This window comes from Anomalospiza imberbis, chromosome 1, assembly GCF_031753505.1.
Source record: "Anomalospiza imberbis isolate Cuckoo-Finch-1a 21T00152 chromosome 1, ASM3175350v1, whole genome shotgun sequence".
Lineage (NCBI taxonomy): Eukaryota > Metazoa > Chordata > Aves > Passeriformes > Viduidae > Anomalospiza > Anomalospiza imberbis.
In genome coordinates, this window is record NC_089681.1 from 118,650,991 (window position 1) to 118,792,704 (window position 141,714).

At 43.6% G+C, this 141,714-nt stretch overlaps 8 protein-coding genes and 4 long non-coding RNA genes across 19 annotated transcripts in view; 9 read left to right on the top strand and 3 right to left on the bottom strand.

Annotated features, from left to right (window-relative positions):
• The first annotated feature begins 3,411 nt into the window (after positions 1–3,411).
• Positions 3,412–6,801, top strand: HOXA7 (homeobox A7). The gene is made up of 2 exons (XM_068208375.1): positions 3,412–3,941; positions 4,994–6,801. Exons 1-2 carry the CDS (start codon positions 3,566–3,568, stop codon positions 5,275–5,277), a joined length of 660 nt encoding a protein of 219 aa, XP_068064476.1. The 5' UTR covers positions 3,412–3,565; the 3' UTR covers positions 5,278–6,801.
• LOC137484520 (uncharacterized) lies at positions 5,992–24,470 on the bottom strand. Its single transcript, XR_011004909.1, has 2 exons — positions 24,000–24,470; positions 5,992–8,070 (listed from the first exon to the last, which is right to left on the bottom strand). It is a non-coding gene; the product is annotated as an uncharacterized lncRNA (long non-coding RNA).
• Positions 7,885–49,184, top strand: HOXA6 (homeobox A6). 6 transcript variants are annotated; one of them, XM_068208361.1, is made up of 4 exons: positions 7,885–8,077; positions 19,998–20,102; positions 37,826–37,907; positions 49,124–49,184. In XM_068208361.1, the coding sequence occupies exons 1-4, from the start codon at positions 7,885–7,887 to the stop codon at positions 49,161–49,163; spliced, it is 420 nt and encodes a 139-aa protein (XP_068064462.1). In that variant the 3' UTR covers positions 49,164–49,184. The 6 variants fall into 6 exon arrangements, 5 of the variants coding, with proteins under 5 accessions (XP_068064462.1, XP_068064431.1, XP_068064440.1 ...); XM_068208330.1 differs by lacking the exon at positions 7,885–8,077 and adding an exon at positions 12,070–12,726; XM_068208339.1 differs by lacking the exons at positions 7,885–8,077; positions 49,124–49,184 and adding exons at positions 12,071–12,726; positions 48,210–48,345.
• Positions 16,290–19,407, top strand: HOXA5 (homeobox A5). The gene is made up of 2 exons (XM_068208316.1): positions 16,290–17,001; positions 17,988–19,407. The coding sequence occupies exons 1-2, from the start codon at positions 16,440–16,442 to the stop codon at positions 18,236–18,238; spliced, it is 813 nt and encodes a 270-aa protein (XP_068064417.1). The 5' UTR covers positions 16,290–16,439; the 3' UTR covers positions 18,239–19,407.
• Positions 30,034–32,485, top strand: HOXA4 (homeobox A4). The gene is made up of 2 exons (XM_068208312.1): positions 30,034–30,722; positions 31,252–32,485. The coding sequence occupies exons 1-2, from the start codon at positions 30,134–30,136 to the stop codon at positions 31,578–31,580; spliced, it is 918 nt and encodes a 305-aa protein (XP_068064413.1). The 5' UTR covers positions 30,034–30,133; the 3' UTR covers positions 31,581–32,485.
• LOC137484515 (uncharacterized) lies at positions 41,785–44,905 on the bottom strand. The gene is made up of 2 exons (XR_011004907.1): positions 44,289–44,905; positions 41,785–42,959 (listed from the first exon to the last, which is right to left on the bottom strand). It is a non-coding gene; the product is annotated as an uncharacterized lncRNA (long non-coding RNA).
• Positions 49,185–49,240: 56 nt separating the features above from the next.
• HOXA3 (homeobox A3) lies at positions 49,241–52,806 on the top strand. Its single transcript, XM_068208287.1, has 2 exons — positions 49,241–49,712; positions 51,141–52,806. Exons 1-2 carry the CDS (start codon positions 49,241–49,243, stop codon positions 51,908–51,910), a joined length of 1,242 nt encoding a protein of 413 aa, XP_068064388.1. The 3' UTR covers positions 51,911–52,806.
• Positions 52,807–53,643: 837 nt separating this feature from the next.
• HOXA2 (homeobox A2) lies at positions 53,644–59,825 on the top strand. Of its 2 annotated transcripts, XM_068208300.1 has the most exons (3): positions 53,646–53,802; positions 54,211–57,588; positions 58,267–59,825. In XM_068208300.1, exons 2-3 carry the CDS (start codon positions 57,207–57,209, stop codon positions 59,022–59,024), a joined length of 1,140 nt encoding a protein of 379 aa, XP_068064401.1. In that variant the 5' UTR covers positions 53,646–53,802; positions 54,211–57,206; the 3' UTR covers positions 59,025–59,825. The 2 variants fall into 2 exon arrangements, with proteins under 2 accessions (XP_068064397.1, XP_068064401.1); XM_068208296.1 differs by having other exon boundaries at positions 53,644–57,588.
• LOC137484510 (uncharacterized) lies at positions 59,549–63,583 on the bottom strand. The gene is made up of 2 exons (XR_011004906.1): positions 63,375–63,583; positions 59,549–62,301 (listed from the first exon to the last, which is right to left on the bottom strand). It is a non-coding gene; the product is annotated as an uncharacterized lncRNA (long non-coding RNA).
• An 83-nt stretch (positions 63,584–63,666) lies between these two features.
• Positions 63,667–66,282, top strand: HOXA1 (homeobox A1). Its single transcript, XM_068208309.1, has 2 exons — positions 63,667–64,412; positions 64,845–66,282. The coding sequence occupies exons 1-2, from the start codon at positions 63,794–63,796 to the stop codon at positions 65,198–65,200; spliced, it is 975 nt and encodes a 324-aa protein (XP_068064410.1). The 5' UTR covers positions 63,667–63,793; the 3' UTR covers positions 65,201–66,282.
• A 58,858-nt stretch (positions 66,283–125,140) lies between these two features.
• Positions 125,141–128,033, top strand: LOC137484526 (uncharacterized). Its single transcript, XR_011004910.1, has 3 exons — positions 125,141–125,222; positions 126,964–127,068; positions 127,656–128,033. It is a non-coding gene; the product is annotated as an uncharacterized lncRNA (long non-coding RNA).
• A 12,584-nt stretch (positions 128,034–140,617) lies between these two features.
• SKAP2 (src kinase associated phosphoprotein 2) overlaps positions 140,618–141,714 on the top strand; it is a 118,860-nt gene continuing 117,763 nt past the window's right edge. For both annotated transcript variants that reach the window (XM_068208419.1, XM_068208427.1), the window contains exon 1: positions 140,618–140,843. In XM_068208419.1, the coding sequence (XP_068064520.1) occupies positions 140,630–140,843 (214 nt within the window). In that variant the 5' untranslated portion in view covers positions 140,618–140,629. The remainder of the gene's footprint in view (positions 140,844–141,714) is intronic.

Genomic DNA, 141,714 nt, shown 5'->3' on the forward strand with positions numbered 1-141,714 from the left:
CTGCAAACAGGGTATCCTGATTTCCCGAAGGGCTGGTGTGAAATGAAATATTGGGAGAAAGGGGGAATTCAAGGGTTCGGGCAGGATGTAAGAGGGTCTCCCCGGCTCAGCCTGGGAGAAGAGCGCCCAAAGAGTTTCACCCTTGGACCTCTGGGGCCAGCCGATGGATTTTCCAATGCCCTTGTCCGCTCCGCGTGGTTGAGACAGCCGTGCGGGGAGCCGGCAGTGCTGCAAAAATCTAGTTTGAAAATTATTTACCGGCGGGTGAAATTCTTCAACAGCTGTCTTTGATACAAATAAAAAGCCCTGCTTGTGTCCGAAGCAATTTCAGCTCTGTGGGACCCGTTGTGATTATATTACACATATGTGAGAAGCCTGATGCTCTGCAAACTTGACGTGTCTCTCAAAGTCATTCCTAACTTGTTCTCGCCGTCTGTTTTGTTTCCTCGAATAATTTTCCTTTATGTTTTTCCTTTTTTTTCTTTTTAAAATTTTTTCTTTTTCTTTTTTTTTTCTTTTTTTTTTTTTTTTTTGCCGCTTTGCTTTTGTTGGCTCCCGCGTCTTAAGAATGAGGCTTAGTGTGGAGTTGTGGAATATTTTCAGATGGCAATTGCCAAAAGAGACGGGGGAAAAAAGTAATTGGAAGGAAAATAAATGCAGGAGGAAAGGAAGCATAAAATATGGGCTAAAGTATAAACGTTGTATTTCGTAAGTTTAAGCCAGACAACTAAACATATCCCTGCATAGTACTCTGTAACAGAACACTTTCTCTGCATCTTACTTACATTTCCTTAATTTAAAGCCATTCTCTTTATATCGAAATTCAGCACTGGGTATGTACTGAGCTAGTTTTTTTCCCGCACTGATTCAAAGATTTAATTCTTTCTAGGGATAAAGATCAGCAGCCACTCCCTGCTTTCTAACAAGAGCCTTCCTATCAAATGTTTGCCTACAATGGCATTGCTAAACTTATTATGAGTAATTATTTTTTTCCTTGGGCAGTAAAATTATATTGAAATTAAAAAGTGTTTATGCATCGTCATACTAAGTAATAACTTGGCACAGCATGTTCCATTATAATCGTGGATAAATTATGGCGAGAACAGACTCCAAACCAACAAAATCTTCTCTACTATAAACCACATCAAGATACTGCTTAGTACACAAGCCATAATCATGTAGTGCTCCCAGGTCGCTTATAACTTACGAGCACCGTTTTATCACTATATTTTACTTCCCGGAAAAGCTCAGTGCCAGAGAGGGGTAGTCCAAATCTTATAAGGAAAAAAAAAATACAATTAATCCATCTTAGAGGATTAGTTTTAAAGCGTGTGAGAATATTACCATGACCAAAAACTTGTAATCTCCTCCTGTTCACCCTTTCCCGATTGGAAAAAAAAAAATAAAAAGTGCATTTACAGGCGCGGTAATCTAGAATGATCCCGTAAGCGACAAAACGAGAGATTTCAGAAGGTGTTTCAGAAGCAGCGTTATGCCTAACACGCAGAGGGTGGGGGGAGTCAACAAGGTGGCGGGGACCTTTGTCTAGGGGTCCTTCTAGCATTTATTAATTGAAGGCTTTTTGATAAATCTAAACGTCTGGCAGGGAAAAATGGGATGAAAGCAAAATACATTTTAAAAAGCCATGGTGACGATAAACACACGTAAGCAAAAAAAAAAAAAAAAAAAAGTGCAAATTGTAGAGAATCAGAGAACTCAAAATGCAACCACGCAGACAATCTATTCGGTCCTACACTATCCATATTTAAGTCTAGACATTGGTTATATTTGCTGTTTCTTTTTTCTTGCATCTTGGTATGTTGTTACCAGAGAAACAATTTATTGGTCTAATGTCATCTACTTCAGCTTCTTTGATCTTCTTGGTCGTCATTTTGTTTGTATCGCATTCGTTTAATTTCTTGGGCCTCTATTCCCTTCCAGCAGCCTCTTCTGCCGTCACGTTCCCGCACCGCGATTGCGACCTCAGGGATATTGTCTAATATTGGTGAATTGGAAGAAATAACCAAAGGGGCTCTTACGGCGGCTTCTGCCTCATGCCTGCGAGCAATAACTGCGTTTTCACATACTTAACACTTGGCAAACATTTACATACATCCACCACATCTGCATGCTCTGAAGCACCAGTATCTCAGGGATCTGGCTTTCAAGAATTGACTTGCTTCTGTCAGTAACCTGTGTTCATGGGGCTGCAATAACCACGCATAAAGGGTGCCAAAGGGTGCGCGGGTATGTGTTGGAGGTGTGCAGGGGGGGAGAGGGTGCTCCACGTTTACAAAACATAAAGTTTAGGGTCCGTGCGAAATATCGGCAAGAACAATTTTAACTGGTGAGAAAGTCTTTGTACACGGGGCACCAAACTATAATTGAAAGGAGAATTTCCGGGGCAATTCCATTGTGCTTCTTCCAGTTTATGATGTGCAATACAGGCAGGCAGTAAAAGCTGTCTTTACCAGGACTCCCTGTCTGAGGGAAGGAAACTCATTTTACGATCCGTTTAAAGGAAGGGCACGGAGCAGCATCCTCAATGGAGAGCCATTCGCATTGTTGGGGTTCCCAGTGTTTAGAAAAGCAGCAACTCTCCCCGTCACCCGAGCGTACCGCTGCCGCCTAACGCTCTGGACTGCAAGGTATGTAGGGCGGAAAGGTAACTCGGGCAGCAAACAGGCGGCGGCGATTTGAAGCCATTCGCAGGCGATTTCTTCAACTCTGGAGTTTCGGGTTATTCTGTATTTACTTCTTGAGACATTCAGAAAGTTGAGACCTCTCTTTTTTTTTTTTTTTTTTTTTTTTTTTGGCCATTATTTGAGGTGGGTTGTAGGGGTGTTTTGTGTGTTCTGCTGTTGGGTGGGAGTTTTTTGTTTAGTTTGATGTCGTTGTTTGTTTGGGGGTTTGGGTTTTTTAGGGTGTTTTTTCGGTTTTTTTCCTCCTTTCCCTTCCCGGGGAGGGAGAGTGTGATTTTTCCCCCCCCCTCGGGGGATGACTGCTGGGAAGCGCCTTGATTTCCAAGGCTCGGCAGCCCCTCGGGACCGGAGGGGGTGCCCTCGCAAACCCTGTCGCAGGGTTACCGCCTGCTTCTTGCCATTACGCGAAAACAACGCGGGGGGGGGGGGGGGGACGGACGGACGGACGACGAGCCACCTCCCTTAAACCTGACGCATACGGACAACTATACATATACATATTTGAAGCGTTAAAATGCGATTTCTCCCAGCGGCCGCCGGTCCGTCAGCGAGCCGGCGGGGTGCGGTGTCCCCGGGGCCGAGCGGGCGGCGCTGGCGGCGGCTGGAGGGCGCTGCCGGGCGCGGCGGCGGCCGCGGCCCCGGCCCGTCCATGGCCGGGCACCGTCGGGCCCCGGCCGGCACCACCTGTGAGGCGGGCGGGGATTGGCGGGCGGCGTCACATGACCGGTCACGTGCTCCGGGCAGCTCAGTCCAAAAGAAAATGGGGTTTGGTGTAAATCTGGGGGTGTAATGTTATCATATATCACGCTACCTCGTAAAACCGACACTGAAGCCTGCCGGACAACAAATCACAGGTCAAAATTATGAGCTCTTCGTATTATGTGAATGCGCTTTTTAGCAAATATACGGCGGGGGCTTCTCTTTTCCAAAATGCGGAGCCTACTTCTTGCTCCTTTGCAAGCAACTCCCAGAGAAGCGGCTATGGACCAGGCGCGGGTGCCTTCGCCTCCTCCATGCCCGGCTTGTACAATGTGAACAGTACCATATATCAAAGCCCGTTCTCTTCCGGATACAGCCTGGGCTCTGATGCCTACAACCTGCATTGTTCCTCTTTTGATCAGAACATTCCCGTCCTCTGCAATGAGCTAACCAAACCCAGCTGTGAGAAAGCGGAGGAAAGCAACCTGCACAACCAGGCTGAGCCTAATTTCCGGATATACCCCTGGATGAGGTCTTCAGGTAGGGGCGAGCGGAGAGGGCTCGGAGCCGTGGCAGCCAGGCAAAGCGTGTCGCCAGGATTACTGTCAGCACAGCCTTTATGGTTTTAATTATAGCCGAGGCGCCATTGCGTAGAAAGCCCGTGGCATTGTATGTAAATGAGTATCATAAAACTTTTTATTGCCCAATTAATGGGTTCTAGCCTCGTAAATTTATTTAACTCCATTTGCTATGGAATTTTAGCATTGAGTTGATTTGCGCTGTTTGCTATGAAAAAGCGGAGAGTTGGCTGCGGGCTCCCAGAGCCCCCACGGATAAGCGTCTCCCCTGCCCTCTTGTCGAAGTTGGGAAAAAAAAATCCCGCTCGCTGGGTGAGGCGGAGGGGACAGAGGCGTTTAGGAGCGAGGGACGGCGTGTTGTGGACTTGGCCAGCTCGCGTTGCCGAGACGTGCCACTCTCGTCCCCCCTGCCCTTTCCACGGAGATAAGAATCTATAGAAATGTACTAAACAGGAAAACGGAGGGGGGAGGGGGGAACTGGGGCACGAGACTGTGTGTGAAAAAGGAGAGCTCTCTTCTGGAGCTAAATGCTATGTATTGTTTACGATCCAGGCGGGATGGGTGGGGGGAGCCCACGACATTAAAATAAAATAAATACAGCCCAGCCTTCCAGCTTTTTATTTCCCCTTGCGAAACGTGAAAGTCTGGAAGGTTTTAGGGAAATACATCGCCTGGGGGAAAAGTTCCTCCTCCCAAAAGCAATTTCCTCCCCCACCTCCTCTCCTGAACGCTTTCTCTTCACTTTTTCTAGGTTTCGAGCAACTTAATTTTTGCCCTGCCTGAGCAGGGCAGGTCGTGTGGCTGAAATGTCTTTGTTAGGGCAAAGTAGGGGGGCGGGTGGAAGTCGAAGAAGGGGATCGTTCACTCTGGCTCGGCCACTTTTTTGTTTGTATGTTTATTTATTTATTTATTTGTTTGTTTGTTTATTAACAACATCAATAAGAAAAATAAAAAGAGAAAACTTTCCACTTCTCTTCTTGTCTAACTGCGGGCCGTGTGTATGCCTGTTTTCAGGTCCAGATAGGAAGCGAGGGCGCCAGACCTACACCCGCTACCAGACTCTGGAGCTGGAGAAGGAATTCCACTTCAATCGTTATCTGACTCGGCGGCGGAGGATAGAGATCGCCCATGCCCTCTGCCTGACGGAGAGGCAGATCAAAATCTGGTTCCAAAACCGGAGGATGAAGTGGAAGAAGGAGCACAAGGAGGAGAGCTCCAGCACCCCGGCTCCCAACGAGCCCACGTCAGCAGCAACCTCTGTCGAGAAAGTGGAAGAAGACGAAGAGGAGGAGGACTAAGGAGTCCCACTCGAGGAAGTGATCTCTTAGAATAGTGTGTGCACATGACAGTTGGAAAAGCTCCCTTTAAAGGAGAAAAGAAAAAAAAAAAAAAGAGACTGTTTTTATTAAAAATTAAATTAGTTCCCTTTAATAATCATCTTGAAAGCAAGCGTTTGCAAACATGAAAACATTTCTGGGGTTGGTTTTCCAGCCTTCTCTCCACTCTCCCATACTCCCCAAACCTGCCCTATGCCGAACCTTTCGGTAATATCTCCTAAGAGCATCTTACAATCAGCTTGTTTGGTTTTTTTTTTTCTTCATTAACCCAAACCTGGGTGGGTTTCTTCAGGGGACATTTCAGTGGGAGAACTGCTGCTTGCACAGATAGTAAACCGTGACCTTCCGAAGTAACTACCTGACTCCATAGTCCCAATCATGTGTAAGGGGAAAAGTGCATTAGGCTCACATTAAGAAAAACTACCTAATTTTGAATAAGTAGCTCTGCACTTCTCTTGTTGTTTTCTTTTTTTTTTTTTTTAATTGTTGTTAGAAAAGTATCATAAGTAACAGCTACACTAACAAAAGGTTAAACAGCAAGTAAGGGGGAAAAAATGTTCCACAAACCACTACAATCTACAGCAATTATTTGTACTACCTATTTTCCAGACTACCTACCTATATATCTTGCTCTGCCTACCTATCTTCGAAAGTATACTGTATTTTAGTAGTCAAAAGGATGTTACAAGATTACTAATGTGAATCGCAAAATGCTTTTAGACATGTAAGTGTAGTCGTTCGTAAAGCACGCATCAATAGCTTTGGTATAGAATTTGGTACCGAAAAGTCTGAGTATATTTAAATTTAAAATAATATATTTATTCCAAAGCAATTATAAATGAAAACCATATGCTGCAATATATCTTTGTTCTCGATTCTTTGCTATTCCGAGAGAGGAAGCAAACACACGCCAATATTGTACAAAGCGGTTTAATATCTCCCGTTGGCTTCTACCTTCAGCTGCTTCTGCTAAAGGCCGTTTTCTTATTCTACGTTGATCTTACTTAATATAGCGGAAAGTGTTCTTTGAAAAGTGAATTTAAATGATCATATAACCACCTTAAAAAAAAATCCACAAACTGTTTGTCCTGATTATCTGAAAGTGTTAATATGTAATACCATGAATTTTCCTACAATAGAGGATATTGTAATTTTTTTTGTCTTTTATATTCGTCTTGAACCTCATTTGTAAGATCATGTCATAAATTGGGAAGTATGTAATTAATTTGGAAACTTTGTAGCATGATGTATTGTTAAGAACTGTATAAATCCGTCTTGAAGGTTTGGCTAAAGTTTATTCACGAATTGTATGTTACAATGTGTTTCGGTGTGTTCGTTGTGAACATTTGGATATGCCGTGTAAGTATTGGAAGTGGGAAAAAAATGTCTGTGAACTCTCTTTGGAAGTGATACCGTGTTCAACTATCTCCCACGATAAATGTGTTTTATGTTACACAGAAAATAAATATGCTTGTTGGCAATGAATTGTGTTTCTTTATTAAGGAACCAGTTCGAGGGAAGCAACAAAAAATATATTACATAGACTAACAAAGAAATTAGAGCATCTAAACTTTTTTTTTTTCGGTGATCAGAAAGAGGGAAAAAAAAAACCTCAAGGTGATGAATTGATGGGAATCAGTCAATATCTCTATCTCGACTGCGTGATTTTTTTCCCTAGCGTTGTTGATTAATAAAGCGGAAAGCCTTCTTTATGGGAGAGCTTCCTTCCACCGTGTTCCCGTGTCCTCTTGCAGTCATAACCCCAGTCCAGACGATCGGCGATCAAGTCGAAATCGCACGCAGTGAAAGAATATTTTGTAATGAACAGAAAGTGAAAGACGAAACTTCCAAGTGTAAATGATCTGATCGGGTACATGTGTGGTTTGTGTGTGCGGCTTTCGGGGCCAGGGGGCATCACGGTAGCACGAAAATGGGAGAAAACTGCCCTGCTTTAGAAAACGTCTTATTTTTGCCAGGTGCCACATAATGTCAATGAGATCTAATATTCCCCCATTTTCTTTTTTTTTTTTTTTCTAATTAAAAGAAAAAAAAAATCGAACCTGAAAAGTCCTTTTATTCGGCTGGATAAATATAGGTAAGACCTGGAGCATTATTTGCGCTGAAGTTCCCTTTTTTCTACTACACTCCGTTCCTAGTCAACACACTAATTGTAATTTTAATGAAATTAGTACAAAGTCCAGGTCTTTTAAAAAACTCCAGTGCTGCCTCTGTGGTAAGATGGCGCCTCTCTAAGACCTGCCTCTTCTTAGTGATGAGGAAAAGGCCATAAATCCGTTGTTGTTTATGAAAATTTACAACTTTGCAATACAACTTTATGAGTTGTTCGGTTTTTCCATTGGTCGTTGTCGGTCATGTGGATGGTAACCGTGAACATGAACTTTTTTATAATTTCCCTTGCGAGAATAGAGCCGCATTCTTTTGCTGAGCTCTGTCCTGCTTCGGATCTCTCTGGCTTTCAATCCCCATTTCATTTGTTCTTTGTAAGGCAATAGTGAACAAAGTGTGCTGGGGTTCGGCATAAGCAGCCGCCTAGAACACAGATCCGGGATGGCAATTTCCAGTTCCCCCGCTGGAAGGTGTGGCATATTGGATTCAAAGCACTGGCGTGGCAGATTTTCAACTTGCAACCTGGCTAATTTCCTGCTTCTTCTGGCACCAAAAGGAGGGCGATTCGTCTCCTGTGCAGCCAAAGCGACAGCTGTCAAAGTCGCAGGGGCTCCTGTGAGCCAGAACCTAAAAGGTGAGAAATGTATATGACACTACTGTAAGCAGGGAAAAATGGCTTAATACGTTTAAATATTAGACATGTGCAATTAAACCAAATGGAAATGTTACCGGCCAAAAATTGAGATGGCTGCAGCTTAGTTGATTTTAACTTAAGCAGTGCATGCAAAAATATGCCTAAATAAAATGTTTATTTTCTGTGATTTAGCAAAGAAGCGGTGGATTTTTTTTTTTTCACGAAGTTGATTTCTTTTTGCATTAGCCAGGGGTATGTTGTGACATTCTGGTTATTTTCTAATAATTCAGTTTTACAGCATCAGTGGAGGGGAATTTTTTCCCCAGCACGAGGGGGGAAAATGTAATATCCCCAAACATTTTTAATACTAATTCGCAGCATTAACTCATTAGCTTAAATTTCATTTGCAGTTGACGAAATTTAGATGTGATTTATTTTTTTTTTCTATTTCATTAAAAAAGAAAAGAAAAAAAAAAAAGAAAAGGAAAAAAAAAAAAAACCAAAAAAAACAACAACCAAAAAAAAAACCAAACAGCAAAATGTCTCTGCCGTGTCCGGGAGGAAGGTTATTTCTAGACGGGGAAACGGCGCGAATGTGTCAGATTTTCTTTATCAGATCAAGCGCTGCCTACATAAATCCCTTGCCCCGCCGTGGGTCTGCTGCCGGCGGTTCGCGGCGTGGGCGGCTTGCGCGCCTCGGGTGCGCGGAGCGGGCTTCGCGGCGGCTAAACCCATTTCAGCGCCGGAGACGGAGCTTCCCCCCCCTTTTTCTCCTTGTTGTGACTGTTACGGTGCGGCGCTGGGGCGGGGGAGCGGCGGCCGGCGGGCCGGTGCCCCGCGGTGTGTGCCGGCGGGGGGCAGCGAGGACCCGGGGACGGCGGCCCCGGAACCCCCCGCCGCTGCCGCCCGGCTCCGCTCCCGCCTCCTCACGGCGAAAGAGCCGCTCGAAAGGCTTTAAACGGCGGCCCCGGCTCTGCCTGTGCCGCCGGGCTGATAAAGCACTGCATTTGCATTGCATTGCGGTATCCGCCGGACTGGAGCTGCAGTGAGCGCCGGATTATTTATTGCGGGTCGCGGGTGCTCAGTGCTGCCACGGCGTGGCGGGATGGCGGAGGCGGGCGCGGAGTGGAGCGGCCCCCGCAGTCCCTGGAAGAGCGGCGCTGGCAGCCTGTGCTGCTCGGGGGAGCCCAAATAAAAGACCAAGAGGGGGAAAAAAAAAAATGCGGCCTACTTTTTTTCTGTGGGAGTATCGAAGCTCGCCCCCGAGCAAAATATTCCGGCAGGACCGGCTCTGCCCACTCCCCTTCCCCTCCGATTCTACCTCGGTGTGTGTCAACTGCAAGTTATCACTGTGGGAGCCGGCTGGGGAGGACCCGCCCGCGTCCCCCCAGCCAGGCTCTCTGTACCCCGCCAGTCTAAACAACGGTCCGCCTTGCCCAAATTGTTTGGATTAGGAGCGATTAGTTAAAGGTTGGTTTTGATGATGCTGGCAAGCACGAGAATGATTTGAAAGTGGTTTTATATACGAAGAGAAGGAGGCTTTTAAGCTTAAGAGGGTAACTACTCCCGCACCTGTATCCGAAAGTGGCTGGGGTCGCGGACGCGTTTTCGGCGGGAGGAGGAAGGCGAAATGTTCTGTGGAGGAGGTGCTGGGGTGCGTGGAATTACGAAAACAAATAAACGGGGTATGAAATACACAGGTATCGCGAAGTGTGACTTTGTTGCGGTGGCAAAATGCAGCGACTGGCTTGCTTTCTGCTTTTCAGAGTGGGGGCGGGAATGGTGAAGGAAAACTGCTGTGAAACGTGTTCAGGCCGGACATTTCCTCGGCAGACTTGGGGGGCAGCAGATTGTTGTTATTCGGGGTTTTCTGGGGTAGGGGGAGGAGCGGAAAGGACGCCTGAATGTGACTGAAGCAGAGATTGCGGTGCAGATTTCTTGGCTGTCACTGTAACTACTCGAACGCGACCCAGTCAGGCAAACGTGCAGATTCCATTCCTTTTCGTATGATGGGATCAGCAAATAAATATTTTCGCTGCCTGCGGTCAGCTTTCACAACTTGGTTTGGACGCTAACAGTAACTTGAAAAACGGGAAAGAAACAAGAAGAAATGGAGGGGGGGAAATCAGACTGTAACCCATGCTACAAAATATAAATATAACTAAGCCTGGAGCAATTTTTATTTAAAATTTTGTTTTGGTCTTTGTGTGATGGATTCAAACAAAAGATTGTCTGCCCACAACTTTTTGGAAGTAAGGCCGGTGGGGTTTGTTTGTCCCGAGTATCCTTTTTTTCATGGCGCGTTTTCGTTCTGACTTAAACTGGCGAAAATATGCTCTTTCAAAAGGCTTTTCACATTTAGCATGCTGTGTATGAGTGCTTGCTTGCTGGTGTTTCCTCCTTTTTAAACTCTATTCTCACTGAGTAGAAAACTCCTTATTTTCCCGGAGAAATCTGCTTTTCAGGAAATACATGTTTCTGAAATGACTTCTCAAAGCATGCAGCTAGTGAGCTGTAATTCTACCAGGTGTGTTTGTTGATTAGCTGGACTGAAGAGGTTAAGGAAGTTGAAAAAAAACCCGAAGGCAATCAACATCTGAATGTGAAAGTCCAGCTGAGACTGCAAACAATACAAACTATTGTGGAGCGATGTTTTAACTCACTACTGTTTTATAGGTATCGTAATCTGCCCCCGGAAATGAGACAAATAGTCTCCCAACAACAACAAAACTCTTCTTTGAAAGCTGCTTTAGGAAACAGTGCTCGTACGAATGTCACTTTATGTGACGGAGCGCGTTTAAAATTAGTCTATTCAATCTGTTGTAATGGGCACGGATTATGAGTAAACACATATTGGAATGAACAACCTCATGTTATCTGCAGGAACTGCAGGGTTATGTCTGAATTAAACCCGCATCAGCAAATTTCATCAGAACAGTTACTGTCCGAGCCCTGGGCCAAGAATTATATTTCCGCTATGGGGTAACTGCCATATTGAAAAATTAAGGTGGAAATGTTTGTTTCGTGTATTGTTCTTCCCCTCTTAAAGACACAAATCCACATTTAATCAAACTATTCGGAGCAACAACGAAATCGATTGGCTTCTGCTGACTCATTAGAGGGGTTGTATTAATTAGGAATAGTCCTACTGGCTCGTATTTGAATTTGAATGTTTGATTCTCTCGGCTCTACTCTGGCGGGAGGAGAGTAGACTTGGGGAGAAGAGACACATGGAACTTAATCTGGGCTGCCGGGGGGCGCCGGGAGCCCATGCTGCTCTTCCCGAGGCCTCCTCGGGCACTTCGTGCAAATCAAAAATCCTACTCCCCAGAAGGCCACCGCCCCAACCTCCTAATTACGGGGATGTTCATTAAGATATGAAACCTCTTCTATTTCAGAACGCGTTAGCCTCTCTCACAAAAGCTGGATTCGGCGCTGGGGCGGGCTCCCTGAGCTCCGAAGGGAAGCCTTAGTGGAGGGGCAATTTTCGACTGAATGGATAAATAAATACGTTTTAGAATAGCTTAAAAATTCTTGGATGCAGTTGTGGCATCGCGACGGCAAAATGGAGAGAGGCCGGGCCCCCCCTCGCCCCCCACGCTGCGCGGCGCTCCGCTCCCCCTTTCACGTGCTCCCTCCGCTCCAAAGTTTCCCTTCGCAGCATCCTCCACTGCCGTGTCCTTCCTTCCCTCCCTCCTCCTTCCCTCCACCGGAGAGCCGGGGGCGGTTCGCCCACCCTTCCCACGGGGTTGCGCGACTCCCTTGTCGTGGGGCCTCCAACTTTAAGGGCGCCCCCCTACAGACACCTCCAGCAGCCGCGGGGGTGTCCCCGTTACCCGCTCTCGCACCGCCCGCGCTGCCAGGAATTATCGCTGTTACTGTTGTTATTATTATTGGATTCTTTTCCCGCGTAGGGGCGGTGCCGCGGCGGGGGCGCGGTCGGTCCCGCGGGCTGCGCGGCGCGGCGCGGGGGGCGCGGGGCGGCGCGGCGGGGCCGGGGCTGCCGGTAAGTTGGCGGCGCGGTGGCGGCGGCCCCGGGGGAGCGGGCGCCGCGCGCGCTCCCATTGGCCGCCCCGCCGTCAGCTGCTCCTATTTTCTGCTGTCGCTTTTGGCGCTCGGCCATCCAGAAACAAACCACTTCGATGACTCCTAATAGTTATCGCCAGATGTACTAATACACAACAAATCACGGTCCGGGAGAGGGGGAGAGCAAATGAGTTCCTATTTTGTGAATCCCACTTTCCCGGGGAGCCTGCCCGGGGGCCAGGACTCCTTCCTCGGGCAGATCCCCCTGTACCCGGCGGGCTATGATGCTCTCAGGCATTTTCCGGCTTCGTACGGGGCAAGCAGCCTGCAGGACAAGACTTACACCTCACCTTGTTTCTACCAACAGTCCAACACCGTCATTGCTTGCAGTCGGGCTTCCTATGAGTACGGAGCCTCTTGTTTTTATTCGGACAAGGACATTAGTAGCGCCTCTCCTTCCGGCAGTGGCAAACAGAGGGGGCCCGGGGACTACCTGCACTTTTCTCCCGATCAACAGTACAAAACCAGCGGCGGCCAAGCCAAAATTATAAATGACGAAGGCACCGACCGGAAGTACACGAGCCCTGTTTACCCCTGGATGCAGCGGATGAACTCCTGCGCTGGTAAGGCATCTCGGTGCAGTCAAGGGCGGAGAGGGGAGGAAAAGGAAAAGTTTGTGGGTTTTTTTTTTTTTTTTGTTGGTTTTTTTTTTTTTTTTTTTTTTGCTAGATAAAATCCAGAGTGCTGGAGAAACACGGTTCCTGCAGGGCAATATGTAACATGAAACCTTCGCAGGTTAAGACCTGGTACGTTGGCACCCAGGGAATGGTGGCCAAGATCCCAGTATGTAGTTTTACTGGTGAAAGTTACAGGGGAATCCTTGGAAAGTAGGGGGAAAAAAATAAAAAGGAACACAGCACTTTTATAACTCTCTTAAAGCCATCCCAAAGCCTCTGCTCTGCTTCTTCATTGTCAGAGAGCGATGCATGGAATATGCCCTCTTGTACTGAGGATCCAAAGCATTTGTGGTACATTCCAACTCGCCCCCCTCCCCCAGCTCATTAGCCTGCGAGTATTGGATATTGAGAGCACGTTTCTGGGGCCGTGGGCGCACTTCCATGGCATCGCGAATTTTTTCAGACTTAGGAGTGAACTTCACATAATTGAAGTATTCTGTACAGGAGTGGTGCTGGGGGAATGGAGGGTGGGGGTGGAGTGGGAGGGTTGCACTGGGGTGACATTTATTTTTATAATCCCAAATTTAAATGTTTACTTCAAGTGTTTGCTAATGACTCGCCTTCTCTCCCATCCTCCCGAGTTTATGTTTGCTGCAGGGTAGGTCTCACTCCTTTTTTCGAAAATTAAACTTTTAGCAAGACCATTCCGATGCTGCTTTGCATTCAAGAGCAATAAATTCCGGAGCAAATGGCAAAACGCTCTTCTATGATCTTTAGCTCATGTCTATAATTATATTTCTGTAGTCCCAGCCATGGCAATGGCTGTGTGTTTGTGTCAACACAGCCACATGTGCGTGCATACACACACGCACAGCCTCATGCGTGAGGCTTCCCGGATAGCACACGTGTGCCTGTGCCTGTGTGTGCGCACAGGCTCCCAGCGCGCACAGAGCAGCCTCTGCTCAGCGACTCGCACCGTGCTACCTCCTGCACCTTCCCTAGGTCCACCTTAAATCCTCTTTGTATCCCACTTACCCCGCCACCGTAAGCACACAGCACATCTGCATTTACAGCTTGTCAGGCAGGAGAAAAGGAAAAGAGAGAATTAAAAAAAAATAAAAAAAAAAAAAAAGCCTCCGGGAAACCAGAGCAGCTTCCCCCACTCCCCGTGATTGTGCCTGCAAAAGGAGGCAGAATATACTAATCGGTCTTTCTGGTCTGAAATCACTGGGCCCTGTCCAATGCGATCGTTTTGTCTTTACTTCTACAGGTACAGTATATGGAACACATGGGAGACGAGGGAGGCAAACTTACACCAGATACCAAACGCTAGAGTTAGAGAAGGAATTTCATTTTAACAGATACTTAACCCGAAGACGACGCATTGAGATTGCAAACGCTCTCTGCCTTACTGAACGCCAGATTAAAATATGGTTTCAAAACAGGCGGATGAAATGGAAAAAGGAAAACAAATTCATAAATTCCACACAGCCCAGCAGCGAAGAAACAGAGGAAAAGTCAGGGGAGTAGAACCACGTTTAATAAACGCTACCAGGCCTTTCCTTAGTGTTTACTACTGCTACTATTATTATTATTTACCTTGTGTTCCTTCTGCTACTGAAATCCTATAGGTTTGTCACAGTCTATCAATCCCCAAAAGGCTTGGTTAAAAGATGTATATTTGCAATCATCTGTGACTTACTCTAATATATGTGCAAGCCCCGGCTTTCGAGCTACAGGCATGTATGTATGTAACCACCTTCCTAAAGCGTATATGGCGTAGGTTAAAGCATTAGAGAATTGGCCCAGAATTTAAAATGTTTGAGATTAACATCTCAAATGGGTAAGTGGGTGGGTGTCCCTGGTGTGCTTGTGTGAGAAAAGCAAATTATTTTTTATCTTTTTTTTTTTTTTTTTTTTTAAGAAATGCTTATGTTGTAGAAAGACAAGAGATTTTAGAAAATATTTGGTTTATGTTTTTGCTAGCTCCCGTTATGGCGGGCCACCTCGGTATTCTGTATTTGGGAGTTTATGATCCACAGGGGAGAAAAAAGTTTTAGTTATGTATAAGATATTTAAATAGCAAAAGGAAGAAAATTTCTTTTAGAAAACATTGTATAAATCCCTGTGTATAAACTTTCAGTTAGAGCGAGGATGAATTGCAGGGAGATTTTTCTTTTAAATGCCGCTAAACTGCTTAGTCTGCACTATAGTATTGAAGCAAAAACTCGGCGTTAAACTTCAGGGGAAGAGAGGGAAGAGGTTTTGAAGCGGGCAATTTTCTGTGATTCCCGTTGAGCTTACGCTAAGGTTTTGGTGAGCTCAGCTCTGCACTGAAGGGGCTTTGAATTATGGACTACATTTCTTGGGGCTTCGTGAGCTTAGATCGATCTTTTTTCCTTTTATCTCTCTTTCCTTCTTCCTTCCTTCCTTCCTTCCTCCCTTTCTTATTTGAAGAAAAGGTCTTATTAACTTGGGGATTTTCTTTCCTGCTTCTGCGGTATCTTAATTCACATTCACGTTACTTAGCACTGGAAAAAATAAATTGATACTTTGAAGAAAAATAGCTGCCACAAAACGCTTCCACTTCGAGATTTGTTAAAGCAAAATAAGCGCATAAAAAATATTGATTTATATATGTTATATCTCTCTATATTATATTGCGTGTGCATGAGTGTGCATGTGAAGCTGTGTACAAATGCACTTGTAGACGCATCGAGGCTCTTTTGTTTGGAAGGCAGCACAATTTGGGCTACCACTCTAAATGTTTTAAAAGCCAAATCTGGAGAATATAATGCAAAATGGCTACCACCGCATTTAGAGGATTTTTTTCTCTCCGAGAGGCTATGAAATAACAGCAGCCGTAAAGTCGCCTGGAATCTAACCCCCTAGTTGGAAAAAACGCTGCAGATATTTATCTTTAGTAGATATCTGCCTTTTCACATCGTAAGGACCCGGCTGCCTCTCGAAAGCTCCAGCACGGGAATAGGTGTGGGGGAAATTATATACACATATATATATGTAAAAGGGACATAAGCCTTGCCAGCACCCGAGAACGGATCGTATAGGATTTGTGAACTGGTGTAAAAAAGCCTTGCACGGAGGAGAAAGCAGGCACAAAGCGGAGCGCTCTCTGCACACCCAGCTCCCCGGCGACCGGCTCGGAGGCGCAATGCCCGCCAGCTCCGCAGCCTCGCCGCCGGTGCCGGTGCCTGTGGCGGCGAGCCCCGCTCCGCTCCGCGCCTCTCCGCTCCGCGCCTCTCCGCGCCGCTCCGCGCCGCCGTCGGGGGCCGTCACCCCGGGCCGACCCCGCGGAACCGCCGCCATCCCCCGCGCCGCCAGCGGGTGGCGCTGGAGGCCGGCGGACGGGCGGGCGGCGGCGGCGGCGGCGCGCACGGGAGGCGCGCCCCGGGCCGCCCGCGCCCTCCCAGCTCCCCCACCAGTGCACGAGTTTACCTCTAGAGGTCATCAGGCAGGATTTACGACTGGACAACAAAAGCACGTGATGTGAAGCCGTACCCCATATTTGGGTGCCTACGTAGGAGGGAACCAAGTACATGTCCCAGTCATTTCCATAATTCATCATAAATTGTGCAAGGGTGCTATAGACGCACAAAACGACCAAGAGCCACAAATCAAGCACACATATCAAAAAACAAATGAGCTCTTATTTTGTAAACTCATTTTGCGGTCGCTATCCAAATGGCCCGGACTACCAGTTACATAATTATGGAGATCACAGCTCGGTGAGCGAGCAATACAGGGACTCCGCCAGCATGCACTCCGGCAGGTACGGATACGGCTACAATGGCATGGACCTCAGCGTCGGGCGCTCTGCTTCCACTCACTTTGGTGCCAATGAGAGACCCCGCAGTTACCCGGCCAACACCACCTCTGCCTCGACAGAGCCCAGGTACAACCAGCCCGCGACGTCTTCCCACTCGCCTCCCCCTGACCCTCTGCCCTGCACCGCCGTGGCCGGTTCGCCTGTCAGCGAGAGTCACCACGGGGTGAAAAACTCCCTCGCCAACTCCACCAGCACTTCGTCCAATTCCAGCAGCAACACGCACATCAGCAGAGACGGGGTTGGCACCTCGTCTGGGACTGAGGAAGACACTCCAGCAAGCAGCGAGCAGGCAAGTGCCCCGACCGACCAAAGCACAGCCCAGCCTTCACAGCCCCAGATCTACCCCTGGATGCGAAAACTGCACATAAGTCATGGTAAAGCAAATACCCTGTTCTTTCTTTATTTCTCTGGAGGAAAAGGAGGATTTAATGTAAACCGGGTGGCTGCGCCGAGCAAGGTCGGGGAGAGGGGGAGAGGAGGGCGTGAGAGCGGGCAGTCTCCGCGCACACCACAACTCTGCTCGCAGGGAAGCACGCTCCCTTCTCTGGGCGAGTCCCCCCCGAAAGGAAAAAAACTCTCGGCCCCGAAAACACCGCCCGCCTGGCTCCCAGCGCCGGCGGGGGGAGTAGAAGGAGCCTTGCCGGAGGGAGATCGGGAGCAGAGGCTGCTCCCGGCTCTCCTCTGAATGGGGGATCTTCCAGTGGGAACGGCGCGGCTGAACCCATTTATTTTGCTTAGACATATTAAAAAGAGAATAGGAAAGGGCGAGAAGGGCAGTTTTCACTGCTGGGAAGCCGTGGGGGAGGGGGAAGGGCGAGTCGCCCCAAACTCGGGGTAGAGGGCTTGAGGGGTGCGAGGGACCAAAGCAACTTTCAGCCCCGAGTACCTGCCCTGCCCTCGCTGCGGGGAGAGCGGCCAGAGGCTCGCTGCCTCCCAGACCCTTCCCCAGCTCAGCCGTGGGAATGGGCTGCACGTTTCAGCTTTGCTCTCTCAGCTCTGAAACCCTGCTATCAGCAGAGACATCCTCCAAATCAGCTTATCTGGGGGAGGCATGGGGGAGAACTAACCTTATTAAAAAAAAAAAAAAAAAAAGAAAAAGAAAGAAAAGAAACTGAAAAAAATTAAATTAGAAAAAATCGAATCGCAAATCCAAGCGAAAACTTACCGAGACTACCAAATCCCCCTCCCCCAAGCCTTTCCTAAGAGGGGCTGGAGGGGGAAACTTGTTGAGCGTTTATCCAAACCAGAAACAAAACCAAGCAGGACTGAGAATAACGGTCCTGGTTGCTGGTAGCTGCAATGAGACACGAAGGCTCCGAGAGGCTGCTGAGAATCTAAATCATGTACTTTTCTTTTCCAGACAACATAGGGGGACCAGAAGGGAAAAGGGCTCGGACTGCTTACACCCGCTATCAGACCTTGGAGCTCGAAAAGGAATTTCACTTCAATAGATACCTGACCCGCAGAAGAAGGATTGAAATAGCACATGCTCTTTGCCTCTCAGAGAGACAAATAAAGATCTGGTTCCAAAACAGGAGAATGAAATGGAAAAAGGATAATAAGCTGAAAAGTATGAGCATGGCAGCTGCAGGAGGGGCATTCCGTCCCTAAGCGTTTGATCAATTAAAAGTACTGAGCAGTATTAGCTGACCCTGCGTCGTCTCATGTCAGTACTAAGTTGACTTTCTAAAACTTCCTTGTGTTACTTCTGTGAAGAAACCCTGTTCTTGTCGCCCTTATTCATCTTTTAATCATGAGCCTGTTTATTACCATTCTCTCGCGTGTATAAGTAGATCTGCTTTTATCGTACATTTCTTTGTCTTGAATGGCTTTGTCTTGAAAAAAATAATAGATGTTTTAACTTATTTATATGAAGCGAGCTGTGTTACTTGAAGTAACTGTTAAAACAAAACAAAACTAAACAAAAAAGAACAAAAAGAAAAAAAAAAAGAAGCTAAAAAAAAGGAGAGAGAGAAAGGAAACCCTCCCCCGGTTTAGTACAAATGTTATGTGTTGCACTCAACCTGCTTAACTGTGCATGTGTGGTCAAGTGTTAATGTCTGTATAGCTCCAAGCTGTTAAAAATATTTTTATTCAAACTACCTATATAATTCCTGTGTAATTAATGCTGTTGTAGAGGTGAGATGATGAAATCAACTGAATTTGTCCTACGTGTAGTGAATAGTGAATCTGTGACGAAAACTGTGATTCCAAGCAGTATGTCCTTGCTGTGCCTTTGTATATGACTCTTTGCACGAACTCTTAGAAGTGGCTCTTATTAAGCGCAGCTTCTGTGATGTATGTTTTTTGTGAACAAAGTTACAAATATAGTCAAAGTCTGGCTGTTTGAGCAAACTGTGATCAGCTTTTTTTTTAATTATTATTATTATTATTATTTGTTTTTAAAAAAACCTGACTGGAAATCAACAAAAAAATAAACTTTCTATTGTAAAGTTTTTGTGATCTGATTTGTGCAAAGCAAGAAGTTGTGCTTCCTGATTTGCCTCTGGAAAAGAAAAAAAAAAAAAAAATTAGCCCGTGCAGAGTTTGTTATAATATTTTACCTGGCTCCTGCTGCACGTTGCGTATGGTGGATGCTGCAATTGTCCGCTACCAGTATTTTTAATTGAAAGTTTGACTATAAGTTCTTCCTTACTTGTTTCTCGCTAGGTGGAAAGCTGCATCGCAGGACCAAAATCAACACCCTTTGTGGCTGAATCAACTGTTAACTGTTTGCTGATGGTTAAAAAAAAACAAGGAAAAAAAAAAAAAAAAACAACCACCAAACCACAACCCAAACCCCAAAACATGTGCTTTGTTAAAATACACTGAGAACTCCAGGGTGTGTTTGCATCACTCTAGAATTTCTCCTGTGGTTTCATTAAGTATATTTTAGGGCAGCCATGTCCAAGCCCTCTACTCCTATTAGTAACCCTCTCTAGCCACATTCCCACTCTTCACCCTTTAAAGATTTTTGGTTTTCTTCGCTAGAATTAGTTTGCTATAAACGCAATGTTACTTACCCCATCAGAGCTTGAATGGTTAACTCTTCTGAGCTTCTAAGAGCAACTAAAGATTTGCACATTTACTGACTGGTTACATTGATGCCTTCCCTTAAAAGTTATAAAACAGTAAACTTTATAAGCCCCAGTTCCGGCTATATGACATTTGGGTGCCAAATGAATAGGGTTTTGTCTATGAATTAGATCGTAAAATCATCCATAGCACAGACAGATAGGCTCACTGGCTATAAAAAGTCACGTGGTGCCATTAAAGTAAGTTTTATGGTTTTGGGGAGTTGACATCCAACATTATATACCACATAACATATAATCTCACTGACGCTGGACTTCATTTGACTCTTTTGCAGGCTACGTGTGCCTCCTGGCCATTCAAATTGTCAGGTTTAGGGACAGAAGTATCCAAACCACAAGTTCTCAGTACTATGTGAAAAATGGCTCCTTGCAAGTCAAAGGTAAGTTTTGTGCACAAGTTCCTTAAAGTTTATTTGTACAGTGGGGAAGCTGAGGCTCCTGCTCGCTCTCGCTGCCTCTCGGCTCTCTCTTTCTTTCTCTTTCTCTTTCCCTTCCTCTCCGCCTGGAGGTTTTCAGGACGGTCCCACCGAGCCCGAGAGGCAGGATCAAGCACTAATGATCCAGGTTGTGCTGCAAATACCTCCCCCCTATCCCTTCACTCGCAGCAGCTAGTTCTCTATTTTAACGATGAAATCAAAGTAAACCACAATAAGCGACTTTGGCAGAGATGGATTTTGGGGCCTAGCTTTAATCACTTTGACTACCGCAGAAGATAATTACTTCCTTTGCTCCAATAGACTCTCCAAGTTTGCAGAGGTTTTGTTTAGCAAAGAGTAGTTACTGCAGGCGATTAAAAAAAGGGGGAAACAAAATAGATTGAGCTTGATATTATCTGGGCAGTATCTTATGTAGGCATGATAGAGTTGGAGGCGTGATGATATGGTAATAATGTTTGGATTGGTGAAATATGTTGCACATCAGAGCCAGTATTAAAATGGCACAGACTGTACTGGAGTGCATAGATACATGTTTTCTGCATTGGGTTGTGCAGAAAGCTTTAGCTATGTGTGTATGTACATCTGCGAGTGCATAGTGTCTTTTGGGATGTGCATTTATAACGTTGCTATAACTTTTTCCTGATTCTATAAGTAACTGCATAAATATAAATGTATTTAAATTATATGCATGTGTGCCTGCATGTACAAATCAGTTATGTACTTCTGTGTAAAGGCGTGCAGATGCATATATGTGTCTAATATTGGTGTATTCATGTATACAAAGGGTGTGTATGTGTGTACACATATATATGTTCCTGTGACTTCCTTTTTTTTTTTTTTAAGCGAACCAATTGACTGTAACTTGTAGCATTAATACAAGAGACTACAGGTCATTAGAGTGCTGCAAATTATGAAATACGGGCTTGGTTTATTGAAGATTGTAAATATCCCCCTAGCTCTGCTCTCTCCCTTTCTGCCTTATATTGCTGGCTGCCATTGTGGGGTAGGCCCCAGCTGCGTGTTTACTTCAACATTCTTTTTATTTAAGTGGACTGTTCTCACTAGAGTGTGATTACTCAGCAATAAACTTTATGGCCGGATTTAACTTCAGTCTTTGAATTTCCAGGACTTGAATGAAAGGGTGAAAGGAAGTCTATCTTTCTCTGGGTAACATTAAGGCCTGATCCTTATCCTCAGAGCTGTTACTTTGGCGAGTGATCTCGGGGGGTATAAACAGACTAGTCAGGGGCTATGGTAGAATTCTGAGAATTGCCTATTATCTATCTATCTATCTATCTATCTATCTATCTTTCCAAACTAGCTGTGGATATCTCTTTCTCTGCACAGGTTTGGAGTAACATTGATACAGCAGATTGCATTGTTTTCTTTTATGAGTCATAAAGTCGGGTTTGTAAAAGAATGGAATGGTTTGATGTGAGAGATGGGCTTTGTTTTATTTTGCCAGTGCTATGCCATTTGAATATTGTGGTTTAGGTTGGTTTGGCCACTGTGAGCAAAAATGGGAGAAAGGCGCAGGGTTTTAGGAGGCTGAGGTTGTTGTGTACCTCTGCAAGGTCTGCATATTGCTGACTGATTCTTATTTTAAATTTATTTGTCTTTAAAGAAATGGTAATATCTAAAGTAGGTTCTTCCCAAAGAGCTCAGCTTTAAAAATATTTAATATTTAAAGTCAACCCTTGCAGAGGATAAATAGAGTCTGATGCCTTTGTGTCTGTCAATCCTTCCTATCAGCACTAAACAAACACATCTGCATATATTTCATATTAAAAAAATGAGAAAGGCTTTAGAAGAGCATATCCGAATTCACATTTGAAAATAATTTCCTTATAAACAGCCGCAGATTTTATTGTACTCTAGTTGACACATTTTCGTCAATAGGAATATCAGAAAGTTGTATATGATAGGCATGTATTATGTTATACCATATGCCATAAAATGTAATAGTTTGAGGCAAGGCATGAAAAACCCTTAAATGTTTGGTCTTCATTTATATATAGGTCCTTTTCCAAGGAAAACCCTTTGCTTGCAGACAGGAATTGTACTAGACACAAACAGCTCATGATTACTCAGTATTTAACAACATTGCGCTATTTGAATTAACTGGCTAATATACAAGCACACACAGACACCCGTTGGACTAATATTTTAGGATCCTGGATATCATCCTGGATTGTATTTTTTCATTGCCTATAGTGAAAAGATTTGCTACTGTGTATTTTCCACATTTTTATATGTGGCTTCTGGACCATATCCCACACAAAACAATGTACAGTCGTTCAAGAGCTACGGAAAATATCCCTAAGTCCAGAAGCGTATAAACCCGCCTGTACTTCAAGAAACACTAGAAACAAAAGAAAGTTAGCTAGAAATGACAACTTCACCCTGTTTCTGGCCCTGCCCTGTCTTAAGCATCACAGTTGAGACCATTCAAACACAGAAATGCATTAAGATTTCCTAATACGCTTTGAAATTTGAAATTCAAACGAGCCCAGACTGCCGAACTCTGCAAAAATAGTCGCAGGTCCGAATTGTTTTCCGAGGGAAAATGTCATTGGAAATTGTCCCAGGGAATCAGGAGAGAGGTTTTATCACCACACGTTATTTTTCTGATGAGTTTGTGGAATTAATAAGTGCAAGTTTTTTCTATTTTACGAATGGCAAGCTGCGTTCTGCGTTTTGAAATACAATTTACTTAATCCTTTGAAAGAAATACTTGCGTGTAGTGTCTCATGTCTAAGTGTAAAACCAATTAAAGATTAGGCAGCTCTCTTAATGTGTGGAACTGGTGACTTTGCAAGACCTAACTTTCTCTAAACCAGGAGTGTAACAATCCAATAGAAAGTCATCCGTAAATTACAGCTCTGCAGCCTTGTCTAAATCATGCAAACGCTCTAATTTCAGAACAGGGAAATTATTATTCTGCTATTTCCTTACATTTAATATGTGTGTGTCTGTGGAAAGGTGACAATAGAGTTTTCAATTTGCTCCATGGGAAATTGAATGGAACTGATCATGAGGGGGGGATCAGTAGTTTTCGATTTCTAACGCTGAATATGGGAGCATTGCGTTTTCCCTCCCCGTAAATACAGATTTGACGCATTTAATGCAGACACAAGTAAATATCCTGACCAAGTTAAGATGTCGTTGGCTTTCTTAGTCCTTTCTCCTTCTGCCTTCAAAATCTCCCCGATTTGAGGCTAGGGTTACTAGCTAAAGCAGAAAACCACAGTTCCCACAGCCTTCTGGTCATCTTTGAAAATATTATCCCTTTCAAATTAAAGCATCTTCACTAATGTCCCTCTGTAAGGCAAATACTCATGGACCACCCCGGTCACATGTTCCTGTAGCTATGCGCACAAACAATTTCAAATCTGACACAGAGATGGTGTAAAATTTGCATGGATTTTGCCTTATAACATGCAAAAGGAATCTTTTCTATATCCCCTCCCCCCAAAAAATGTCTTTTCAATAATAATATTTGCTATGAAGGTTATTGGGTAATTATTGCAATTTTGTGGAACAGTCCTTGCTTGAGGTGAAGTCTGTCTCCGGATAATAAATGGCAGCCCGTGCAGTTCACTGCCAGGTTAAGTAAATGCAGAAAAGATAAATCTGCACACCCTAGGAATCACCAGCAGAGCTCGCTTTAGACCAAGTTCACAGTCAACTCGTTTGCCTAGACAAGGCTTCGCAAACAATTAGACTTGTTTCTTTATGTTTAAATCAAGGAGAAATTACTAAAACCCTTCAGCAGAGAGCTGCAGCTTTTCCCCCAACGCTCGTCGCTCCATTCCTTCCAACCTTACGCCCAGAACTTACCCAGCATTTCACCTGCAATTGTAACCATATAGCGCCTTTGAGTAACAGGCTTCCCTCCAACGCTGCCGAAAGGCTGTGCAAACTGATCTAACAGCATTTTACAAAGCTGAGAGATTAAGGAAAAGAAAAAACAATTAAAAATTCAAAAGTATCCGATTTCTCAGCAGCAAGAAGAAAAAAAAAAGTAACCACAAAAAAGAGCGCCCTTAGAAAGCTGGGGGAAACAAGCAGAAGTATTGAAACAAACAGTGCGAGTCTCTTACTCCTAAAAGAAGCTGCATAGCTTTTGTATATCTTTGTGGTTAAGGGCGTTACAACTGCAGGTCAAAAAGTTGAGGGTCAAAAGTTTACGTTTTGCACCACTCTTAGTCATTCGCCCAGACAGAGTTTGATGTCAATGTTATAGCCGAGATCTTGACTATCAGCACAAAAGATAAAATAGCTTTGAGTTACGTTTGTATCACAGTATGGACTCCAGGTGAACTCTACTGGCTGAATGACCTCAATTACCAAGGAAAGGATAGAAAATTCCTCTTTTCAAGAGTAATACACGTTGTATTTCATCTTGAATTATCAGCCACATTTGTGTCTGAATATCTCTGGTTCAGCCGCGGCAGGTAAACATGCGTTACCCCCGCAGAAGCCGCTGATGTTGCCTCCTTCCAAAAGTCAGGTAGCAAAATGCCTCACCCTTGTTTATTATATAATAACCTGCTCTAAGAGGTTTAATGTTAAGCCTTCTCACTTTGCAAAATGGCAGGAAGATAAGATAGGAGCGAAGCTATTAACGCGTGTATCGATCCTAGCCGCGTCTTTGTTTTTGCTCTCATTTCTGTAGCGACCGCTAAACTGTGCTTAAACAGGACATGCTGGAGATAATACGGGCTATATGTTTGGTCCGAAGGAGCTCTTTTAAAATGCGGAGCGGTAAAGCCGTGTTGCGATACCCATGGAAAATATTACGGAGAAGCTGGCTCCCTGCGCCTCTCCGTGATTTGGAGGGTTCTCACAGGCTTCTGGAATTACCCGAGGCGGCAGTTCCCAGCGAAATTGGGAGTTGGACGCGTTGTTTTTCCTCTCGCCACCCACCCCTCTTCACCCTTCCAAGAAAAGGTTTAGTGGGATTTCTTAGCGCTGAGAGATTCCCACATTGCTGGGATTTTTTTTTTTTTTTTTTGTTCCCAGTGCCGCCTCTGAGTAAAATCTTTAGCTTCTTGGTTAGACGTGTCTGCAGGAAGAACTAACTAATATTGCTCAAGCAACTTCATTTTGGAGGACATAATCGCAGACGGGATTCAGCTTGAAATTTTAAGGCTGATGGGTCGGTGGAAGAGGGAAAGGATATTCGAATATAGCCATAATCAGACCTGAAAGGTGTGGAGGAGGGGACAGTGCGACAGGGAAATACAAGGAAAAGCGCACCTCACCCTCAACCACGCATTGCTGCCTTTCCACCACCAAAGCAGCAGCCTACACCGGCCTCTGTGTAACTGGTACGCGTGAATTATTTGCCAGAGACACAGCTGGATCGTGGCAGGCGAGCGCTGTATCTTGGGAACAAGTACGCGAGAGGTTAGACATGAGATTAGCCGAAGTGATTATCGGAGATTGTGCCTAAAGTACCTGCTGAAGCCTGGAAAGTGTGTAATGCAAGTGTTTGCTCGGCGTGTAGATGCTGTTCACAAGTTGTTGCTGTTGCTCACTTGTAGCGAGCCCTGGCATTGCACGTTTAGGGAGCCTGCCCGCTCTGGAGATAGTATATAACCTTTCACATCCAGACTATTTATTTGGTGTAAGAGCAAAGCCTGATAACAAGCTAAAAGCCGTAGCCAAATATCTATTTTGTTAGAGAATAGCAGGCGGATTGTTTCCAAGAATAACAATGCGTCTTTGATATACCCAGAATGAAAGCTGTTACTATAATCGGCTTACTCAAGAGTAGGTGACAGAAATCCATTTACCTCCTCACTAAAACAATTAGTGGTCCGGATTTCATATTTTAAATCTGGTTTAGAATAAAAATATCAATGAGAATAATTTCAAAGAAGTTTAAACCGCGACTTACACAAATATTTACTATTTTCAATTATTATTTTAATTGTTTCCCCTTCCCCCCCCCCAAAAAAAAAAAATCCAACAGGCTAGAACAGAACAGTTAATAAATTGAGACGAACTCTTTCTTGTCCTTTTACTCTCTGCATTCAGCACGCTGCTTTCTGGTGTGGAAAGTCTGCTCAAAAGGCCATTCATTTAAAATCCGGGCACAAATCACGTTTTACGTGTGTTTATTTAAGCACACCAGGACAGAGTGAGCAAACTCCGCCAACCATCCCGTTGTTAAGAGGAGCCCCAGTGCCAGGGAAACCACTGCTTTTATCAAATGCTGAACTTGGGGCAAAAATGCCAACATTGCCCCGGCAGCGCCCATCGGGAAGGACGCTCTCATCCGCGGAGGCAGGAGCAGCCTCGGGGCTGTATCATTCCCAGGAACAAAGAAAGGAATACAGTCGATACATTCCATAACGTTTACATTTTCCCTCGATTTTTTTTTCTTATTTTTCCCTTAGAAGAAGTGACCTGGGCAAAGCACCCTGCTATCTAAAAGACACTGTTATAGACCTTTTAGAAAAACTAAGTCCAAGGCCGAGGTGAACTTCAGGTCACCGCGTCTAACAAATATGAAAATGTCGCCTGGTGAAGGGCACGCCTTGTTATTTAACAAAGACTGTCAATGTGTAAGATTAATAAGAAACAAAATGCACACGGTGTCACTTTTCGGTCACTTTGAAACTTGGGACAGCCTCGCATTCAAGAGGGGAAAGCTGGGACTAAATATATTCAAAATGGTTCAAATCAAAGTCAAACCAGGCTGCTAGTGTGATTCTTCCTCCTCCTACCGCTCTCGGTGGAGGATGCCCGGCACGGCAAGAGGTTGACTTGAATTATTATTATTATTATTATTATTATTATTATTATTATTATTACACTACTATTATTATTATTATTGCTGTTGTTATTATTCTTTTATCTTTCGTGGTAATTACGTTTTAGCTGCGTATGTGGAGGGTAACAGGAATGCTTGCCTGTTTCACAGGAAAAAGAGGGATCCCCTTTTCCCCCCTCTTTCGGTATGTATTGAGTTGCTTCTTCTTGGTGCATGAAAATTTACTCTCTCTCTCTCAACTTAATTCCAGTGCTGTCCCCATCCCATTCTCGGCCAGCCTCTGTCAGGAAACTCTTGCTTCTTTATTAATTGATTGAAGTCTCCTTCTCCAGTGAAATCGAGCCTTTAGTCCTTCTGGAAAAATAAGGGAGCTGGCCTATTTTATCCTATCCTTTTCTTTCTTTGAGAATTTAGGGTGATGGTACAAGTTTGTTAAAGGGAAGTACTGGGGGGAAAAGGGTTTGCGATTGTTTATTACAGCCATAAATCTTGCAGTAAAATGTCGAAATGGCCGTGTGCAAGATAACACTTGGTGGTCTTGGCTGGGTTCTTGTTTATGATAACAAAACCAGAAAGACACGGAACAGGCCTTTTGGAGGTCCTGCCTCAGCACATCTTCACAGACTAAGAGAACCACATGAAAAAACCAGACTTGAGCTGGGCAGCTCAGGTCACCTTGCAGATTTACACTATACAAAATTGAGTCCTCTCTGTAACCAAGCGCCAGAGCCCTACTGTAGAAAAGGGCACGGTGAAACTTTGAGATCTAATCACAGTAAATTATATGAAGCAGAGCCCGGTCAACTCTCCCAATATAGCGCTGATCTTAAAAACCGAGACAACACTTCTCGTTGTGTTTTACTGTGGCGTGGGAACACGGCAGCCTGCTGTAGTGCTCCGGCCATAGAGCCTCAGGACTTATGCCGAGGATAATATTTACGATACCCCAGTGTAATTCATCTGGTGCTAGCCGGCAGGTATTTGTATGTATGCGTCTCTATGTGTGCATGTATCTCTTTATACCGGGAAAAAGCTGTCGTGGTGGACTTCGGCGATCTTTTACTTTTAACAGTCATGCAGATCAGAGTTTTTTTGCTTTTTTTTTTTTCTTTTAGGAAATGAGTTGCTGTTGTTTTGTTGTTTGGAATATAAATAAAACAATCTCCCCTTTTTCTAGCAAATGTGTGCTGTTGAGCAGTTGCGGCTGTCTCTGTGTGTAACCGCGTGTGTGTAACCGCATTTCCTCTCCACGCAGAGTAAATAGAGAAACTTATCTATTAAGCCAGTTAGAGTTCCATAGATGTGCTGTTGGAAATGAGTGAGTAAATGTGTTTTAACTCTCTTTACAAATTAGACATTCGATAGTAGGAGGAAATGAGTGATTGTTTAGATAAGTACCCCAGTATACCCAAATGCTGGAAATGTTCTAACATATTACAAGCCGCATGCAATGTGCGTGCCTATGTGTCTGTGGATAAAATATAAATCGATACGCTGTGTGTCTTGTTAGATAGAATATATATTCAAATAGAATTTTATTGCATGTATCCATTATCTATTAAACTGCAAAAGACAATAATCTGAATTTAAACCAGGGTAACTGTTAGTGTAATATCTTTAGGAAGACAAGATCTAAACTGTATCATATTTACACTTGATATATTAGAAATATTTTCCCATACCAGCAGATGAGACTTAGCCACTCAGCAATTATATTCTCTAAGGGTGTGGTAAATATTTCTATCTGTTTATATTCTTTCCTGTACAGATGAAAAAAATAATCTGAAAAAGTTCGCACCTACTCCAAATGTGGTAGACTAGCTGACATTCAATAAATATTTTTTCCCCTTAGAATAAGAGCGTAATTAGTTTAACCATCAAATTTCAATTACCTAAGGTCAGGGCGGTTGCCTTGTTTCCCCCTGAGCTGCAAATACCGTTAACAGTCTCAGTTTTAGCAACGTAGAAGTGCCCGAGTGCCCTCTCCCTCCTACACCAGGGTTTGCGAGCTACTGCTGCGAAGGCACTAGCGATTTCTTATAGAAGTGAAAATTTAAAAATAAACCCCAGACGAGGCACGCCAAACCAACAGACTTAAATTCGTAGTTCAGAAAGCTCTGCTCCGCGGAGAGGGATGCTCACAGTGAGCCCTGTAATCGCCGGTAGGAAGTGTTTGATACCGTCGTGTCCGTCTTCCCCTCTCCCTTCCCCCTCTGTTCCCCGTTATTTTCAGGCTCGCTCTATGTCTCACACCCCACAAGCCCCTCGAGGACTCTCCTCGGCCTGCCCGCAACCTTCGTTCTAACTTTTGCGTCTATTCCTCCAATTAGCCCAGCTTCAAAGGGGCAAAAGGCTGTCTCTGGAGCTCGCGGCCGCCCGCGGTCCGCAGTGGCAGGGCGCTGGGGACAGACCCTGGAGGGCGGCCGGTGGCCTGTGCCCGACAGCTGCTGCCGCCCTCTGCCTGCGCGCAGCCCCGGCATTTGGAGATGGGCTTGTTTAAAAGGATTGTGCAATGCCTTGTGCAATGCCTGCCTCCCTCTGGATCACGCAGCTGGGCTGCGCTCCGCTTCCTCGCCCTACTTCCTACACTCTCCCACGGGAGAACGAAGACACAAAAAGTGCTGGGGCGGGCGGGGTGGGTGGGAGACTGTCAAAGCCGGATTAGTTTTATCTCGCTTGACACCGTGACTGCTGGACGCGGCTCGGGTCGGCGGGCAGGAGGAGCCGGGGATGCCGGTGAGGAGCGGACGCGGGGCGCTCCCTCGCCAGCCAGCCGCCGCCCGTGGGGGCGGCGCGGTCCCCGCGAAGGGTCCGCGGGCGCGGAGCTGCCCTGCGGCCGCTCGTCCCTCTTCCATTTCCTGATCCGGGGTCCGCGGCCCCGCGCGGTAATTGGCGCTGGCGGTCAGGTGGTGGCGGGGCGGCGGGGGGTGCGGGTGTGTGTGTGCGCGGGTGTGTGTTTGTGTGTGTTGTAGGCGCTCCAGGGGTGGGAAGAGAGGAAGGGAGGGGAGTGCAGCGGGGAAGGCGGGGGGGAAGGGCTGGAGGCCCAAACTTTGGCAGCGGCAGCACTTGACAGCAGCGGGAGGGGGAGAGGGAGGGAAGGGAGGGAAGGGGGGGGGAAGGGGAGGGGCCTCGCCGAGCCCAGAAAAACGACAACGCGAGAAAAATTAGTATTTTTGCACTTCACAAATTAATGACCATGAGTTCGTTTTTGATAAACTCCAACTACATCGAGCCCAAATTCCCTCCCTGCGAGGAATACACGCAGCACAGCGGCAGCGCCGGCAGCTCCGCCAGCTACCACCCGCACCACTCGCACCCGCACGCCCCGCCGCCGCCGCCGCCGCCGCCGCCGCACCTGCACGCCGCGCACCCGGGCCCGGCGCTGCCCGAGTACTTCCCGCGGCCGCGCCGGGAAACGGGCTACCAGGCTCCCGCGGCGCCGCCGGGGCCGCCGGGGCCGCCTCCCGAGGCGCTCTACCCCGCGCAGGCACCCTCCTACCCCCAGGCGCCCTACAGCTACAGCAGCGCTGGCAGCGCCGCCCCGGGCCCCGAGCAGCCGCCCCCGGGCGCCTCGCCGCCGCCGCCCGCCAAGGGCCACCCCGGCCCGCCCCAGCCCCTGCTCCCAGGCCATGCCCTGCAGCGCCGCTGCGAAGCAGCCCCCGCCGCCGGGGCCGGCACCGGGCCCGCCTGTCCGCTGCTGCCCGACAAGAGCCTGCCCGGGTTGAAGGGAAAGGAGCCGGTGGTCTACCCCTGGATGAAGAAGATCCATGTGAGCACGGGTGAGTTGCCCTTGCCAGGGGGAGGTGGGGATGAGCCTGCAGAGGAGGGAAGGGGGGAGGGTGCTCCCGGGACCGGGATGGGTCGTTGCGTGTATGGTTTTTTTTTCCCCATCCTTCTCCCTCCGCGTTTCCTAATAGTAAAGCGGAAAAAAAAAAAAAAAAAAAGGGAAAAAAAAAAAAAAAGAAAAAAGTGAGAAACCTTTTGTATCCGGGGTCCTTTATCAAAAGATTTACGAGACGCCAAACTGTTAGGGCAGTAATTATAGCCCCCATAAATTTAATTGCCCTGCAGTGGCTCTGGGCCATGTGTCTTTGAAGCTTTTCTTCTAACCCAAATGCCCATCACCATTTTTTATTGCTCCTCGATTGTCCGCACTGTCGATAGGCTGGGAAACAATTTTTCTTGCCGTTTATGTATCTTATGTGAACCCGGTGTCAAGTTATTATATAATGATTATGTTCCATCCCTTCCCCTCTCCTTCTTTCCTCTCCGGGTGTGTATGTGTGTGCCTGTGCGTGCACGTTTCAGTCAATCCCAATTACAACGGAGGGGAGCCCAAGAGGTCTCGCACTGCCTACACCAGACAGCAGGTCCTGGAGCTGGAGAAGGAGTTTCACTTCAACCGCTACCTGACCAGAAGGCGACGCATCGAGATCGCGCACACCCTCTGCCTCTCCGAGCGCCAGGTCAAAATCTGGTTCCAGAACAGGCGCATGAAGTGGAAGAAAGACCATAAACTGCCTAACACAAAGATGCGTTCCTCAAACCAGTCCACACTGAGCCAGCAGTCCAAAGCACAGACACAGGGCCACCCCCATCCGCTCGATGGGGCTACACCCAACGCAGCTGCGCTATAAATTCAGTTTTTGGTTTGAGTCTTTTTGGTCTTTTTTTGTTTGGTTGGCTTTTTTTTTTTTGGTCGTTGTTGTTGTTGTGTTTTTTTTAATATATATATATATATTTACCTATCTATTGGGGTTTTCAAGCTGCCTCGAGGTGGAGGCTGGCCTTTTGGACCAAACTGTGTAAAACAAAACAGGAGCAGAAAAGGAAGAAGAGACGTGTCCAAGAACGGGCACATGTTTAAACCAAAACCCGGACGATTGTCTACATTGTATATAGATAATGGTTCCATGCCCATCATTTTTTTCTATTTATGGAAACGCTCTCTTGCCCTCGGTGTAAGAGAGGGATGGATGCTGTCATGGACGAATTCTCTGTACCTAAGACGGACTCTTTTTTTTTTTTTTTTTTTTTTTTAGGGAACATGTTAAAAATAAAAAACATTTAAAACAAAGCAAAGAGCTCGTGAGACACTTGTGTAAGGCATTGACTTGAATAGCGCTGTTTTGTGGTGTGTTCATGGATTTCTCAGTGTGTGCTTGTGTGTATGATGGTGCACAGGCACGTATACACACACAGACCAACATGGGAGAACGAACATGTCCACAAGAGGTTAAAGACTTATGAAAAAGTCCCCTTACGCTGTCTAAAGGAAAATGTTTTATGTATCAAAGGTAACTTAACTGGTTTTAAGTGTAGCCCCCTCAGTAGCTGTGATTTATTAGTTTTTCTCCACATTCCCTATTGCATTTATTTAAAGAAATATTGCTATAAAGGCTGTTGCTGTCTTCATATTTGGCACCGTCTAAATAGTTTGGGTCCATGTACAATTTGTGGATTTTTGGTGTAATGTATAACAGTGCCAAATGCTAGTAATAAAGATTATTCTGTACAAAAGAATTAAATGCTTGAAACACAAGTCCACTACGTGCTGTTTCATCCACCTTGTGCTTGGCTGGTGTTGGCATCAGGAATGGAAAACAAAAGTTTAATACATTGGTTTGACTTGGATTCATCTTGTCAATAAGGTAATGGTTATTTTAAATGTGGTGAAAAACCTCCTGACTCCTACTTGCCTGGCAGGGAAAAATTGCGTTGCGGGACAAGGAAAGGTCTTGCTTCATTGTATAGGTGAGTGGTGCTCTCTTTAGCTGACTTAGACAGAATGAGCCTGACTCCACCGCTGGCCGTGTGACTGTTTTCAGCTGCCTGACAAGAGAAACTGTGCTTCTTCTGGGAGCCAATAAGCTCCCATGCCGTGATAACACTTTAACTCTTTAGCCAGTCGTGGTTTATTCATTCATTTTCGCCTGATTATGATTTCTTAACTGGCTAGCACTGTTTAAGGGGAATACTTGAACGGTAACCTAAAATTTCTTTTCAAGCTGCCTTTTCTGTGTATTTTTTTTTTTTTTTAAGATTATTTCAAAATGTGCTGAGAAAGCCTTGGTAGACACATGAATTTGGATACAACACATGAGGCTTTTTTGACCGAGATTGTCACAACTACTGTGGCAAAATGGGATTCATCTTGTTCCACCTCAGGCTGTGCATCTTCCTGCTTCCAGGCAGCTAAGGAGTTCAGGCAAAGCAGAACTGCTAATGGAGAGCCCTGCTTGGGGCTTTCACAACATGGTGTAGCACTGAGCTGGGTAGGAAAAGTCCTGCAAAGGAGCTCAAGTGCTACTAAATCTTCCAGGGAGGAACTTGAAGGCCAATAGTTATTTATTTACTCACCCGAATACATACAAGATGGATTCTTGGAATCAGTGCTTGTCTTCACCTAAGTGAGGCTGCCAGGACCAGGGGGCATCATCATCCCTGGTTGAGGTAGCAGCAGGCTTCAAAGGTTGTGCCAGCATCCCTGCCTAGCCATGGAATATGTACCATCCCAGAGAAAAATGTAACGTGCCACTGGCAGAACACGTTCAGCATCAGGGAGGTGGCAGCTGTAAACACCCTCAGCAAATACGGCTGTCCCCATATCTGACCAAGGAGAAGGCCTGCAAAACACACTTCTGCTCTCATATTAATGTTTACTAAATCCTGAGTCACCAGTTATCTCCTTATAAAGGGAAAAAAATGTAGCTGTATGTCAGGTAACTACTATCTGCAAATGTGTAACTCTTCATTTGGTTTATTGCTTGAGAATCCCTCAATGTATTTAGAGCCAAAATTAGCACAACTGAGCAAAATTCCAGCTGAAACGTATTAATGTATTAACTGGCAGTGCGGAATTTCTTTAGTGTGCAGCCTATGCGTATAAACCTGGTTTGCTCCCATTGTAAAGAAAAATGAAATCACGCTGCAAATAGCAATTTTAGCGAGAATCATTAATCACCTCCTACAATAAATACTTCTTTGTAATTCAACAGCGGTTCTGAAAGGCATTCTCTTGGAAAAGTCTGTGAAGACGCAAAGGATTTTCCTGGGGGAAAAAAAAAGTGGTCATGTGTAAAGACACAGCATCTTGGCTGTCTCCTAAAAAAATGTACATTCTCTTGCTGGAGATTGAACTGCGGACTGCAAAATACCCCATGGCCGATTATCATCGTTTAAGGTAAATTCTCCTTCCTTCTCTTCCCCTTCTGCTTGTGTTGGGAGCAGAATGCTGCTCCCGGGCTGGGAGCCCTCTGCTCCCTGCCCAATACCTCCCATCTTTACAATAACCTCAAAAATTACATCGTCCTGTTTAAATCTCGCATTGTGCTCCCTTTGCTAAGGCAACCAGGAGTTCACCGAGAGGACAAATTTTCTATCCCATTAATTGTTTTTTTTAGAGGAGCAGACTGACCCTTCAAACCCTTGACCTTTAAAGACAGTATTCTTTTTAATCCGGCACTTGGACCTAAATGTCTCTTCCCCCCCTCCCTCTCTCTCTCTCTCCCGGTGTCTCTCACACACGGATTTATCTGCTCTGGCCACAAAGGCGAGCACAGCTCAAAACGCTGGAAGTGGAAGTGTGTCAATATTTCAAAGAAAGACCAAATCACCTCGGAGTCAATTTGCTGTCAGCAGGGAACGCCACTCGGTTAACCCCGGCACCCACCTCCCCTCCACCCACCAAGTAAAATACTCCTCTCCCGAGATCCCCATCCTCGTTTCTCCTGCAAGCTCTTGCTATACCTGGTGTTTCATTACAGGAGGAGCTGAACTGTGACAAGCGCATTGTGGTATTTAATAACCAGGGCCATCCTGCATCGGGGGATTACGCAATGCTAGGATTTTTTTTCTTTATTTTTTTTCTTTTCTTCTTTTTTTTTTTTTTTTTTTTTTTTTTTTTTTTTCCCAGGGTGCTTGCAGTCCCAGGTCTTCTTGTCCTGTGTTTGTAAACGAGGAAAGGGTGGGGGGAACCCGCACACAGGCGGAGATCCTGACAGGCTTGCAGTGAAACTCCAGCTCTCCCGGCCCCCCGCCTCGCGTCAGGGCCGCGTTCGGGCAGCCCGGGCTCGCCCGCCGTTCCCGCACCTCCGCCGGAGCCGGGCGAGCGGCGCGGCCGCGGGACCCCGCACGTCACGTCCCCGAGGAGGCGGAGGCTCTGGCCATGTCCGCAGCCTCACGGCCTGGCCGGGCCGCGGCGGGGTGGGACCCCGGGCTGTCGCTCCAGGGCTGTCCCCTGCTGCGCGGTGCTGCGCGGGCGCCCAAGCCCTGCCCCCGCGGGTCCCGGTGGGGTCGGAGCTCCCTGCGTGGGCAGGGGGAGCTCCGCGGCCGCCTCCCTCCGGCCCCGGGCAGCCCTACTGGCTCCGCCCGGGCCCGCGGACTGGCAGCACTCACCCGTGGAAGACGGCCCGTGCAATGCCGCCCTGATGCTCTCCCGTCCCCCTGCCAGTAGCGCAGAGCCCCCTCCCCGCTGCGGACAATGACGATTTGGGTTCAACTGATTCATTTGGAGTTGGGGGGGCGGAGGGTGTAAAGCTGCCCCGGCTCGCTGTGCAGAACGGGACAAACCCTTGTTAATAACGCCCCAGAGCTCTCTCTGGAAACTGAGGAGCTGTCAAAGGCAGTAGAGATTAGGGGACCCAAGTACGAGCATCCCTGCGCTCGTAGATAAAGGTGTTGCGCCTGTTCTGGGGGAGATATTGAAATTTTAATCTTTAGGGTCACGTGACTCATTAAATAATTAATGCAGATAGTCAGGAATGGATCTGTGGCCGTCAGTCCTCACTAGGAGTGATTCTCTCAGAAGTGAAACTCAACTCCTTGTTACTGGAGTTTGTTTTTCTTTCCTTCTTTCTTTTTCTTTTTTTTTTCCCTTTTAAAAAACCCCACCTGATTTATCTTGAAAGATTCTAAACTTCTTAAGCAAGCAATAGGGTCTGTGTTGGTAAGTAGGTAGTGTGTATTTCTAGCTTGATGACTTTAATTGTTTGTGCTTGCTTTGTCTGCTGAGCATTTGCTTAACAAGTTTAATATTTAGAAATGTTAAATCTTTGTTTTAGCTGCCTTGTGGTCACATTATGGCTTTTGGTGATTAAGTGTTACGGAGGCAAACACACTTGATAATGTTCTAATTCACACTGTGGAAGGCTGGGTGCCACAGTGCAGGAGGACCTTTTTTTGTTCAATTTTCCTGGCGTTAATAAATCACCGTCTCTTAATACATGGCCAAAAAAGCAATGGAAATGCAGTGAGCATTGCAAAGGAAAAGTCATGGGCGAATTTCTCTATGACTCATTAGTCTGAACGATTTATGTACGAACTTAGAGTGCCGCAATGAATATTAGAGCTTGGGATAACAACAAATTAAAAAAAAAAAAAGTCGTAGTTTTTGTAAAGTGCTTTATTGCTACATAGCAACTCTTTCAAGAAACAGCGTACTTTAAAGGACCGTGGCAGTGTAAAATATGGTAGCGTGACCTAATAGCTCCAAAATAAATAACAGAAAGTGCTGGCACCATTTTCAGATACACGCTCCATATTTAACACGAGTGGGACAACACAGTCACGACATGCTTGATCGATGATTATTGCTGTTTGTAACATGATTATTGATTAGGGATTAAAACGGCTAAGGTACGACTTTGAGCCTAAAATGCCGGGGGATTCCCCCTGTGCTGAAGCGGAATGGAAGGAGAGGTAGAGCTAAGGATAACCCCAGGAAGCAGCGCCCGGGCTCTCTGATTGCAGCTCGAACTTCCAATTTTCTTTTGTGTTTGCCAGTAGATTTTAACAGTCAGCGCTTGCAAATTTATGAGACAGCAATAAACAGTTTAGTAGGCTATTATTGCATGATTTTATGTAGACTGGAGTTCAACACCAAATTTAAAATTATTAGCGTAATTATGGAACTACTAAATTACCAAAGCAAAGTATCTGCTCGAAAAGTTGTCCCAAGACAGACTTAATATTTCCAGGGCTCAGATAACACCCTTCAGCAAGAATGGTGTTATTTAATTATTAGCATTTACATTTACTGACGATTGTAAGCTGCATTAGCTGGATTTTATTAGCAAGACTGAATACAGGGGTATATTGTTGTATCTGACAAATTCATATGTAAAAGTGATTCAGTGAGTGGCATGCAGATAACCTGACTATTGTCTTTTTGGACCAGCAATACTGTTTATTTTAGGGGAAAAGAAGTAGCCCAGTTCTTTCCCCTCCGTCAATGGCTTTCATGGATGTCGGCTTTTTCGTTGCTGGGGTGTGTGTGCGTGTGTGTGTGTGTGTGTGTGTTGTGTTGGTGGATTTTTTTTTTTTTTTTTACGCATTTGGGCCTGATCCCGCTTCGCTGAGGTCAATTGTTAGTCTCTTAGTGAGCTTGTGGTGGCAGGATTGGGCCCCGGCTAACCGTTTGAATAAAAGCCCAACCACAATACGCCCCGCGTTTAAACTGGAATCCTTTCCGAGTTTTATTCAGCAGAGATGAACACCACGACTTGTGTTTAATGTCTGTTCTTGATTAAATGATCCTAAACAAAGGTTTCCCAGAGGAAAATAAAGCAGACATTCATGTAACAAGAGTTAGGAATGACAATATTTCCAAACACTTGGAGACAGAAGGCATAGCTGTCTACAGGGAAAAAAAATAAGGAAAAAAACCCAACCAAAACAACCGCACGCTTTTATTTCTCAGCTCCCCGAGCTCTTCACCCGGGTGGGAATCCACGCTCCACGCGGGAGCCCGAGCCCGCTCCATCCCCGCCCGCCCCTCTCCGGGCTCTCCCAGCGCACCCGGCAAACCATGTATTGCCAATGAAGGAGCAAAATACCTCCCCCTGCACTCCCCGGTAAGGCACTGTTTGTTGCTTGTTTACAGGGAGCCCCGAAACGAAGCCGCTCGGCCGGGGCGGTGGAAGAAGCTGGGAGCGCCTCAGCCCAACCCTGCGCAGCTGGAGGAGGTAAGAGCCGGGCAGCGGCCGCTGCTTTTGCGCCGGTGGCAGCTGTAAGAATGCGATTTGCCTGGTACCTGCATGAAGAACAAGACTGCTGGAATGAAATTTTGTTGTTGTTGCGATAAATATTTAACCTAGCTGGAATTTTTTTCTGGATTGGCTCTATTCATCTTCTGTGGGTGGTGAATGCGCGTGTCTGGGCAGACAAAGAAGTGTACGGGACCTGAGTGATCGCCATCCTTATAAAGGCATTGGGGACAGGAAGGATGCAAAGTCATCTGAAGAGCGAAAGAGTTAGAGAATTTCTTTGTCCGTTCTTAGTTCCTTCCGAAATCAAAGGCACCAGGCGAGGGAGAGAGGGTTGGAGCCAGTTCGGTATTGAATGGCTGCTTATCGCGGCTTGTCTGTTCGCCTCCTCCTCGAGGAGTTCCGCAGCCAGTCCTGCAAACGAGAAGTGCATGTGGGGATGTTAGAAAACCTGATTTTTGTCTGCGTGCATACAACAGAATGGTTCGCGAATAAATTTCTGGTATTTGTCTGTCCTGGCCTGCTTTGCACTGAGTGGAGGTCAGTGTCTGGTGGTTCGGAGTTGCTGAAGTCCTTGATGTGCTTGGTCCTCTGGCAGGAGAAAAGAAATGCTTTCCATAGTGACAAATTTTTTTTATGCCGGCCGTCGAGAGGGGAGGATTACATAGAATTAGCTCAAATTCCTGCTAGATTTACCTGCTCCTTTTTGGATGTTGATGTACAATTAGTGTATTTTACTACCTTTTAAAAGCGGCCATAAATTACAGGACTACAAGGGCTCTTTGTGTTGGCTTAATGAGCTGCTTAAATCTTAACTACAAAAAGGCGCTGCAAATGTCTATTCACGCTTGCGTTCGGAAATTGAAAGCGAAAACACGGTACGAAGGAACCTTCCTCCGGTGGCATGTACCCACAGCATTGCGGGCGGAGATATTTGGGATTCCTTAACGGACCCAACACCAGCAGACTCAGCTGACTCTGAGCAGAACTTCTCTCACAAGGGCACAGTCGATAACGCTGCTCTTTTTATCTACTTGGGAATGATCAAAGACCAACTTTATCAGGCACACGGATGTAGGTAAACAGCTCTGCACCCCAGCAGATTGCAAATCTTTCGAGGTAGCGAGGAAATAAGTACTTACATCGTACGGGTGATTCCCATTTCAGCTCCACATGGGAGTGACAGGCACACCTCTTACCGACTGGCATAAAAGTAAACTTGAAGCACAGTAAAAAATCTAACTCTAATTATATTGAAGGTAACTTCAAATAGCATTAATACTAAGATTGACTCTTAATGCCAGAACGGGCACAAAGGGTCTCCCTTAATGAAGGCACGTTATGAACTCAGATCTGTTTGTTGTTACTGAGGCTGGAATTTAAACTCAGCTCCAAGGCATGTGTATAAAGCACAGAAAAATCAGTAGTACACCTACTGATAAAATCCACATTTTTTCTACTAGAAACAGACTTTCGGGTCTCCAAATCATCAAGGTAAACAACGTTGAGTGTCCAGGAACAGGAACAAAGCAAGAAATGGGGTGACGAGGGAAGTCTAGCGCCTGCGACTCGCAGCATTATTTGAATTTGCATCTGAAACCTCGTAATCACGCTACTAGAGCAAAGAAAACTTTCTCCAAGTTCGGCGGAAGAGAATAATTTTCAGCTGCAATTCAGGACAGCACAAAGTTAGACAGACTCCCCCTTCTGCCTTCCCAAAGCACATTCTGTGAAAGGTATTCGCACGTCAAGAAGTTACTTTTTTAAAGAATTAATTAGTTTTCCCACTATATACACCAAGTTAATTGTTAAACAGTAGTTTTAGGATTAACTTGACCATTAATACCAATAAAGATGTTCACAGAAACAAGGTTTTGAAGCCAATAGCCACAGCTAGCGTTAAGGCATTTCAGATGACTTATGATTATGATTTATTGCTTTTGTAGTTTCTATTTGCTCAAGAGTGTAACTTCTAAAGCCATCTTTCTACTTTTGACGCAAAGCAGTCGATAACTTTTTACAACAGCCCCAAGAAAGACTTGCTTCGCTTTTTTTCAACATCTGCTCCATTCCCCATTAATTTCAGTTTCATTGTTGCAGAACTTCTCTGTGTGTTTCCTCTATGGGATGCAAAACAAATTTAAAAGAGCCGTGAATCCCTCTCAAGCAAATATCGGCCTTGGTTTACCATAAGTGTGAGAGTTGTGGAGTTACCAGGCAAGCTGATAGTTACAGACCCGGGCATGTCGAGTGTGCCTAATGCCCTCTCTTTATTAAAAGTCTGTAGTTTTTATTGCAGTTTCTAGTGAGGGATAATATACGTATACCCTGGTACTAGCTTAGTCACTTTCATATGAAAAATTGCAAAGTTTTCTCCTGCTGTAGCGTCATGCTGACTTTGCTGCAATGCCACTACTGTACACAGTTATGAATGGGTTTACATTCCAGTGGCCCACTTTTACAATTCAGGTGAGAGTATGATAAAGCTTGTCCATAACACTAAAAGTCATCTTTCAAAAGAAATCTCCTTCCATTCTGTTCAATGAAATGTAGGTGAAACAGTAAGAGGGGATATGTAGTTAGCTTCTTTGAGCTCATGGGAGATGGTGAAAAGATTTGGGCAAGGGTGTATACATGATGATGCACAATGCTGGAACCACAGAACTGAACCAGGAGCACGGTAAAAGCGTGAGCTATCTGATTTACTTTGACTCCTTCCAGAAAAGTTGTGTGAGTGGAGGGTTTCTTTTGTTTGTTTAGCTTATTGTGTCAATAGCACAAGTTAAACAATCTTACAGGGAAGATGTGATGGGTTCACACACAGGCGAAGCTGCCTGGCTCAGGGGCCACATACAACTTTGCTTTTTTCTTTTTTTGCTATTTTTTCCCCTTAGGCAAAGAACTCCCCCTCCCCAATTTTTTTTTTCCTTTTCCAACGCTAGAAACCTATAATTTTGTGCATCACTCAAACTAGCTGTATAGGAAATGCGTAAGCACAGGTTTAACAGCAAGGTCCCAAAAGATTTTGCAAAATTCAGAGGCACGCCAGTGAAGGAAGGTTTATTCTTCATAGTTTGTTACGAGGACAAAAACCAACTAGGCTCTTAGAAGAGACTCTTTTTTGCCTTTGTCAGGTAATTATAGGTCTTTTTAGTTTCTACAGGAGCCCTGATGTAGCGTGGGAGTTGAGCAAGCCCTGTACAATGGCAGGGTAGAGGGAGCTGGGAGTGGGGGGGAAGGCTGGTAATCGTCCCGTTTAGAAGGGGGCTGGAAATGATAGCATTAAGATTTGGGCTTTCTTCGGGGCTTGCAGAGGACATGCGACGTAGAGCAGAGTGGCGGGCCTCGGGAGCAAATGCCGGTTAATTAGGCTAAGTATCAAAGTGCGGCGTTATAAGAATTCATTTTACCTTCCAATGGGTTTTGTGTAAAGAAATATTGGTGTGGGAGGAAAGAGAATCAGACCAATCTCCCACCATAGTCATCTGCATCTCTTAGATTTTTTCCCCTCCCTTAAAACTCTTCTTTAACATATTGGGTTAAGGCTTTAAAAAGCGAAGGCTCGCGCTAAGAAACCCTGTTCCTTCAATGATTCCCTATTTCAAATAAAAGGATTTAAGTTGACGTATGACCACGTGAGCACATAATACAGCGCATTATTGTGGCATTTGGAGTGGAGACCCGGTCTGGCTCCGTCTGCGATTACGCTTTTCCAGTTTCTGTTCAGAGCAAGCACTGCTTTCTATTATTTTTTTTTTCTCCTGCCCCCATCACCGTCCCCACAAGAGCTGGCCATTTCGCTGACAGCTTTCGTTCCTTATGGAAAGGTTATTGTCGAGCCGAGAGGACGAAATGCTTCGTTAAAAAGGATGGATTTTATTTTAAGGTATTTCCGTTGATTGTTCATTTATGTGGTGAGTTATTGCTGTTCGAGGCAAAGGTCAGTAGCAGAGGCTGGAGTGAGTGCGTGTGTGTGCGTGCGGGTGTGTGTGTGTGCACCCGGAGCCAGGCTGCTTCCCCCTTTGTTTCAATTTGCTGTGGTAAATATTCAACTCTACCCTTGCAGCGAGCAGAGCAGGCAGAGTTTGCTTCTTTATTTATTTTTCTCCATAGAGATCCCACACTGCTGTTGATGGCCAGCTGCCTCCGCTACAGCCCCTCGATTGCCATTTTACCATTATTTATGACCGGCTGGAGATACGAAGCCTCTTTTATTGTCGTGTTTGACTAGTTCTCACCTTAATTTTATTCTATTATTTTATTTGTGTGTTTGCGTGTTTATTTATTTATGTATTTGGGCAAGTCGTAGAAAACGATGTGGGGGGTGTGTGATGCTCCTCTGTCGGGGTCGTGCTCGAGTGTGCGGCGGCGGTTGTTGTTTTATGGGTGTTTGTTCGGCCGCTGCCGCTCCGTAAATCGATGACTATGCGATCGTGCTGCCATTTTATTTATGATGCTTTAGTGGTACTTTGTTTATTGTGCGAGGAGCGCTGCATGAGTGCTCAGCTCTATGGCAAAGCTTCCCCTTCCCAAATGAGCCAAGTCGCTCCTCTTTATTTCTCAGCGGTGAGAAGGATCTGAACCAAGAGCCAGCCACAGCTTCTAACAATAAATCAGCCTCGAAAATGTGGGGGTTTATTCTGCCTCTCTGAATCGGTATCTGGAAAGAGAGAATTAAAAGGATAGGAGTAGAAAGTATCTTCTAGGAGAACATATACTAGCTCTAAATTAATATCCATGCCGTCGCTTACATAAATACAGATATATCCATATACATAAATATGTATTTGTGTATACTTATCAATGTGAATGCATAGATATAAATGCACTTTAAGTGACAAAAATGAAAGATTACTTAGCTATCCAAAGAGGGCTAAATGCTAAATGAAACCCTGTTTCCCCGGTCTGCCTCGGCTTTGGGAAAGGTTGGAGCCCTGGGACAAGCTTTCCTCCAGTTTGTTCCATGCCTCTCGCTTATTCCTGTTGAGCCATTTTGTGTCCAGTTACGCGCTGTTTGTAATTGCTCGTCTTCTAAGGGGTCAGAAAGAGAGGGAGAGAGGGAGAAAAGTGAACGATGATAAAAACTCCGCTGAGAGCACCAAAAAAAAAAAGGTTATTTCACTCGAAGCTATTCGCGGCCATTCTGCAGAGACCTTCAGGGTGATGTTTGGGATGGTCTCACGTTTCCCTGCCCTTTAAAGCGGCTCTCGAAGCAGAACTGACCCAAATAAATTTTATTTCTCCTTCTCGCCACACTGAAGCACGATGTCTGTCTCTTCAGCAATGGAAGAAGAGCTCTTTTGCTCCCATCTATGTGTCTAAATGCCAACATTGGCGTTGCCGTATTTTGAAATGGGCCAAAATGTGCCTCGAAAATAAAATCCAAGCTTTAATTGCAGATAAATTACTTGGCAACCTTTCCTCTGATTTATGACCCAGTTTGGATGCATATTGACCCAGTTAAAACACTCATAAATAATACAGTCTAAAGTAAATGAAAGCAAGAAGAGTTCTGGAGGGAAGGGGGATTTCAGTGAGTTGTGTAAATAATTTCAGTCCGTTGAGCAAATAGCAAAGAGTGCATTGCCTCTCTAGTGTTAGAAAATATAAACAACAATTTAGATAGACCATAGCTTGCTTCGATTGTCCACTCCTTCTCTAATTCAACTGATATCCCCTTCTAACTCTCTAACGACTTGGACAGGCACCGCTTCCAGGACTGGCCCCCTTCTCCCTCAACTCCCAGCCTTGCTATTTCATCTCTAAGAGATCCCCCAGAAGCAGCCCTGAATTATGGTGCTGCCTGCTTCCATTTCGGGGCATCCAAGGACAAGGCGCTTTACAGGCATTATTTTATTCGGAAAATAGTAATTCAGGGGAAGTAGGGGGAGGGAGGGGAGGGAGTGCCACTGAGTGGGACCCTTCGGGGAGAAAAGGCAGGTAATTTCTGACTCAGAAATCAGCTCCAAACTCTGCCCGTCCCTCCCCGAGCTAAGCCCTATCTCTCTCCGTGGAATGGAGCATCAAGAAAATATTCGGCCTCTGGGAGGGAAAGACAGATAAAAGCAGCGGGGATCTGTGCGTTGGGACACTTATCCCGACATCATAGGAGACATAAAAAAAAATAATCATCTTCTCATGTTTAAAATTACCTCTTTGGGGAGAGGAGGGGCATGGGGAAATGGGACTAATTGGAGAAATCTCGCAAAATACTCTTTGCAGGCAGTAAGATGAATGGAAGAAACACTTCCATATTCCTATGAACCACTTCGATTCTCACGACTGAAGTCCTTACATATCCTTTCATTTTTAAAAAGAAAACCTCCCCCTGCTTCCCGTTCCCCGTTCTTAAATACAGACATTTAGTCAGAAAATCCCGCTGGAGATGGCTCCCAAGTTGAAACGCGCTCTTAGGAAAACTCGCCCGGCTTTCGGCGGGGCCCCCCAAACCGGCAGGCTCCCCGGCGTCCGCAGGTTTCGGCAGTCCCCATCTTTCCTCTCCCCGTCCAAATCCTCCTCGCCAGTCCGGGGAACTCCGTCGGGGCGCAGCGCTGCCTCTGAGTATTTGGCCGGGCAAGTGGGCGAATGGAAGATCAGCAGTTTCAGAAGAAAGTGTGGGGTTGATTATTGACTAAAAAGACTTTTTTTTTTTTTTTTTTCCTTCCAAAGCAACATTCACAGGATTGTTTGAAGCAAAACGCATACGAAGGATTTTTGCCTCTTCCCTCCTCCTACGCTGGCCGCTTCCCCTTTCATGTGGTGCCTTCTCACTTATGCCATAAGGAGCAAGTGTTTTCTGTTTTAGTGCTCTGTTTACAGCTTTGGTGCACGAAGTCATAAATCTTGCATAGCCATAAATGACAAAAACCATTGGTATGCGTAAGAGGCCACCCCAGCCTTATAGTGCTTTTTATTTCTCGCTTCCCCCTCGCTTTGTTTGTATTTAAAGATGACGCTGAGTTCCCTCGTGCTTTAAAGGGACTAGTTATATTTATAATGCCTTAATTAAAGAAGTAACGTCAAGTTTACACCTAGATTTTATTCACAGGCTCCGCTCAGTGCACGGAGCCCAGAGCCCCGTTACCGTCTGCCAGACGGGCAGAATCTGCAACTTTGTTTAAGTTCTCGTTTGCACGGTCGCTGCCGCGTTTCTGTTGCAGGAAACTGGGGGAACACGACCACCCCCAAACCCCGTGGCGCTGAGGAAAGAGCCCAGCGCCTTCCTCAGCTGCGCCGCGGAAAGAAGCCGAAAGCGAGCTGTGAGGCGCCGGGCCCGCGTCCACGCGAGGCTCCCACCCACGCGTCCCCACGGGGTGCTGCGGGCACCCCGACCCGTCTGTGCAACACATGTGCGTGCGTGAGCGCCTCTGTGCCCGTCCCGGGCGCTGGGGATATTTGAGGGGGCCAGGGGGGTGTCTGTGTGTACATCTGTGTGTGTGTGCGCTCACGCATGCATGAGTTAATAATTAGTAACTCTAATGATTTCCAGCGTGGCTCTGAAAGCATTGCCCAGAGCGGGGATCCTGGTGGGCTTCGGTTGGCTCTCCGGACCCAGCCCCGGCTCTCCGGGCTTTGCTCCCCTCCCCGGTATTCAGCCGGAGCTGTGCGGGGCTCCCGGCCGTGGGGAGCGGCAGAGGGGCTATTCTGCAGCTGCCCCCCAAGCCCACCGGTAAGAGGGACAAACTCAAACCCCCACAGCAGCACCCTGGAGGCTGGTGAGAGCGACCCTTTGTGAGCGCCGTTTGTCTTCATTAGCATAATTTTCCTGGACTTTGGTGACGCCCGGGTGCGGGGGGGCTGCACTCCTTCGCTGCCGTGCTCCTGCGCTCCCTCCCCAGCCCCCACCCTGCCCCATGCTTCCCCAGGCGGCCGCCTTTCTTTCTTCCTTCCTTTTTTTTTTTTTTTTTTTAATATTTTCCTATTTTCCCCGCTCCAACTCCCCCCCACCCTCCCCCCCCGCCTTCCCTCTTTCTCCTTCCCTTCCCAGAGCAGCCCTGGGAAACATCCCCGTCCTCCGTGCCCCGCACAGGGGAGCACGGTACGCCGAGGACCGGCTCGGGGTAGGGTGCGCAGCTTGAAGCGTCCGGGGAGCGGGATAGGCGGGTGTGCGGAGCAGTCGACCCCATCCCGTGCGGGGCAGGACTCGCCCCTCTCGGTCGGGGGGTGCCGGGTGCAGATGAGCTGAGCCGGTGACCACCCCGCGGCCACAGGGATCGAGCTGGGGCAGACAGCCCCTGCTCTCTGGGTTGTGTCGCCTCCAAAAAAAAAAAAAAAAAAAAAAAAGAGAGAGAGAGAGAGAGAGAGCATGCTGGCTTCCGCCTCAGTCGTCAGAAGTTAAGGTAAGCAGGCCACAAATACGCTGCTATCAGTCGTGAATGGCGGAGTTTATGTCCCAGTGATTTATGACCGTAGACTTAAATGTCGGTTCAAGAAGAGTTCACAAGCTGGGGCTTCCTTCCAGGCAGTGACTGATACCCTTACACTTCGTGTTCAGGCAGCTCTCTCTCCTCTCTTCCCCCCACCCCCCACCTTCCCTCAACTTTATCTTTCAGGAAATCTTTCAGGGGGGCTGCCTGTTTTTTCGTCCTAGAGTCAGAGTTTGGGGCTCGGTTGGGAGTTACAGGGTAAAGATCTGGTACGCTTGGGAAGTTGGGGAAGCGCAGGGAAGAAGAGGGTAGGAGAGAACTGAAGTGGGGAGTGGGGGAAACCAGGCGGACTTTTCCCCCCCAAGCAATTTTCATCTGCTGTTTCTGGGCTGTCCGGGTGGAGGGAGAGAAGTTGGTAAAGTGCAGAGCCGTGTACTGTTCAAACCGAGACGGAGACGATCAAACAGGCTTTGGAAAGATTGGGGGCCCATTTGTGTTTGCAAGACCTGCCTTTTTGTCTTCGAAGGGGACAAGAGAGCTCTTCCCATCCCAGGCACCGGCTGGGGTAGTAAATCCACCTCCTCTCCCCTTTCCCGTTAGGATGCTGCCGGGGTCGTTGTCGCTCGTAATCCCGCTATTCCCACTTTCTGAATGACGGGGCGCTCCTCAGGTTACCCCCGCTTCTCTGTAACTTTGTAGGAAGTGATTAACTTGGCGAACCCAAACTCGGGATCTGATTTTTGTTTTTTTTTTTTTTTTTTTTTTTTTACTTGCTGGCAGTCGGCCGAAGCTCCAATAATATTTTGCCTTCCAAGTAAAGTTGCCTATTGTCTGCAGGCCGGCAGCTACGGGAGCAGCGCACCCTGCATCCTCGTTCCGCGCTGCCCGTCCTGCCAGCGCCACAAAACTTCGCAGCGGCCGAAGGAAGGTGAAATATTTGGTGTCGCGGTCATGAAAGGCGGGTGCCTTTGTGAAATCACCGCTGGCTGATTGTTTCCTCCTTCTCCTCTGGTTGTGGTGTCTATAGTCTCTCTTTCAAAGGAATTGAGAAAAATCACACCAGGCCTCGATAGCACAGGCAAGGAGAGGCAAGGAGCTGGAAATTGTGTATGCGCCTCAGATCTCCATTGGCTTATTAGCTTAATAGCATCCAAAGAGCTTGATTAGTGCAATAACAGGGTAACCGCCCTGCCGTAGGTGTGTTACCTTCATTTTGTTACGATCCAACAAAGGGAATACTGTTTTCTAAGAACTTGTATAACTTGAAAGGCGTAAAATGAGCTCGTTTGGTGCTTGTGTTGTGTAAGGCTTTTCGCCCCTAAGCATTTGTCCTCCTTAGATGTTTTTTTCTTTTTTTTTTTTTTTTGGGGGGGGTGGAAATATCCAGCTGCTTAAGTACAGGGAAAGTGGTAAAAGGAAAGAGGCCCTTCTGATCTGAAAAGACGTGGTTATTTGCCAGCAAGGGGTTAGGGGGACAGTGAGAAACACAATTCAGTTTCTCAGAACAATGTGAGTGCTTGTGGAAACACCTCCTAGATCGGAGGTTATGCACAGGTCTCCTCTCTCATTAATACGGGCGATTCTTTAATTGGTTATTTTCAGGCAGGTGACGAGTAGACTTTAATTTGGACGGGCGGGAGGGAATCCCAGAAATAAATGAGCATGGGTGACCAAAAAAAAAAAAAATTTTGGGGGGGGGAAGGGATTTGCTCGGGTAGGAGAAGCATTCTCTGAGTTTGTGTCCACCCTCTCCCCAGCCAAGTGACCCTCATACATCAAATTACATAGCAGTTTCCAAGACAGAACCTATTATCGCTAAGTTGGAAGGAAAGTTCAAGCCGTGGTCATGGAGATGAACGCTGGTTTTTCAGGTTTCTGGTGTGTTTTTTTCCCCCAATCCATCATGTTTTAACAGGTAGGATCTGGCTGATTCCACGAAAAGTTAGTGTCTTGAAAATAACTGCTGAAAAAAACAAACCAACGACCGCCCCTGCTGGCCTCTCTGGAGGGGCTTGGAGCGGCGCCGGGCGCAGTTGAGGCCAGACCCACTCGCGAGTGGGAGGCAGGCTCGGGGGCTCCGTGGAACGGCCCAAGCCGCGCTCCAGGACCGAGAGGGAGCGCTGCGGGCGGCGGGCGGGGCTCGCCCGGGCTGAAACCACTGCTGCCAGGGTGCGTGACCTGGGCGGCTCGGGGTGGTGTGCGGGCACGGAGGGGAGAAGGTGCTGGCTTCGTTTATTTTCCTATCGAGCATTTCATAGACAAGCCAAAATCCATCACTTGGCGTCGGGGTGTTTAAATATCCGTGCCTAGGAAACCTTTCCACCCTGCTCCTGCCCCCTGCTACATGTAGACAGGAACCATCTCATATATTTCTTTGAAGTTGTATGAAGAGCCATAACCGGCAGAGAAAGGCTAAAAATAAAACGACGCTGGTTAAAGGAGAGGGTTTGATCATAGGGTTGGACTGAAGTAATAGCCCAGCCCCTTTGCATTACCGATTCCTCGATCACCCTTATCTCAGAGACCGGTATTAAAACAGCCTCTTGGTGATAAACGATCAACCCGCTTGCTCTGTTCCTTAAGAAGAAAGAAATAATAATAAAAAAAACAAACCAGAAAGCCTCTATCCCGGTGCAGCAATGCACATATTTGTAGCTGCCAGTAAATCCAAGCAGCTTTTATATCGAAATGCTCCATGCCTGAGGCCAAGTCATGCTGCTAAATATTGCTGACCACTTTTTCTTTTATGGCTTTCATGTCACTTAGCTATTGAAAGTAAGATGGATTTGTACCATTTCTTCACCCTGCTCTGCTCTCCCCACACCCCAGGTCTGCCCGGAGAGGCCATTGGAGGAAGAGCGCCACGTGACAGAGGGGTGCCAATGTTATTCTCCAAGGGTGTCAAGACCCTGTCAGTTTGCGAAATAAATATTGGGAAACAACGAAATGCAAAAAGCGACCTACTACGACAGCTCTGCAATCTATGGTGCCTACCCCTACCAAGGAGCAAATGGTTTCACTTATAATGCGAGTCAGCAGCAATATCCTCCATCTTCATCACTTGTGGAAACTGAGTACCACCGCCCCGCGTGCTCCCTCCAGTCCCCTGGCAGCTCTGTGTCCCACCACAAGGCCAATGACATCAGTGAGAGTTGCATGAGGACCCTCCCCAGTCAGACTCTCCAACCCCCCAGCCTCGCTGACCCACAGGCTCCACCGCAGCCGCCTCCAGCCCAGCAGTCACAACCTCCACCTCCGACCTCCACCTCACCATCTCAAAATGCCAGCAGCAACCCTGCCCCGGCCAACTCCACCAAGAGCCCAGCTCTTAACTCACCCACCGTGTCCAAACAGATATTCCCATGGATGAAAGAGTCTCGGCAAAACACAAAGCAGAAAAACAGCAGTTCCAGTTCAGGTATGAAACATGCTTCCCCTCTCCCTCGGTATTCCTGGGTTGACTATGTATCCGGTGGGGAGGAGGGCCGTCTTACCCACCTTCACTTCAGGGAGGGGAGGGTGGGGGCTTTTTCACCCTCTGAGCTGACCCCATGAAACTTTTGGAAAGGGCTTGCCATCACTCAGCTTATTCACTGAGGGGAGCTCAGTGAAAAAAACACCCCTATAAAACTTTCCCAGCCTTGCAGAATGGATCTGAACTGACTTTGCTTCCTAGTGGCAGAACCACTTGTGCCCTCCAGCATCTATCACATTTCTTAGGTAATCCCCCCTTCAGTAAATCATGTCAGTGTGGAGCAGCCCAGGCCTTAAGCCAGAGGCTTGTCCCGAGTACTTTGTTGGCATGGTGCTGTTAGATTAATAAGACAGTGACCTATCTCTGCTGAAGTGTAACGGGAATAAAATAGCTCATAATCATGTGCAGGCAGGATCAATGCCCTGCATGCAGTCAGAACCTCTTCCTAGTTTAATAAGCTGATTGGCAAAGTTACAAGCCTGGTAAACAAAAATCATTCAGGAGTGCTATAAACTTCAGCCCATAAAACATTATTTGAGGGATGGAAGTGTATATCAACACTTTTATTACTCAAGGAAACTCAAACTGATAACACCAGTGCTAGCTCCAAAGCCCAGAAGTCAGGCTTATTCTGATTCCTTCCTCTTTTTTGCTCAAATGTGCCTTGGAAATAGAATTCAAAACTTTAGCAAATGTTTTGCCCGTCTGCTTTTAAAGCTGTGGTAACACGGTTGTTTTCAACCTTCCACATAATGCATTTATTTTATTAAAAAGCAGCAAGATTAAGATCTATCTCAATGCCTATATGCAAACCTAGCTACTGTATGTTCTTCTTTGTATATATTATACTTCCCAATCACTACCATATATTTATGCTATATATCAAACATGATAGAAAGATCCACTATACTGACAATTCTATATTTATATGTTAAAATGTTGTATTGTAGATATCTAGCTTTCAGGTATTTGTAGCTGATGTATATATATAAAAATATACACATATATATGGAGAACAGCTACTTCTTGAAGACTCTGATCCCACTATGTCAGCAGAGCCACAGGTTCAGTTTCAGCATTTCTAAACCTTCCTTGCTCCTCTTTACCAAGCTCGAGATATGTTGGATGCTGTCATTCTTAGGGGAAGCAAGTGTAGTCATACAGTGACACCAATGAGGTGAAGGAACTCTTTTGAGGTTTGGAGCTTGGTGCAACTGAGCTCATGCCTTGGGGAAGTACTCATTGCACGCATGGGCATCCATCTTGCCTTTGGGAGCTGAAGTCTCCAGGTCCTGGTGTTGTTGGCCATTTTCTCATGTTGCCGTGTATAGGTTTGCCATGCTGATTATTTTCTTTGTGTGATTTACATAGGTGAGAGTTGTGCTGGTGATAAAAGCCCTCCAGGGCAAACCTCCTCTAAGCGAGCCCGTACAGCTTACACAAGTGCCCAGCTGGTAGAACTGGAAAAGGAGTTCCACTTCAATAGGTACCTTTGCAGGCCACGAAGGGTAGAAATGGCTAATTTGCTCAATCTCACAGAAAGACAGATCAAAATCTGGTTTCAAAACCGCAGAATGAAATACAAAAAGGATCAAAAGGGAAAGGGTATGATGACCTCTTCAGGAGGACAGTCCCCAAGCAGAAGCCCCGTCCCTCCAGCTGCTGGGGGATATCTAAACTCTATGCATTCTTTAGTAAACAGTGTCCCCTACGAACCCCAGTCGCCTCCACCATTTAACAAGCCTCATCAAAACACCTATGGCATCCCTGCATCGTATACTGCTCCTCTTAATAATTGCCCACCTCCTCAAAAGAGATACACGGGGACAGCAGCTGTGACACCTGAATATGATACTCATCCTCTTCAAGGCAACGGTTATGGGAATCCACATATACAGGGAAGCCCCGTCTATGTAGGGGGCAACTACGTGGAGACCATGACCAATTCTGGGCCTTCCATCTTTGGTCTAACTCATCTCCCTCATCCTCCCTCTGCCAACATGGACTACAGCGGGGCTGGGCCAATGGCCAACAATCACCACCATGGACCTTGTGATCCACATCCAACATACACAGACCTTACTGCTCACCATCCTTCTCAGGGAAGAATTCAGGAAGCGCCCAAACTCACTCATCTGTAAGAGACAGGAGTCACTAAGAGGAACAGCAAGCCCCCAAGTTTTGGAAAGTACTCATCCCTTCCCTTCTCTCTCCTCCCCACAACATGTGCCCTCCCCTTCCCTTCTTGTTTCTTTTGTTCGTTTTGGTTTGTTTTGTTTCCTTTCGTAAAAGCGTTTTCTAGTTTATGTGACGTAGCAATATTTGTTGCTTGAATTGCTCTATAGTTTCACTAGTGGATATTTATCTTCTTGAACTGTAGCCTTGTGTCTCACTTTGGGAGTATGCAGAGGCTTTATACTTTACCTTCTACACTTTTATCAAAACAGGGTATATGAACAAATTTTCTATAAAAGGAATTCTTAAATGTGAATTTGTTCGTACATGATTGATCCCACGGGGAAGCAATTTTTTTTATTGCACTTCTTTTAAATAGCAAGAAAGACATCAAAAGCGCTTGGACAGGGACTTCCTGGACAATTATTGATACGTGTAAGTCTTTCAATGTGTGTATGCTGGTGAACATTCAGATTTATTTATATTTTTTTTTCGCAAACATTGAATAATCTAAGTGTTTAAAATTTTATTTATCCCCATTTGTTCATATTTATATATATATAAAAAATCTGTACCCTGAATATTCAGGAGGCCATATATTAGATGGCATATCGGCACGTGTTAGAAATATCATTTGAAAGGAAACTATTAACTCCTTTTATTAAAAATAGTGATAATAATGATGATGACGATGCAATAAAATCTGGGAAAAAAGATCACGGTTTGAATATTTTATGCTTGTAACATCCAGCTAGGCAAAAAGTGTGTGAAGCTGAAAAGGCTAGATTTGTTTTGAAAGTTATACATTCCTTGCTGCTCACGTTCTGGAAAAAAAAATAAAGTTTTTATTCTGAATAATAAAGAGTTAAGAACATGTTCTTCGCAGCGCAGGGGAATGGAGAGCCCTTCATGACGTGGGGAGCTAGGAAACTCGTCTGTAAACTTACACGAGGATCTGCTCACCCGAAGGGCCCCGCGATGCCTTTTCAGCATTTCATAGGCAGGGAGAGAGATTTTTCTTTTCCCCCCTCTCTCTCTCTCTCTCTCTCTCTCTTTCTCTCTCTTTATTTTTTTTTTCCTTTCTTCCAGCAGGGTTTCAGGGCCCGCGGCCGCCGCCTCCTCCCGCACCCGCTGCGCGGTGCCCGGCGGGCGCGGATCGCCCCCTCCCCGCGGGGTCTGGTGTGGGATCGGCCGCGGAGCAGCGCCGAGAGGACAGCCGGGGGTGTGGGTGTGGGTGTACAAGCGTATGTGGGAAGTACAGGCACCGATGCTCAGGATAAAGCCCCGCGTGGGTGCGGGCGCGGAGGGGCCTCCTTGTCGCTGGGCTGAGCCGGGCGGCGAAGGCTGCGGAGCCCCGCCAGCACTGGGGAGCAGGGTGGGAGAGCAGGGTCTGGCAGAACCGCGAACGCGCTGGGGGTGGGTGCGTGCATTGCTGCTCCTTCCATTCGCTAACCCCGCCGTTTTCCCCTTTTCCTTTCTCTAATTTTTTTTCCTCGATTTTTTTTTTAATATTTTACTGGGGCTCATTTCATTTTTGCTGAGCCGCCTTTCCTCTCACGGCAGCCTGAAGGTGTGGGGGGAGGGGAGCGTTGTGTTCCGTTTCTTCCCGCGGGGGGGTGTGGATGTGTGTGCCGGTGTGTGTTTTTGTCGGGGGAGGGGGACACGGTCCTGTAGAAGGACGGCGGTCCCGGCCCCAAACGGGCACCCGTAGGGGTCCCCGTACCGAATCGGCTCGAGGTAGAATGGAGAAACCCGCAAGCTTGTGCTTAAATCCGATTTTTCTTCCTTTCAGGCAAAATGTCCGTAATTTTTAGATTGAAACTTGAAAGATAAATCAAAACGGACCCTAATAGACTAGGTAAAATATACCCCTGCACGTTTATAAAGACATATCCCTATGCTGTGTAGATAATAACGCACGCTGTTCGCCATCTGTATCTTTTAGAGCACAGCAAAAAAAAAAAATGTCGCCATTTTGGTCTCATGCTGAAATATTATTAATCTTTGGGCTTTACCTTGTTCCCAGAACCATCCTTGCCTGATGCTGAAACATTGTCATGCATCCGTGAATCTATATAGAGCTTTTCTGCATAAATAGATAAAGCATGCCCAGTCAAAGAAAAGGATAGCAAATAGATTTATACCGTGCTGTTTATTGTATATATAGACATGTAACCGTGGAAGGAAAGGCTATGTAGGCTAATATTTCTCACTGAAACCTGATTATTACCCAATGCAGACCAGCGACTGATTATTACTTTTGTAGGCGAAGGAAGCATTTTTGCAACATTACAAGACAATGCTCGTTTCAAAGGAGCGCCCGTATAAAATTCCAGCCCCCACCAGCTCTCGGATCAGATAGGTTAGATACAACAAAAGGTAACGGTACAGTCACAATACTTACTGCGTGGTTCCTTTAGCACCACGAATTGCATTTAGGAAAATGTTCAAATAGAAGGAAGTTGGCGTTTCACTCTCCTCCCACCCCGAAGAAAGAAAAATACAGGCGATTTTCCCCCCTTCTTTCCATAAACCGTATTCAGTCCTCTCTTCAGAGATTGTAGGTTGCAAATAAGAATTTGTAATTTTGCATTTAAGATTCGTCCGATTAAAAGATGCCCCTGGAGGCAGAAGTAATTGTTTCTCCCAAGGATTTCTCGTCCTCTCTGCAAAGGTTTTGTTCCAGGTGGTTTTTGTATTAGACTGACCACAAGAAACAAATGTGCAGAATAGAGACACCCACACAGGTTTTACTCACAAAGCCTGGTTAAAGTCCAGACCTCTCTCTTTATTATTTGTCATCCTGCTCTTAATCCAAATATTTTCCAGAGGGGGAAAAAAAATCAGAGAAAAGAAAAGAAAAGAAAACGTAGGCATCAAGGAGCAAAATAAAACCGGACTTTTCCCACAAGCAGCCCAGTCCTCTGCCAGCATATTTTAAAAGCAGCTTTTTTCCTTGTTTACTTGCGTTTCTTGCTCTGCCTCTTTTCACGGCCACATTTGATCTTGGAAAGAGCAAGAAGCTTTAAATGTGTTCTTAAGGGCCAGTAGCTGTCAAACCTTTTGGCGGCCAAGATTGATCGCGGGCAGACACCACCAGAGCTTTGTTTGGACTAAAAGCAAGAAAATTAAACCCCTTGCATTTTCCAACAGCATCGATATTTGTAAGGCATCCCTTTTGAGGGATTAAATGACAAGTCTCGTTCTATATTTTTTTTAAACAAGCAACCACCAAAAAGCCCATTTAAAGCCTCTCGGCCCCTCCCCTCCCCCTCTCTCCAATGCCTTCGCAGATATGCTATATCTTGTGGATGCATTAACTTAAAACTGATTTTTAAATGCACTTCGTGCAGACTGGACGCAGACTGATCCACTGAGTGCTCTGGGTCTTGTTTTCTGTTTCCCCTCCCTCCCCCGCTAGTATTTTTTTTTCTTTTTATTTTTTTTCCTTTTTTTTTTTTTTTTTTTAATATAATTACGAAGACGGTTGCCGACCCCTGTTTGGCAACTCCGAAAATAAAGCGAGACGGCACCTCATCGCGCTGGCGATGGTTTCTGGCTCCTGGAGGACGTGGAGAGCGGCTCGGAAGCGCCTTCCCCCGGCCCCCGGTGCACCCCACCCCGCCGTGCACCCCGGGCTGCGCGGGCAAGCAAACCCCGTCCGGGCTGTCTAGGGCGGCTGTGACCATAGGATTCATCGGGTTGGTGATTGTGAGCATCATTGCCATCACACTCCCTGTCGCTTCAGTATGGTTGGAAAATTATGCCAAAAGTATCCAAATTCGGGACTTGCCTCGACCTGGCAGGGGTGACTGGAGGAGGCGGCGGCATGAGCCAAGCATCGGAGGCGAGTGTCGTCTCTCAAGTCAGAACCCTGCAGCATTTTCGCTCTGTCCGGTCCCTTGAAAACAAACCCTCTACCAGCCCATATATTTCCTGATAATCGAAAATACTCACCAGACCCAGCCTACTACGGTTATTAAGCAAATTATGCCAGCAGACGGGAGTATCGTTTGCAAGCTAAGGCACGGGATATATACTTTTTTTTAAGAGGCAACTGCCAGACGCATTTGCAGCCTCGCGATTTGGCTCGCCCAGAGAGGTTCTCCTAGGGTTATGTGTTACGGTCCAATCCCGGGACGCCAAATGGAGAGGGAAGTCATGAAGCGCCAGGGCTGCTGCCTATGTGACTCTTCCCCTCGAAGCAAGGTTGCTGAGGAATATCCTGATAAACAATGGCTCAGCACCGGCGACCGATTGTTCTCCATACTGTACACCCGATAGCCACCAAAAAAGAAGAAGAAAAAAAACCCCAACAAACAAACAAACAAACAAACAAACAAAAAACCCAAAAGAGGAAAAGAGGAAAAAAGAAAAAAAAAAAAGAAAGAAAAAATCAAACAAGAACACAAAGCCAAACAAACAAGCAAACAAACAAAAAATACAGAGGAGCCCATTGAGGCTGAGTCAGGAAGGAGAAACTAGTTTTGGAGAAAGTGCTATTCCTAGGAAAAAATCAAGACCCTCTGCTTCAGACTCCTGCCTGGGTGCAACTTCTTATGCGGGGGCCTGACGATGTCAAAACTTTGAAGATTAATGGATTACTTTGTTAATGACTCAAGGCGTCAGATTGAGGTGCTTAAATGATTTGTGAGGTGCAAAGCGTTTTCCTGACAGTCCGAAACAATGAGAGAAGAGTGTGCGGGTGGATGCGAGGAAGGCAGCAGGCTGCAGGACAAGCAGCCACACACACACACACACACACACACACACGCACACACACACTCTCGCAGCCTCTCTCACAAACATATCCACGCACACGCACCCTCCTCCCCATCCCCGATCATTTCAGATTAGGACGCCAAGGGGATAGATACTCGAGATATCATTTCCCCTTTTAAAAAAAAAGTGTAAATAAAGCCTTTCTGGCCCCCAATGAGGCGTTCCTTCCCTACTTTTTTGGATCAATCAAACAGACAGTGGCTTCTTTTGATTAAAGCCCAAATTGTCATTGGGCAGAGGCAATCATGTGACAGCCAATTCGGTCCAATTTCAACCTTGTCTCCATGAATTCAATAGTTTAATAGTAGCACGGTCCCCATACGGCTGTAATCAGTGAATTAGAAAAAAAACACCCCACCAGCGATCTTCTATGCTATATTTTTTTTCTCCTCTCTCTCCTTTTTCCTGGGCCTTCCCCTCCCCCCGAGGCCCCTGAATCCGAGGGAACTTTTTCTCCGCGGGGGCTGCCAGTTGAAGGCCATGAATTTCGCATTTGAGCGAGAGATCGGTTTTATCAATAGCCAGCCATCGCTTGCTGAGTGCCTGACATCTTTTCCCCCTGTCGGTGATACATTTCAAAGTTCATCAATCAAGAACTCGACGCTTTCACACTCGACACTGATTCCTCCTCCTTTCGAGCAGACCATCCCCAGCCTGAACCCCGGCAGCCACCCTCGCCACAGCGGCGGCGGTCGCCCCAAGGCGAGCCCCCGCGGCCGCAGCGGCAGCCCGGGTCCCGCCGGCGCCCCGCCGCCCCCGGAGTACCCCTGGATGAAAGAGAAAAAGGCGTCCAAGCGATCCGCGCTGCCGCCCGCTTCGGCCTCCGCCTCAGCCGCTGGACCTGCCTGCCTCAGCCACAAAGGTCAGTCCAAAGACGTGCCGCCAGCCCCGCCGGGCCGCTATTTTGGCTCCCCGCATCCCCCCGGCTTCGCGGGGGGACGAGGCAGAGGGCGGGCGGGCGGGAAGGACCGAGCTGGCGGGGCTCGATGGAAACCCAAACTTTCCCCAAACTTGCCTAATGCGGGATGATTTATTTGAGTTGGAGCTGACCTCTCTTGTCTCGCCGTCCTAGAGTTAGGATATTTGACAGTAATGAAGAGTGATAGATTGCTCCCGCTCAGCTAAGCAGCTGATGCATTAATTATAAATTGCGGTATGGCTAATATAAAGTTTGCTCTGGTGTGGGGAGGTTGGGGAGCTGGAGGCAGCGATTTGGCGGAGGTGGCCGAGGGGCACGCAGCACCGGACGCTCAGCAGTGCAACACAATGGGTTTACTGCATCCAAAGGCGGCCATTTTGTTGCAGTTGCTATTTTATGCTATATGGACATATAGATATAGACACATACATGCAGAGAGAGCACTCCCCCCCACCCCCCCGGGATGCGATGAGCTGGGGTGCTGAAATTCAATCCGTGCATTTATCTGTTTTGTATGTGTGTCCGCGTGCCTTTGCTTTCGCTGTTCGCGCGGTGATGCTTTGGGGTGCGTGTGGTGGTGGTGTTTTTCTTTTTTTTTTTTTTTTCTTTCTTTTTTAACAGACCCCCTTGAAATCCCCGATAGCGGTAGCGGTGGATCTAGGCGCCTGAGGACGGCTTACACCAACACCCAGCTTTTGGAGCTAGAGAAAGAATTTCATTTCAACAAGTATCTCTGTAGACCAAGGAGGGTTGAGATTGCAGCATTGCTGGATCTGACTGAGAGACAAGTCAAAGTCTGGTTCCAGAACAGGAGGATGAAGCACAAGAGACAGACCCAGTGCAAGGAGAATCAAAACAGCGAGGGGAAATTTAAGAACCTAGAGGACCCCGAAAAAGCAGTGGACGAGGAAGAAGAGGAGGAGGAGGAGGAGAAAACCCTCTTCGAGCAAGCCCTCAGCAACGTCTCCGGCGCTCTCCTGGAGCGGGAAGGCTACGCTTTCCAGCAGAATGCCCTCTCCCAGCAGCAGGCGCAGAATGCGCACAATGGCGAATCCCAAACTTTCCCCGTTTCGCCTTTAATGAGCAATGAGAAAAATCTGAAACATTTTCAGCATCAGTCACCCACTGTTCAAAACTGCCTCTCAACAATGGCCCAGAACTGTGCAGCTGGCCTGAACAATGACAGTCCTGAGGCCCTAGATGTCCCTTCTTTACAGGACTTTAGCGTTTTCTCCACAGATTCCTGCCTACAGCTTTCAGATGCAGTTTCCCCCAGTTTGCCAGGATCTCTGGACAGTCCCGTAGATATCTCTGCTGACAGTTTTGACTTTTTTACAGACACACTCACCACAATTGACTTGCAGCATCTGAATTACTAAGAAATTAAAGAAGTCCTCTCCAAGGGTCTTGCTTTCTCCTCCTTATTTTTTCTATTTTTTTTCCCCCCAGTGAATTAATTTTATGTTTCCCCTCCCTTTCCCTCTTCACTGTTTTCTGTTTGTTACTTCCCTCTGATATGCCATTTTGCCGTTTCTTATGAAGTTTTACTTGTGTTCAATTTTAACCTAGCCACATTCTAGGTCCTTATATGAAAGCAATATATGAGGTCTGTGAGAAAGTGATCATATAAGAATGTATCTTCACTTTCTTTTTATTTTTGTATTACATTAGGATGCGTTGTCATAAGTATTTTTGGTAGAATAAATTCTTGTTTGCTACAAGGAGCTTTCTCTTTTTTCTTTCTCTTTCTCCTCTCTTTCTCTCTGCTTTCAAGATGGATAACATGACGGGTATCTCTCCCCATCCCTTCCACTATTAATTTACTAATAATCAAAATCCAACGTTCTGACAACGAGCTCTTCCCTTTTGGCAATTTAAGACGTTCATTAGAGAGGAAAAATAGTTCATTTTTTTTATTATAAGGATTCTCATAAGGGAAGGAAAAACAAACTAAAGAAATTAAAACCGTTCACAGATTTGATGGAGATTTGTTCCTTTTAATGTATAAATATGGCATCTTATCTCTGTGAGGATACAAAGCTTGGAAATCCTGAGCTGTAACAAAAGCATGAACGAGGACTTTCTCTGCTACAGGCAGAACATAAGAGAGACTCAGTAGGATAAGTGTCTCCTGCAGAAACCAGCCTGTTACATGAACGAAAGGGAAGGTGCTTTTAAAATATTTTTTTTTATTAATCCTGGTTTTCTAGAAAGTAGTGCTTAGCAGCCAGCAAGATATTTCAGAAAACGTATCTTTAAAAATATCAGAGCTCACAAAGAATGTGGTTGGTTACTTCTCACGTGCTGAGTAATCCAAGAAATCAGCCCTAGGAGGAGAGGAAATAGAGAAGTTAGTGCCTGTAAAATCAAAAGGGTGGCAGAAATGCAGGGGGAACAAAAAAATATTTAGGGGAGGAACCGGCCTCTCCACTCCATCCTTCTCGGGCGGACCCGAATATATTTTTTTATGTAAGCCTTCTCGAGAGGTGAAAGAGTGATAACGAAAAGGGGAAACTCTGACTTTAAAGTTACTATTTTCTCGGGCTCACTGATCTTCTGCTGGAGGCGGCTAGACGGGCTTTCAGAAATCTCCACCAAATTGCCTGCCAGCCGGTGTTACCGAACCCCAAAGCGGAGTGTGAGCCACGTCCTTCGGACTAAAACAGAGCAACAGATGCCAGCGGGGCTCTGCCGCTCCGGGGCCAGGGGATCCCGCGCGGGGACGTTCGCGGCTCCTTGCGTGCGTGTGAGTGCGAGTGAGTGCGAGTGGTTACATTACACAAGCGAGTGGGGCTTGGGTGGGGGTTTGTGAACGGGGCTCTGCTGTCCGTCCATGCGAGCAGTGTTGTCTCCCAGCCCTGTAACACGTTGTGGAGCTGGGATGCGTGGGTTATAGCTGGAAGGGCTGAACGCAATTCTTCCGAAAGTCATAAATCAAACTCTTTCTATGAATGAGAATGTCATCAAAGAGATCAATTGCAGGAACACATTCACAAATAAAAATCCTCTTACGTATTTGCCGAGGCTGGGGATCCCCGTCTAAAACCATTAAGTGAGAAGGCGTTTAGTCATAATTCACTTTTATTGCTCTTTTAAAACAACAGCTTGGCTGAGCTGCGGGCGCGGTGAAACCTCGGCCTCAGTTCTCCTCCTTCCCTCTGCTCCAGCCATGTCCCTGCGGAAAGCGAGCAGCCTCACCGGCATTTTCACTCCTCTGCCACTGGGTTAAATTGGACCGCAACGTTCATGTAGGGTTTGGGGTTTCTTTTGTACCCAGATTTCCGGATGCTGACTACACTTAAAGGAAACCAAAGCAAAACGAACTAAATAAAAAACCCCAAACAATAAAACGAAACCCCCCAAAACCCCAAACAAAACCCAGAGACGTAAAACAAAAAGAAAATAATAGAAAAATAAAAAGGAAACGTTCTACAATGTTTAAACTTCTCACAAACTCAATTTAAATAAATGGGGGAATTCAGCAAGGAGGAGCCGCCTCCGAGGCTCTGGGTGAACTCTGGGGCCACAGCGGGGGCACACTCCCACGGAATAACCTAAACAGCCGGGATCGCCCCCTCAGCCTCAGTTCCGCGGCAGGAAGCCCGGAGCGAAGCTGCGGAGGGGCCGGGATGGCCTGAGGGCAAGGGGAAGGGGCAGTAGCTCCCCCTCGCCGGGCCGCGGAGGAGGGAGGGTGTGGTGCGTGTTCCTCCTCTGCTCCGACCCTTCTCATGATGTTGCCCCCATGCTTAGTGCGGGCAGCAAGACCCGAGAGCCCCGCCAGAGAGACAATGCAACAAGAGACAATGGCACCAAAAAGGCAGAGAAAAAAGGATTTCAGGATGCTGGAGACTGTAAGAAAAGTGATTGATCGGAATTTACGGGTAAAAGGGATCTACTTGTAGTATTTTTTTTTGTTGTTGGCTGAAGGAAAAAGCACTGAGAAGATGTCAGCCCTTTTATTAGTAAGCAGTCCTAATCGCTGTCTTTTTTTCCTCTGCTTTATGCAGTATTTATCACAACTGGTTTACAAGAATGAAATAAATGTGTTTACAGCTGCAACCATAACCAAAATTGGCGCAGTATAATATCATAAATGCCTCTAGAGTGTTGTTGCTCTTGTCCTCCATTCTGCCCCCCTGCAGTTTAAGAAACTGAACCTTTCCAGAGGGCCCTTAACCATCCCTGTCTCTGTAGTAAATCAGAACAAATAGACGTACTGAGGGCACAGGGATAGATGCGTGGTGGAGAGACCCGTCGGTTTTGGCTGACAGTAGAGCGGCCGTGCAGATGCCGTGGGATAAGGGCTGACCTAATAGCAGTACGAAGGAGAGCTTTGCACCTAGTGTTGTTGTGTTGTAGTTCGTGTGGGAGGGAGGAGCTTGAGCGTGTGTATGTGGGTGTGTGCGTGTGTATTCGTGAGCGGGGAGTGGTGGCGGGGTAGAAGAGCCTTTTTCGATTTCAAAACAAGCAAGGATCGAGCGTGAGAACAGAGGGACGTAAGAGCCGGCACCTGCAGAAAAAGAGGGGGTAGCCCCTCCTGGGGCTAGTGTCAGGGAACATGACTTTCCATCCATCTTTCTCCGAGGTTGACGTTTCGCAGAACTTCTTTTGAAGACTTTTGGTCTCGTCCTTTCTGCCTGTAGACGGTTGGGTGCGCTGGGACAGACGGATGCCCGGCCTTTACCTCCTCTTTCCCTTTCCGCATACGTAAAACGCATATGAGGTCGTAACCTATATCTCACCGCCATCCCTTCTTCTCTGGCTACGGACCCATTTTTTGACCCACCTCCCCACGGTGTTGGGTGGAGTCCATGCTCAGAGCGGTTCCCGAGGGTCCTGGGGCCGCCTCTGCCACTGGCCATCTGCCATCTCTCCCTGCCGCCGAACCGGGTGGCGGAGCGCAGGGACAAAGGGGCTGGGGCGGCAGACTCTGCACCTCCCTCCGCTCCTCTGCCCCTGTCCCGGGTCGCCTACTCGGGCTGCGACCCGCGACATCCCGGACAGCCGTCCCCCCACCCTGTCCCAGGGCGGACGGGCGGCAGCGGCGCGGCGGGAGCACAGCAGATGGGCTGCGGAGCCCCCGGGCCCCCGTCCAATCATTCGTCCTCCTGCCCCCGGCTCCTCCTTCCCTAGGCTGGCGAGGGTGAGCCCGGCGGAGGCGCGGGGGGAGCAGGGACGAGGGCCAGAGGGTGGCCGGTGAGCCTGGGAGAGCACAATGGCCGTCAGTCCCAAAAGCGCCTAATTTCCATGCTAATGTCCGCGGCCGCCTGGTGATGCGGCTGGACAAGCCCCTTTAACTCTTGGCGTGGCGTCGCGTTGGCACTGCGGCGGGGCTGGACCAGCGAGACCCCTCGGCACCGGCACTATTACCGTCTCCACCTCCACCCGCATCCCATCCACATCCGTATCCTCGGTCCCATGCCTATTCTCTACCTTATCCTCATTATCATTCCTGTCCTTATCTCAATTCCCATCCCGGTAGAAGTCCCCAACCGCATTCACGGTCCCATTGTCATTCCCGTTCCAAGCGCTGATGCTCTCAGCACTGTCTCTGGTCTCTCCGCCCCATCCCTCGCCCCGTACCGTGGATCCAATCGCCTCCCCTAGCCACCCCCTCCCATCCCCGCCGCTGCCCTGGCCGGGGGTTGGTGGGCAGCAGAGGTGCCCGGTGCAAGCTTGACAGCGCCGACAGCAGGGTGATGCTGGGGCACACTGGCAGCAGCACTCACCCTGGAGGGGACGGCCGGTGGGCTCCGCGGGCCGGACGCAGCCTCCAGGTCTCTCCTGCTTTCTTCTCTCAGCTGGCGGACGAGACCCAGGGGGCTGCCGCGGCGTGGGTGTGTGTACAGCCCTGGCCGGCCCGCCCCCCACCCCCTGGGGGCCACGGCCACCGCCTCCCTGCCCCGCGGTGCCGCTCGGTCGGAGCGCTCGGCGTTTAAATGCCCCCGATGCGGCGCTGTATCAGCGACAGGAGCCGGGGAAGCCCCGCGGGCGCCGCAGCCATTGGCTGCCGCCCCCCACGTGCCTGCCCGCTGCCGGCGCCTTCGTGTCATTTTCCTGCCGGCCCCATGGAGGAAGTGGGAAAGTTGGCGCGGCCCCGCCGGACGCTGAAGACCCGGTGGCGGCGTGACAGAGGGACGCGGCGAGGATGAGCTCCTTCCTCGAGTACCCCGTCCTCGGCGGCGAGGCGGGGGGCTGCGCCGCCCGCGCCTACCACCCCGACCACGGGATTACAACTTTCCAGCCCTGCGCCGTCAGCGCCGGCAGCTGCAGCGGAGAGGACCGCTTCCTGGCGGGCCGCGGGGTGCCCATCAGCCCCCACCGCCACCATCACCACACCCCGGCCCAGCCCGCCGCCTACCAGCACCACGGCGGGCTGGGGGTGTCCTACGCGCACCCCGGCTGCGGCCCGACCTACAGCGCGCCGGGCTTCGGACCGGCGTACGGCCCCTACCCCCTGGGGCAGGACGCGGAGCTGGGCGGCGGCTTCCCTCCCTGTGCCCCCGCCGTGTACTCGGGGAACATCTCCTCCTCTGCCGCTGCGCAGCACCCGCTCCCGCACCAGGGCTACGCGGGGGCCTCCGCTCAGTACGTGCCTCCCCCTTACGGGCAGGAGCAGCAGAGTCTGCCCCTGGGCACCTACAACCATGCCCTGTCTCCCCTCCACGCTGGCCACCGGGAAAACGCCCGCTCCCCCTCCACCGAGACCTCGCCGCCAGCGCAAACCTTCGACTGGATGAAAGTGAAAAGAAACCCACCCAAAACAGGTCAGTGGCCGGCGGGAGGGCCGGGGCGGGGGCCGCTCCTCTCTCTCTCCGCCGCGGGTGCGGGGAAAGAGGCGCGGTATCCCGCGGGGCTCTGGGCAGGTAGGTCGGCCCGCACCTCTGGGATCAGTCGCGGCTGCCTGCCCACGCAGCTGAAAGCCAGCGCCGCTTATTCCTCACTTATTCCTGACTCCCCCTTCTCCTCCTCTCCCGTGGTCATATTTCTGGTAATTCATAAACCACTTATCAAGTTTGCTCTGACACTAGAGGCTGACTCCGGTTTAGCACCTCGCACTCCATCACTCACCCTGCCGGGGTTTCCCTCTTATCCTAAGAAGTTCTTGCTCCCTATCGCTTAGCCGGTGTGGACATATTGATTACATCGCCTATAAATCATTTGCGCTCACTTACTTACCGCTGCATGTCCCCTCGCAGGCAAGGCTGGCGAGTACGGCTTCGTGGGGCAGCCCAACACCGTCAGAACTAACTTCACCACCAAGCAGCTCACCGAGCTAGAGAAGGAGTTTCATTTCAACAAATACCTGACCAGGGCCAGGCGGGTGGAGATCGCCGCCTCTCTCCAGCTCAACGAGACGCAGGTGAAGATCTGGTTCCAGAACCGACGGATGAAGCAAAAGAAACGGGAGAAAGAGGGCCTGCTGCCCATCTCCCCCACCACCCCTACGGGCTGCGAGGAGAAGGCGGAGGACTCGTCGGAGAAGTCCTGCTCCTCGCCCTGCAGCGCCTCGCCCGCCTCCTCCGCCTCGGACACTCTCGCTGCCTCCAACTGAGACCGGCTGCACCCCGACGGCCGCCCGGCGCGACGCCCCCGCCAGAGCGACACGCGTCCGTCCGCCGCTGTTATGTCGGTCCCTCGGTCTGTCGGTCGGTATCCCCGAGAGGTCCCGGCGAGCTGCCGCTCCCTCCCCCGCTACCTCCGCCGCCGTCCGGCCCCGGGGGTGCCGGCTCCGTCGGGTTCCGGCGCCTTGGTGCCAGGGGAATTTTCTTCCTGGCCCCCGCTTCCTTTTCTGTTAACGGCGGAGCTGTGTTGGCATCCGCGTAAGGGTCTCCCTCCTCCACTGCAAGGATGCTCCACCGAGTTTCCCTGAGTGAAAGACAGGTTATTTAGGGTACATAACCTCACAAAGAGATGCACTATTGCAAGTGTTTACACGACTTATAGGACTTTCATCCCCTTAATTTAATGTATTCTTTGTTCGTGTCAATGAGTTTGTTGCTTGTAAATACTTTGTCCGAGAGATTTATCTTTTTACAGATTTTTCTAGAATGATGTTTCGATTATCAGGTTAAACAGGGTGAGTGCATTCGCCAAACTGGATCCATTTTTATATTGGTAAAGTAGAGGACCGTATCAAGTAAACGTCTTCAGCTCAAGCAGATACCTCAAAAAAGTAGCGCTAATTCTTTAAATGTGACAAACAAGGCTTCAATTGCACTAGGTTTTTTAAACCTTGTCCAGTGTGCTTGCTCCCTCTCCTTCTCCCTGTGCCCCAAAAGCTGTGTTGGATTATGTGCAGCTGAAGGGCACAACCATCCAAAAGACCTTGCCTCTTCTTATTTTCATATTAACCTTCCTTTAGACTCGATGTCTTTTCAAACTACTCGTGAATGTGACAAATGGCCAAATGAATGTATAATTTCTGTGGTTGGTGTCCAGACCTTTGCATGATGCACCGTGCTTTGCTGTACTGCAGGTACACTGAGTTCTATCAGTTGTCGTGTGTGAGCAAAATGTCCTCCTGATTTTTCTGTACAATCATGAAAGGCTCTGTGATTCCACCAGTGGTGGAATCCAGGGCAGGATTTACGGGTCCTTATAATGTCTGTAATAAATATATTCCACTTTCAGGTAGCCCTCGTCTTCCTACCTCTGTGTGACGTCAGTGCTGAGTCACAGGCTGGGCTCAGCGCTTTTGTTTCTCTTCTTCTACTGGGGTCTTTCCAAGGGGGAAAGGGAGTAAGAGTCTCACAACCCCTCCTGTGTTGTTTTGTCAGAGTCAGAGCTCTGGCTGCCCAATCTGACTTCCTACACAAAACTTCTTCCTCTCCTATGCTCAAATAATGTTATTTTTAGAAAATATAAGGCCCTTCTCTGCATTCTCTGTAACTGTGAGGAATTTATGATCCCAATCTAGTTCTGAAGCACAAACAGGAGAACTTCCTGGGTCAAGTGCTAACCTTTTCACCTCGGGATGGATGCTGACACTTAAATAAACAGAGCACCCTTCAAAAGCAGAAACTCTCTTCAGCCAGTCTTTCCTCACACTGCAGGCCCCTCTCCAAGGACTGCACATTTAATTAGCCTGGGCACTAAGCTTGTCCGGCTTCTCTCTCCCATCCCAAGCTGCTATCCCCAGCGCTTGATGGGGTGCCAAAGTGGGAGATGGCTCCCAGTGTGGTTTTGGCATTAACCCCATCCCGTTCCACCGTCCCTTCCCCCGTCTACAAGAGAAAGCTCTTGCAGGTAAATATAATAACTATTCCAAGAAATGTCAAGTGAACAGCAGGTGGGAAAGGGAGCGGAGCCTCTGTGGGGAGGTCCTGGGTGGCAGGACTCAGCAGAGGCATGTTCAGCTGGACGGGGGATGTCTCGAGGCTCTGATGCCTCTTGAATTACAACGCAAACACGCGAACATCTCCTTCACCCGGCCCAGCTGCGGGAAGTGCTGCCGGGCTTCTCCTGGGGCTGGTCTGCCCACGCAGGCTTCGCTTTGCGGGATCCACAGAGAGTCAACGAAATTTTCTTCACTTCGGTGTCAAAAGAGACAAGCCCTGATTTGCAAGGCGCGGCGGCCATATCAAGAGCCGAGCTATCTGCAAGGGAGCAGGGCTGTCTCCAAAGGCTCCCGCCGATGCCTCTATTCCTTTCATTTCCCCGCCTGCCATATACTTTACCTTTTGTTTATTAGTGTAAAGCCACAAAGCAAAACAGATGGCCTTCTTCCAGAGTCTTGGATGTGTTAAAGTGGCATTTACATGCCAATGAGGGCATTTCAATATCGAAATCTGGATCTAAACATTGCTGGAATCCGGATCTACAACTCGATTCCACCGGTGTTGACTTAATGTGTTAGAAAGAGCGGCCATAAATTACAGCCTAAATACGAGAGACAAGACACTTGTCAGTGCATCAATCTGCGATTCGCGGGCAAAGAATCCCATCTACTTCGAAGCCCAAGCCCTATATATATATTTCCCAACCCCACTGCCCTCCCCCCCGCCCCCCAGTCATAATGTATTTCAAGCAAAGACGCTCCAAACGTCCCGATCCTCTCTCATTTTGTTAGCATTAATACTATTTCGATACCATCAACCTTTGGGTTCAGGAGTGCGGTGAAGACAAATGAAAATCTCTAGCTTATAGTTTCTACTACAAAAATATCGCTACCCGCCCACCCCCCCCACCAAGTGCTTTTAATGAAGACACTAATTCACCCTTCAGGTTGTAGAGATTTTTTTACACCTTAAAAAAAAAAAAAAAAGAAAAAAATTCTCTCCAGAATCTCAGAGGGGAAAAATGAAGAAAAAGCCCGCATCTCATCAAAACCCGTCAACACAAATCGCATTCAAATGTCAAACGGAGTTTAGTATCTTCCTATCATACTTAAGGCCATTTCTGCTGTTCACCTTTAAAGTTTACTTTTGGAGGCTATTGAGATGCTTTGGTGTTTTCCTCTGGGGCAATCAGATTGAAACCGATCAATATTTACTCAGTCTGAAAGGGCTGTTGAAAAGGCAGCTAACAACAAACTGCTTAGCTGCTCTCCCCTCTTTAATCTCAGGTTCACCGAAAGTTCAAGCAGAAATGAATTCGGTGATGGGTCACTTTAGAATAAATCCCAGTAGTTAATCTCACAGCCTTGATAAAGGCAACAATTACAGAGTCATCCCTCTCCCTCTCTTTCTCTCTCTGTCTCCCCAGCAGCGGCAACTTTCCTCTCACTTTTGCCCAGCAATTTTTACTAAATTTTAACAGCTTTCCGCTGTTTTGCGGAGGCAGCAAAAACTCGGCATCTTCTCCGCGCTGCATCCGACACTTAGGAGGGTATCCCCGGCGAGAGGTGCCGGAGTGAGGGAAAAAAAAAACATCTCGCGAAGGACCCGGCATTTTCAAGCGGGGCTCCGGGGACAAAGGGAGGGGTGCTTGGGGCTTTTTCCTCAGCAGTGATGAGGAAAGGGATGGCTGGAGAGGCACCCGGCAGCTGGAGGCGCTGGTGGAGCCGTGCTCCCCTCTCCATCATGTATGGGAAAAGAGTAGAAATCTGAGCAAAACGCGATAGACGTCGCCGTTAATTGCTGGGACTCTGCAAAGGCCAAAGTTCACATAATCACTGCATAAATGCATGCTTAATAGGGATTTATTAGTAACTCTCTAATGGTAGCTCACGTTTGGGCTATAGACTCGAGCGGCTTTTTACCGGCAAACTGCTTTTCCGGAGCGATGCCCCCTCCCACCCCGGAATTGTCGAGGGACCCTGCGCACGGAAGACGATGAGCTCCCGGCCAGGCCTCGGGGATGTTCCGAATGAGGCCGGAGCCCGGGGCCGCCCGCGGGAGAGCCCGGGCGGCAGCGCCGCGCTGGGGACGGCGCCGGGGGCATCTGCTCCCGCCCGCGGCACGGCCGGGCCCTGGACCCGGCCGGAACACAGGGCTGTCATTTTTTTTGAAGGGGGAAAGAGTAGTTTAGGAATGTTTTGCGAGTCAGCTTAGGAGCAAGATCTCTTGTTCGTCTTTCTTCAGTAATTAGCTCTGTGAGATCACAGGAAATTTGTAACCACAAAAACCCATTACATAAATAATGAAATTAATAATATATGAATAAACAGATGTGTAATGTATTTTGAGAATTTCTTTCTTTCTTTCTTTCTTTCTTTCTTTCTTTCTTTCTTTCTTTCTTTCTTTCTTTCTTTCTTTCTTTCTTTCTTTCTTTCTTTCTTCCTTCCTTCCTTCCTTCCTTCCATCCATCCATCCATCCATCCATCCATCCATCCATCCATCCATCTTTTTTTTTGGTCTGCCTTTCTCACATTTTCTCTCTTTCTCTCCCTCTTTCTCTTTCCCTTTTGCCTTTCTCCTTTTCCAAGACAAACATTCCTTTTCTCCCTTAGGCACACTACTTGGCCGACTCTCATTGCTGACATTATTCTTTATGGTTTATGTGTCATAAAATATTACAGGTCACAGTTGCTCCTGTTTCAAGCGTGAAAAGACCAATTAAATCAATGGGCGTTCTAGGGAAAAAAAAAAAAAAAGACTTTTGTACCTGGGCATTTGGGAGCAAACTGTTGATTGTGATCAGGCAAGGAGTCCTCTTTGCCATGTAACTTCGAAAGGATTACACATTTCACTAATACGAGCAGGAATGGATCTGGATAATGCTTCTGTGCTACTTTTTATAGGGCAGTGACACCGTGTTTGTTCCACACGGAGAATGTTTCAACTATTAAATTTACCATTACTTTGGCTTTCCAATATATTTTCCTTGAAAGTGTATATCTCAGAAAGTTAAATCGGAACTACTGATTGTGATAAAAATGCAGTCGAATAATGATCAGCCTGGACTACGACAAAACCGGTAGCCAGCTGATGACTTCTCCAAGTGCCCATTTTATAATCACAAACTCAAGGTATTTCAAAACTTCTCCCTATCAAGAAAGTAAAAATAGCAAAAAGAAAAAAAAAATCAAATAACCCCAAATACAAGGGGGACAGCGGGAGGTACGAAGCCAATCTCAATCACAAAGTCTCGTGCCTGTGTTCACATCGGTCTCAGATGTGGCGCAGCCAGCGGCAGGCAGAGGGATTAGGAATATACAGGGACTCATGGAGAGTTTTGCTCGCCAGAGCTGTAGGTAGTGTCCGAGAGGTGGAGAGCCAGGGGACGAGCGCACCCTGCCCCGGTGCCTGTCTGGATGCCCGCCCGGCGTCTCGGCGCTGCGCAGAGGTTCCTGTTTTCATCCGATAAGCTTGGCTTTGCCAAGGTACTTATGCATGTTCTAATTCTATCCCATGCACCGTTGTAACTCTCCGCCAGGAAAAAAAGAGAAAGAAAATAAAAGTAAAAAAATAGCAATATGCTATCGATTATTATAAATCAAAGGAAAAAAAAAAAGGAACAAGGATATATCTACTTAGACTGAACACTTCGCTAAAGCATTTTGTAGGGATCGATTTCAGTCGCAGCTGTCTTTGTATTTAATCTTCGTGAAATTACTAATACGAGGAAAATTCGTTGTGTGGATTGGAATAACAACGGAGCGGGGCTGCGACCGCCGGGCCGCTTCGCTCGGCGCCCGGCGCGGGGGCGGCGGGGGCGCGGTACGCGGCGGCCGCGCTCCTCCGCACCCAGCTCAGCGGGTCTCTCCCTCGGGACCCGCCTGCGGGGACGGCAAAAGTCAGGCTCAGCCGAGGGATGCCCCGGCGCCTACCCCAAGTCTGCGGGCCGGCTGGCCGAGCCTGAGGTGGCACCGCAGCGCTGAGCCGGGGATATCGCTTGTGATGTCCTTTGTCTATTAATACAGCCATCACCAAATCCCGGATAACCTCCCTTTCCCTCTGTCAACACCCCTTCGCTCCAGCCCGTGCTGGGGGAAGAGGGATGGGACCTGCCATCGGGGTCCTGTAACAAGGGGGTGCCCCTTTTAGGGGTAACTTGGTGACAGATGTTGACGTTTCTAGGGAGCTCGGTAAACAGAAAGTTGGACTGGACTTTTTCATAGCCCATGTGTTTTTCATCATTCCCCGTCAGGCTCAGACCAAAGGCAGAAGCTTCCCTCTTCACACTCCTCATCCCCTCTCATCTTCACCAGTCACTCAGCCCCGGTGACAAGCAATAAAGAGCAGAGAAAACACAGGAGACCAGCTTCTTTAAGTAATGAAAAGAGATGGGGGTGAGGATGAAGCTGGTGGTGGAAGTAGGGGGCCTCCTCCACTGCACACCAGTGAACCTTCAGGTGCAAAGCAACCTGTATAAATCACAGACCCCTTCTGGGAGCAGTGGGGGCATATTGGAGAGGTCTTGGAGAACAACCACTTGTCCAAACTTCCCACCTCATAAGAAGGTGAAGGTCATGGAAAGGGCTAAGCCACAGAAATGGGAATTTCTACACAGTTTAAATTGAAACTCTTCTGTTCCAATAAAACCAAGCTTTTTCTTCGTTTTTGTGATGGGTATATTACCTCAAATAACTCTAGTGCAAAACATCAGTGACAGTGGAAATGTCATCCAAACCTCATATTTTCTTAGCATAGTTGTAAAATATTACCACTAACACCCAGTAAAGGTAGACACTTGGACCAGATTACTCTATTTTGCAAGAAATAAAATCCCTGCAGCACAGCTCTGCACTATCAGTGGATTTAACATCCTTGCATAGTTCTGTGGACAGATGGGTCATAAAACAAAAGGCATTGGTGGGATAGTGTTGTGTTCTTCAAGCTGTGATGGGGAAGAAAAAGGGGAAAAAAAATAACACTGTCTAGAAACTGAAAGGTGATCCAATCTGAGCTGAGCCATCTGAGAGCCATGCATATTTCACTGCACAAAAATGTTATCTTGGAGGAACACTCCTACCAGCAAACAGTATTAACATGAACAATATGCTTAGACATAGAAGTGGGTATTGCAGACAGGCAGAACCCATGGGGCTTAGCAGTTCATTACATCCCCCTGTATATTTTATTTTCTGTATTTCTGACAGTTCTATGAGGCAAGCCAGTGATCATGGAAATAGAAGGTGAGGCAAAAAGGGTCTGAGAAGACCGGTCTTCAGTGACAGAGCTCAGATCCCACTGCAGAGCAAACATGCAGTGTTTTTCTATATCCATAGGAACATGTATGTCCCCAAAAACTTAGATTTATGTAAAAAGGCATCACCCAAGCTTCTTTCAAGTCAGCTCACACACTGAAAGGTTTGAAAGATTTTGAGGCTTGTACCTGATACGTATCTTGGCTTTGAGTGGGACTTACCATGGCTTATTGCTCAGGGAGACTTAGCTCACTTGAGACCCACAAACCTGCCAATCCAAAAATTAGCTTCACTGAGCCTGGTAATCCACCAGTAAAGACAAGTTTTCTCTCTTCAGATCACATCTTTTTCACCCCAGGGGCTGAACAGCATTAATACAGTAAGGTATATAAGGAATGCAGCCAAACCCAGAGAAAATTCTGCTGAGGACCCTCTAACAAGACAGTTTGATTGCAAATCAGATGAGAGACACTAGAAATCCAGATAATCTCAATGTAATCCCCTTTTTTGAACATCATGATGGTCAGCCATACAGGGTACTCCCACTTTTGCTGGAGCTGAAAGAGAAGACATAGCTATTACCCTGGGCTTTGGATCAGGCCCTAACTGGAAACTCCAGATTCAGCAACAGGCAAAAATTTCCCCTTTGCTTTTCACTAAAAAGATAGCAGGACAGACTGTGCACTGACAGCAGTGAAAATTTAGCAAGAAATCTTCTGATTATAATTTTTTTTTTTTTAAATCCTATATGTAACCGACGACAGATGAATTCTGATTGTGGAAGGGGAAGGTGATGCATTTAAAGTATTTGCTGCTATCAGAAAGAACAATTTTTCTCACCCTATCCCACAGGTGGGAATCAAAATAAATACAAATCTTCGAAGTTTAAAGACAAATCTTAGCTGCAACCTGAACTATGATATTGTTCAAAATATGGGAATGGAGGAAGTCCTTTAGTAACCAGTCTTAACCAGGATAAAATACAGAACACATGATGGGACCTTCTTCTACAGATCTTATTCATTAACATTAGTGGAGTTTTGCCTTAGAAAATTCTCCAGACAGGATTTTTTAACCAGTAAACATTTTTCAGTGTGACATTTTATAAATTAAAAAAAAGAAATGAAAATTAGTTACCACAAATGCAGCATTTAAAGCAATGGTGAGCCCATGTTAACATTGATTTCTCTCTCTGTGTCTCCTTCTCTCTTTCTTTATAAAACTTATGTACTCTGTCGATAAAATACCATCCTCTTTGATCATAAATCTGTTGTTTCAAGCTAGGATGCTACCGTTTCCTTTCCCATGTAATTTATAGTTATATTGATTCTGCAGCTGTGGTTCTCTATTTCCCGCCTGTTGTATTAAAAATTAGTTCTAATTGAGAGGCAGGTAATCTTTGGTCGAAGGAACTCACAGAGTATTTTAACTGTAGCTAAGGAGATTTAATTTGATTAACAGAGAAATTAAAATCTTGAATATTTGAAATTATAATTTTCAGTTTAGGAAAAAAAGAGAAAGACAAAGAAAGGAGGTTTATAGATCCAGGAAAAGCATTCATAGATCAGCAGGAGCAGATGTTCTTTTACTTTTCTGTCAACATTTCTGGTTTGTTGTGCATGGAGAAAAACAAGCTTTTCAACTCTCACCATGATTTCAGCCTGTTGCCAGCTTTGCTTGCCTGCAGGATATCTGCTTATCTAGCACAGGAGCAGAATCAGGCCTCCCTCCCCTTTGGTCTAGAAGCAAAGCAACCTTTCACAGGGGCTGCAAGGTTTGTCACACTCCCTGCCCCCCTCTCCTTTGCACGAACATTTCCAGACCTTAGATCTTTATTTCATAAAATTCCTTTCCTCTTAGAGACCAAAATACTGGCCAGGAGATGAATGGATGAGCTGAACAATATTAACTGCATACAGGTGTGTGTTGGCTAAGACAAACCTGGCCCCTTTCCTTGAGGGCAGGATGCATGTTCAGCCACGTGGGACAGCGATCCCCATGCAGCTGTACAGGGTCCCCTGTAGCCCTGGTGTCTGCACTCAGCATGGAACCTCAGGGGGAGAAGGATGCTGTTATTATATATAGGAAATTCCAATAGCCATTTTCCTTGGTGAAACACCTTTGAGAGCTGCCCCATGTGCTGACATGTCCAAGGTGTCCGTGTTGAAGGAAAAGAACGATATAAGGGTGCATGGGTGTGTCCTTTAGGACTCATGAGAATGAGGCATGTTATTTCATGTTTTTAATCCTTAAAGCAGGCATTTTGTTTAGTACAATTCCATATTAGTTTGGAGCAGCAGCACTAAAAGTGATGGAGTCCAGCCTGAGCTTTAAAATTAAGTTTGTCTCTAAATATTCTCCAGGGCAAGGAATATATATCAGCCTTTGAAAAAAACAATCTGCATTTAAGTGAAGATTAAATAATCTGAGATATATTGTTCACATCTCAGAGGGTAGGCCTTTTTTTATTATTGCAGCAAATTATTCAGAGTAAAAAAATGCCAGCACACATCAAATAGATTTCCTTTCATCACAAAAGGTTAACTCCTGCTGTATTTGTGCTATATGAAAAGGCCTAGTATTTTCAGTGGGGAGTTTCTCAGAAAAAGAAGTGTGGAAGTAGCCCCAAAAATCACACTATTCATGAGGTAACCACTATCTGAGCATGAAAAGAAGAGGGAGAAAGGAATGAAATCTGTCAGCAGCACTGTCTTGAAGACATACCTGCTTAATGTGAGTTTGTCTGAAGGCAGGCACTGTGCTCTGCTCCAGAGATCCTGTCTGCTGGATCTGAAGGACACCCCTTGGGCTGTCATGTGACCACATCCCTTTAATTGTGAGCAGGAGTATGTGGGCTTAGCCAGAATGCCACTACTGAAAATATGGCTTTTCCTTGACCAGCAAAATGAATTCTAGATGTACTCAAAATCTGAAGAGCTGCAAAATTATTTTTAGGACAATGGAGGAAATGAATTCTTCCTTGCATCCATTGTATTCTCATATTTAAAAGAATATTAAAAATAAAGATTTATCTAGATGTTTCCCAGATGCTTATCCACAGCTATGAGACAAGCTCTTCAGCATCTGTTCACTGGTGACCCAAGCCTTTTCCAGACTTCAGAGCTTATGTTCTCCAGCCTTTGGTGCAGTTCTTCTACTGCTACAATCTAGGTTAGAATGAAGGTGGTCAAAAGGGCAAGGCTTATGTGAAGAAGGAAGAAGGACAGCTGTGCAGGGGCTTTGCTGGACATGGCTGCCACTGTCCCCAAGAATACTGGCTATAGAGCAGAGGGGTAGCTCTAAGGAGAGACTGCTGCCCAGGAGCTGGGCCAGTAGTGGGTAGGCAAAGCAAGAGAGGAGAGTCCTCTGTGGTGATAGCTTGTCCTTCCCCAAGCACAGCGTGAAATTCAATATTACACAGAGATGCATTTCAAGTTACACTTCACACGACTGTCCAACAGGATTCTTGTTATTTAATACATTTTTAACTCCTCAAGGTTTTTTTCTTCCAGGTTTTTGCACTCTTTAGTTTGCCTACCATCACCTGTGATTTTATGCTTTTGATAGATCATAAAATCCTTCCTTCCTTCCTTCCTTCCTTCCTTCCTTCCTTCCTTCCTTCCTTCCTTCCTTCCTTCCTTCCTTCCTTCCTTCCTTCCTTCCTTCCTTCCTTCCTTCCTTCCTTCCTTCCTTCCTTCCTTCCTTCCTTCCTTCCTTCCTTCCTTCCTCCCTCCCTCCCTCCCTCCCTCCCTCCCTGAAAATATTACCCTTATTCCCAGATGTGACTGTAAGATGTATGTACCTCCATCTCCCATCTGGGATGCCCTGCCAGGTTTATACTGGAGTGTGTGGGAAAGGAGTATGTGCAGTTTCCTTCTCAGTGTGAGCTTTGAAAATGAAGCTTTGATCTGAGCATCGGTAACTCTGCTGAGGGTAAGGGTGGTGTTTTATTGTCACTGGACACTTGTTTGTTGTTTGCTGTTGATTTCATGTCTTTTCAGTATGGAATTCACAGACTTCTGCTGCAGGGAAAACATGGAAATTGTTTTTCCCCTTGTCACAATGTGTTCTCTAATAGTTGCCTCCTTTTCTGCTGTCTTTTCTTCTTCTTTAATATCTTTAATAAGTGTTACCATCTGCTTGGGTGCTGGTTTCTACACATTGTGAGCAAGGCCAAGAGTTTCTGAGGGACTGGAACAGTGTTGTTTACTATTAGGCATAATAGAGATTGTTGTCTTTGCCTGGGGCAGGTGTGCTGTGGTTGGAACAGACATAGAAATGCAGAACATGTGCTGGGGTTCAGCTGTCTACAGTTTTCTTAAAAGGAGGTTTGGCTGCTGATCTGTTGGTGTTTACTTGATATGCCGGGGCTCTTTTCTCCTGCTCTTCTCTGCCCCTAACATGCTTAACCTTTGAGAGAAAGACACAATACATTGTGATGCTACTAACTGGTCAAAAGGCACTATCAATTTTAGATGAGATAGGTACATGTCAGAATCAGCATAATTAACTGCAATGACAATCCTGTTAAATGTGTTCATGCTGTTGCACCGGTAATAAAGCATGTGTAAATTTACAATTAAGACATGTCTTTCTTCTATATCTTGGAGACCAGTGACAAACATTAAGAAGTTGTATAGCTGCAGAAGCTGAAGAGAGGTATTTATCAAAATAAAAACATTAGGTGATCCATTTCCCAGATTATTTGTCCTTCTTATGCAAATATTCTTTTTGCTGGAAATTTCAGGCTAAGTAATAATTATATTTCTGATCTGAAAGGTGATATTTCACCCTCTGAAATGTTGTTTTCATTTGCAAGATGGATGACAACCGTATTGTTAACTACCTTGCATAAAGGTATTTGAAATAGTTCCCATTTTGCATTATGCATCAAGATGCACTTTCTTTATATTGAGTGCACTGCACATTGCAGATCCACAGAGAAATTTTCAGGGATGCTGTAAGACATTTCCCCATATTGTACATAGATGCTACAGCTCCTGCTACAGTGATGGCTGGAAAACATCAGCACAAGTAAGATAAAGGTGATTTAAAGTTCGTCTGTGAGTCAGGCAGAGAACTGACAGCCATCTTTAAGCAGCCTGACCCTGGGATGACCCTGAGCTCAGCTGGTTGTGAGATAGTTGGGTCTATTATGGGACAAAGGATCGTATGTCTGACAGGATGCAGACAACACATTACAGGATCACAGCTGAGTAACAGTGCAAGACATAATGTACATTTATTTGACGAACAACACAAGCAAATCTTGCCAAGAAAATTAAATTTCAACTATTTTGTTTATTTCAAGTCAATCTCTTTCTGTTGCCTATTTCAAGAAATTAATATAGCTTTTTCTCTTCTAGGAATGAAATAGATGATCGTGCTAGTGAAATTTATAAAGCATGCAGAATGTACACTGATAAATTCTTATAATGGGGCTCCACATTTCTACTGTATTTCCCTCCCATGTGGGTTCAATCTGCATCTATTCAACATTAAATTTCAAACGTCTTTGCCTACAACCCCATATAATTTGGTCAAGTGAGACTGGAAATGTCAGAGCTAGTGCATCAGTGGCTAGAGAGAGAGCCATGGGCTTGAAACTGCATATGGTCTTGTAAGTGAGTAGTCATGTGAAAAGTGCCAGAAACCTAAAATTTTGGCATGACAGCCTTCTCAAGAAGGGGGAGAAATACCCAAGTACTTTGATATGCTGAACTCTTCTAGTTTCAGAGATAATACTGTGGCAAGGGATTAGATATCTTCAATCTCGGCACTGGGAAAAGGGCTGACAGAGATATGGAAAACCTGGATAACCTTGGACATCAAAAATTAGATCAGCTCTAGTCTCTCCACTGCAGAGCTCATCATATACCAAGGAAGGGAACGATTGCTGGGCTGAAGATATGGAAGGCAGGGCTGGGGATTGCTGGGGCTTGTCTGGCTGGTTGGTCAGGCATTATCCAACGTGCCCTGACCCTGTTGCTGACCACACCAGGTCTCTGTTGTGGGGGAAAGTGAGAGTGGGTGTCTCATTGCTAGTGCATCAAGCAAGAGAGGTGGAGTGATGGGGAAGGAGGTCAGTGCGTCTGTCAAATGGCAAGTCTCTCGTCCTCTTGTGAGGGAGGCAGGACCACATCTGCCACAACTCCTGGCAGTGCTGTGCCCTGTCCCTCTGCTGTCCCAAAGCTGCCATCAGCATCACCAGGCAGGAGGCAAAAGCTTCAATCAGCAAAAGGAAAATTGAGAGTTAACCCCCCTGCCCTTCCCACGACCCCCACCCCCGATGTGGAGGGGTGATGAGAGAGGGGGGATGAAGATCTGCACCACAGGCAAAGCCGAGAGCAGCACTTTACCTCGGCCAGCTTTCATGGGGACAGGGGGTTAATCTGCTTCCCAGGCCCTGTTGTCAGTAGCCACACGTCCTATTGCTCCAGGCAGGCTTGGATCTGGCTCGGAGTCCTGTACAAACAGCTCACTCTTTACAGAGCTACTGCGCTGGGTGACCCCTTCTAATGTATTACTGGTTTATATTTGCGCTGATTGCTTCCAAAGGGGAAATGACAAGAAGTGAATCAGTGTGACCTCATTAGCGTGGCTCACACTGGTAAATGGATGACCACCATTAGGAAGGCTCTGTTGTGGCAGTGCTTCCATCGTGTTACCTGTGGATAGTATCATCATCTTGCTATAACCTGCTGCAAAGATTTATGCACTATGCTAACTTGCGTGCTGCAGCTGCTTTCTGTCTTATAAATATTGACTTCTGTGCCAAAAACAACAACTTGGTACAACAGGAATTAATCTTCTGCTTGACTGATGCATCTTTACAGACCAGTTTGTCTTTAGAAAATAGAGCTCAAGAGAGTTTTATGATTTAGAAAAATACTTTATAAGTTGATTTAAAATATAGGCTGTGATAAGCAGAGGCATCGTCAAACTGACATGGGGGCTATATTTTGCCTTCTAGATTTTCCTAACTGTGCCATCTGTTTGTCATCTCGACTTGTGTGAAATTTTAAAGAAATTGCCAGATTCTGGGTCCTGAATCTTTTCTGTATGCTACAGTTTCTCAGACAATTTATCTAACACACAATTCAAATGGTTTTAATTCACTTGATTTTTTTTTAATAAAAAAAAAATCTTTAGGCAATCTGATTTATCAGAAGACTTGCACATGTCCTCCACTAACAGAGGACACCTTTTATCCTCAGCAATAGCATTGCAGTGCCAAGGGAGGCAAAGCACATCTCCAACCTGATGTTAAACACTTGGATAAGGTCACAATATTGCAGAATTCTGGAGTTGACAGTAGATAACAGCACACACAGTCAGGGTTTTAAAAGATTTAAAGACAGGACATCAGCTTATCTTAACCAAGATCCTTCTAGGAAGACTTGTTCACGCTAATGCCTAAACAAAGGTACTGTGCAAAGGAACCACTGAGGATATTTGATCTGAAGATGAACTTACAGTATTTTGACATCTGCCCTCTGTTGAAGTTCAGATGTTCATGGCTCCAATTACAGGCATTTTTTGTAAGTCTGTCCATACTATGTATGGCAGTGAGAGAAAGTGAGTACTCCCTACTACAGTGGAATTTCTGACTGGATCATGCTCATATGGATCATGTGAAAATTAGAAAGGTGGTGTGGTTTAGAACAGTATTGTCTCAGATACATTACCATGTATTATGATATTATACTCCATAGGCCAGATCTGATGGACTTGCAACTGATTTTTTTTCGGGTGGAGAATTCTGTGCTGGTTCTCTAAGGGTTTTCAAAAGCTCATTGCCATGCATCCCTGAATAAGCAGGCTGGTGACAGTAATTCAAATCCTGGAGTGAAATTTTTATCTCCAAAATGGAGCTAGTCACTGGGTTTTGTCATAGTCCCCACCCAGACAGATGTTTAGTTTGTGCAGTGTCACAGTGATGCCTTCAGAGGCACTAGCTTATGCTCTCTACACTGAAATACACTTTTAGGTCTGTAAAATTTGTGGTAAAATACCAATAACCACTGTGGTTTGGAACCATGAAGAGAGAGCTGATCTGGCTGAGGCTGTCACTGATACGAGATTTGAGAAATCCTAGATCACAACCCCTCTGAAGGCCGAAGTAATCTGAATGGTTTATGTGCGTTATTCCAAACCAATGGTTATTTTTGCCATAAATATGAGGTATATACATCTCAGAAAAAAAGAACAATGACAGATGCTACAGGTGCATAATATTAAAAAAAGTCTTTTATAAAGCTTACTTGTTATGTAGTGATATTAAGAATTTGGGTTTTACATTTGATAAACCAGAAGCTTTTTTTCTTTTATAGCTGATTCCTATGCCTGCTCAGTGTTTAAGAATTCAAGCAGGCAGATGTTTGCACTGGCTGAGCTGTTTGGCAGTCTCAGAAATGGACTTTAAAAAATTTTCTGATGTCTTATCTGTTGGAGATGGATATGCCCATGCATTTAAAATTATGGTGCTGAGTGTCTTCAAAAGAAGAGTTGTTTTTCCCTTCAGAGGAGACAGCTAGACAAAGTAAACCAACACCGAATTTTAAGCTTCATCCTTGTATGGCTTCTAGTAATGCAAATATTCTCATATGGGAAAAGAGTATTTATTTTGTGGTCAATCCTCTAAAAAAACAACAGAACTGATTAAAATCACTTTCAATCAATAGGAATTGTAATCAGTAGGAATTTTCATCAATAGGACTTTGGAATTGTTAACTGAGAATTCAATTTCTGTTGTGATTATAAGCTCCACATCTATTTAATTACTTCAGATGCAATGCTGTTACTAGGAAAAGATTCATTCACAGTAAAAGACATATAATTGAAGCATTTTAATATATAGTTTCAAATTGTGGCAGTGATTAGTTTACAAAAAACAGTCTTCTGTAACTGACTGATGAACTGTGCATCTAATTATAAATATGTCAAAGCACAGATGGGATCTTCAGTAAATACGTGCTCATACCGCATATTAAGGGATTTGTATTAAACAAATGAACATATTTTGAGCTCTAGGAATGATTAATGTATGGAAAGTAACATGAAGCTGTAGTTTAGATCTGTTGCAGACTTCATAGTCCAATGTAGAAAACCTTATAATATCTTAGCCTTAATTCCAAAGTAAAACCTACAAAGCAAAGGGACTTTAGCTCTTTTTTCAACATATTCCACAAATGGGATACTGATCAACAGCAGACTAGTAATTGCTACGGATTTTTATCTACAGAAAGCAACCCCAGACACTTGAGCAGCTCTCTGTATCTGTGGTGTGGGCTCTTCAGCAGGAGCTGTGACTGGAGGCCCAGTACTGGCCAAGATCATGTGAACCCTCATCTCTTCTACAAATTTGCCTGCTCTGTCAGTGTAGCTGTCTGTGCTCCTGAGGACCGGGTTGCCCAGCCCCTTCATATTATTTCAGGAAACTATGAATTTATTACACACTTGGTTCAATGATATCTTTGTTTCTGAGAAGGTGAAGGTTTTGTGGAAAGGGTTTTCTTCCTTATCCAACCTTAATCTTGAGATCTTAGTCAAACAAGCAGATCAGAGTCAGTGATATATGGACAGTGTTTCATGTTTTCTTGGCTCTATTGAGGCATAGTCCACTAATATTTCAATCCCTGACAGCACTAGTAGTTTTTCATGTGTGTGCTACTTGTTATTACGGATTTCCTTAGGCTGTGATGTTGCGTGCACTTGTGATGCTGTCCCAGAGGTATGAAGCCAAGCACTGGCATTTCTCTGGATTTCTGGATCAAAGAAAAGCTATGAACAGGTATCCTGTTGCTTCAGTCACAGCTGAGTCCTCAGGTGGCAGCTGAACCCAGCTCTGTGCCAGTACAACTGCAAGACTTCAGATAGACACTGTCTGTACAAGGTGTGCAACCCTCAAGTTGCCTGAAAAGTCCTCTTGGACTATGAGTTGTCCATCAGAGGGAAGGAGGTGAGCATTCCTCTGTTGGAGGTTCAGTACAGTCATTAATTTATATTTAGGAGAGGGAGGAGAGCTCTCTCCTATTCCCATGTCTCCCTCCTCACTTTCCTTCTGCTGTATTAAGATGAACCTGAATGAAACTGCTAGCAGAAAGCCTAGTGGGAAAAAGTGAGTGGAAGACCTAGCTTTGAGCCCTACTCATGTTGCTATGAAAAAGTTGAAATTTGTTTTAACTGGAGGCCATGGCAGGGGGAAAGGCAAGTGCAGCATTTCTCCAGGTGTCAGGGAAGTCACTCTTGCCATGAATTGTTTTTTCCCCCCTCAATTTCAAATACTTGTAAATTTCTCCCAAGCTTCTCTAGGGCTGAAGGATGTGATGCTTGATTTCAGCTCATAAAAGGTCTTTTTATTCTGCTGAAATTGAGAAAAATACTTTGATCAAACTTTGAATCACAGAATAGCGGGACAGTGAACCTTCTTACCACTTAAAAACAAGCAAGCAAAAAAGCAAGAAGTACTCCAGAGAAAATTATATCCAATTTTGACATCTCCATGTTCTTTTGTAAAGGCTGACATCCTACCAACAAAATTCAAGAAATGCCATGCACAGAAGAATCATATGTAAAACCTCAAGTTCGTTAAACAGTGTTGAGAAACAATTTCTAAGTATTCGTGGCAAAAGTATTCCTCTGAGAAACACAAAGGAAAACCCTCTAGTGTGACAACCTGGGAATTGGAGAAGCACTGTCTGTTCCATTTGGCTGAATGTCACACTGGGACCAGGCTGCTGTGGGGGATTTGGAAATGCCTTCAGATGGACCCATTTCAGCCTAGGGAGGAACTGTTTAAGTCTTCTATTTAAAGTGATGGTGGAATGAGGAGATGGCAGAAGTTTATCCCAAATGCCAATATGGACCCATAGACATGGATGGATTTGGGCTTTGCACTGGTATCCCCTCTCTCCAATCTATTAGTGGGTGTGAATGCCTGCTTAACTGGACTGTGGACTGTCCAAGCATACAGAGGTGCTGTTATCCACAACATTCCCTTGTGTGTTATTGGCTGCAGAAATTCAGTGAGCTTTAAAATTTTTCATCTGATGGGTCATCTAGACCTGGGCAGATATTTATATGGATACACAGATTCTATTTGAAATTCAAGTACTTGTCCTTCATAAAACACCACATTGATTTTGTTTTTTTTTTTTTTTTAAGCTGTGAGGTGCTAAGCACATTCTGATGGCATGATTTAATATGATGCCAAACAAAAGCTGGTAAAAGAGCTGATGCCGAGAAATAATACCAGCAGGAATATGTAATGAAAGCAAAGTAATAGTGTTTACAAAATCAAGGCTTATCATGCTGTGAAAAGCAAGGCTCTTATTTCAGCTGTATTCAAATCTGGGCTCTTCTCACTGGTTTTGTCTTAATAAAAAAACCACATCTCATACTGGCAAATAGAGCAATCCCTATTGAGAATAAAATGCCCATTGTTGTCATAATGGATCTCCATTGACACATTTAACAGCTTGAATGTATACATTTCAGACACTATAACTTACACTAATTAATCTTTATTACATCGTTAGTGCCTTGTAAAAAAAAAACAAACCAACAAGCAGAACCTCTGCAAGAACGTGTCATTGACATTAAAGGATAAGCCTGCCTGATGTTACTAAAGTTATACTTCATTTTGAAACAGGGATGCTCTAAGAACCTTCTGCAGTGAGTGGATAAACCCAGCCAAATGAAATGCTGTCCTCCATCACTTTAGAACATAAACACAACATATTCTTATCTGATGATGAGTTACGGGTTTCTGTGTTTAGAATTCAGAGGATTACTAAAGAGATTATCTGATCTGTCAGTCAAACTGATATCTTGATGACTTGGAATACTGCAACAGATTTAGCGAAGAGTTTTTGCTCTAATGCTCATTCTGGATGTCACGGTTTACCAACATCTTAATTATATTCAATGAATAATCTCTCCAATGGCTTATTATACATAGACAAGTCTCAGGAGTGACATATAAGCACAGTACATAGCTGTGAGTCACTTAAAACTTCAGGGCCCCACAGAAGGACTGCTATAATAAAGAATTCAGGAAGCCTTACCCAGACTGAGTTGAATAACTTTGATTATGGCATGCTTTGCAATCTAAGCACCCTTCAGCCAGTCCAGGGGACTCAGATGACTGTATATAAAGTCCAGGTGCAGCAAGCCCATGGCCAAATATTTGGCCACAGAAACTAGATAACTGAAGTTGAGATAATCCGCTCGTATCTACTGCTTCTACTATCCTGATGCACATGGTGAAGAGAAAAAGCCACAGCACAGTCAGCTGAAAGAAAATTTTCTCATTAAGTACTGGCCTGCATCCAGGTGTCTAGTAGGACCTGGAGGCTTTGCAATAGCCTTTTGGCCTCTGGACTAATAGACTAATGAATTGGCAAGCTCACCTGTCTTTCCTCACCCTCTCTGCTTTCCTGGATTAACTTTTTGTTCTCATCCCTCCATATGTCTGCTATCTCACATAAGAGGAGGGACATTTAATGAGGAAAAGAGGATTTCCCAGGTAGTGATGGACACATATTTGCATGCCACCTGAGCACTGATGGTGTGGAATAAATGTTATTTTGCACTCACAGCTGTGGTGCAAAATTGTTTGAGAAAAGGGGTGGAGGAGAGGGGGCGAGGCACGAAAAAATGCCATGCACAAGAGAAGGGGTGTACAGATACTCCTCAAAATCCAGTGGGAAAAAACGTAATCAGTGGGAGCAGTTTCAGCACAGCACTTCTTAATTTACCTGCCTTAGACTTGTCAGGCATGTTATCTGTGCCATTTAGGCAGCCCTGGGTAAAACTGCTGAATGATCTAACATGATTTAAACATGAAAGCTTATCCTGACTGCAGCTGACAGGGCTGACTGCTCTCCATCACAGCCTAATATGGCATTGCAGCAGAATAGTGACTGAGGGCTATCACTGCCCTCTCTGCAGAGGAAGGGAATGTTGCTAAAGTAGCTGGATCCCTTAAAACAGGGCATTGCTGAAGGAAGCTGGTTTCACTGAAAACTACTATAGAAAAAAGCTACACCTATAAGCTTTTGTCATTACAGAAGGCCAGGGATTATTTTCAAAGAGATACTTGAAAATGGCTGAATGCTTATTCTCACAATCATGCAAAATCATCTGCGCTGTGCAGTGCACCCTCATCTAAAATGCAGATTCCTAAAAATCAATGCAATTAATTCTCTGTCTGGGTAGTGAAAACAAACACAACAGTTAAGGTGGTTATCATATATGACACATTTCTCTGATTCGTATTGGACATATTTTCTGGGATGTTCTGCCATAGCTAAACATAGACATTACAAAAAGAACCAGATTCTCATTTGGTATAAGCTGATATAGTGCCCCAAATTCATAACTAGGCTAGCTGATGGGAGATCAAATATTTCTGTCAAGAAGATCAAGGAAAAAAGCTCAAAGGATGAACAAATATGAATTCCTGTAAATTTCTTTATCTGGTTTTCTTTATAGCCATTTTCTGTGGAAGTTATTGTGTTCCTGTTTCTAGATACAACTATCCACATGAAGTATGTTTATGTATTTGTTTCAGGATTGCTCACATGCTTATACCAGTAGGAAATGGAAACCATTTTAATGACCAGCTACAACATAGCTGCGTGGCCTAATGTGAGAACAGTCATAGCCAGGCAATGGAAAAGTTGTTCAGTAATCAGCTGATTAAAATTTAGAAGGAAATATGGTCAAAATGAATAAAATTATTCACACTTAGCACTAAATTAAAGTTTTGGTGTATTGTTAGAGGGTATCTTAATGTTTGTCTAGTTGAACTGTAGCCAGCTGTGCCTGGTATGTGTAACAGGTCCTCTGTAACTAAGACAGAAATCAACGATCTGCAAATTTTTACTGTGCCCTATAGCAGTTACGACTTAAATGTGAGCGATAGATGAGAGAGCTACAAAGTTTCTTTTACCTCGTTGATGCACCCCGGCACAGGACACTGACTTCTAAAAGCTGCATGATCCTTCTGGTGGGGTGGGCATCTTTGATTTACCATTTGCATGTCAAGACAGATCTTTTGCTGCCATAGGGTCATTGATTTCTGCATGGCAATAGACACTGCACAACCGGAGAGGAAAAGAATCCCCCATGTTTCTTACTTTGGGCTCAATAACATCAAATGAACAAATTGACCTTGCATAGACATTACCCAAAATGATGTGCATGCCGCGTTGTTCCCAGCTCAAAGAAACAGCACACTGCTTTAAAAATAAAATGGTAGAAATTGGTAATTTAACGGCATGTAGCAAGCAGTTTTCAGCTTTCCCTGCTGTGAATCAAGTCTATGCTTTTCTGTCTTAATCAGAATTTTATTTAAATAAGTTTCATTGTACCACAAGAAACAAAATTGTCAACTCATTCTCTTGCAGTGAGCCGTGCTGTCTGCAGGGCCAGCTCAAAGCTTTCAGCAGTGTTAGCAGGATTTGAATTTTGCAGTCCGAAGGTTGGAGGACTGGGCCTGTCCTGCGGCTGGCTGGGGAAGGACGAAAGAAGGGCTGGAATGGAGGCGAGTCCTGGAGAGCAAGGCTTGCTACTCCTGTGCCACTGGGGTGGGACATCTGCCACATCCCCATACTTGACTTTCCAGGGCTCTGCTGGTAGGTAATGCAAAAGCCATCTTGCCCGTTTCTGTCAGTCATCTGCTCGAGGTAACTGCTGTCTTTGCCAGGGGCAGCGCCAGCTGTGGTTATTAGCTTGTCACATTGAATGCTCTGTGGAAGGCAGAGCAAATACTGGGGCCACTGAGCCACAGTGGGAGAGAGGTTTCTATTGGCAATGTGCCTGTAAAACTGCCTTTCCCCCAGTGAAAGTCTGGCTGTTCTTGTTTACTACTTTATGCAGGTATTATTTCCATCTCCCACAGAACTGCTATGAAATGTGTGTCTTGCCTTTGAACTCAAAGATCAGGATGAATTCTCCCCTTCACCAGAATTTGACTTTGGTTGGGCAGGGTGAAAGGGAGAGAGGCAACATTAATTTGATCCTGGATGTAATTTAGATTTACTGAGAAATGTTAAACCCTGGGTCTGTCCTGCCTTCTCCTCAACAATCAGCATTCTTACTGCCATCCCTGCCTCCTTCACCTCTGCTTACCTGTAGGATTCTTTCTTGGAGGGAACTCTCCATTGTCCATTGTGCACTTTAAATGATGTCACCTCAAGAATGCAAAGAATTGGAATTCAGCGAGTTACCTAATTCACCCCAACTTCAGGTACATGGGATTATATAATCTTTTATTGGTTGTAACTCCTTCAAGTTGCTGTTTTCAGGCATCAGGCCCAAAAACTTTTCTTGGCCCTGAACTGGTTGAAGAGACTTTATTAGGATAGGACTGCATTGGCTTAACAAACAAGATGGCCTAATCTTAAATCTAATTATAAATTCCTAACAAATACAGAAACTGCAGTTACTTTGAAGCCGGATGTACCTGTGTTACCAGAGAGGGGCAACATGATGTCCTTGGGGCCAACCCAGCCTGCATGTACAGGTGCTTCTGGGGCATCCCCTCTGGGAGATGTTTTGAGGTTAGTCTCTGGGCTCCAGCTGCCTATCAGCCCTGCCTGGAGTGATTAGGGCAAGAAAGATGAGTCAAGGAAAGTCTTGCACATGGATCCTTCTTATCTCTGATACCACTTGCAACCAGCACAGGCAGGATACAGGCTGCCTACCCTTTGTCTTGTGTCTGGTTGTGTCTTTGGAGCAAATTGGGGCTCCCAGCAATTTTTGGAGCACTGTCTCTGGGATTGCTGCTGCTCTGGAGACACTCCATGAACACTTCTACTGCTCATAAGGTATCTTGTGATGAATATTCGAAACAGTTATGGCCTCAAATACTTGGGTTAAAGCAGTAATTGTAGCTAATCACTGAAGGGAATAATGAGACACTTCTAGATATCAGATGACCTTACCACAATAATACCTGTCTTGTCACGTTTTATTGTCTAGTGACATGATGAAGGTTTGGAAGATAATTGAATAGCAGGCATTCATGAGTGCAGCAGTGATTAAAGGAGCAAATAGCCTAACAAGCATGGTCAGGTACTGCATGTGTTTCAGCTGTTCATTTTGCTGAAGGCCAACAATTTATCCTATGCCCAGTGGCTACTGAGTCTCTTCAGGCCAGGTACATGCAATAAAAGTGGAATGTTAATTGGGGCAGAAAGCAAGGCCTTAAAGGGACTGTGTTCTATCAGGTACTAGTTATACCTTATTTCAGGTTGTTTTGCTCTTAAATTTCAATTCAAACCTTGGTCATTGAAATGCTTATGGGGAGAAATTAATAAAAGAGGCAGCATGTTTTGACACATATTGGGTATCCTCATTTCAATATGAAATCCAGGGCTATTATTTTTCCTGCAGATGAGAAAACATAGCAAATGCTTTCAAGTAATGCTAGTGGTATATGAGACAGGCACTGTACTAATAAAGGTGGAAAAATGCCAGTGTTGTGGAATTATTGACAGGTCTGACATAAAATTCAGTTTCTGCAACACCATTCCATCCCAAACAGAATTAATGGGATATTAGACTTGCAGGGTCTGTGACTGCAGGTATATCACTCACTAAACAGTTTCCCAGCCATGCAGTTAAGGGGGAAAGGCCAATGCTACGCTTAAAAGTATAAGGCTGTTGATACTTTTTGTACAGCAGGTATACTTTTGTACAGGAAGTCTTGCTGCTTGCAGGATTACTGACTCACTGTGGAAATAGTTAAAATCTGTTCCCCACACAGTCTGAGCTTTATAGCAGATGTAGGGATTCTTGAAACTTGGGAACAGATTGAGAAAAAACTCCTCAGGAGATAGTTTAAATGTTCAGTGTCCAGGCTCAGTTTCACAAAGGTATTTAAGATTTAACCCTCCAGAGACTAAATTCCCACTAAGACCAAAGGAAAGTGGCCCTGTAGGTTTTAGTTTTTCAGATATCATTGTGAATTTGACCTCTAGCATCTATAAAGCCTCCTGTTGAGTGGCATAAAATGTTTCCACTCTCCAGAGATTAGGCATATTGGTTAGCTACACTAATCCCCATCTGTCATGGAGAAAAAAAAAAAAAAAAAGAAAGAGAGAAGGAAAAAAAAAGATAACTGAGATCCATAGCTGGAAAGCAACTGTCTCTCCCATGCTATACTAACTTGCTGGCTTGCTGGACCATCAAACCAAGCTATGCTTGGAGGTTTGCCACGTCTTCTGTTTTCTCATGAATGGGACACTGACAGCAGTTGAGATCCTCATATTGCCCAAGCTCTCCTGACATGAGAACTGTGGAGTGATTACAGATGAAGGGTGTTGGTTACATCTGTTTCAGGGCTGCTCCACTCTCTCTGCTAACAAGCTGAACTGCCTCAGGCCAGTTCCCTGTTGTTTGTGGCACTCCTAACTTTTCTCACACTTGCCCATGAGGCAATGCACTCCTATTTGTTCTGTGTGGAGCTTGGCTGCCAAGCATGTTCTTATCAGCTCATGTCACCAGCTGGATCAGCTGGACAGCAGGCTAGAAGGGAGAGATATGGTTGTGGTGCACTTTGAATGCTATTAAATGCGCAAAGGCTTGGAAGGTTTTGTACTTTTAAAGATCACATATCTTGTTAAGGTAAAATGACTCCTTCTTAAGGGATTTTTCACATATTTCCTCTTTGAAGAACTGTGTATATTCTATCCTGTGGAAGTGCTATACCATGTTTTAATAGTTTTTGCTTAGATTTTAAGATTGTCTTGAATGCAATAGATTTCTATTTTCACTCAAATGCCACAGATTTCTTGTACACAACCCACTTTTAAAATTCAAATCAATAAAGAGGGATCAAAAGTTTACATTCCAATCTTCCTGAATGAGGCCATGGACCAAAACCAGAACAATAAGTGAATGCCATTTAGGAAAAAAGAGAGCAGAAATAACATGTGAAAGTATGGAGAAAAACTCATTGATAAAACATAGCCATAAGCATCTTGACATATGTGATCCACTTTATCTTTTTAGACGCTGGTGATTTTTTTAAATTTCGGGGAAGACAAGGTTTCATCTTGTGGCACAGTACAAATGATGGATGCTGAGCTGCTGAGACCTTTGCTTCTCACAAATGGCCAATCCTGGGGCTCCAGTAAGGTTTTGATGTTGTCTCAGCTCCTTTCTGCCTTCTCTTGTTGTGTTTGGAGAACATCTCCTGCAGAGAGGGAGAAGCATGCTAGTCTAGGAGGTGGTCACATGCCGCTTGTGACCTCAGATCCTCAGAGTACATTGTTCTTGTGGGACATTTGTCACCTAGCCTCACATTTGGGATAAAAGAAATGAGCCTTTCAAGTGAGTATTCCCATCTTTTCAAGTCTCACTTTATTCCCAGCCATCACAGTCAGGCAATATTGAGTTCTACAGTCCAGAATTCAGTCTTCAGCAATCTCTGGTTTGATGTCAGGGTTGGGATATCTCAGCTGGGTCTTTATTTTAATTTTTAGGACCTCACTAGGTCCTAGCTTATCCTAGCTTGTTTTCTTCTGTGTGGGATTAGAGTGCCTCTGCTGTCAAAATTACTAATAGACCCCTGAGGCAGAAAATGTTTCTTCTGTAATGATACGTACTGTGCTACTTCACATCTGGAGTGCTGCAGGGCCACTATTTTGGCTACCTCTCACTTTGCTGGGGAGTGAGATGGAAAAATGACGGTCTTTCCTGGTATACCCTTAACATACTTTAGTTTAGTTTACATTAAATACCCAGGAGTGAGGACAGAATGACAGCTACTGTACTGTGTGAGCTGCCCAAAGGTAGACTCTGTTAATACAGAAGTTAGACAGTGTGACAGATAGATGGGAGATAAGCAAAAGGCTATTATCCCAAGGTAAAGTTATTTCAACATACTGCCAATAACCCCTACTTATAATTTGGATGAGAGGTGGGAGAGGCATGACTTCAGCTGAGATCCTTTGACTGCCTTCTACACCTTTCAGTGAGGCTCTGACACTTTATCAAAGAAAGGGGGGAAAAAAGAAGATCAGTCTTTATATTCTGGGCAGATGTCCAATAAGAAACTCCAGCAGAAGATTAAAGTCTTTAACATGAAAGGGAGATCTAGTGCAATGTGTAATATCTAGCAGTTCTAAAAATAAGCATGTTTGTCAAGTCTGCAACAATCAGGCTGATTGCTAGCCTTGACAGCATGACATACAGCTCACAATCTGGCACAGGGGAAAAATGTGATTCAAATATCTTCACAGGCAAGCTGGCCTTTGCATTTACAAGAGAGGGACTACACAACAACTCTGGCCCAGCATGCCTGGAGTCTCTCCCCAGTTGTGACACCCCATTCCTGAGGAGCTTTGCAGGAGATGGAAGACAGATTCTGAGGGGAATTCAACAAAAACAGCTGCCTGATATTGCAGGTGTAACCAGACCCTTCTAGTGGTCGTTAGAGAGGGGGTCCCTGGTCTGTCTGCTGGAGTGCCACATGTTGATGGGTAGGTTGTTCAGACTGCCATCAGGAGAAGGGGAAAGATAAGCCAAGAGAGGTGATGACTTTTCAGCAACCAGTGGCTGAGCAGGGGGTAGGACCATTCTCCACCCCAAAGCACAGAACAGGTAACTGACCGAAAAAGGGCTGTACACAACAAATGACTACTTGTGTGCTGATTGATTTCACAGTGTACTTCCTTTCAAAGGCTAAGTTCTCTGGGAGCAAGAAAGGAGCACTACACCAGATCCAACAATGGAAGTGCATTTTGGGAGTAGAAAAGACATGTAACTTGACCATAGCTATAAAGGAAGCTGAAGTTCAGAGCAGGATTCACATATGGAATTGCTATCTTCCCACTTCTAAGCATGCTGATGGAGGATTAAATATATGTTCAGGACATGGATGAACTTCTAGTCCATGCTCAGAAAGCTTCTGTTATTTATGGCCAGAAATCTAAAAAGTGGTACACAGAAGAATTCAGTTTGCTTCTTGGGAAGGAGCTGCTGTCTTTGGTTCCAAGTGGTACCTCTGTAGCAGTGCTCTGCTCCTGGGCCAGCCCCTGTTTCTCTGGGTAAGGCATCAAGGCAGTCCTCTTGCAGGGACTGACCTCCAGTCAGAACTGAACGGGGACCAAAAGCAAACTATATACCTTCATAAAGAAGTCCCCAGACAGTAAGCATTTGCTCTTTTTAAGAAGCATGATCAACCTGGTTTTCTCTTGAAGGGAAAAAAATTTTAAAATCCACTTCAGCTTTCAGCTCTTCCTAACTAGGAATGTAATAGCTCTTCCTAACTAGGAATGCTTTCTGTGAGTCTGAGACCTGCAGTGAAGTCTCTGGGAATGAAAATCTAACACTGGGTTCCTTGTCTTTCCTGGCTAACCTTAATCATCACTCTTTGAGTTCCACATTTACAAATCACTCATTTCATTTCCAAGTGTCCTTCTGATCCCTTTCGAGGCACAGGATACCTTTTACTTATTTTTACTTTCCAATAAGTCAAACACTAAAATCTAAATGTGAACATAACATTAACCTTGCTATGCCCTATTACTGGCCAAAAGAGCAGCCACGTGAATTACATAGCTAATGTTCTTCAGAACCTCATTAAAATCCAGGACAGCTGAATGCAGATGCTCACATGGCCAGAACTGCAGGCATTTGCAACCCTTCATATTAACAAAATTCCAGAGTACTTTATCAAAACATTGCAACTCCACTCACTCCCCAACATACCTCTGGGGTCTGTGAGCCTGAGGAAAGAAAGCATCAGGCAACAGAACTATTTCTGGTCCTGGCAGGCATCTTCTATTCCCAGATGAAGTCTTTGATTCCTGTAGCTTTTTTTCTTCTTTTAAATGCAGAACTTATGACTTCATACTTTCTTCCTGGGGCAAAGTAGTGCTGGCTCATACCTGTTAGTACAAATCATATTCTAGAGTAAGTAACTCCTCATGCTCTATTCCTGTGAAAATAAAAGACAAGCTCCTGACTCCTGTCATCTGGACAGGTCCTGTTTTTATGGCAATTCACTATTTTTGCAAAAAATACAAACATTTTAGAGAAATACAGCCACAAATAGCCGGCTTAGTGTCTCACAGTCCATCCCCAGGGCTGGACTTGGATGGGGAACACCCAGTTTTTCTTACTAGAGGTCAAACAAGAGTTCATTGCTTCTTAACTCTTCCTATGCCAGTCCACAAGGCTGTTATCCATGCTGTTGAGAGCCTACTGCATCTCTGAGGGATCCTAAGGGAATTATTCTATCCTTGCTGTAGAAACATTGGATATATTGGGTCCATTAAATGATTTGAAATAGTTCAGAAAGTTTAAGTAATGGGAAATGACCTTCTGGCAGTGTTTTGAGTGAGGACTGGGAAGGTGTCCCCATATACAAACATGTCCAAACTGTTGCTGTTTTCTGGGAAAGCCTTGTCCAATTTATCTTTGTAAGGTAAGCAATTAGTTAAATACAATAATTTATGTGCTTACTCACCCATAAGAGTGAATTACAATTCCTTGCCTCCTTGACCCTAAAAAGATATGTCTGGGTTTAATGACTCTAATTCAGCTGGTATTTTACCCACAGACACATCAGCATTTCTTGCATGACAGGGTAAGGGTTCATTACCGCTGGAAAGCAAATCCAAACCCCTGCCTAGGAACAGATCCAACAGTGCTCTAACCATGCTCCAGGAACCCGTGTCTGAGCATCCAACAACCTGAACACTGCTGATCAAATCCACCATCAGCAATGTGTTTTCTGAGATCCCAGCTGTTACCCTGGGCTCATTAGGAGGACTGGCATGCAAAGCTTTCAGGAGGGAAAGAAAGATCCTCTTTTCTTCTAGTTTCAACACTACTGCGTGATGTGTAGGCGGCAGCAAAGCATATCCAGAAACCAGCTAAGCTGGAAGAACAGCCAAATCTTTCATGAGCAAGGTCCCCACTTTCAGCTGAGCAAAGGCACTAATGTTTCCTGAATGCATTATTTCTGACATCTAAAAATGCCTGGCTTTAAAAAAGTTCAGTAAAACTTGGCTCTATAACTGTTGGTATGAACTTTATTATTGATTTCAACAGACCTAGAATTTTATATTGACCCACAAATCATCTATAAAAATCCACCTATTTAAGCTTAATCCAAAATGTTTTTATATTCAGGTTTATGATAGAGGATGGAAGACCACACTGCTAGTTTAAGTTGAGTCAAATGCTGAAAGCTCTTTTACATTTAAGACATGATACTTGGGAATAGGATGACAGCCTGTACCGTTTCACTCTTTAGTAGCACATAATAGAGCAAGTGCCACCTGTTAGGAAAGCTGTCAGCGCTCTCTTCGATGGAAGGGTGATCGGACAATGAAAAATGCTTCTCTGATCCAGTCAGGATTTATGATTACATGCTGCTGAGCACATTTTGGGGTTTAACTGTAGGAAAACATACAAACATGAATTCATCTGTCTACATCACTGACCTTGATCCCTGAGCTGGCAAATTTATTTATTCCTTCTTTTGCCTGTGACATATTTTGATTGCAAATATTTTATTCCCTATGTCCTAACAAAGTTTCTTCTTCCACTGAATTTCTTTTGATCACCTCTTTCATACACCCCATTACTGACTTACCCCAAATCTACATGAAACAAAATGTTCCCAAACTCACCAGGATGAAGTCAGTTTTTTTTTCCCCCAGTTATTCCTCTCCTCCCCTGTTGCTAAAGATTAGGAGAACCATTTTCTAACCAAGCTGTGTAGGCAGGAGACTTGTTAGGGAATGGAGGCCATTTCTTTTTTCAGAAGTGAATGGGAGGATCATGCTCTGTTTAAACAAACCTTCTTGCCATCACAAAAAAGATGCATATGGCTGGCTTCTGTTATTCTACACTGCTGTAGCTTAAGGAGAATATTTTTTCTCTCTTACTGGTAAATCAATTTTGCAAGTCCCCTCAAGGCTTTGGGTGAGTTGTGCCAGATGAACCTTGTTTGTTAGGATACTTAGCACAATTACCATAGAACACCTGTTTTATTATGACAACATTTTGCATACATACAAGCAATTCACTGTAGTCATCCAGAGCCTGAGGACTTCACTCTGTGCTTCAGGTTTGTTTTTGTTTGGTTAAATAAGCATTTAAGGCAAAGCAAAATGGAAACTCCAGCATTTGATCACGTTCTGGCAAGTAGCTCAGGGAGTTGTGTGGCAAACCAAGGAGGAGACCACAGAGGTGCATTTCTACCCCATCGCTGTCATGCTTGGAGAAGTGAGGAGAGTTAAAATGAAGGTGACAGAAGAAACTACTGCTCAAGGACTTGGAAACAGGTGTGCCCTTAGAATTATCTAGTCTCTCCCCAGTGTCCTTAGTGAACCCTATGATTGCAGGAATTGAGAGAATAAGGTCTTTTTGCAGGCTCAAGATGGAGCTCACGCCAGATTGTCCATGTCTCTCTTGTATTTGGTGATCCAGCATGGAACTTCATGTGCCTGGAATGAAGACCTAAAACCATTAGAAACAAAAATACCACCTGCATTGGGTTTTATTTTGTGCCTAATCACAGGCACAGGGAAGTTTTGCCTCACTTTCACCTTGGTGAAAATGTCACAAAATAAAATTTCAAAGCCAATTTTATTTGTTACTAACTTTTGGATTTTAGGAATACTAGATCTTATACAGAGTTAGGAAGTACATATATGTAGTATCAAAGCACTTAAACCAGATAGAGCACTATTGCAACTTTGTATAATTTTCTTTTATATTAATTGGGTTTGAAATTTATAGGTCTGCAAAATCTATCTTGTAAAAAAATTCTGAATACAAAAGCTTCAAAGTTCTTTTCAAGATATATGTTTTATTTTAAATGTTGTATCACTATGGAAAACTCTATCAAAATGCCAGATTTCATCACACAGTTATTTTTCCATTATAAAAACTGCTTACATTTAGAAGATGAGTCAGTTAAAAAGTTTATGAAGCTGAAGCAGTTCTTATATTAATGTTGAATTTTCTAAGGGGTGAATTCTTATTTGATAGAAATTGGCATGCCAACATGCCACCAACTGCAGCTGACAATCTCATTCTGAATGGTCTCCTAACTTAAAAGAGTATAAATGCATTCAAAAACAGTTAGAAAAAAAAATAATGCATAAAAGACCATCAAGAACAATTCCATAAAAAAGATGTAAGTTCTTAGGCTGTCCTTATATCATGGATTTCTAGGTACTAAGAGGTTTTGCTGAATAAAAATATGCTTGTCCTGTTCTGATAATATTCTCTAATCATTAAGTGCCAGACACTGAGCAAGCCTGGATTGAGCTATGTGGATCCTTGGTCTGGCACGGTTCTGTCACTCTGATTTTATTTTACTTCTTCAAAACTAGCAACACACTAGCTGTCATCAGTCACACAGTTCTTTATATAGTAGAGACTACTGTACTTCTCAGATTTTCAAATTAAGACATGTTTAACTTTATCTACATATATTTTGTGAAATATAAAATGTGTAGTGCAAAATATTGCTGTGCCTAATTTCTGTAAAATATCCATTTAAGACACCCCAACTGACTTCAGTCATGGAGAAAAATGCATTTAAAATGTCTATGCTCTGACTTGCTTTTGCACGAGGAACCACATGCCACAGATGCACATTTTGTTTTCAACTTTCAGAATTTTTCTCCTCCCTGAGTGGCATACTGAGCTATCACTGCCGAGTGGTGCAGAGGATTTAGCAGGCACAGTTAGAAAAGACCCCCCTGGAAATCCCATCAGTGTGTCAAGACTGATGTTATTGATGTATATGGGGAGACTTCTCATTCCAACCCCTGCTGCTCCTTTAGAAACCCAGAGGATTGTTAACATGGTTAGAGAGAGTTCATGAACTCTGCTCTGTATGAATGCAAAGTATCTGGAACATTGATATGGAAGTGAAGACTCTCCTGCCTTTGTTTCTATTCATGTTCCTTTACATAATATTTTAATGATTAAGAACCAGATTTAACCCTCTCATATGCCTACTGATTCCTCTGAAGTCACCTGATTGTTACCAAACACAGAATTTAGTCCTGAATTTTGTAAAAATTAAGTGATAAAATTCCCACCTCTTCCAACTTCATAGAACTTTAAAACAAAACCATCTCTTTTGGCTACTGCCACCTATTGTTGATTCTACTAGAAAGAAAAAGAGAAAAGGAAGCTTAGAAGACACAGCACAACCCTGTGGATGTGACTTTTGTGCTGGAGGCATAAATATAGGGTAAGTTGCTTGCAGGGCATTTTTGCCAGTGTTGCATATTGCACCAGGCAGGTGAAAGGCCTGATCCCTTCTAGCATGCCCTGATTGCAATGAGTACCACTGAGGTGACCATGAGCTGTATAACATGAAGCACAGAATTAATTACAGTGGCCATTCATTAATCTACACACCTAAGCCTCACTCAGGAGAACTTAACCTTTTTGCTGAACTAGGTCGAGCTCCTTCCTGGATGCCAGTCTGCCACCAGCTGCCTCCACTGCCTTCCCTCCCTCTCCTGCAGAGGGTCAGAAGATCTTGTTAGACTGGGTCCCATTCTTCACCTGAGACACGCTCTCACATCATGAGCCAACACCAAGTACTGCCTGAGAGCTTCTGAAAGGGAGGAAGTTCTATGCTAGAGCCTCACAGACACTTCTTGAACTACCTGTTTATCTATTTGCAAGCAGAGCTGAGATGCTCCCCCACCATTTTTTTTTAATATAGCTTTCTCTTTTTGACAGCTTGGACTCTTTTATATTCGGTGGGTCAAATTCTTAGGAGTACAAAATTGATTTAGCTTGCATACAAAAGGTCATCTTAGACCGTGCTCTGAATTTCAATTTCTTGGTACTTCAGAGTTACAGGATGAGTTATGAACTGTACAATAGCTACTAAATAATTTTAAACACCTTTTAGCTATAACTAATACAATGTTTACTGCTAGGGTGCATTTAAGAAAACTGATTGACACAGTTCTAGGCTGGTAGGTCACTTTGGGAGAGTGAGATATGCTGCATCAGGAGCCTATTTTTTACCACAGGTTTGTTCAGACTAATAGGACAGTAATTTAATTTTCACAACTATCATCCTGATTAACTTTTGAAAGATTATGAGATGGAGCTCACACATGTTGAAAAGAGGCATTCTTGACTGTCCTCTCTACCATACCTTCTCATTTTGCTGCCTTGCTTCATATGTTTAGGCATGGAGAAGTTTAAAGAAAATGTTTTAGCCTGAGACTGTAACAAAATATAGTGATTTCAGATTTGATGGCTGGTAAACATGGTATTTGATGTAACCTGATACCACATTTTCTCTGAAGTAAAGAAAATAAGTAAGACATTTATTGAAAGTGGCTCATGGACAGAGTAATTTGTTCAAAACAAAGCAAGAAGCCTTCTGCTGCTGCCACCACTGAAGCCACAAGCAAACAGCTCTTATCTTGGAACTGAAGTCTAACTAAACACAGAGCCTCTATGCATCTAGAGAGCGTGTGGCCAGAAGAATGCAGCGCAATATTGCCATTTCTGGTTACCTTTGCCTAACGACAGCCACAAGACTTTTGTGTTTTTATTCTTTTTTTCACTAGACATGTATCCAATGGCACACTCTCTTAAAGTGAATACTTCAACAGAAATAAAACACATTTCAGCCAGCTACATTTTGCCACTAAACATAACATTTCTCTGCTTCAACTGTCAATGATCCTGTCATTTTTTTCCAGAGTGTTGTATGATATTGTGCTTCTGGGTCCTGCTATAACAAGTGAAGTTAGGAATTCCCTTCTCAGAGTGAAGTCTTCATTGTTGATGGCTGTATTGACATGGAGATGATGGCTGAAGTAAATATGTATTGAAGGCAAATCAGTCTGTTGAGATTGGTGATAGTCATTCCTGAAATGCTAAAAGTAATCCTAAAATTTTTAACATTTTTTCATGTTAGGACAGACTTCACTGGAAGATACGATAATTTAAAGAGTTCAGGTCTGAATCTAGCTTTGTTTTGTATGTCTTTTAGACATGGGAGCACACGTGCAGATTCCTGAATTTTTTCCTTGTATCCAGGTCTTTTTACTTGGTGAAGTGAGTGGAAAAGGCATCAGAGTCAGACGCAGCTGTAGGCCGTGTGGGATTTCTATTCTTAGCAGTGCCAGTACACTCCCATGTGAGGTCCTGGTATGCAAGTCTGCAGCAAAGCTCAAGCTCAGCTTTCCTAGTATTTAAAAGGCTTCAATAGTCTCCAAGAAAGAAGAACCTACTGCTTCTGGCTGCCCAAGTATTCAGCCAGAAAGGACAGGTAAGATATCATAAGAAGGATGCAGTTCATTGAGGGTTTGGTTTCATTATATGTTTGCCAGCAGGAACATGAAACAGAAACCTCAATTGTGCAGAAGGCTGTGAGTGCAGAGAGACACTGGAAGGGACCTTGGCCTCTGTTTTTCCTTCTTCTGAAGGTGAAAGCACCACTGAGATCAGTGGCTTATGATTGAATATTGTTACTATCCCTTATTAAAAATGTGAAGTCTCCATTTATATACTATAACATTCCTGCCTGTGGTGCCATTTTAGGGACCATATGCAAAGGAATAGTCCTTTGAGAGGAAACTGTTGGTCCCTGTGTATTCTCTTCTCATCTCAAGAAGCAAACCTTGCATTTTCTCATCAAGCAGGAATAGAAATGATTATTTCTGCTGCTGATGTGCAAATCAGAACAGATCCCAGGTTGTTCATCAATGGTTCTAGAGCAATTCTTATATGTAGCAACAACATGTGTTCACCCACGTGCTCTTGCTTGCTGCTAGACAGGAGTCACCCCTTCAATACACTTGAGGCTGAATGTCTCAGATATTTGTTTTACCAGCTTCTGGATATTTGGTGGTCAGCAAATCAAGGGTTAAAAAAAGGGTTTAGCTGTTTTATTGATGAATATATGATTGTTAACTTACCAAATTAAATTATATAGTGAAAGGTTCAGTGGTTCGGAGCTTTGAAATATAACTTTTAGGCAAGTCTTTATTTCAATTTCTGATCAATAATTCTCAGAAGATGGCTTCATTTATATTGCCAAGAGCTGTGTTTTTATGAAGAGTGTTTTCTTTAAAATAATCAGTGGTTCAGGTGATTTATATCTATTTTTAAACACAACATCTTAGTATGCACTTTACCTTATTATGGATATCTGTCACTCATGCTTCAGTCCAGTGGAATTACTGGTGAAACTATGACTAATAAAATTGGTTGTGAACAAAAATTCAATAACACCAAAGTTAATTACGTGTTTACAAGAGTATAAACTTACAGTTTGATCAATATGTAAATTCTGACCTTCAATGGTCTTTTCGGCCTTCTTTTAAGCTTTTAGTCTTGCAAAGATTAACTTAACTGCCTAGAACTTCCTTTTATGAAGCTACCAGAATATGAGGACAAAGAACTTAAGATGGTGACTTTTTATTTATCAAAAATTAGAAAAAATACAAACTCTTGATGTTGTGAGTACTCATTCATCTTACTAAATAGCAGTGTTAAACTGATATATATTTACAAACAAGAATAGCTACTTAACATTTTTTATATTTATTTTCATATAAATGATGTGATTATCTATATTAACACAGCATTCTTGAAACACATGGTTTGAGACTCCTGTCAAAAGTGAAGAGTTCTGTATAAGGGATGGTTGTTGAATCAAAGCACTTTTGAAGTTATTTGTTTCCCAGGGTCTGCCAGATCAGTCTTTAGAAACTGATGATCATCTTTCCCTGACCAAATTACTATTTTTTATTTATATTTCCTGAATAGCATCTAAAGACACCAGTGCACTTGATTTTATACTGCTTCTTTTAGGAAACCCATTGCTCTTGCAGATTAAACAGGCATATCATTCCCTATTTAACATTGCTATGGACAGTAATAAGCTAGATGCATAGAAGCTTTATTCAAGCCAGTCAAGAAAATATGTTTTTGGACAGATAACTTCTGGGTTAAACTCTAATCTGACTTTGGAATGACACGTTGTTGGACTGAACAGTTTGCAGAATATTGCCAGCTGCACCACAAAAATTTTCTGAGAAGGACATTGTTTCTATCTAGACATTCATTATTTGTATGTTTGCTTGTCTGGTTTTGTGTGTTGCGTTTCTGTCCTCAGAGCCAGCAGGGGATTGCAATGGGACAGAAATCGAAGGAAGTTCTAGCTCAGACATGAATATATCCTATTGTGTAATATGAAGCTGTTATTTTTCTGAAGGATTTGTGGTTACAAAGCAAACCACAAGACAGAAGCAATTAGAGGCTTTCTAGCATTTTCAGACTAAATGGCTTCTGCAGCAGAATGTGTTCTGGTTCAGCACTTAGGCAGCTCTTAGACAATGAAGTAGGTTCCATGGTGGACACAGAAGGATTGACTTACTTTAAAATAACCTGCAGAATTTCATTCAATGTATTAAAATGTTTATTCTCTCAGGAAGATTATATCTCTGATTTGTAGTAAGAGAGAACTTTGTCTGGGAGGTGTGAAATCTTATGGCTTACCCAGCTGTAACTTTTGCCTCTGCAGCTTCCCTCCATGTTCTACCATCCCACCATATTTAGACCAACCAAAAGTCCCAAATGTTCCTTCTCTCCTTTTTGGCAGGCTTTGTCAGTGTGTTAGAGCAGAAGTCCTGGCCCAGGAAGGTTTACTGCTTCATTTTAAATAGCTATGAGAAACTACTTTTTCTCCTGGTTTAAACTGATATCCTCAGATAGTGTCAGCATTGCCTCTGATACTGTCAGTGTTACTCACCTCAATGCCTCATGAAGTTAAGTCTTTGATTTCCTTCTTGTAAAGGTAACTGAATTACAGAAGAGAATAAACCACCCAAACATTGTAATTTGCTTCAGTATCTGCAATCATTTCAGTCCTGACTAAAGGGGGAATAATGTTGCATGGGAATAGCATTTTAAATGTACAAATTCAGAACATCATACACATCGCAGGATCATAGGTGGTCATGAAAAGCTTACTCTAGTATCCAAACCAAGAGATGCTCTTTAGAAGGAAATGTAGTTTTCACGATCTGGAGCATGCCTCTTCCTCAACACTGAGAACATAACTGGGAACCAGGGAACCCAGACAGCTTGCATGAGGTATGTGATACCTTGCAGAACTGGCTCTAGCATTTCTGTTGATGAAAAAGCCAGAGCTGTATTGTGACTCGCTGCTGGAGTATAAAGTTTAGGGCATTTTGCATGGTGGTTGTGAGATAAAGCTAAAAAAGGTTTGGTAACATAGAATGAATGTGTATTTTGTCCTTGTTACTGAGATCTAATCATGATGCTGAAACAAAAAAGGGAGTGCAAAGTATCAAGCAACACACAAGAAGTGAACCTAGTGAGAATTACTTGGTCATTGAAATCTGAAAGTCAGGAAGGTTTCGATCTTTGGGCTCACCTATAATTTGTGCACCATAAATGTAGACTGAAGTCGTTAGGGACTTTGTAATGACAGTGCTGTCTATAACAGTATCATCAAGCAAGACATTGGCATAAATCATTGGCACTTTGCAAAGTGTCACTTCTGTCAACCTCCCAGTGATGTGATCTTTAGTCTTCCAAATCTATAGACTGGCATTTGGATCAGCTAAGCACCTAACATCTTGTCTTGCATATTAAAGCTGCTTTAGCCAATATCTAAATGCTGAAGTAATGCCTGCTTAAAAATATTTTTGAACTATTTGCATAATATAATCCCACTATTTTAAAGCTTCCCTTTAGGGCATAGCTGCACAGTCTGTCCTCTGTTGATAGATTCACAACTACCTTAATCAATAATAAAAAAATTGTATTAATTGAGGCAAGCAGCTCCATAAAATGAGTAAATAGATGTTAAGAAAAATTAGATACTAAAATAATCCCAGTCTATAAAATACTTTCAGAGAAATGCTACGAAGATTAAAGCTTTTCAGTGACATTGTTTTAGATGATATACAAGTTTTTATTATGGATAGAAATTGTGCTTGTACGGGTTGAATATGTAGACTAAATAACATAGGTAGATTTAATAACATCTTAAAGTGGACAGCAAGCAAAGAAAATTCTCTTTTACCTCTACAAAGAACCTCAAACTAGAACTCCGTAATGTAGCACCTCCCTGGACAATACTGAGCTCCTGTTGGAATTATCTTGCTCTACCTTTGGATGAGCTTTTAAAGATGATGTATTGCTAGATGTGTAAGCAGGGCTGGGTATGTTCCCAGCCCTGGACATCTGTTAGTGTTACTGATAAATTGTTACACAGTCCCTGGTATGGACTTGTTCCCTGACTGTTGGCTCAAGAACCCTGATTGTACAGATGTTTTTGTGATGGCTGCCTGAAGCTACTAGAAAGCATGTGCAGAATTTGCAGGTGTCCTTATGACTACACTGGGATGACACACCGCAGCCACTCCATTATACTCTTCCAATCCTTTCTCAAGATATTACTGCCGAGGGTTGTGTTTTGCATGAGATTTTAGAAGGTTTTTCTCTTGGATTATGGGCATATTTGTTGTACTTTAGGAGCCCTTCTAGTCTGTGCCAAAGCCAATCTGATTCATACAACCTACTATGTAATTAAGAAGATGTTACCATTGCATTTGCATGAACAATTTCAGTCAAAGGCACAAAATCACATTTGACACAAATAAAATTACATATAGCTCTATGAAAGTCAACAATTTCATGATTGTCTATATCCAAGACTAAACTGGCATACTCACAGTCTAGAAGATATGTGAATATTACACTGTTTGGAAAAGGCTGTATTAGACAAGTGTAAGTCATTCTTTTTCCACTGGCCTCCAGAGGTTTTTGAACTACTTATAAAATGTCTACACAAGGTGACTAAAACCAGACTTTGATTCTGTTTTCATTACATGTAGGTATTTACTGAAAAAAAATTGAAGAGGTTCTGTTGAAGACAATGAGGTGTAGCTATTAGATTAACAGTAAGCATATTCAAATTCAGGTTGAGTTTTAAGACAGATGCAGCTGTTTAGATTTTACAAAGGCCTTTCAAAATTCTGGTGTAAGTAGCTGTAAAGTTTCATTTGTCAGTAAAAAACAAATCTGAAAGTATTATTTAGAATATTGTGTTGTATATGAGCTCTTTGATGAGCTGAAGTCCTATTGTTCTATACTCTTTGTCCAGGCATAACATAATTTTGGTTTACAGTTACCATCACAACAGAAATAGACAGTAGAAGAATGGTAACAATCTCACAAAAACTTTGCAACAGTGAGAATCACAGATGGATGACCCTACAAATTGATTTTACTGTGTTTTTGATTGCCAAAGATAATAAATGAGTAACATAGCCAGGTTGTATCGATAAGTTTGAAGCAAAATGGCTACAGCTGGACATGAATAAACAAACATGCTTAGAGCTGAAAGATTTATATCTCTTTTAGCATAAAAGCTGCCATATCGTTCTAGGTATGTTGAAGTCTTCGGTGTCTAGCTTGGAAAAGCTCTTTTACAGGCAAGAGGAAAGAATAAGTCTCTATATTATAAGCCTTTAATGATCAAAAGTACAAGCAATAGATGTAGTTCCTTATTTCAAAGACTAGAAGATTTTCTAAAATTAACTTGGATATACAGCAAGAGCATCATCCATTATCCACCTGAAACTCAAAGGAGAAGACCCAATTCCACCGTTGTTATTCAATGTTAACATATTCCTAGCATATCTCCTAGATTTCTCTTTATGTCTGTATTTTCAAGCTGGGTGAAGTCATGGCTTTTTGTAAATACCAGGAAGGAAAACTGAACTAATACTTGCATTTCTGCTTACCATTTTTATTTTATCTGTAAGCTCAAAAAATTAGTATTTTCATGTTCACATAACTTTTTCTACCATGCTATGTTAAGTGATGAGGGATGAGACAATATGTGTGCATCTAAATGGATAAGAAGAAAAAATTACAAAAAATATTTCCATCAGGTGTTTGACTAGTAATTAGAAACAAAAGAAGAAACCATTAACTGTGAAATCAATGACTGTCTTGCCATAGGCTTTATGGGGTTAAAATTTTCTTCCTTAGTGTGGGGACAAAAGTGAGAAATTTAATTGCACAAATCATAATGAATTCATGCTTAAGTCTGGAAAATAAAAGCTGATGCTCCAACCCCGTTTCTAGTTTCTCTTTAGCGACATGTTTTATCTAACCAATCAGAAGCAAAAGATAAGCTTTCTAGATTTCATACTTAACATTTCATTTCCTTGAATAAATTTATTACACCCAAAGTATGGGTCTTGACAAAGAAGGGTCTTGACAGGGAAAAAAACCATCAAGCCTGCCCTCCCCTGATACTCCAGCTCTTCCTTACAATAGACTCTGCATGAAAGAGCTAAATGATTTCACCAGATACTGAGGTCAGTGAGCTAAATTCTCTCTCTTATACAGTGCCCCTATAGCATAACTGCTGAAGTCATTTAAGTCAGACCAGTGGAAAACTGGTCTAAATGAAAATGGTTCTGTCTCAGGAAGGAGGCAGGAAGCTCAGCAACCTAAGAGAATGCTGTATACAGCATAGCCTCTTGGCAGAAGGAAGAATGACATTCAGGGAAGTTCCTTTCAGATGTATATGTGCTCTCCCACTTAACACAGAATAAGATTTTCCCCCTGTGTATAACAGCACTTCAGGCATAATTGCTGCCCACCTAGAAAAACCTAATTACATTAATTCAGTGCTGGGAGACATTGAGTAGGGGTAGCCTTATATCACTACAGGCATAAACTTTTTCAAGGCAGAGCCTGCATCTCTTTGTAGTGTTCAGATGGACAGGCCCTCTATGAGCTGTTTCATCTGTCTGCAGAGAACTTTACTGATGGGTGTGGGCACACTTGAGAGCATGACTGCTTGTTGTCTCTCTCTGCCCAGTTTGCCCCTCTTTTGAGATTTATCTGCCTATCAAATACACTGAGGTTTTCTGCATCTTCCTTTCCATCTGTTGTTCATGATATATCTACTTCCTCAGTTGTTCTGGTACAGAGAATTCCTCTATCTGCTCTTCTCTTTTGATCCTAGGGCAAGAGTTTGGAGAAGCAGCATCAGCAACTGGCCCTTCCCAAAATCCAAGATTCAGCTGGCCTGGAAGAAGAAGACAATAGTAATAATTAGTAACTTCAGTAACTGTGGGCATAACAGTAGGTGATAAATGTTAAGAGATCAGCTGCCAAGGCAGATAATTTAACAGGTTGCTGTGCTGGTTCCCCCTTCTGGGAACTTCACTGAGTTCTTACTTATTTTCAGGAAATTGGGCCTGGCTTTCCCAAGATTTTTGAAAAAAATCTGTTATTATTTAATCAAGTCTTTAAATTCTTGTACCAGTTCTAATACAAGGTGTTATTGCTTCACTTATGATTTACCAGGAAGACTGACTGCCTGGGATATAGTAGACAGTAATGATTCATCCCTTTAAGTGCCTGGTCCTAAGTGGGACATAGCTGTAGCAAAGCAATATATTCTTATTTCCTTTCTTCCTGCCTCGGTCACCATGAAAATATTCTCTCTCACCACACTTCATAAGGAGCTTTCACCTGATATGAATTTTATACCTGCTATTATTTATGTTGCTCTGTGTCCCAGTCCTTTTGTACATTTTGTCAATATAGCTGAAAGTGCTTCAAGCCTGGATGTCACAATGTATTTGTAGAACAACATAACCTGTGCTGGTCAGGACTGCAGGGTGCTACTGCTGTAGTTAATTGACTAGCTTGACTCTTTAGTAGTAAATTGGGTTTTGTACTAACACTAAGTAATTCTCAGGACTGACACATCTGAAAAAGTGGAAAATTCCTTTGATCTAGCCATTGTAATCAAAATAGTGCAGAAGATAAAATTAAAAATCTATTACATAGTTTAAAATTATAGATCATAATTGTGAACCCTGACTTTTAAAATACAAAGATGTAAGGGGTATTGTGCTTCCTAAAGTTTCAGGAAATGGTTCTTCAGCTTTGCTTCAAGTATTACTTACCCTCTACAACTAGTATCTGGTAAAGGAGCTTTGAAAAGTGTTTGCATCCTCAATAACTTATCAGAAAACATGTGTAAAAATACTCAGAGACAATGCACACAACTGTTCCTTATGGACCTACGATGACAATATGTATCAAACACTCAGCACATATCTAGGCAGCAGCTAAAGTTCAGCTACTCAACTTTAACCCCCAAGAGCAGGTCAACAGGAAAAAGGAATGCATGTTAAAGCTCACACTGATGTTAAGTGAGATTCCTTCAATGGGGCTTGAACTCCTACTCAAGATATCAGCAGCAGGGCTGAGTGCCTTGGAATGCAAATCGAGCTTGTTACTCAGCATCACAGGAGTCATAAAAGTTCTACATCAAAGATGCAGATACAGGCTGAATTTTATCCAGGGGATATTTCACCACCTACCCAACGGCCAGCTTCCAGCCTGAGACAGTGGCAGGGAATACTTTGAACTACTATTGCTGATTAGACTCCCTCTGACTTCACAAATACTTTATCATTGTTTGTTCCACTAAATTAACAACAGAAGTGCAAGGTCTTGGAACACAGACCTCATGAAATGCTCTCAAAGATGAAAATCCTTGCACCTTACAACCTGCATTATTATTGAATGATCTTTCATTATGAGTCTTTCATGTACAACTACAAAAAAAGGAATATAGTTTCTGAGTGTTTCCAGATGATAATGAAATAATGAACTGTACAATTCTACTGAACATGAGATGACTCCAAATTATAGTGATTAATTTAAAATAATTTAGATACCCTGCTATAGTGGTTAATTTAAAATAATTTAGACAGCCTGCTACATCTTCAAGCATAGCAAAAAAAACCCAACCAATCAACCAACCACAAAAAAACATCAGGGGCACGTATATGAGAAAGGTACATATAACAAAAATGCCTCAGTTTTTGTTGCTCATTGTTCAAAGTTCAAAGCACATGAAAGGGCCCACCAAAGAGCCATAGTGTTCACATTTTATTCACCTCTTAAATTAGGGGGAAGGATGTACCAAGGAAGTGAAGAAATTCAGATAAATTGAGGGGATATAAAGTGAAGCAATAAAATTCAAAATAGTGATCATTTGCATAAACTCAGGTGTATTACTGTTAGTAATTTCATTCAAGCAATTGAATGAAAGAGAAAATAAAACTATGTAACAAAAGTCACACAAAGAATTAAAATAAAGAGAATGGAACAATGGGTTTTTTGTGGTACTTGGCCACACAGGCTGAGTTATGAACAAGACCAATGAAAACAAGACACAGCAGTTTGGACCCTTTTTTTCATTCTTGTGATGAAGATGAAAGGAGAGATACATCAATCAGTTTTCCTCTTGAATTCTTGAAGGTTTTAAGATACTGCAGAGCAGAATGAGGTACAAAACTGCAGACAACAGACGGGTGAACAGGAACATTCACGAGGAAAGGAGATCTGCACTTTGGTCTTCTATTTCAACCATTTCTTTTTCTTTTACTGCTTGTCTTTGTATTGTTTTTGCTGAGAGGACTTTACCCACTGTTTCCTTCCATGCCATAGTCCGTATGTCTCCATTTAAGGTGTGAACTCAACCCTTCATGCTGATCACCCTTTGGTGAAGGCTGTCCCACCATCACCCATACACAACAGCAGCGAGCATCACTACAAAGCTGGCCCTAATAGAGCAAATAAAACCATGGGCAGTCTGAATTTGGGTAGAATCTGCCCTCACCCATGATGTTTTATTCTGTGCAGTTCTTTCCTGGTGAATCTGTGTGCTTTTCTTCTTCTACAATATTCATTAACACAAGTCACTTGTACAGTAGATATTTATTTAACTTTAAGATTTATATAGTGTCTTTCCCTACAGCATCTAGGTGGTATTTGCAGAAATTAAAAGCATAAGTTATATGAAGCTTTCAATAGTGTTTTGCATTAAATTGCTACTGTTGTCAGAAATAAATCAGCTATATTGTCATGAAGTGAAATAAGCCTAACAAAACCCAAACAAGCAGAAGTACAAAATCAATCAACCAAAAGCTAACCAAATAAATGTGGCTTGCATAAATAAAAGCAAGAAAGATTGGCTATCAGCTACATCAATGAAATACCTAGACATGAATGAAAGCAGGCATCATTAATCTGCATTGATTGCACTTGTTTGCTGGGCCTTGTGTGCTTCCTATCTGACCTGAACACTCGCTGGAAGCCGTACTGCTGGTGTTATTTGTAGGCAGAGGTCTGTTTGCCGCAGAGCCGATGTTACAGGCGAGCGCTAAGTTTAGGAATGTGAAAGGAGAGCATTTTTCTCTGGCAGCAAAGGCGGTTTGAAGGGTTCCAGTCTTGTTGATAATTTTCTTCTTTGTCTTTCTGTTCATCACTGCAGTGCTTGCTTAAGGGCAACCATTTTTTACTATATGGTCAATAGGTGAGTTGTTTTAGATTAAATACCTCCAAAAGCACTATTAAAAAAGAAAATCAGAGAGAATAGCAAGCTCCTTCAGTCACTGAGAGACCAGTGACCTCTGGGAGCAAGAGGAAAGGGAGAAAGCTGCAGAAAGCTCTTTAGCTGGCTCTCCTGCCAGGGAAAATGTTTGTGCAATTACACACCAACTTAGGGAGTTGTGCCAGTCTCCATGGTAGCTGTGGGAGAAAAAGGGACCTTTCCATTTCCCAAGTCCCTTAGATGTCTCAAGCTGACTCTGGCGAGTCACAGATACAGTGCCACATGTGAGCTTCTGTTTGAAACACTCCCTGCACCATTGCTTCACTTTTGCTTTTCGCAATGGGCTACATGCTCAGCCCAGGGTAGGGTGAAGCACTTAAGCCACTGACTTCACACATCCAAGTTAGGAAGGCTGCAGTAAACAATGGCTTTCTATTTGCATGCATTGTTGCCACAGGTTTCCTTTAATCATGGATTTCTCCCATAACAAAATACACAAAGAGAGGGAGGGAGCCTGGATCTGCCACAGTGCTTCCAACTGAGCAGTTCCCTTTGAAAGATGTCAAATTTATCCAGTGCCTACATGGAAAGCCAAGCGCTCTCAAAACCCAAATCCACTCTCAGAGCACCCTCTGCCCCATTACCTACTCTTCCATTTTACCTTTTCACCATCTGGTTATTTAAGTTCTGAAGTGTGCTGGATTAAGTTCGGTTTTCACTTGTACCCTGCCAGAGAAATAACATTATCCATCTGTAGAAGAGAGCAAAAATGAATCCAGAGTGACTTCCCTTGCATATTAGTCTGGCAGCCATGACTCTCCCTGCTTGCATTAGGTGGGATTATTATTCCCATTGTGAAGAATCAGTGGTTTGACTTATGGTATTATTTAGCATGATGATGGTAGTGCAGAGACCATCTCTTATTACCTCAATTGTTACAATTTGGTAACAGATTCAGATATAAAAGAGTATACCTTAGAACAGCATTTTCCTATCTTTTTCCTTTTAGAACAACATTGTGCTTTTTAAAAGATCCTTTACAAGTCCCTGCTAAGGAAACCCATGTGCATCATTCGCCCCTTTAAAGACCATCTTTGGTGAAATAGGTTTCACAGGCAGTGTAGTGAGAGCTTCATAGGAAATTGGATTTTTTTCCTCACTTTGTTGTACAAAAGGTTAAAATTTATTTCTGTTTGATCGTGCTCACCTCAAAGATGTCCCCTGCAGGCTCTGTCTGTTGGCAGTTAACATGGGTTTAAAGAATGCTCTCTAGGCCATTCTGCAGCAAGAAAGTAGTAGGTCTTACATGGAAATGCAAACAAAACCTTTAAAGCTTTTGATCTTCTTGGGGACTTGATGAAATCTCTTGAGCAAATTGAAGGATTACATTCAACAGCAAATATGTACAAGCATAACAAATTAACTGTAAACGATATAACCAATCTAAAATGGAAGTATAAGATATTACTGTCTTATGGCAGTATTTGAACTTTGTTTCACTGAAACTCAAGGATATTTTAAAAGCAATGGTAAATGACTATTGACTACAAATATTCATTCAGATGCAAAAGAGAATTGCTCTGGGGTTTCTTTTCCTTTAATCTCCTTCTGATTTGATCTAAGCACATCCTTCTAACCTTAATGCAGAGGGGTGGGAGGGACTGAGGGGGGGGACAATCTGTGAAATTCATACTGCTAATCCCCTGAGGACTTTCTAATCAGACAAGAGCCACTAGGGAGACAGTTTCCTAAAGGTCTTTTGTTTCTCCTCATGTAAAGAACACAGAGAGCAGGTACTGCTGTGCATGGTACACTGAGACTTTTGCATGGTAAAACAATAATGCTTTGAAAGGCAACAGGATTACCATATCTTCTTGTACTAATTGTCATTCAAAAAGGTGACCTATAAATTTCCCCCTGCTTTGAGCAGAGGTGGTGTTGTGACCTGGTCAACCCAGGTTCAAGTGTCATTGATTGGATGATGATGGACAAGGAAGAGTCCTTTGCCAGACATGAATCTACTTGACATTTCACTCATCAAGCACCTTGGGTTTATTTTCTAAATCAGCCTTTTCTCTTGCTTAGCTTACAGTTTAGCAACAGTGGCATGCACAGGCACATCATCATGTTTGCATCTGGTCACAGTTCTTGGGAGCAAGCACAAAGGAAGAAAAGCCTAGGGATAATTTTCAATCCACATAACTTTTAAATAAATGGGGTGAGCAGCAGTCAGGACTGAAATACGGCGAAACTCACGTCATTAGGAACTTCAAAAGAGAAGGACTGCAAAGCCTCTCTTGCAGCATCATCAACTAATTTGTCTTTCCTTTGGGAATACTTCTGTTCAAAACCCTAGAAAATAATTCACAGTCATGATAACAGTTTGAGAAAAAACTCAAAGTGATCACCTTAATCAGGCCCTTTTGAAGTTAAATGTACCCCACTTCAAGACATGTAAAGCATTCTTAATATAGGCAAACATTAAACAGATGATGTGCAGAAGTCTGCATCTTTCACTATTCCTGTGTTCACAGACAGGATTACAAATCCTCTCTACTGAAATCATGCAATCAAACCTTTCAAGCTTGTGGTTTAATTACTACTGTTTCCTGAGATATTTAACAGGTTGCAGATATTAAGACACAGTTTTAGCATCTGCCTTTCCAGTTAAACAGGTATAACCTTGAGTGTGAACTAAATAGGAACAGTGTATTGGCATTGAACAAAGTGTTTTGGCCACACAGAAAATATGTCACTTCAACCAAATTGGTACTGAAAATATGGCACAGTGCCCCTTCTCCTTCCCAGGCAAACAGAGGTGTAGTTTTGTTATGACAAGAATGCTTCATTTTGATATGAACAACTGACAATCAATAAAGGGAATGTACTACAAAACTCCCCCTGCATCAGGAGCAGAGGGCACCGTCAGCCTGGCCACTTCAGTATAAAATACTGGCAGAATGGGCACTGCTGTGTGATCAGGCCTGCCAGTGGCCCACCCTAGGGCCATGAGACACAAAATGGCCTGGGGGAGTCAAAGGGAGCAGAGCACTTCTGCTTATCAGGAGGTGGCTCTGTCCTATCAAGCAGACTGAGCTCCATGGAGTGCAAAGCCTTTTCAGCACTGATTTGCCCTGTCAGGATGACAGGCTTATCTGAGACCTCCCCATGGCTGGCTGGGAGAGATATCCAGGGTCTGGTGCATTGAGGCACCACTCCTCCCTTCACAAACTTACCACCAGGGTTGAGCTCCCATGTGCTATCATTCCCAATAATGACAGCAAGTGGTTTGGCTAGCTACATCATGCCGTCAAGGCCCTACACTCATATAGAATGAAGCTCTGAATACAACTGGTTCAAATTTGCAAAGAAAAAATTTGTTCACTACAAAAAGCAGCTTTGGTTCAGCTGAAAAAAGTGACAAATTCATGCCAAGTTTCCTAGAACAGTTAAAGCATTTTATCTGTTATTCAAGAATGTTTTAATTTTTCCAGGAAAGAGAAGGTCTAAATCTCTCTCCCATGAATCCTGGTGTCTAAATGAAACATCATCATACAAAGTTGATTCTTGTTCTTTAAGGGTGAAGGATGTAACTTCACAGTGAAAACTGAGAGTACTTTTAGGTGATGCAATATTTCCATTCAGCTTGCAGACTGTAAAATCAGTTTTCTCAGCTCTACTAATGTAAATACCTGCTCTTCTACTAATACAACATGATAAAAAAGATCTTGAAAGAAATGAACAATTCTGATACATGCATGAATACAGAAATACGGTGTTTGGCACTTACTGTTGAGCAAGCAAAGACTGAATATTAGGTATGAGATGATGGAAGAGCAACTCAGGAGGCACTGGCACTGCTGATTTAGTTGCATAATTTAACAGGTGAAAGAGAGAATCAGTTCCCTGGCTAGTTTTGCAGCTGTCTTTGGTAAAGTGCACAGTGTCCACATAAACTTACAGTAATCCACAAAATATGGCTGGGTAGAAGTAAGATGCAAGTCAAATACAGCATGGTGCAGTGATTTAGGAGCATCAAGGCAGAAGATAAACATGCCCTTGAATGCATTTTATGAGGACAAGCCAGGAGTCCCCATCATGTGGATAACAGAAATTCCTGGCAGGACACATGAGGTCTTCTGTTGCAGAGCCTGGTGTCTGACTGTTCCAGCAAGGGCTCAGTGTGGCTCTTCCTCATGCAGATGCAGTTATAGGATTTTCCTGCTTTACATGACTGATAATTTTCAGGATTACTTCAATAACTTAATATATTTGACACCCTTATCCCTCTCTCAGGCTTGGATGAAACTTGCTGGGAAGCTTAGAGGAGAAAGAACAGGCAGATGAGGGCCTGATTAGTAAGTGGACAGACAGAAAACATGGGATCAGTGCAACGTGTGACAACCAGCCACATAGAGTGATCCCATCACTTATCCTAAAAGCCACACACTCTTCTCCCATTGCCAGTAGGTCATGTCCACCTTCCTCAGCTTCTCTTTTTGTTCATGTGTTGGTTTGCTGAAGAATACTCCTAATCTAAGCCCGAATCTAGTTCAAACTGCAGACCAAATTGGCTGTTTTAAATCCCTACATCTTTGAAAAAAATTGCATGTCCTGGAGTATTGTGTAAGTATTGATCATAGCAAATTTAAAAAAAACCAGCATAGTAAACCTGGCAGAAGGCAAAGCAGGCATTGTAAGGAACAGCACTGTCTCATATCGAGCCTGCACTGTGTTTCTTGAGACATATTTTTAATGATAAATTTTAAATAAATTCTCAAATGAACACCTATAATTAGAAAATGAATAAAACCCAGTGCATATCCTTTAAAGGTATACAGCACCCCACAGACAGCTCTTTCTTTGTTCCCGTTTCCTCAAAGCCACCTTGTTAAGTGGCATTGCAACCTGACTGCTCCTCTATGGTTATTTGCAAGTTCAGCCAATAAAAAGCTAGGAATTTCCCATCTTTGGTTATGAAAAGGAAGTTTCCAAGATTGGAGTCACTGATAAACTGAATAACCCCTTTAAAAATTGCCTTATTACTTCCGTCTCCTTCCCCAAGCTTTGAGCAGAATAAAATATTTATATGCACCCTGGCAACAGCCCAACTCAAAAATATTATACAGCTGGTCCTATTGATTTCGAGTCCTGTGGAATAAATGCCTATCCATGAGAGTAATGGAGACAGAAATAGCAGTCTGAATTATAATATTTAAAATGTGTGTTTTAAATACATGTAAGAATTCTCAAGCAATGAACTTTTATCTTTTTGTTTTAATCACAGCTGTAATACATGTTCTTATCCTGATTTAAAATCTTCATAGAATAATCCTGCTCATGCTAAAGGATATGCCTTTCTGATGGCAGGAAGCAATCTTGTTTGGACCATTTCTGCATGGATTTCCTTAATAACAACTATTACAGTATTCTGGACTTGAGATGGGCTATATAGCTTTCTTTCCTTTGATTTTGTCCTTTAGATTGTAGCATAAATGCTATGTAAAATATTCCACTGTCTAATTTTAGAACAGAAACTATGTCTACATAAAAAAGGATATTTTAAATGGCTGAGAAAATTTAAAAAATTCAACGTCAACTAAAATACAAATGAAGCCCAGGGCACTTGCTACATTTTCTTTTTAAAAAAGGCATATAAACAATAATCTTTCACAGCAAGGCTGCACTTAAATTCACGTTGGGAAAATATATATGAATTCTCATGCACATTAAATGAAATGATTCTCAGGACTGATTTGTCTGAGTAAGCAGCAGCTATATGAGCTTTGAAAGGGAAATTTTTCTGGAGGAAAAATTATTTTTGCCAAAATGATTAAGCATTTGGAGAGATGACTGTCAAAAAAGAACTGCAAACTTTCTTGGTTAAAATTTTTATTGATTAAATTCCTGTGAAAATATTCATAGGACAAAGCCATAAACACATTTTCTATTCCACAATGCAATGAAAAAAAATCAAATATATCAAAACAACTTTATGGGTAACTGTAAATTTCAGTCAGATCTGATGATACAATAAATTTCATGCGTAGGAGAAAAATGAGGGTATTATATTTAGGAAACATATACTTCTTAATATTACATTTAGGAAACGTACATTTTAAAGAAGTATTTATTCTCTGAAAGGATTCAAAATAATTTTTTAGAAATGTAAATTAGGCATGATATGGTGAAAGGCTATTTTAAGGCCTTTTTGAAGCAATTGTAGATATGGCACAAGACATAAGACGTGCTGTTCTCCATTAAGACTCAAAGCAGAACAAAGCACAAGACAGGAGGTGTAAAGGGAAGAAGGTATATGAAAGATTTGTCTTTGCTCTTGCTATAAAATAACAAAGCTGGCTCTTTCATCAGATTTTTGTCACTGAGCAGAGGCACAAACTCCCCTCCTCCTGCAGCAGGCCAGGGTCTTGATGTATAGCTTAACCGCACAAAAGGTTTGAAAAATCCAAGCAGCATCTTTTGTGTCACATTTTAAGAATTATTGTGTAAATGAGGTTACCAGGATTATTACAGAATGAAGGGTCATCATCTAGCCTGTAGGCAACTACCAACCTGTGCAAGAGTTTGGACCCGAGTCTCCATGAATTCCTGAGATGTGCCACTGTGTTTGTATTTCCACTGTGAATCACGTAGCTTTTATTTGACTGGAATCAATAAATTGAAAATATGTTATTAAACTGAGTTACCACTTAACATGCTATTTTTCAGCAGATTCAACAGTCTTTGCACAGAGTGTAAACACTGTGACTATCTCTTAAGCACTAGCAGAGACTGTGATAATGAAGTGCCTGCTATTTAGACATCATTTCCTTAATAATAAAGTTATACGGAGAAGACTACTCACAGCTTGGCAAGAGGTTCTTATTTTTTTATTACTAGCAAGGTTGTATTTGATTTTCAGACTTTCTAAAAAACCCACACCCTCCTAAGGAAGTCTGCTGAACAGCCACCTGGTCCTCAGATGTTCCCATGTTAACACCCACCACGGCAGTCTGTGAAAAAGCTAATTCTTCTTTCATCTCAGGAAATTACTGAAGGTAGCAGGTTACCCATAATTTGAAGGCTTGAGAAATTAAAATATTTGAGAATTTCTGATCTTGGGGGAAATAAGGGTAAGTACCTCATTCACATTTTTATCTGATGTAGAAAAGAACAGTTGTGAGATTATGAGGTGGAATGTTTATTTCAATTAAGTTTCATCTCATCTTGCTTTAATACTGGTGAATCCAGCACAGAGGAAAGACCATTTGTCTATATATTAACTAAGGAAAGGTTCACCTAGTCAACGCTAACTACTGTAATCATCCCCTATTTGTAAAATTAGGCTCAGCAGTTTTTGAATGAAAAGATTTCAAGGATTGAAAGTGGCATTTACAAACAATGCCATTTCTCCCAAATCAAGCTCAGCCCTCTTGCTTGACTAGAAAACTGCTCCTTCTCTGACACTGACACCATCCTTGACTTAAAAGCTGTTAAAGGTCTCACTCAATAGAGCACATAAATATAACCATATGGTACAAAGAAATGGAGTCACTGCAGAGAAAAGAGACTAACAGCCTGTTTTCAAACTCTCCCCGCTCAGAAACTGCTGAAAAGCAAGTGCAGCTTAATCCTCATCCAGAGCCATACCTCTCCAGGGAATCTGAGGCTCAGTTGGTTTCTGCCCACAGTACAACCATCTAAAGGGATGTCGTGACAAATGAGAGGTGAAATGAAGTCGACTGATATCCCAGAAGGCTGACAGCACAGAGATTTGATCAATCACAGAAAAAAGAGATTGCACTGCTGCACACTATTTTGGCTCAGAATAATTAGTTTCAGAGACATCCTTTCCAAAAAAAAAAAAAAAAAGGAAAATTTTGACTGCAGACTAAACCAGTTTGTAACTAGCATGTTGACTGCTTACAAAGCAACTGAAAAAAAAAAGTTTTAGTACAGTTTGTGACAATCCAGAAACAATAATTTTTGAGTCTAAACATTCTTCATGTAGAAAATATTAATGAAACAGTCATGCACATTCATGTCCAATTCATTGGAGACAGTGCTCAAAATCAGCTTGTTCTAAAACTTCTACCAAATTTAAATGGCAAAGATCACTGGAGTTCATTTAGTTCATTTTCCTCAAGAGGTTAGGTAAGCAAACTGAAGCCACTAGAAGCAGTATAAACCTCCAAGGCCAAGTTATTAAAAGAACTTTCTACATCTCCTTTCAGGATATTTTAATCTACAAATTGTGTCATTCCACTCCCATCATCCTGCAATGTCTGTCTGGATTTTGCAGTCTCTGATAAGACAAGTACATCTGACAGTAATTTGTATATTTAAGGAGGCTACAATGTACCCTGGAAAGACGTGAATTAGCAGGACAGAAGACAGCTGCCCCAACAACAATTTCACCCTCTTTATGAGCTTACTGCAATGCCTGTTTTCACTTCAGGAGCCATACTAACTACAGCATTATGTTTTTCCTCTTCTGTGGCAAGCATTTGCTCTCCTGCTCTGTCTTTGAGGGAGGAAAGGACTCGGATAAAACATGAAGTTTTTCCTGCAGTTCTGCTTGCCCGGTCATCTGCAGCAGAGCCACACAGGTGCGAGTTCCAGCTTTTCAGGACAGTTAATGCTATTTATGCTGCTTGTCTGGCATCTCCAAAAGTGGTCCCTAAGCAAGCTGTGCCTATATTATGCCTCCACAACATGAACATTCTACAAGCACTTTCTCAGCCACTCCCTCAGACATCATTGCTTAGGCTTGATCAGGATGAATGCAAGCACAAGCAGGTGTCTTAAGGAGAAATTTCATTTGGGGGTGGGGGGACGGGGGACAGAAGTGAGGTAGTGTCCTCAAAGGAGAGAAAAGGACAGGTTTTCCTATTGCAGAAACAAACATGGTTCTTATTTGATAAGCTATCTTTGCTCTTGTTATCTACTTCTGTTTACCTTCCTCTTCATGGCCTGACAGGAAGTCTGGAAAAACAAAAAACTCCACAATACAAGTGTTTCTTCCTGTTGTTTCTGCTTCTGGGGCTGGCATACTAGGAGTGACCCTCCAGCTTACTGCTTTGGGAGAGGAAAGGTGCTGGAGCTACCCAGAGACTTCCCTCAAACCATGCTTCCCCTTTCTGTATTTCCTTCTAATTGCTCGGGATTTCCCTGAAGAAACATGCAGAGTATTGCAAAATTCTCCAGTAAACCTTGAAGTCTTTTGCTGAAATATGCTCCTTTCAATGACACAAACAGGTTTTGTTAAGAAAACCCCAAAATGTATATGAGGAATATTTTCTCTTGGCAGATTGAAATATCTACTGGGAAGATAATTCTCTTTTTTCCCTCTTTTTATGCCTATCCCACCAAATATTTCATATTTTCTATCTCTTTAGTGGAAGATTCCTGTGATTTACAGCCACCTCCAAACAATCTGGTATTTCATCATAAATTTTATCTGAGTAAATGGCTCCTCAGATAAAAATCTCTGCAAAGCTTTCATTCTAAACAAAATAAAATGGGACTGCTCTCTCTTTTTAGTTTTTAAAGCTGAAAAAACTGAGCAGGTGGTAGACTTAAGCCTAATAACCCAGGATAATGAAGTGCATTTTCACATTATGTGAAGAGGGGAGAAGAACCCAGAAAATCATTGACTGAATAATTTCTAAGAATCCACACCCTATTCCTCTCACAGACACTGCAGTCTATAGCAATATCTAGGCAATTTCTGTTCTCCTTTTCTCCTGTTCTAGTTTCATGCTTGAATACTTTTGAAGCAGGCGATACTCAAGGGCCCAACTGTTCATTTTTTAAAAAAGACAAACTAAGTCCTGTCACTTTGCTTTCTAACAGTCAAAATAAAAATCAAGGCGATAAGAAGAAAGAAAAAAAAATACTCAGCTATGTTTACAGACAAATCTTGCTCTGAGATTCTGTCTGTATCTTGCTAGATGTATCATGACTAAGTGCTGCTTTAAGAAACAAAAACTTAAGAAATCGTAAAAAATGTATTGTATCTGTTCAATTCAAGGCCCTAGTAATCAACTTCAGACCCCCAAGGTCACTTGGCCAGCTTGTGATTACAACAGCAACTTCAGTGCTCAGTATTGTCCTACGGCTGTGGCAGGTCAATGGAAAAATGTTCTTTAAACACCATAAGCATCTGATTGTGCAATACCTAAATCAGTGTCATTGATTATTCACAGTGCTGGACCGCTCAAAGCTGGGGAAGTAATTAGGGCTTTTTGTGTGGATTATCCACTGAGAAAAGGTCAAATAACTACAAACAGTGTCAGAAAACAGGAGTCACCAAGGACCTCAGCCTCCGTGATCAGTTAAGAAATGCTAAAGCAGGGTTTGATAATGATGTGCTTATGCCAGGTTCTACAGGATTTGATCATTCTGTCATAGAAATCCAATGAAGCATGAGTGATGGCTACTTTTTCCTTTGAAGCTTGCCTCAGGTCCCTGATGCCCGTCAAGCAAGTTTGTCAGTGAAACTTGACTGAGAAGAATTTAAACGGCAGTTTTTGTTCCAAGGGGAAATGTACATATGTATATGTATATACATGTGGGTGTGTAAGTAAATGACTGACCAGTCATTTTAGACATACAGTTTCTAATTTAGATCAATATACTTGTTTTGCTCCATATTTTGTCCTCCCTACAGAAAAACCTGCATTTGCCAAAGGGCCATGCTGAATCCTCTCACAGAGCTTTTATCAGAATATACCTCCCAGCTCTCCAAATGGAAAGTCTGTACAAAGAACAGCCTTCTGCTAATGACTTTCTCCCTACTGAAATGTGAGAAGCAATAAAAGAAGTCTCTAGTTTTGTTACAGCATTTCCAGCATTTGCTGAGTTTACAGGGGTACTGCTACTTAGCAACACCTTGTAAATTTAATTGCTAAGCCAGGGTGTACAAAGCATTCCAGTTCCATATGGGAGCCATTCCTTGCAGACCTCCTTCCCTGGGAGTTCCCAATGTTGTAAATCTCTTCCCCTCCACCCATCTCTAAATTGCACTAACACTTTGGATGATTAGGGCTGCAGCAGTGATCAACATTTTCCCCTAGTCATTCCTTTCCATTGATCATTTAAATGAGGGATTATTCTGTTTTCCTATTTTAGCCCATGGATCAATTGTTTAAAACAATAGATGGAGGTTCAGAAAATCGGTGCATCAAGAGAAACAAAGATGCTCGATACAGGGAAAAGTTACTTTTTAATAAAAACCAATGAAAGAGGACAAACAACAAAAGGAAATAAGTAAAAAAGTAACAGTAGTAGCTAACAATATGTAGATTTGGCAGAGTAAAAGCAGGATCTAGTAATGCCTATAATGAAAATACTGGAAAGGAGAGTAGGATGGCACTACTCAGGTGGAAGTTGTAGGGGCAATTCACAACCCTCTGGCTTCTACTTCATCATGGAAGAGTATATCTAGTGTGCAATGAATGCTTGATGACTTTATTTTTATTGGAAGTCTTATGCCACTGGAAAGAGAATAGGAAGAGTGACAAACTTTTGACAGGCTGAGCAGTTGGGTCATCTTGTAGGACTTGATGGATAAAGAGCTTGGAAAGAAGAATAGGTCCTCTCAGGTTCATCAGACATCTGAAAGTAGATATGTAGATATTTTGTGAGGTTCTAATCATTGGACTTATGATTTTGGCAAAATAAAATAACTTGTCCTGGTAGAGACAGCATACCTAAAGAAAGCAGCATGGTCTATTTTCTTTAAAATGTCTGCTTAAATATTGTTACCTGGAAAATTTGTGTCACTTTCCTCTTAGGACCCCCATTGAACTCAAATGTTAATGATGTGGAATAAACATTTCATGACTGCAAGTGAAGTTAGGCCCAGTGCTATCAGGTAGCACTGCAGCCCAATTAATATATTTATATAATAAATTCCACAGGGTAATTAATTTACCATTAGTCTTCTTAAATTTGTTATGGTTCTGTATTTGTCACAATATTAGATATCAGGCCCAGGTGTTTTGCAGACCTCTGGAACATTTTTATTTGACTTCTATTTATTTTTCCCACCTCTTTTCTTTCTACTGAGACTAAAGAGGTAGCTCAGGTACAAAGCAGGAGGAGTGATGAACAGGCAAAAAGCCATAATACACAGAGCCAGCTACAGCTTCTCTTTGCCAGTGTGATATTCCAGACCTTCTGATACTCTGCAGGACAGTCCATGATTTGAACAACTGTTACTTAGAAATACATGCTTGAGAAAAATAGAAATTAGATAGGAGATATGAAGGGAGAGAAAGGGTGTAAGTTAACATTTCATGTTATTCAAAAATTCAACCCAGAGTAAAATGATGTAGATATCACTTAAGCCTTAGAAGAAAGCTCTACTGTAGAAATCATCTATTCATGACATCTTATTTCCCATTGCCAAAGTCCCAGGAAAGAGCAATGCAGTATCTCTGTTATTGAATTTATCAAAAAGAGATATGCTGCAGAAAGGGTGCTGGCACAAATTTTTGCAGGTATCTAGCTCCAGAGAGTTACAAGTGGTCAAATGGATGCAAAGTGGGGAAGCCCCTGATCCATGCATTTCCATGGCTCTTGGGACGCTAACAGCCAGTGGGAGATTGCAGGGAGGCTGAGGCAGCAGCGCTGGGCTGAGCTGCATGGCAGTCCTGGCTGCTGGGCACAGACTGAACCAAGAGAGAATGGCATATCCCCTAGCTGCTCTGCACCTTGTCTGTGCTGTGTCCAAATACTTGGGCAAGCAGCAAACATGGCTTAGAGCAGACTTTCCATTTCAGGGCAAATTTGGAAGCTGTTCTGTTCTGCAGTTAATCTTTACCAGGATTAGGAGCTTTATCACTATCTTCTGTGTAACTGTGACAGGGCGATTCCACTATGGCACTTTTCTCATCCATAAACAACAGAGAGGATTCGAGTTCAGGCATCTACCTTTATTCCAGTCAGTAAAAATAAGTATTGCTTAACTATTTTATCAGAATTTTATTTTATTTTCCACTATGACTTACACAGTAAAACTTTTTTGTAACATATTGCATCTAAAGGTATATAGCTCTCCTATCAACAGCTGTATTCTGATTTGTAGTCCAATAAAGTTTCTTGCTGCAGATTTCATGTGTACAGTTGTGTTGAGGTGTTATATATCACCACAGATTTTTAAACTCAGAGCAATAAGTATTCAATTAGTCTGGAAATAAAATATCTAGTTTTCCTTACAATAAATCTTTTACTAAAACCTCTACATCACATGTTCAACAAGGAAATAATACATGTCATTCAGACTAAGGGTTTTTGTAGACTGCTGAGGGAAACATGCAGTTCTGGAGGTTTCATCAGTCCTGTGAAATCCTCCAACACGGTAAGTGTACAAATTAGAAAAGGATGTAATATGTTACTAATGACACCTCTTGGGATAGTCTTTGAGCCCATATTTACTGTTATGACCAGTAGCCTCATTTAAGCGGCAGGAGTTGAAAAGTAATAGAAAAGTTGAGTGAAAAACACCTCTGAGCTCATTAGATGTGGCTGTAATTCAAACTCAGAAGGCATTTCTTTTCTTCTCTGTCATGCTTCATATTACTGGAAATATAGTGCTTGAGCTCCTAATAAAAGCATTATACATGATCACATATCTACAGACCCTGCAAAACACGTTTACGCCTCAACATCTGTAGCAGTGCCACAGCCTGAGCAGCACCCTAATTCACCCCAGATGTCTCTTTAAAGGAAATACTGTAGTAGGGCTACTGTTTATAATATTTTCTGAGCACTGCCTTTATTACTTTGAAAGACTCTGATTTTTCAAGTGTCACAGACATTTGCAGTCATTTTTTTTTCCTGTGGAGGAAAAAGCTATATCACATGTATAAATGTGAATAAAGATTTTGGTAATATTCACCCCTGGAAATGTCAGTTGGTGAATATATATCTATCCCTATCCATCAGCTGTGTTACATAACAAGGATTTCATTATATGCAGTCTCAGTGCAGCAGAGCACACACACTTGTGCCAGTATTGTATCGGATATTGCTTTGAGCGGTCTCAGAGAGTGGCATGCCAGAGCTCTTTATCCACACTTCAGTCAGCATTTTGCCGGCTCAGAAGTGTGCCAGATGGTCTGCAGTGTTTGGTGATGCTCATTTCACAGCCAGAATTGTGGTGAATGAGACTCCACGAGGATGGGTCCCCACACAACTCCCTCCCTTTCAGATAAAGTAGTGCTGATGAGGGGCTCAACAGCTGTTCCAGCACTCCTCAGAGGAGGGAACAAGCCAAACTAAACTGTAGAGATCCACAACTCCAGAAGTACAGAGAAGAGCCAAAATTCCAGGTCCAGATTTCTACAGAAATGCAGGTTTCCCTTGTCAAAATTATACCTGCACAATTTCTGACCCATGCTACCTGTACTTATCTCTGAGTCCCTAAGGAGCATGATCAAACTCTGGCCACCACAGAATCACAAAATGTTTGAGGTTGGGAGGAACCTCTGGAGATCATCTAATCCTACCGTACTGCTCAGAGCAATGTCAGCTGGGGCAGCTTACTAATTGAATAGTCAATATTGCCTGGTCTAGTTCCAATTATCTTCTGAGATGGAAGTTCTGTGACCTCTCTGGGTAGACTTGTTCTAGTGTTTGATCATCCTCATACTTCTTCAAGATGAATAATCCTATCTTTCATCCTCTCCTTATGGATCAGATGCTCTTTTCCTTTAATTGTCTGCATGGCTGTTTTCTGAACTTGCTCCAGTGTGCTCAAGTCAGTTGTGTACAGGGGAGCCCAGAACTGGACACAGCACTTCAGGCATGGCATCATCAGTTCTGAGTAGAGGAGAGTAATTACTTTCCTCAACCTGCTGGTTATCATCTTCCTAATTCAACCCAGGATGCTGTTAGTCTTCACTGTCACGTGGCACATTGCTGGCTCATGTTCAGCATGGTGTCTACAGGGATTGTGAAGTCCTTTACTACCAAGCTGCTTTCTGGTTGGCTACCCCCACCTGTGATTGGTGCATAGAATTGTTTCTCTTCAGTTGAAGAACTTTGCAATGCCCCCTGTTGAAGTGCAGGACTTTGCAGTTACTCTTCAGCTAGATCCCAAGGATGTGGCAGCTGCTGAGTCTGGTGGTGTGGGGACTCAGTTTAGTGGGACATTTACCGGCAAAGGCGCACTGCTTTTAGCAATATCAGCCCTGACTTCAGAGCTATTTAATTGCTGGAGATGCTGAAATGCTGGACGTGCAGCTGGTAGGGACCACAGCTACTGCTCTTTGCTCATGTGAGAACCCCTTCACCCTGGGCCCCAAGCTTCAGTAACAATACACTGGTACTTTGGGCTGCAGTGTTTAAGGATGTGAAAGTGATAAATAAATGTGGTCATACCTGTTGTGTGCATACTATCACAACTGAGACACTTCAAGACCAGAATGAACATTTTAATTTCTTTTTTGTTCTCCCTTCTTCCCTGCTCCAATTCAATATTACATGAAGAAAAGATCCAGCCTTGAACACCAATTAAATACTACATTAAGAAAGGATCCAGCCCTGAACACCTCTTGAAGAAAAATCACACTGATGTCAATTTGCTGTAAGGTAAGGAAACAGTACGTTTTCTTCCTTTTGTTTCCTTTCTTGTATAGTCTGTTTAGCTCCTGAGGCCTCCAAAATGTATATGAGGATATTCCACAGTAACAGAAGGGTTCATAAACAAGATCAATATATAAATAAAATTAGTCATCATTTAAATATGAAAGCTGTGACCTCTTTGGGACAAAGAAAATGGAAATGTACAGTATGTATTTAAAGCATGTAGCGTATTTTTGAATCATTCCAGTGTCATTTTCGAACCCTCTCTTCCCACAAAACCCAGTTAGGCAGCTATCCAGGGCACTTGTAAAAGCACTGCACTGGATGACTTACTTAATAGTTTAAATTTTGTGGGAAAAATTCAAACCATTCTTCACAGTTCATTTTTTAATTTGAAGAAAATACACACATGAAAAAGAGATGTAATTTCCCATTAAGATATACCAGATTGAAACCTTTCTAAGTGGGTAAAACAGTGACCAAAATACCATGAAAACAGCTCTTATTTTTTTCTTTTGCACCTACCATGTAGGTATTTTTTAAGTGAGGTAAGGGTCATGTTTTGAATTTTATGGAATACATTCCAGTGGGGGGAAGACAGGGAGAAGAAACAATTAGGGAGAGAGGTTGAGCTGACAGTGCAGTTTCTTTGCAGTGACAACCACATGTATTCATAAATATTTTACAAGTGCAGCTTTCAGACTAGTAAATTTAACTGCCACATTAATGCGGCTTGCAAGTTTATAACATGGACATTTGTGTGTTGTGAATGTCCAGTATTCTGTCCATGGTGACAGTAAAAGGTTTATATTTTGAAGGCTTTTCTCCTGCAGATTGATTTCCAGATGTAAGGCTCTTGTCTTAGACTGCAGCTGTGCTTCTTGTATACTACTACAATGCATCAATTATTAATTCCATTGAAAGATGTCACAAATATACTACTTATGACTTATTCTGTGCTGTCCATGAATGGAACAGAATCTTTTCATGCCCAAGAACACCACAGAGTGGTCTCAGGAGCAGTGCAGAAAAAGTTGCATGCTTTTTGCATTCAGTGCATTTTATTATTAGCGGTACAGAGGTTTTAAAATGAAACTGATGAAAATAAATGTTGTAATCAGAACCAATTATGAACAAAATGATTGCATCTGACATTCAGAAATGTCATCATTATCACAAATACCACTACTCAGCATTAAGACTGTTCCCATAAGTCAGTGTTAAAATTAGTGGTCACTTGAAGAGCTTAAATATCATTTAGCAAATGGTGTGGATCTTTCCACTTCTTTGGATAAAGCAGGGAAAGAATGAAAATGGTGTCCTAAAAGGAAGATGACCTTGTTAAAGGGCAGGCTAGAACCCAAAAAAACTTAGAGGTTCTGAAAATGTGCAAAGAGAAGAAGCCAGCAAAACTGGACTTTGTGAGGGCAAATGCCATGATCACCCTAGAGAACAGAGGTATTTTGTATTGAGTCTCTACACCTAACTTCTGGATTCTGACATAATGACAGAAATAAAGAAAGGTCAAGGGGAAAGCAATACAAAGTAAGAAAGAAGTTTCTTCTGGAAATTTCTAATCTGTTGTAAAACCTGTTTTTCCCTAATCCTGTACTGAAACTTATTTTAATCTTTCATAAGAATTATACTCTTGGCTGTAAAACCAGACCCACCCCACAAGCTGTCATGTCAAGGGAGCATTAAGCCCATGTCAAAGGATGTGGTTTGATCCAGCTTGTCTTCCCTACAGCTTCTGCTGATGGCAGTTCTGCAGAGCTTTTGATGAAAACTAAATCTTCTCATCTCTGGCATATTCCTCACGAAAAGACAATGACAAACACTTCAAGCACAGAAGGTATGCGCTATATGCATTTTCCTCTACAAGTCAAGGTGAATTTATCCCTGTGGACAAATGCTTAAAAAACCTGTCTGTCAATAGAATTGATGTCTGGCTCCTTGACTGTTTTCTGCCAGAGTCCAATCCTTTTGATATGCACCAGACTGATTACTCCTTCAGTGGGTAGCAAGGTGGTGCTTATTAGAAGAAACTATACTTTGCAATATGAGCAAAGTATATATATGAAATGAGCTGCATACTAAAAAATTCTTCTATTTTACCCCTTGCATGCACACATCACAATAGTTTGCAGGCAGTTACAACCAAATCCACTCTAGATTATGTCTTCTAGATGACTTTGGTTTAAAGAATAAGACCCTGTAAACTGCAGATACTATTTCTTTTCATTATTTCTAATGAAGGGAATAATACCAGTCAAGTGTTTGTTACAGTAACTCATGAAAGCTGCTCTAAAACTGATTGAATCAATTTCCCTCTATCTTGTTCCTTCTGACCTGAGCAATTTTCAAGAGTTCAAGCCAAGTAAGTGCAATCCATGACTGACATTATATCCATACATTTCCTTCTTTCCCTTTCTGTTCCAGGAGTTCTACTGTACATCCCAAAGGACTAAGTCTTCCAATCAAGAGACAAGCCACATGGGAGGATCTCATGTGTTGGAACATGAAATTCAATTGTTCTCTGTAATAATTCCCAAGATACTCCACTTTCTCACACCATACTGCATGCATATGTGGTAATTGTTTAACTTCCAGGTGTAAGAACAAAGTATTGCTTAATTTATTTATTGTCTAGTGTTTTACAAGTCAATGGGATAAAGACACAAGGAGACTGTAAACCTTCCTCTAGGTTTTCCGTTTACACATAGGTATGTCAAATATTCCCGAAGTGGGAATTGTCTAAGAAAAATATTTTGTTGAAGAAACAAGATGGCCAAAATCCAGATAACCTATTCTAATGCACCTCATTGTCTTACATGCATATACATTTAAAATGGAAACTTGTCAGTTATCCCAGCAAGGAAAAAAAAAAATTCTGTTACTGAAATGAATATGATAATATTGCATCTGTATCTTACCGTCACCCTCCTTTTTAAAGGAGGTCTTATTTCTCTCAAATGTTCTAGGTGGTAGGAAGAAAGGTTAGTTGTACTTATACTGGGACCAAACTTGCCCTGCTGCAACTCTTAATTTTTTCTAAAACCTCTTTGAAAACCTTCCTGGATTTGATTTATTTTTCATCCCAGTCCCAGATAGATACAGGCAATAAGCAATATGCCCTCTGCTTGCTCCTTTCCAATCTTGTATGCACAGTTATTAATCTTCATAATGTTTCTCAGACAGGTCTTTGTTCCCTAATGACTCCAGGCACACCTTTGGGCATATTAGTAGGCAAAACCCCTGGTGTTTTTCAGGACAGGTTTCCCATAGTTTAGTTTATGAACCAAATTCTGAATGTTTACTTAGGCACTCATTCAAATTTAGACTGAAATTTTTAAAAGTAGCAAGCAGTTGCTCCTATCAATGTTGCACGGGCTGAGACTTTTTCCAATGTATTTTCAGCACTTAAGAGCCTAAATTTTGTTGTAAGTCAATGCCACCAAAGTTGCCTAATCCCATTTTTAAAGTGAACCTTTGCTGTGGCAATCATTTAAACCTAAAATGTGGAGTGAGTCAATGCACACATCCCTTTAAAAATACTACATAAATTGCAAGGAATTTAGATTACATGCCATGTTGCCCATCTTCAGAGTTCTAATATTTTTGTTTCAGAAAATGAATAACAGGAAAATATACTTCATGTATTGTAGTGTCAGCCTACCAAATGAGCATTAAATATGGAGGACCCACAGTCACAAAATTTACAATAAGATATGATGTTAAAAACACCATAGCAGAAACAAAAATCAGTATTATTCCTTAGTCCTATTATTTAGAATTAAGGAAAAAATTAGTTAAATTTGTGAAAGTCTTAACCTCTTCAAGAAGGCTCCTCTTCACCATGTTTTGTCTAAACATTATTTATTGGAAAAATTTATTAAGCAAATTCATATTTGGAAAAAAAATTTGTAATTTTCAGACTATCTTAACTCTCATCATTGTCAGTAGTGCAATGCCCTCATTTGAAACAGATGCTGCATGGACTTTATTTAGAATTTATTAACTTTCCCATTTCCAGAGGTGGAATAACACTTCACCTATTACTTCTCAGAGTTTATCTTTCTGCTTAGGGAACTTAAGTTGAAAAGGTCTTTCTCTTGTGAGCTGGGACACAGTCAGCTTTGCAGAACAGGCCAAGCCAGACTACATCTCATTCAACAAAAGACACTACACCAAAGTAAATATTTAAGATCTCCTACTATTTTTGAGCTATTACCCATACATTTATTAATTATTAGTTACACTATCATGTTCATTCCCTCCATCCTTTATTGCTCAATAGTCTTCTGCCTTCCAGTTGTAAGGGAGAGGATTTACATATTAAGAAGGCTTGTATATGAAAAAACAGTGTGAGCAATTTCTTGGGATGTAGTCTTTATTGAACTGACTGAAATGCCAAGCCTCCTACTGCCTCATAACTTTTTAGCAGTTCACTTTATTAGGTCCCACCTGTGAAGTGAAAAGGAATATGATTATTGAAGAATGCTTGCGTTTACTTGACAGGTTTCAAGTACCAGATCTAATTATCATGCCATAAACTGACAATTTCAAAGGATAATGTTCTGATAAATACTGTGTGAAAGCCAACACATTAAACACATTTTCTCATTATGCCAACTGGAATGGAAACAATATTTTCCTTGCCATGGGCACATTAGAATATGGTCAGGCAGAAGCTGTAACAAAAACAGGTAACATTTTTATTATCATTAAGGAGAATATGTTCAGCTTTAAACATGGAACTGGACATCGATTCCTGAAGGCAGCTACTATCCATAACATGTAATTTTAACTGATCCATCCAAGAATATGGTGTTTTTGGTGCTATGCATTTATTCATGTATGTCTATGCACGTGCCCAATACTGTCTTGGAAATTTTTGGTTTAAACCTCATTAGAAATGAGCAAATGTTTCTCAGATACTTACATTATTAAAAAGTTAATGAAAATATGAAGATGAATAGAAGAGGAGGTTCTATAAAGTCTGTGGAGAGGCTGAAGTGTGAGTTCAAAAGTTTTAAGACCTAAGAGAATCCACACTGAAAATAGCAGATCTTTCATACGTGCCAGACTGCAAAAAACCTCCCTCAGAAATCAACCACAAGACAAAAACTGTTTTAGTAGATCTGGTGCTCATCTTAATAAGAAAGAAGGCAAGCTCTTCTGTGCACTCACAGGACCCATGTGATGTGGAGTCCCTTACTTGATAGCTTCTCCTCTCCAGAGAGGCTACTGGGCTGGTGGGGCTTCCCATGTCCCTCAAAAGTGGTGTACTTTTGCAAGCAATACCCAGACACACCCAGATACTCCTTGCAATGAAAACAAATCATCGCCTGTCTCCTCAATTTTCCTCTTTGATTTAGGAACATGTAGAGGTAAGTGTTGAGCTTGACATCATTATTTATTTTCCTTTATAGAAAACTGATAGATGCAGCTAGCAATCCGTGTGATAAAAGCACTATGCCTACCACTATGCCATTCCCACCCTTTTTAGATAAATATATGCCATGAAATGTGACAAAAACTGTGCCAATCAGATTCTCCCCCTATAGTCCTGCTTTCAGATATGCCATCTACAGAGTACTTTACTTTGCTAGTGTCACAAAACCAAAGAAAACTAAATATGGAGGAGACAGAGATTGAGAGCAAAAGGACAATCTTTTGAGTAATACAGCCTTCGGATCTATGTTCATGAAGCAACAATACAGGAGATTAACAAATCTTGCTGCAGCCTTCCTGAGGTACAGGTGATATAGTCTGAAACTTCTCTAAGCTGCTATTCTTATGTTACTGAATTTTTTGAAGAAAAAGTTAATGTTTTGAAGGACTACAAGTGAACAAGGTTTCTTCCATTTCATTTCTGCTCTCCAAGTGACCTGATTTTGCTGAAAAAGGAGTGAAGAAACTGTCCACAGGTATTTTCATCCCAAATGAAGTGTTTGGTGTTAGGCAGGACAGTGCTGGGAAGCATTGATGTGTTGCATTTATTCAAGACGGTGATACTACTCTAGTACTGCTATATCTTTGACTATCACTACATTCCCATTGCTATCGGACTCATTTCTAGATGCATCTCTGAGAAAGAATATACATATCTGTGCATTGGTGCTGTTAATATGTAACTCACAAAGATACTTTAGTTTAATCATATTGTTGGCCAGCAAAGATCTGTTGCATAATTTTGGCAAAGCATCAATACCTCTTTAACCACACCGCACTCACATGTGTCAAATTTTATATTCAGAGCCATGTCCCATCAGGACAAGAATGTGAAAATTAATTCAGATGACATGTGGTTGGTATGGTGCAAATAAACAGTGTTCTGACATATCTCAAAGGCATTTGCATAACTGCAAGGTGCAGGTGTTTCCAAGAATCCTTGGCATGGCTTTTTGAATGACAGAGTATTTAGCTTCAGGCTTCCTGGCCAAAATACATTCCAAACACTATGGAAAGAAAAGAAACATACCAGCTCACATAATAATTTCTAAATATTACTGTATCAGATGGTGATGATTTTCTGAGGAAACTACAGATAAGCTGGGGGGAGAAAGAAAAATCCCAAGAGAAGGCAACTGTCAGTATGGATATGAACTGGCAATCTCAAATACATGAGACATTCAAATCCTTTGGATTAAGTTTCTGCACTAACTTGGCAATGCTTTGAGATAGACAATTCTTTTCCTGTTGCTTGCAGTTGCCATGAATTTACTGGCAGCACTGACTCATGCTTAATTAGTGGTGCCTTGGGTTATTTTTATATTGTTTTTATGCATTTATAGCATCTGCTATTTTTAAGGTATGTTAGTATTCTTCAGAAGATTTCATTGGGATCTGGCACAATGATTGTTACATAAGATATTGAAACCTGAAAAATATATATTTTCAATATCTTGTTATGACTTAATTCCAAGCAGACAAATCTATGGATGATAAGCTTTCTTCATGTAAGTCAGTTCATCAAGTAATGGATTGGTTATTAGCTAATACATGTAGTTTGTTCCACACCTAAATTCCTTAGAGATAATGAAATTATACCTATAAGAATTATTACACAGCACTTTGTATCTGCATAACAACACTCTTCTATCTGCGAGGAGAGCAGGAAAGTGTTAAAATTTTAAATCCCTGGCAAACCTCAGAGGAAAACATCTTTGTTCAGTGTTTGTTCACCACATGGTGCATGCTTCAGAAAGGTGCTAAATCAGCAAAACTGCTGAATTTGAAATATTGGAAACATTCATCTGACTCTGAATTCAGTTATGCTATATGTGAAGATCCCAAATAGAATCTGATAGTACAACAACAATGTGGAATTGCATATTAAACATACCTAACCTGCCAATAAAAACCTCTAATTATAGTCATCAGAAGAGTCCCTGTGCCGCTACTTGTCATGCAATATCTATATCTCATTTTAATGGGAGAATATAGTGTTTCTGATTATGTTGCTTAATGTACAATGTATGAAAGTTATGGGCCTGAACCTGTTCCCATGGAGGTCAATGGCAGTTTTGCCATTGTCTTCAATTAGAACAGGATGTCATTTTACGACACTAGAGTTTCATTTGCATTAATTAATTTACTTAGCAGGTAATGAAAAACTTGAAAAAGCAGCCCTCTGGCTCATGAGTTTGGCACTGTATTTAATATTTTCATTAGGAATAACTGCATTGATAAACTTCTAAGCAGAAAAGGGTAAGATGAATCAGTGTATTAGGCAAAATCAAGCAGTTCTTGGGAAGCCCTGAGACTGCCTTCCATGCCCTGGCCTTGTTTTCTTTCATTTGTCAGTGACTAGGCCTAGGATGTTGAATCTTTAATGCTTAGCAATGTTAGATTTAGGCACAACTCCTACTTTATGGATTAGGCACTTCCATACTTTATGGATGAATATGACTTATACATCATAGAGACATTTGCTCAGCAGACACTACAGAACTGGTAGCTGGTTTTTGGGTCAGTAGCCTCAATGGGAACAGCAAAGATAGATGGGAGATGAGGCTGAGGTGCTTCTTTACATCAGGAGATACCCATCTGGGAAGATCCATACAGATGTCAGTGAAGGGAAACACAATCCTGTGGAAGCAGACTTATATAAGGTGCTTTAATTTCTTAAATTAAATGTAAACCAGATCAGCCTCCTAAGTTTTTTTTCAGCTTTTAAGGTGCTAACAGCATCTATAATTTTAGCATCAGGCTCATGCCTGGGAAAGATAGGAAGCTGCAAAAACAGTGATGGAGGCAGTTCTGCCAAGCGAGAAGGATTGCACTGTGTCAGCTGCTGGGGATGTAGGGTAGCCCCAAAATGCACACTCTGGGACTGCAGAAATATAAGGACTCCATACATAAAACTTCTCACAGAAAAAACAGGAATTAAATGATCTTCCAGTGAGCCAGTGACAGCTGAAGGATTACAGTGGCCTGCTGGAGTGGTGCTATGGCCCAGCAGTGGATGTACTTGTTCAGGATTTTTGTGATCTGATCTCCACAGGCTGCCACATACTTCTCCTGTCCAGAAGACAGAAGTCTGGCAAAACCACTTCTCCTTCTGGGCACTGTTTCTACAGCCTGGGGGTAATAACTCCTCTTTACCTCCTAAGGTTTCTGTTTTGGTTGGGTTTGTAAGGTGCTTAGTTACCCAAGTATTGGGAGCTATAAAACATCAAGATCAATTGAAAACCCGTCAGTCAGAACTTGAAAACTCATCAGTCTCTGTATTCAGAGCTTTTTATTAAATTAAGAAGTAAAAAAAAAAAAAAAAGAGACAATATTGGCTTGAAGTCTGCTTGTCCTCTTTAGCATATTGCTATGATTGTCCTGGAATACTTTTAGCCAGGCACACTGTACATTATGCACATTATTGTAGAAATACTTGCTGAGAAAAGCTATTTTATTAATTAGGTATTCTCACTGTAAGTCATGTGATATCCTAGAAGACACTTTATAAATAAAGTGTATTTGCATCAGGAGTTTTTCAAGGTTCTCTATTTTACAAAATAATAGTTCACAGTGTAAACTAAAGCTTATCAGTTGAGCACTTAAATAAAATGAAATCAAATGCAATTTCTAGTGGAGACAACAAATGCTTCTTATTTGGCATGATATTTTACATATCTATGTATCACTTTAAAGAAGGTAATTGATGATGTTCATCTTGTAGAGAAAATGAGTTTGCATGGCAAGAAATAAGCCTATATATCTGCCTCACTTGGACCAATCCTTCTATATGAAACCTGAAGATTTTAATCTGTGTTTCCCAGAAACAATGTTTCTGAATTCAGACAATTAAAAATATTTATTTTTAGATTTTATGATTCTTTTCAGATTTGTTACTCTTTGTGGCAATCACAAGAGTACGAAAAAGCTAGGAGTGCTGCAAGGAAAAATACTGGGTTAAGCACACTAAGACAAAGGTTCATTTGATCTGTTTTAAAGAGATAGAGAGCTAATGCCTATGCATATGATGCAACATTTAGCTCTTCTAGTTAGTTAAACAATAATCTGTCACATATTCATTTTTAGGCTGATGGAATCACTCTTCTAAAGTGCACTTTGACTTTTTAAAATTAAGAATAACACAGCAGCTTCTTTTTTTAACTCTTAGCTTACCACTTCACTAATTTATTTGAAGGCTTGGTCTATCTCTGAGAAATGCCACTTGTTCAGAAAGTTCTTTATTTCTTTTTGAAGACTGGCAGTTTAGAGGCTGTGAGCCTGTATTCTGTAGCTTAATGCACAAATTTTATTCAGATTTTACTCTGATTATGATTCAGTTCCACTTTAAAACTGAATGTTTTATTTCCCCTGTGAAGGGAAATGTAGCATTACACAGAAAAGCTTCGCAAATCTTGAAACCCCCTTCCCCACTCCCTTTTTTGTTACTGTTCCTTCTACAATATACAGAAGAGTGAAATTTTTAGAGGGGGTTGCCCTGATATTCACAAAACACAAACAGGCACACTTAAGCTGTCAGTGCCCCAAGGCTTCTGCTAATTATTGTCAAATTTACCTCCACGTCTCCAAAGTAACAATTTTTGCTGGATAACATAAGGACACCTGTCTACCTTTTGATTTCTCCCTAAAATCTGATTGCTGTATCTGGTAGATACAGTCTTCAGATACTACCTTCTTAAAAATTTCTTGAAAATCAGCTGCTGGATGAAGAATGGAGAGCCAGGCTAATGACTCCACTGCAGAAGAGTCACCTGGCTCAGTGGGTATCTGTTCTGTTTGGCTTGCAGGGTGGCCAATGAGCAGAAGTTTCCTGACAGGCCAAAAGACAGAGCAATCCCTCCAAACTGGCCACAAAAAAATGTTGTCCCTTTCTTAATGATGGAGAAAGAGGCATGGAGAAGAAAAATCAGGGCAATGGCTCAGATGATGGAGAGTGCCTTATGGCACAGGAGTAGAACTGATCAGATAGAACCCATTCCACTGCAATAGGAAAAGGATATAGCTCTTCATACAGAAATGCAAGGAAAAGTAGTCTTCATTAATTCTATTATCTATGATATAATTTTTTAAAAACAGGACTCAATGCATTATACCATAGTTAATAAGAGGCAAAAAGAACTAGAAAGAACGCTAAATTTAGATTAGCGGTTACATAGTTCCTCATTATTTAATCTACCTCTTAAAGAATGATGAGGTTTAGATTTTACTTCTGGAGAATGTAAAATGATGTTTTAGCATGTTTAATCACCACAGTGTTATTAAGAATCTTCATGGTTCCAAAAGATTCATTAGATATCAAGATTGTACAGGGGGTTAAGAAAAGTTTATGTAAGATCTAATTATTAACTCCAGTCAAATAGAGCTTCCCTCCCCACTTCCTAAAACCATACTCATCTCTAAAACGACCCATCAGGACATCTCGGTATATCTTGAAGAGGAGAAATGGGGAGAAGAAGAGTCTTCACTTCTTCAGCATTTCAGATGTTGAAGAACATAGGGTGAGATACAAACAAGAACAAATTGATTTAGTATGAACTGAAATCTCGCAACTCTTATTTATCTGGCTGTCTCCAGACTTCACTGGCACCATTTACATGATAAGCAGCAGAAGTCTTCTTCTGTAACACTTAGGGAGTCATCTTTGGCTTGTTTTCATAGATTTTTATGATAAAAAATGTTGACTGAAATCTCATGCCTGTGCCAAAACTAACTTTCAGGATGTTCCATTAGAATCAACCCAGTTGGAAAATCACCTCAAAACAGGATCTTACTGAAGCCTTTGTCTGATAGGAGCTTTTAAAATATTTTTTAAAATAAGACACAATTTGATGAGACACAGAATATTTTTTGTCTAATAAAATATTGAATAATGCACAATCCTATACAATCTAATGGATGCTCAGGTAAAAAAATTCTTATGCAAAAATGTTTCCCACATTTAGAAAACATAACTCAAAATTATATTAACTATCCTATAGTTTTGATAACAGAAACACAAATTTTTCTTTGCAGAGGTAATTCTTAAGTAAAAATAGGCATTGTTGGAAAATAGTCAAATACAAAATGAAAAGCTATGGCCTTGTTGCTCTATATTTGGAAAGCTGAACACTTCAGCATCAAACCCAATAGCTCTGAAAGCTGAACGGGTAGTTACAATATGGCATATAGAAAATTATCTAAGGAACAATTCTTACAGTTTTTCAGTTCAGCTCATTTCTGTGGTTGTATAGCTGGGAAAACATGAAGATGGAAGGGAATAACTTGTGTTTCTTGAGATGAGTTTTTAAACCTGGGAGTTGGGAATTACTCAAACTGAAGTCTTAAAATAAGAACAGGTAACACTGACAGCAAGACAGTACCAACCTGGGAAGTACCCCATTAATGGTAGGTTACCTTCACAAAGCAAAGTGCATCAGGTTTATAACTCAGAACACTAAACAGTGACGCCAAAGCCTCCAAACTGCAGAAAAAAATGTTGCTGTGGCAATTTTTCAGCATGCAAACTAATAAAGAAACACACACCTGGCGTTCAAGATTTTTACAGTCTTGCCGAGTACATTTTAGCTCCATTTGTGATCATCCCATAATCTGAAGTGTGTGTTCAGCTCATGTTTGATGGGCTGAATTCTAAACGCAAGGCCATGTTTCCACATTCTAACATAGTACAGTAAGTGCAACTCAACTGTGCAAACAATATTTGAATGCCTCAAGGTTTTTGCTTCTTTATTAAATGCCTGTAAGAGGACAGCAAAATAGGAAGCTTTCATGGAGATGTATTCTGAATAGAAGAAGATACACAAAATCATAATGAGTTGTTACAAGAAGTATTAACTTTTCTTTATGCTTCAAAGTTAATGTGTAAACTTATTCTCAAAGCAACTGTTGTGATGTCCTGAATACATCTATCCCTGTGAGGAAGTAATTTAAACTTGAATAGTAGCAGCAAATCCTAAGAAAACATTAATGATGTTTCGCCAGAGGAAAAAGGGTTGAATCTGCTTTTCACTGTTAGAGGCAAGAAAAAGCCTCTGCTTTTCTTCAGTGCAACAACCGCAGTCAAAAAGCATACATGGGCGCCATGTTTAGAGCACTGCCATTCAATAAGACAGTTTCCTGATTTTTTTTAAACACAGTTTTTGTGCGTATAAAGAAAGCAATTCTGTAAAGAAAGTCAGTGCTCCTTCCATTAAACAGCTCTATATGCATACCAGAAATCTTTTCCAGCTACTGTTCAATGTAATTAAATAATTAAAAAATATAAATATTCTGACTATTGACTAGCTGTTTTGTTTGGAGTCCAGCAAAAGAAGACAGACAGCCAACAGGGCCAAGAGATGAGAACACAGAGTATCCCCAACAAGGCCACTGCTGCCTGTGTGAAATAGATCAGGGACCAGTGCAGGGAGCATGCACTGTAATCCAATTAATTTTCCATTTATGGACATGTACAGAACAAGGAGCAGCTGCATACAGGTCCTGTTTCATTCATCTCCTAGAATCTAAATTTTAAAAGCATGGCTGCAGAATTTGGAACATTTAAGGGAAAAATGCTGGATTTCCCAGTAAACCAGATATGTCACATTTCTTCAGGGAGGCAAGGCAGTAGTGGTGCTGCTCCTGAATGGGAAAGTTTGTTCTTCCCGCAGCTGCATTGCTGTAGGCTCTCTGCAGATCCAAGTAGGCTACTCTACTTCTCCTGAATTCCCTGTTTTCATGGCTCTCCCCACACAGAAGGACAATAAATTTCTGTGTGTTCCCTGTTGCGTTGCTTCCCACACATCAAGAACCCCTGATCCATGGGCCTGATTAGGCAAAGTGGTGTGTCTGGTTTCGATGAGGCACAAGCTGTGGAATCCTCAGAAACCAGGCTGAAACAGCACTGAAGCCAGACTTGTTTCAGGAAGGAGTCTGTTTTGAATTATGCTTCCTATTAGTGGTAGATTTAAAAATTAGGGAACTATGAGTAAATCTGGAACTTAACAAGGCTTAAAATAGGCCTGGGTCACAAATCTTGATGACTGTGTGACGGGCTGGTCTTCACTGCAACAAGGAGGTCTTTAACAAAAAAAGTAAGTAGAAAAAGAGTGACTCCAGAGTGACTGGCGTATGGGGGATGGGAAATAATAAAAGTAAGTTATTTCTTCCCATCTTATGCCCTGAAACACATGAAAAGTTTACACAAATGGTAAACATATGGAATAAATTATCAGGAGAGTGATCTCAAAACAAAGACTACAACAGAGTTCAAGTCACACATTTCTAGAACAGAAATGGATGGTGCCATAAAGTCAACACAAGAAAGTAGGATTATGATTAACCTGAAAAAGGGCAAGCATATTAGACTACAAGCCATTTTCCTATTCCTTATGGCAGCTTCCCAAAACTGCACATCTGAAATGTGTAATTTAACATAAGCCCAAAGAGCCTTCCTTGCCAACTACAGAAAAATTAATCAAACATATTCTTGTACCAGATGAGTGAGTAGTAGATATTTATACAAATAAAGAGGCATGATCTATTTATACACATATGCACCCAGATGCCTGTGCATGTTTATTATAGTTGAATTGAAATTAGATAACCAACATAAAAACCATTATACAACATTATACAGGTCAATTAGTTCACTGCTTGAGTTTCAGGCCATAAAGTCAGGTAATAAAGCTGCAATGCTTTGAAAACACAGATGTATTTGAAATGAGTTGCTCCTCGTGATTAAAAGATATGTGAGAGGTCAGGAGAACAATATAATCTAACACCACGTCTACACTGCAGACTTCAGCAGCCACAGCTACACCAAGCAGAAGTAGGAAATGGTTTAATACCTGACTGTCACAGCCATACTGCCAGCTGTGCCACAAGTATTAATGTAATTACACTGGTATAAAGCTGAAATTTCATATATGGAACTTCTTTTAATTGGTGTTTTTCCTATACTGGTATGATATACAGATGTGCTAACATAACCACAGCTCTAACACAAACACTTTCTGCAGCAATAACATAGATACAGCCAAAACCATCCAGGGCACAGAAACACGTGCTAAGAGTTTACCTTGACTATTGCTACACTAAATATATTACATCACCAATGTGCTCCAAATACATACAACTAGGGATTTGTGGGAAAAACATACAAAAGCTGCCTCATAAGCAACACTCCAGAGAATTTGGCCCTTCTAGCAGCCCAGCTGTGCTGCTTAGCAACAGCATCTCTTTTTGCCGCTGCTCACACACCTGTGCTAACAGACACCAATACGAACGGGCCTGTTCCCACTGCTTCATTGATGTCCTCAAGTTCCACGGCTTGATTTTGCCAGCTGCAACCATTGGGACATTGGCACAGGCACGAGGCTGGGCTGTAGGCTGTGGCTGTCTGCCATCCTAAACCCTGACACTGGTAATGACAGAAAGCCGAGAGGGACGACGTCTGCACCGCGCTCTGAAAGAAAGATGGAAAGACGTCTGGAAGAAATTAAATCCCCAAAGTACCGCCCTCCACACCCATCGATCCAGCCGCGCCCAACCCTGTGGAAGGAGGAGGGGGACGCCAGGCCCTAGCTTAGTGGGCGGGACAATCAATGGGTCAATCAGACAGAGGCCTGGGGTCATTCTCACCCAATAGCCAACTTCTCCTGCCCTTCGGGGCGGAACGCGCGGAGGGCACCGCCACGTTAGGTGCTGGCGCGGGGGGCGGGCCCGCGCGGTGCCCTCACGCAGGATGGCCGCCGGCAGCGGTCCCGTGGGCGGCGCCGCCCTCACGGCGGGCCACGAACATGGGGGAGAGGGCATGAAGCGCAAGCGCGGCGCTGAGGCGGGGCGGGGGGAGCGAGCCGGCGGGAAGCCACGCCCCCGAAGCACGAAGCTCCGCCCAATGCCGACAAACCCCGCCCCCAGCGCGCAGAAGCCTCGCCTTCGCGGCGGGAATCCACGCCCCGGTGATGCTAAACTCCGCCCCCCCGCGGCTCGCGGCCGTGCCGCTGCGGCCGGGGGGCGTGGCCTCCGCTTCCTCCCCGCCGGGGCCGGGGCCGGGGCCGGGGCGGGACCGGTCTGAGCCCTCGAGCCCCGCCCGCTGGGTGTCCCCGGCCGCCCCCGCCGCGCGCACCATGTCCGACGCTCCCGGCGTCCCCGGGGACGTCTGCAGCCTCTTGGCAGGTGAGAGCAGGAGGGAGGGCTTCCTTCCCGGGGGGCGGGCGGAGGGGAGGCCGAGGGGGGCGGGCCGGTGGGGGTGTGACGGGCCGGGGGAGCCGGGGCGTGCGGGGGGTAGCAGCCCCTGGAGCCGCGGCAGCGGCGGAGCGCTCCTCGGCGGGCGCTGGGCGATCACTTCCAGTGCACGGATTCGGGGGTTCTCTCCCTCCCCTCCCCCCAGTTCCTCCTCCCCGGCTACTTCCTCCCCCCCGTGCCCGTCCGTGGGGAGCCGCGGCGCTTCGGCTCGCTTCCCCGCAGGGAGGAAGGAGCGGGCCGGGCCCCCCTCCCACCTGGGCGTCCGCAGCCTCCGTCCGCGCCCGGGATCCGACACCCCCCGGCTGGGCGCGGTCGGGGGCTGCGGACGCCAACCGGGGCGAGCTGTTCGGGGGCTCCCGCGGACGCGCGTGCGGGGCGGGTGACCGCAGAGCCATCCGGAGGAAGTCTCTGCCCTCGGGGTGTGCTGGCAGGGCAGACTGTCCGCATCAGCCGAAAAAAAGTAGTGAACTTCCCCGCTGAACAGCTGAGGAGCTGTTGGGGACTAACGAAAGGGTTGCTGAATTGCGGGGGTATTGTCACATCAGGCATACACCTCTGACCGTGACTGTCCACGTTCTCGGGATGCGTTGGAGCCTAGGAATGGGATGATTTCTCACCGTGAAAGGTTTTAGTGTTAGTACGGAATTCCGAATACGAGTGGCTATCTTTTACCTTCAAGAATTCGTGTTTAATTTTTTTTTGTCGTTGTTGTTAATTAAAATAAATGGTATACTTAAAGGTTGGCTTTCTGGTATCTTTATCGAAAAGTTTGGTATCCTGAAACCATTGTAATTTCTGTGGG

Excerpts from the sequence above, each read along its gene's own strand:
- HOXA7 (XM_068208375.1), top strand. The coding sequence starts at position 3,566 with ATGAGCTCTTCGTATTATGTGAATGCGCTTTTTAGCAAATATACGGCG. Across the intron at positions 3,942-4,993 it reads CCCCTGGATGAGGTCTTCAG|GTCCAGATAGGAAGCGAGGG; the intron begins GTAGGGGCGAGC and ends GCCTGTTTTCAG.
- HOXA6 (XM_068208323.1), top strand. The coding sequence starts at position 12,291 with ATGAGTTCCTATTTTGTGAATCCCACTTTCCCGGGGAGCCTGCCCGGG. Across the intron at positions 12,727-14,050 it reads GCGGATGAACTCCTGCGCTG|GTACAGTATATGGAACACAT; the intron begins GTAAGGCATCTC and ends TTACTTCTACAG.
- HOXA5 (XM_068208316.1), top strand. The coding sequence starts at position 16,440 with ATGAGCTCTTATTTTGTAAACTCATTTTGCGGTCGCTATCCAAATGGC. Across the intron at positions 17,002-17,987 it reads AAAACTGCACATAAGTCATG|ACAACATAGGGGGACCAGAA; the intron begins GTAAAGCAAATA and ends TTTCTTTTCCAG.
- HOXA4 (XM_068208312.1), top strand. The coding sequence starts at position 30,134 with ATGACCATGAGTTCGTTTTTGATAAACTCCAACTACATCGAGCCCAAA. Across the intron at positions 30,723-31,251 it reads GAAGATCCATGTGAGCACGG|TCAATCCCAATTACAACGGA; the intron begins GTGAGTTGCCCT and ends TGCACGTTTCAG.
- HOXA3 (XM_068208287.1), top strand. The coding sequence starts at position 49,241 with ATGCAAAAAGCGACCTACTACGACAGCTCTGCAATCTATGGTGCCTAC. Across the intron at positions 49,713-51,140 it reads AAACAGCAGTTCCAGTTCAG|GTGAGAGTTGTGCTGGTGAT; the intron begins GTATGAAACATG and ends TGATTTACATAG.
- HOXA2 (XM_068208296.1), top strand. The coding sequence starts at position 57,207 with ATGAATTTCGCATTTGAGCGAGAGATCGGTTTTATCAATAGCCAGCCA. Across the intron at positions 57,589-58,266 it reads TGCCTGCCTCAGCCACAAAG|ACCCCCTTGAAATCCCCGAT; the intron begins GTCAGTCCAAAG and ends CTTTTTTAACAG.
- HOXA1 (XM_068208309.1), top strand. The coding sequence starts at position 63,794 with ATGAGCTCCTTCCTCGAGTACCCCGTCCTCGGCGGCGAGGCGGGGGGC. Across the intron at positions 64,413-64,844 it reads AAGAAACCCACCCAAAACAG|GCAAGGCTGGCGAGTACGGC; the intron begins GTCAGTGGCCGG and ends GTCCCCTCGCAG.